The sequence below is a fragment of the Apus apus genome, chromosome 2 (genome assembly GCF_020740795.1).
Source record: "Apus apus isolate bApuApu2 chromosome 2, bApuApu2.pri.cur, whole genome shotgun sequence".
Taxonomy (NCBI): Eukaryota; Metazoa; Chordata; class Aves; order Apodiformes; family Apodidae; genus Apus; species Apus apus.
The window spans coordinates 71,655,648-71,798,184 of NC_067283.1; the positions used below are offsets into that span (position 1 = coordinate 71,655,648).

At 41.5% G+C, this 142,537-nt stretch overlaps 7 protein-coding genes across 7 annotated transcripts; 1 reads left to right on the forward strand and 6 right to left on the reverse strand.

Annotated features, from left to right (window-relative positions):
* Positions 1-11,856: 11,856 nt before the first annotated feature.
* On the forward strand, positions 11,857-36,901 carry WRNIP1 (WRN helicase interacting protein 1). Its single transcript, XM_051609880.1, has 7 exons — positions 11,857-12,432; positions 23,382-23,573; positions 24,565-24,809; positions 30,599-30,828; positions 34,588-34,743; positions 35,568-35,647; positions 36,122-36,901. Exons 1-7 carry the CDS (start codon positions 11,902-11,904, stop codon positions 36,395-36,397), a joined length of 1,710 nt encoding a protein of 569 aa, XP_051465840.1. The 5' UTR covers positions 11,857-11,901; the 3' UTR covers positions 36,398-36,901.
* A 9,477-nt stretch (positions 36,902-46,378) lies between these two features.
* On the reverse strand, positions 46,379-64,970 carry LOC127380775 (uncharacterized). Its single transcript, XM_051610253.1, has 15 exons — positions 64,542-64,970; positions 62,975-63,078; positions 62,370-62,547; positions 61,220-61,357; positions 60,029-60,146; positions 59,704-59,846; positions 58,240-58,407; positions 56,962-57,355; positions 54,375-54,521; positions 52,740-52,915; positions 51,058-51,195; positions 50,326-50,443; positions 49,590-49,732; positions 48,662-48,829; positions 46,379-47,917 (listed from the first exon to the last, which is right to left on the reverse strand). Exons 3-15 carry the CDS (start codon positions 62,535-62,537, stop codon positions 47,516-47,518), a joined length of 2,421 nt encoding a protein of 806 aa, XP_051466213.1. The 5' UTR covers positions 62,538-62,547; positions 62,975-63,078; positions 64,542-64,970; the 3' UTR covers positions 46,379-47,515.
* Positions 64,971-66,387: 1,417 nt separating this feature from the next.
* LOC127380408 (heterochromatin-associated protein MENT-like) lies at positions 66,388-76,148 on the reverse strand. The gene is given in 8 exon segments (XM_051609232.1): positions 66,388-66,587; positions 66,590-66,788; positions 67,525-67,692; positions 71,024-71,240; positions 71,639-71,679; positions 73,260-73,391; positions 74,962-75,045; positions 75,972-76,148. Coding segments are annotated over 8 exon segments (1,209 nt in total). The 5' UTR covers positions 76,140-76,148.
* Positions 76,149-83,423: 7,275 nt separating this feature from the next.
* LOC127380405 (heterochromatin-associated protein MENT-like) lies at positions 83,424-91,509 on the reverse strand. Its single transcript, XM_051609230.1, has 8 exons — positions 91,476-91,509; positions 89,970-90,146; positions 88,806-88,892; positions 88,271-88,408; positions 87,671-87,788; positions 86,966-87,108; positions 85,821-85,988; positions 83,424-84,720 (listed from the first exon to the last, which is right to left on the reverse strand). The coding sequence occupies exons 2-8, from the start codon at positions 90,135-90,137 to the stop codon at positions 84,307-84,309; spliced, it is 1,236 nt and encodes a 411-aa protein (XP_051465190.1). The 5' UTR covers positions 90,138-90,146; positions 91,476-91,509; the 3' UTR covers positions 83,424-84,306.
* Positions 91,510-94,712: 3,203 nt separating this feature from the next.
* On the reverse strand, positions 94,713-102,419 carry LOC127380407 (leukocyte elastase inhibitor-like). The gene is made up of 8 exons (XM_051609231.1): positions 102,392-102,419; positions 101,130-101,307; positions 99,732-99,845; positions 97,963-98,097; positions 97,438-97,555; positions 96,910-97,052; positions 96,179-96,334; positions 94,713-95,293 (listed from the first exon to the last, which is right to left on the reverse strand). Exons 2-8 carry the CDS (start codon positions 101,295-101,297, stop codon positions 94,889-94,891), a joined length of 1,239 nt encoding a protein of 412 aa, XP_051465191.1. The 5' UTR covers positions 101,298-101,307; positions 102,392-102,419; the 3' UTR covers positions 94,713-94,888.
* Positions 102,420-112,209: 9,790 nt separating this feature from the next.
* Positions 112,210-117,413, reverse strand: LOC127381254 (ovalbumin-like). Its single transcript, XM_051611349.1, has 7 exons — positions 117,235-117,413; positions 116,558-116,608; positions 115,832-115,960; positions 115,055-115,172; positions 113,688-113,830; positions 113,390-113,545; positions 112,210-112,605 (listed from the first exon to the last, which is right to left on the reverse strand). Exons 1-7 carry the CDS (start codon positions 117,400-117,402, stop codon positions 112,210-112,212), a joined length of 1,161 nt encoding a protein of 386 aa, XP_051467309.1. The 5' UTR covers positions 117,403-117,413.
* Positions 117,414-130,428: 13,015 nt separating this feature from the next.
* LOC127380401 (ovalbumin-related protein Y-like) lies at positions 130,429-135,044 on the reverse strand. Its single transcript, XM_051609226.1, has 7 exons — positions 134,877-135,044; positions 134,166-134,216; positions 133,398-133,526; positions 132,521-132,638; positions 132,148-132,290; positions 131,648-131,803; positions 130,429-130,830 (listed from the first exon to the last, which is right to left on the reverse strand). Exons 1-7 carry the CDS (start codon positions 135,042-135,044, stop codon positions 130,429-130,431), a joined length of 1,167 nt encoding a protein of 388 aa, XP_051465186.1.
* Positions 135,045-142,537: the final 7,493 nt, after the last annotated feature.

Here is a 142,537-nt window from a genome sequence, read left to right on the forward strand (position 1 = left end):
AGAGCAAAATTCAAGAAAATCACTTTAAATGTGTCATGGTGCTCATGCACAGGAAGGTCACTTTGAAATGCCATGGCTTTCATGTCTGCAGCCCCTTCAGTATCTGTGCTTGCAGATTGTCTACATTGCTCACGTTACCAAACCACTGCCATGGAGAAAGTAGATCCTAGCTTTCTCCCTATCTCATAGCCATCATCTGCTCATCTGCCAACCATCAAGGGCTTGATCCTAAGGACAGAGATGCCTGATCATTACAACCACATGCATGTAAGACTTTCAGTACCATCAAGCTAACTCCTTTCCCTCAAAATTTCCAGGACCAGACAGACTGCTTCTGCTCAATTTTCCCAAGCAATTCAATGTGATGTAAATTCTGCATGGAAAATTTTGGCCTAAGCCACCAAAACCTAGGAATTTTCTAAAAAACTGAAAACAGAATCTTAAAATTTGAAATGGTAAGCAACTTTAATTAAAAAAATAGTCCGCTACCAGCTTCCTTATAAGCTCATTGAAGCTGTTTTACTTCTAGAAATAGAAAACTAAAAAACTGAGAAACAAAGCATGCCATGGTTTATTTTCATATATAAGGATATGAGGATATATGTAAGGATTGTGAAGGACCCTTATACAAGGTCTTAGGTCTATATGAAGGAATCCTTATATATAAGGATTATGCATCTTCTGTGCAACAGGTATCCATCACTACAGAGCACTAACAGTCCTTGTGGAAAAAGTCTGTGATGAAACAGTAAGAAGTGTGTCATTTCTTCTTTGCTTGTGTATTTATCTGATCAGAGGTGAATAAGCAAAGAGTTTAAAACACTCCTCCTGGCTGTGGAGAAATTGGAGTATTTCAAGTACTAAAAATCCACAAATCAAACTATGAAAATCATTACAATATCTATATAAAAGAGATTAAAAAAATTCTAATGACTGTTGTCCTTTCCTTAGCCAACTTCTGGCTTTGAGACTTCAGAGCACTTGCAAGTCACATTTTGAGTTATTTTGTAGCTGTTATATTAGGGAGGGTGGCCTTAGTTATGGGGTTTTTTCAGTTGGCAAAACTTGATACTCCTCTCTTTCTTTCTGAGAAAGATACATATACACTCACAACTGTGTGAACTAGGAGCATTAGGTAAAACAAAGCTGCCTGAAATCCTGGAATCACACACACTGCCACACAACAACTGAGTGCCATGAACTTGGCACCTGCAGATTGCACTTTACAAGTGCAATATATTCTGTAAAGCTGTGCCAGACTGAGGTTAGCAATACAATGCCTGATGACAGCATTTCAAGCAAGCTGAAAACACGGGGCCCAAACTTGGCTGAAGTCAACTTACACTTTTCTGACCATATGGAACCAAGCTATAGACTTGGTGCTTTGATTTCAAGGCTGAAGAAAGCCTTGAGGGTTTTGAGCTCTTTTTCATTAGTTAAGAAGTCTCACTGCAAATGTACAGAACCCCTTGCAGGATTTTGTTACAGTCATTCTGGCTTCCCCTGGAAAAAGGAACTTGCAAAGACATTGTTACCACCATGGTCATTTCCAAGACAGAAGAGGCTGCAGGGAAAGTAACTGCTGAAGAAATACTCACGGTGGTCAAGAGGGAGAAAGAAGGCTTAAAGGAGACCAGGCTGACCACATTCTGACTGCAGACAAGGAATTAAAGGGCAATTAGCCTAGCTTAACTGAACATCAAATACTGAATATATCCAACAGTTCCAGCCAGGCTAAATATTTAAAAGTTAGACCTTAAGCTGCTTTTCAGGGTATCATCAAAGGGATACTTTTGCATGGAAGAATGCATTGCCAACTCAAGAAACAAAATACCAATGAGAAGTATTCTTTCCATTTTTGTAAAAAAATTAAAATGTTAAAAAAAAAAATCAAGAAAACAAATACCTGTCCTGAATTGAAAGTACTTCAAATGTCTCCTTCAGAATGAACTAGCACAATAATTATCTGTTCAAATAAAACTAGCTAGTGAGAGATTTAATCCTCATTAAATTATTAATTAAAATTAAAAGCAGGACAAAGAAGCCCTGAAATATGGCAGTAAGGAAAGAGCAGCACTGCTTCTTGCAGCTTATGTTCATTCAAGGAGGGCAGCAAGGGCAGTAGAGTTACTAGAGGTTATTGCTTATACAACAGTAAGTTGCAAAGGACAGAGTCACATATTTTTTAAGCAAATGTGAGGATTCACATTTATGGTTGCTAGTAATGGGAGAAATCCTAGTACATGAGACTGTGGTTCAATTCATTTAATACATCTCAGCTTATTAACTAAGCTGCAGTAAATGTCTAGAGTACAACTCTTGAAATGTAAGATAAAATTATAGCAAAATAAACATTTAAATCAATGAGTTTTACCAATGCCTTTTCTTTACATTTTGCAGCTGACTGTAAGTGTGCAAACAATCAGTCACCACCACTCAGTGGACAGAAAGTAATGCATTACCCACATAGATCAGCTGCATCTGAGCTGTAGCTAAAGGTCTTCACAATGCTTACAACTCCAAGGGAAAGGTTGCTGACCTGCACTCACAGGGAGCATCCCTACTGTCACAGCGTATTGCCCAAATGTACTGGCACAACAGAGCAAACAAGAGATGGATGGTAAGCCGAGGTAACAGCCAAGTCTTGTAGATGCACTATGGTAAGATTCAGAGACCCTACAGTTACACTATCAACTAGGAATAGTTTCAACCAAAGGCACTGCAGTTGTGATTGCAGCTGTACCTTTCTAGGCAGCAAGAACTGGAAGAGCAGGGGCATGCTTGCAGAGACACCCTGAATTTCAAGCCTCTTTACCTGGGTGGTCTTCCGGAATTCAGAAAGCTTTGAAGCTTCATTTAGGACTACATTTAGCTTTTCTTTGAATGTTTATTCAATACTGCTTGCCTGAAAAAGTGGTCATGTAATTATTATCCAAGATGAGAGGATTACTTTTGCTATTAAGTTGGTAAATAGAAGTGTAGGAGCTTCTACAGTTCTGAAGGTTACTACTAGAAAAGAAGCAAGTGTCACACATCTGAACCATGGAGACAGGGTTTAAAAACAAGTCATTGACTCTAAGAAGACAATTTTACAGCATTTAAAACTAAACAATCATTAAGAAGAGGGAGTTTGTATCCTAATTTCAGATATCGATTCAAAATGGAACAATTTGAATTGCATTCTCACACTCATCATTAATCAGGTAAGAGCCAGAAGGAAGAGACTGCAGGTTTGCTGACCAACACCATGCAGCTTTGGCTGAGCCATCAGAAGCAGTGTGGGTTAGGAACTTGGAGTCCTCTGGGAGCTAATGCAACAGGGTGAATTGTGTGCAGTTTCACAGTCAGTTTACCTTTGCATAATCTGGTGCTGTTGCCTAAAGAGTTGGTTTTACCTTTTCAAAACTGTTTGTTCCTACCCTGTGCCACCCCCTCACTTGGACCAGCACCACCCCTTGGTGTGTGTGGCTGTTGAGTGCAATGGGTAAAGAATACATCTAGATTACTTTTTTTTTTTTAATCTGCTTCTCACAGACGAAAACCATTCCTGTAAAGCAAAACTTTTTCACCTGTTAATGTATAACTTTAAGCAAAACTTTGTGTTGATACTTGAAGACAGAATTTAGCCAACATACAAAGACACGTGCTGTCAACTGTACAAGTCTTCCGTTCACCTGACTTCCTCTGTGGTCTCAAACATCTGGGACTCCTGAAGGCTGGCTTTAGTAGTAAAAACCAAGGCAAAGAAGGCATTCAGTAACTCCGCTTTCTCTATATTCTCCATCACCAGGGCACCGACTTCACTCAGCAGTGGGCCTGTATTTCCACTAGTCTTCCTTTTGCCTTCAATGTACTTAAAGAAGCCTTTCTTGTTGTTCTTGACCTCCCCTGAGAGTTTTACTTCTAAGGAGGCCTTAGCTTTCCTCATTGCATCCCTACATCCTCTCACAACTTTCTTGTATTCCTCCCAAGCAGTGAGCCCCCTCCTCCATGATCTATAAACTTCTTTCTTCCACTTGAGTTTGTTCAGTATCTCCCTGCTCAACCATGCAGTTCTCCTGACACTCTTACTTGATTTCTTGCTCTTTGGGATGCTAAGATCTTGAGATTGGAGGAAATGGTGCTTAAATATTAACCAACTCTCTTGGGCCCCCGTACCTTCCAGTACCCTATCCCATTGGAGTTCACCAAGCAGTTCCTTGAAGAGGTCAAAGTTAGCTCTTCTGGAGGCCAAGGTTGTGAACATGCTAGATGCTCTGTACCCTCTATATTTGATCCTGAACTCCACCATCACATCGTCATTACAGCTAAGGCTGCCCCAAACCTTAACATCTTCCACCAGTCTCTCTTTATTTGTCCAGTAGTACACCTCTACTTGTTGGCTCATCCACCACCTGAATAAAAAAGTTACCATCAATACACTGGAAGAACCTCCTGGACTGTACATGCCTGGCTGTATGCTCTTCCCAGGCAATATCAGGGTAATTGAAGTCCCCCATGAGAACCAAGGCCTGTGACCCTCACAATAAGTAAGTAAGAGACCCTCAGCTGTAGAAGGCCTCATCAACTTTGCCATCCTGATCAGGTGGCCTGTAGGAAATATCCACAACAGTGTCTCTCATATTAGCCTGCCCCTTAATCCTTACCCACAAGCTCTCAACCCACTCTTCATCCTCCCCCAGGGAGAGACTGATACATTTCAGTTGCTCTTTCACATAGAGAACAACTCCACTACTGCCTTGTCTTGCTGGCCTATCTTTCCTAAAAAGGACATAGCCATCCATGACAGTGTTACAGTCATGTGAGCTGTCCCACCATGTCTCAGCAACTGCAATGAGATCATGGCCCTGTGACTGCACACAGATCTCCAGTTCTTCCTGTTTATTCCCCATGCTGTGTGCATCAGTATAAAAGCATTTCAGAGAGGGAAAAATTCTAGCAGCGCTGAACCAAGACATGTAACACAGATAAAGAGTAGTTTTCTCTTGAGTTATTTTGAGTCACCCTTCCCAAGGGCAAACTGGTCGTGGTGAAGAGCTGGTGTGGCAAAGAGTGCCATCTAGAGGACTGCAACACCAAGACAGATGTTACACTGGAAAGTCATTATTCATAATTGACGGTCAACAATTGCTGGGTTTGCTTCCCATAGCTGTACTTTAGTGGCTCTGAAAGACTTCTTGGTTTTATTAGGTTTCTGTTTTTACAATAATATACTGTACTTTTTATATTATAAAAAAAAATTATGTAGAAAAATAGTTGCTTTGAGGAAGGGGATAATTTTCTTCTTTAATTCTAATAAATTAATTTCAGACAGCATTATTTCTTACAGCAAAGTACACACTTTGACCACTCTCTTCTAGAAGGGCTCTTCCATTATAACCCACTCCCATTGAAGCAAATAGATGTTTTGTCACTGCTTTCAAAGTGAGCAGGACTTCATCCACAATAATTATGTTTGTATACCCACATGCATACATATCTAAATACATACATCTGAGCAAAGTTCACTGCATTTTCTGCCAGCACAATCTTCTCTCCTTTCTTTCCTGATCACTACAATAAATTTGCTCATCAGGCAAGCAGACGAAACTAAGAGCTTTCAAAGGAAGGTCTTGGTTTTTCTTTCATCAACATTAACAGCACGCCTAGGGCCCAATTCTGTATCCCACTGAGAAATTCCTAAAAAAAAAAGGTGTAAAAGTTAAGCTTTGCAATTAACATCTAAGCCTGTAAAAGCCTTGGAGAAATATAGTCAATGTTTATGTACCTGGAAACCTCACTACAGTGAGGTATATTACCAGAGTTCAGCTGGACTGCCTTTCACCTTTGAAGTCTTGGCCCCAGGAGACTGATGAGCTAAAATGGGAATATGGAGCTATTTTTCCAGCTTGCAACTAGCCACCAGCTGTTCATCTTCTAAATGTATTCGTTTCTCCCCTATTGCATCTCCAAACTCTCCCTGCCTTTTCTTACAGCGCTCTTAACAAAGAGCCAGTTCTAACCATTAGACTGAAGAAGCAAACATCAAGGCAATGGGTAGGAGGTTTTGGAGCAAAAAGTGGGGAAAAATCCCACCACCTCAGCTATTATAAGCAATGCATCATCAAACTGAGATACACTAACACAGGCAAAGCAGTTCTCAGCCTTTTTGCTGACCCTAGAGAAAAAAAACTCAGCAGAAGAGCTACGTGGCAACAACAGCAGTTTTTACATTCTCACCTGTGCAAGTTGTAATTTTCATACTGAAAGAAAACTATTTTTTAAAAAGCCAATACTTTCCTTCAAACCCTGACCACCCAGATTTATTTTGTTTTAATTCTCATTTTCACTGCAACATTAAATGAAACTTTCTAAAATACATACATCCTACTTATAGGAGACATGCTTTGCTTGTTAAAATATACAGATAATTTCCTTTCTCTACAAAGTAAAAATTGTAGTACCTTACTGAAGACTGGAATGCTTTTGTACAAAAATGACCCAGCAGATTAACAAGTATCAAAAATTCACCTCCTTGAGTTGTGACTAAAAATGAAAACATGATGGATTTTACTGTAGACCAATGCTCCAGGGTGTCAACTGAACACAAAAATATTCAGAATATGTGAAAAACTGCTCTAACATATTAGCACAGTCAGCACCCAAACATTCAACACACAAATTTTTCAAGTCTTTTCACAAACCGGTGAGAAAAATTATTTTCTCATTGCCCTACTGCAAGCAGATTTTCTCAGTTCTTGTCTAAATGATGTGTCAATAAAATACTGGTTCCTCCTGACTAGAAAACGCATAATACAAGGAAATGTGTTGCTATTTCTAACCAAGTCTCAGCTGAGCACAGGGTCATTTTCCTGCCAGAGACCCCATACTATGATGCCCAGCACCTTTCTTACTGGAGACAGGCGCAGCTCTGAGCTACACTGGACAAGACTTGGCTCTGCAACTATGGCACACAGCATGTAACCATGCCCTGCCCTCCAGTTAACAGAAAGCAAAGGACAAAGCTGCCTTAGCTCCTTTGGGAAATTCCATGGGATTCATTCAGCCCCCAGTTACTCTAAAGTAAACAGATAGGACATGTTAGATGTTAGATTCATGCTTTCAAAACATGAATCCAACAAAATCCACACTTACCTTCTGATTTTGAAGAGCTGCAGAACCACACAACTTCTTTATGACTTCTGAATGTAAGTCCAGCTGTAAATAAACCCCAGAATAAAAACACACACACTTGTTTCTGTAAACCCAAAAGATTAAAAGATGCTGACCGGTCTCTCACAGCTGTAACACATTTTTACATATGATAATGGAAAATATATACAGTAAACTCTCTAACTAGCTGAAAGAAGAAAGGGTCAGTGCTTTGGGAAGACAATTTTGATTATGCAGGTAGGCAGTTAGTTACCTTTCCATCTTCTTTTCCAGGATCTGATTCAGTGATTTTTTCTTCCTGAAAGCTTCTAGTCTTCTCCATTTTTTCCATGCTCTGGAAAAAGGCTGTTTTTTCCAGTCTTTGGCTGGTGTATCGTGTATTAATCTCTTCCAGTCTGTTAATCCTAAGTAGCTTCATACTATGCCCTGTTAATTTACTCTCTGTTTTCCTCTCCACCTTGGATTCGTAAACCAGTGAACACTCATAACTTCTGATTTCTCTTCCTTCTTGGCTGTACAAGAGAAAGATAAATAAGAGGCATCAGTGTTAGTCATGCATTTTAGCTTAGAAAACTGCCATTCTTGCAATACTTTGGTATTTCAACTCTCTCTGCACTTTCTAAATCAACACACAAATGCCAAGTAAACAGCACTAGCTGCTAGATGCCATTCTAGCTAATCGCCTACACTCAATGCCAGATAAATCAAGCAGACTATAAGACCAAAGTAATTTAATTTGTTCACAGAAACTATCTAGCTCTATCAAATCAATACATATTGCTGTTGCTTGCTTATCTTGCTTATGGGTCACTCCTCACTTTATAACCAGTTCAGTGGTTCCCTGGTGCTTAAGACAACATGCAAGGACCCTGTTATTAAATCCATTAAGATTTTAGATGTTAAACAATGTGGTTTAGGCCTGAATACAGTCCTTCTCTCTCTTCCCACTATACTGTACCACAGAAATAGGTAATTGCCCAAATGGTGGTGATTTTGGGCCCTCAAAAGCTGCAGGAGAGCACAGTCCTCAGCTGAGTTCCTAACCATTGTAGGCTCTCACTATGTGCCTAGTAATTACATGATACAGGACCATTGAGGTTTGTCTGATGAAAAAAAAAAAAAATGGCTGGAAAAATATTGCAAGTCAAGCTGCTAGTTCTCATTACTTTTCTGGAGAAAGGTTTCTATTCCACAGCAAGGTGGTGGGTTGTGTTGTGTGTGTTCCCCGCCCCAAGCAATCAATTGGTCACACTTGGAAAATACATCCTTTTGCACAACTGTTTTTAAAAGAGCAAGATAAACTACTCTAAATTTCACCTAGCAGTTCACTGTAGACCCAGGAAATCCAGGACAAAAATGTTTTAATTGCTGTTATTGCAACCCTTCCTTCACTCTACTGGAAACCCAGATACAAAAGAACTACACTAATGCTTTAGCTCTAGAAAGCCGAAACTGGTTAGTCTCATTACAGCTCATGGTTTTCATTTTAACTTGCATAAATACCATAACTAAATGGTATAATTAAGAATGTATATACAACTTTACAGTCAGCAGCAGCACAGAAGAAACAGCTTTTAGTATAAAACCAGAGACCAAATTAAATGAATTATTTTTACCTGAACACCTTTCAGCAGAATATGTTCCTGTGTTTTGACCCCACATCTGTGCACATGCCACAGATTGGATTAGTACCTACACCAGCTAACTGCACTACCCATAGCTAGATCTCCAAACTCTTCCCAGAGGTAAAAGATACCATATGTGATCACATGTGAACAGGAGATGGATTGCTAGGGACAATTTTTATAGATGACGGACAGCAAAGGACAGTGCAAGCTTGCAGCTTGCAACTCAGCCTTCCAGAGATATGTTAATGCAGCCCTAGAGCAGGCTGTTACTATGCGAGATGCAGGGGCACCAGCATGGGACTGTGAGACATTAGTCATCTGAACAAGTGGTGCACCCAGTGTGTAAAAATGCCAGATCTGCTGCTTCCAGCCTCCACCATCAGCTTCCACGGCTTTGACGTCCTCTCCCATCCCCTTCAGGAGGAAGGGCCCTTTAAGAGATTTTCTTCCTCAGTTTCTCAAGAGCAGGGTTTCTGTGTTTTCCTAAACACACTGACAGTTACAGGTGACATAACGTAAGAGCTCAGTCTAACATTTGAGCCACTATTCTGCAGTTCCCTTGATCTACTTCACACTAAGTTATGATGCAACATACTTCAAAGTTGTCAGAAAAAAACAGGTGGCCTTTCCAGATTCCCTTCTGCAAGTGTCAAGCTGTGCAAATCCCATAGAGAGTTCTAAAGTGACCTGGCTCTGAAGACAACTTCTGGCCTGACATGACTGCAACCAGGGAAAGTTGATTCAGGCTCTCCATATTTCTTCAAAGAACACATCATCCTCTAGGTTATGATAACCAAACGCAGCCATCCATCAAATGAGAATGACACGTCCTATTGAAAGGACATGTTGTTCCTTCAAGCTGACCGATGGGTGAGTTACCTAGGAAAGTATTAACAGGATGGCAAGCCCAAAAGTATCACTGGGCTCTGTTACCAAGCAGAGACTTGGATTGAGTCCAATGTGATTGCCCTCTCCCCCATTATTACCTTATATGCCATAAACAATAAGTTAAACAACAGAATGTTTCTGAGGTCCACACAGTCAAATTTGTTTGCAAGTGCCTCCTCAGAGAAGGACCCAAGTGCCTCAAGACCCAGAGAAGCAGCCCCATCCTGGTCTTATGCTACCGGGCAATGGGAGGCTATGGCCCTCCAGCATATTAAACAGAAAAGAGGAAAAAAAGGGATCCATTGGGTGTTGAGCTCCATTTCCCCCAAAGGAGTGTTAAAACCTTCCCCTCATCATTTACATCCCCTACCTTTGGCCTGGGAGATGCTTTCTTCTGGGTCTTCCTCAGTAAGCCAGTCTGTCACTTCAAGCAAAATAGCTGGCTTCATGAACCACACCTTAACTTACACACTGAGAAACCATACAGACACCATAGAAACACAGACAACAACTTGCCTAACTGTATGCACAGGGGATAACAGACCTACTGCTTTTTCTGTACGATAACAGCAGGTACACAATAAAAATATAAAGTCAATGTTTTTTAAAACAGTTAGAAATTGAATGAGCAGGCAAAGAGGTACCAGCCAAGAAGAAACCAAAATCAGCCCCTTTTCTTTTCATCGTCTGCTTTTCGATCATAACCACTTCAGCCAGAACTAGGATTACATGATAGGTTAGGTCCTGAAGTACTTTGCTAGAAACTCAGTCCTTCAGCCTCCATATTCAGTTCAAATAAAAACTTTGTTTCTGGCCTCTTGGTCATTTTCAAACCAGACACTTTCAAAATTTAAGCCTGGGCACAGGTACCGTTAGCCAGTAGCTAGACTTGTTTACCTCCTGACACATCTTGACATTCGACTGACCTGAATTTTACAAGCTGGGAACGATTAGGTAACAGTATATAATTAAACCTAAATACATAATTCAAGAAAGAAAACAAGATGTAACGTGGAAAGAATTACTAGTGTGTCAAGTTCAGATGGTAAATTAGGATGCAAATGGTACTGCTTACTATGCTTTTCCTTCAAATATAACCTGCCCTGCATTCTGTGCAATCCAAGAGATGTATTTTCTTTAGAAAGAAAAATAAATAAATAAAAAATTATTGGTAGCTCTCCAACTGAGAATTAAGTCTTCACATATTCCAGTGAACGACCAGCTGGGTTCCCAAATACACAGACCTTAACGATACCGATCAGCACGAACCCCGACGTAGCTCCACGGAGCTTCAGACCACTTGAACGAGGATGGTGCGGTCCTGCTCTTCTCCCACCCCTTCCCCAGGCCTGGCGGCGCGGCCCCGCGGAGGCAGGTGCTGGCTGAACACCTGCGCGCCACCAAGCCAGCAGCCACAACCCTTACCCCTCCCTGGAATCGCAACCACAGAGACACTGCCCATCCTGAACAGATTGTCCAGCACCTTAAGACAAGGTAGAAAAAGAGCAGCACTGGTTCCGGAGGCAGCTAAGCGTGGGCAGGCAGGCCTCTGCCTCTGGGGAATTTACCTGCAATGAGGTGACTGATGGAAAGGGGGGTGTTTCTGAGCTTATCTCGGTGTGAAATACAGCTGAACGGAAGATGCCAACCTCTTCCGCCTTAAGCGCTAAGTAAAGCCGACAACAAAACCAATAGCTCATGAAACCTCCTGTGAACTTACCTCATTAACACATTTAATACCCCCCCCCTTAGGCTGGAAAGACGCCCTCCACAAAAACCCCCTACCCTCTGAATACGCATAGGGAAAATGAGAAGCACTAGCACTTCAAGTGGAAGCCGAGAACTAGTTCGCCAATCAGGAAGGCGGATGATAGCAGGATTCTTAGAAACGCGCTGGTTTTGCTCTCTTTTTTTGGTGTAGAAAAGAAGCCCTCCCTTACGGGGAAGGAACTAGAGAAAAATACCTGGGCCCCGTGTGCGGACGGGATTATCCCAGGCTCCTGGGTAGCCGGACCCAGGAGTGCAGGGGCAGAGCGCGGGCCCCTCTCAGGTGGCTCTGCGGGCACCCGGGCCTTCCCAGCCCGCTCCCGCGCTTCCAGGGCGCGGCAGGCGCGGAGGGTGGGGAGCGGGGCCGGGCGGACTACGGCTCCCGAAGGGCTGCGGGCCCCAGAGCCGGCGGCCCCGCTTCCTGCCGCGGCCTCGCCTCGCCTCGGCTGCCCAGCGGCCGGGCCCGATGGAGGGCGCCGGGGGGGAGCCGCTGGTGCGGTGCCCCGTGTGCCTGCGGGAGCTGCCGGGCGCGCACATTAACTCGCACCTGGACCGGTGCCTGCAGGCCGGGGAAGGCGAGGGGCAGCCGGGCTCGTCCCCCCCCTGCAAGCGGCCGCGCCTCGCCGCGGCCCCGTCGGGGAGCAGGGCCGAGGGGGAGCCGGAGGAGGCCCGCCCGGCCGCCGCGTCCCCCGTCTTCTCTCTCTTCCACAAGGGCCGCGGCGGCGGCCAGAGCCCGGCAGCCGCCGGCGGGAGGAGCGGGGCGGGGCGGGAGGAGGCCGCCGTGAAGCCGCAGGAGGGAGGCTCGGCGGCGGCCGGCGGGGCGAGCCTGGCGCGGAAGCTGGAGGGGAAGCCCTTAGCCGAGCTGCTGCGGCCAGACACGCTGGGGGATTACGTGGGGCAGGAGCGGGTGCTGGGAGCCCAGACGCTGCTGCGGTCCCTGCTGGAGTCGCACGAAGTTCCCTCCCTCATCCTCTGGGGGCCACCGGGCTGCGGCAAGGTGAGTGGCAGCGCCGGGCCCCGCCGCCCCTTCGGCCTGGGCCCGGGCGGGGACGGTGATGAGCGACCCGGGCCCTGGTTCCCGCCGTGCAGCCCCGGTGGGATGTGCCGTGTTCCGTGTGGCTGCCGGGAGCCGTGAACTTCCCGAGGGGGGCACGCGTTTGTTTTTCTGAACGCGCTCGCGTTTCCTGTCGTCTTGGCTTCGTGCCTTTCACATCGGTCCGTGCCCGCGGGTTTGCACCGGGGTTACAGAACCGCAGCCTGCCGCCGGGGTAAAAGGGAAGGGGCTCACCCCCACCAGCCCCGTTCCCTGCAGCCCGCGCTGTGGTGACACGGTGCTCGTGTTGGTTTCACATAATTTAGACTGGGTAAACTCCAAAGTGGTTAACTAGAACGTAAGAAGATAAGCGTAAAACCAGCAGCCAGTCACAACTTGTAAAAATGTCTAAGAAATCCAGTGAAATTCCCGCGGATTGCTACTGTAGGGTTTGCTTTAGCTTACAAATTCTGTCCCCTGAAGGAAGGCAGCTCAGGTATGGAAGGGAGCTGACATTGTGGCCAGGCACTCATCCACCTATAAACAAACGCTCTGAAAGTGATTGGTCTTTGCAGGACCTGACTGCTGAACGCTCTGGTTCTGCCTCTGTTAGGGTACGTGGGACTGATGGTGGTGAATTCCAAAAGGCACTGTAATTACAGCACAGCAGTGAAGGGATCCACAGCTGTAGTGGAGGAAGGACCAAATGAACGCCTCAGGTGTGGTCAGGACGGAACACTGAAAAATCTTGCCTTCATTTTTTTACTTTTTCTCTATTCCAAATTTGCAGAGGGTGAGGCTAAGCAAGGAAAATATGCGATTATTACTGTCAGTCTAAGGTGTGCACAGCACTAAGTTTTGTGTATTATATATACAGATGTCTTCATTGTGTGTGAGAGTACACGTGGGATATCTGGGAAAATAATGGCTGATGAATTAATGCTAGCGGGAAAGTTAAGAACAGAGCAGCAGCTTGCTTTTCTCGGCATACTTGAAGATAAAAAGAGACTTGATATGTATGGTATTTTAATAATGATGCCAGTTAGTCACAGTTAATAAAGAGTATGAGAATAATAGATTAATAATGTTAGCAATGATGCAACAGTTTGTTTAGGCTAGATAACATATACCTGAAAAGATCCAGCTGGTGAACTGAAATAATTGCCACTTTCTTTAGAATAACAAGGTAATACTAGAAAGCGAGAGGTATGAGGATGATGAGGCAAAGAAGGGCTGTTTCTAGAAACTCATTAAAGGGAAGGTGGATTGGCTGAAGCAGAGAGAGAAGTGAATTTAAGTTATTTAATAAATAGGAATCCACCTTATTGAATGAGTAACATGTTCAAGGGCCTACTTCCATATTTATCCATACTCTTCTGCCTTGGGTTTGCTGTCTGCATCAACATTGCCTGCTTCCTCTTTCATGAAGCCCCTTAGAGAAAAATGCTATTACAAATGCAGTAATTACAAACCAAAAGCTGCATACAGTCTCTAAATTACAACTGAATTCAGTAGCATTTGGGTTGTGATATAATGAACCCACCATTTTTGGCTATGGAAATGTTTTTTCATGCATTTGTGACAGCTTATGCTTGTGTTTTAGGTCCTCTTTAGGAACCTTCTGTGGTACTGTCTTTGAATAACGGAGTGATCTGTTACATGCCTGTAATAACATAGCTATCACTCTCCTTTCTCATGAGCTGTCTTCCTCACCCATATGCCTCATGTGGAGTTACATTTAATAGGCTTGCTTCTTGCAGAGTTCAAATTCTACTGCTCATCAGTCATCACAGAATGTCTTTGGCTGGAAGAGACCTCCAAGATCATCGAGTCCAGCCTTAGACCAACACTAAATCATGGCCCTAAGCACCAGGTCCACATGCCATTTAAATGCATCCAGAGATGGTGATTCCACTGCTTCCATGGGCAATCTATTCCAAATCCTGACAACCCTTTGAGTGAAGAAATGCTTCCTAACATCTAACCTAAACCTCCCCTGGTGCAGCTTGCATCCATTCCCTCTGGTCCTATCACACATCACCAGGGAGAAGAGGTTGTCCCCCTCATCGTTCCAGCCTCCTTTCAGGTAGTTGTGAAGAGCAGTGAGGTCTTCCCTCAGCCTCCTCCTCTCCAGACTAAACAGCCACAGCTCCCTCAGCCGCTCCTCACAGGACTTGTGCTCTAGGCCCTTCACAAGCCTCATTGCCCTTCTGGACATGCTCCAGCACTTCAGTGTCCTTCTAGTGAGGAGCCCAGAACTAAATACAGTATTCAAGGTGTGGCATCACCAGTGCTGGGTACATGGGGACAATCACTTCCCTATTCCTGCCGGTCACAGTGTTCCTAATACAAGCCAGGATGCCATTGGCCTTCTTACCCAGCTGTGCACACTGCTGGCTCATATCCAGTCAACTATCAATTACTACCCCAGGTCCTTTTCCAATCTACTGCTTTCCAACCACACATCACCAAGTCTGTAGCTTACCATGGGGTTGCTATGACCCAAGTGCAGGACCCAGCACTTGGCCTCGTTGAACCCCATACAGTTAACCTTGGCCTGCTGATCTAACCTGTCTAGGTCCTGCTATAGAGCTTCCCTACCCTCTAGCAGATTGACACATCCACCTAGCTTGGTGTCATCTGAAAACTTTCTGAGGGTGCACTCGATCCCCTCATCCAGATCGTTGATAAAGATATTAAAGAGAAGAGGCCCCAGTACTGAACTCTGGAGAACACCACTTGTGGCCAAATGCCAGCCAGATTTAACTCCATTAACTACCACTCTTTGGGCCCAGCCATCCAGCCAATCTTTTATCCAGCGCACTTGTATTTATCCAAGCCTAGAGCCACAAGTTTCTGAAGGAGAATGCTGTGGGAGACAGTGTCAAAGGCTCTACTAAAGTCCAGAAAGACAACCTGACCTGGCTTAAGACTGTATCTTTTGCCCCATCAAGGAACAGTTCCACAATTTACCTTTTAACACTTTCTCTCTCCAATTAGCTGTTGAGTAACTCATCACCTTTCTTGGTTACTCAGTTTTGAGGTAACATGCTAATTTCAGCTAGCTCTTGATGGACCATCCATTCCTGGCTGAACCAAAAATTCCTACTGCAAAAAGTTGGCCTTTTCCTTTCACCCACATGTGTCTGTATTTCTGGGATGGTGCTAGAGTATAGTTTTATCTCAGGCCTTCTTCCGCATAAAATGGTGTTGTCTCAGATGAATGGCTGGAAGTTCTATCCTGTACTTGGATATTTTAAAATAAGTTCCTCTCCTTATAGATTTAACAAGCAAGTCATAATAGTCCCACTACAGATGTAAAAAGAACTCTGTGGTTGCCTGCCTGCTTCGTTCACTTATGATTTGGGTTGCATTTGTATAGCAATGTCTAAGAAGACATTTAGTGACAAAGTAACCTGAAAAAAGTAGAGGATGGACAGATGAAAAGGAAGCCTATTTAACTTTTTATGTGAAGAACTGCATAACTTAGTGCTTGAAACTTGAAAGATACTGTGAAGGAGAAGTAAGTATTCTCACTACCTCAGGATCTGGTTGGACTGATTATAAAAAACTTGCTCTGTTAAGTACAGTCTCTTTCAGTGGGAAAAATATGAAGAAATTGCATGCTACGTAGCTTCAAATGTTACAAGCCCACATGCTAAGCTCTGCCCATCAAATAAAATACCTTTACATTAGAGGGTAGGTGCTTAAATAGGAGTATAATTAGATAGGTTGATCTAAAATCAGAAGTGCTGTGTAAGATGGTCACAGACTCCTTAAGCCTCTTGATGCTCCTGCTACCCGTGGAATCTGATTATTGCTGCCCATCTGTGATTTCTTGCATTTCTGCAGCCAAATGCCAAGCTAAGTGATACTTCTTTTGGAAAGGGTAGAGCAGGACTAAGGATAAAATAAATAACTGAAGATGGAATTAATCCTTGGGGCCAATTTCAAATTAATTTCTGAATCATTTATCAGGGTGGACCTTTATGAGAAGTATTTCACCAGAACTTTTCTAAGCAAGAAGAGAATAATCTTGGCTATTAAACCGCTGTAAATGTGGTATTTTGTACTGTCAGTCAAGAGTACTTTTGGAGAATTTTTATCAAGAAAGTTATAAAGCCAGATGCCTGAGTGAAAATACATGTGGCTTATACTCCTCTGCCCTGCCCAAGTTGATTTTAGCTTCAGGTGCACTTCAAGGAACCACAATCAAAATTGAGAAAACAAGACCAGGGTACTTATTTTGTGGGTTTATTTTTTATTAATTTCCATCTATATTGTGTAATTTTAAGGGAGCATGATTTTTGTGCTTTTAATTTTTCATTCTGATTTCTTAGGAAGCCAATGTACCCTAGGTGACAAGGCTTAGACTCTTTGGTTTTTTTTTTGCTTTTGTCACTATTAAGTGTTGAACACAAGCAGGTATTTTCTGCTTTTAAGAAGCTGACCAGACACAGGCCAGAAGAAGAAACACTACCTCAAAGAGATGCCATGGTTATTAACTTAAGAACAGTTAGCTTGTCCATCCTGACTATGCAAATTTTAAAAAGCCTGTATGAATCCTACTGTAATCCGAGTAAGCCATGCTGTGATTTATGACACCTTAATGCAGGGATTTAGATTTTTGCTTGTCTGTCACAGGGCACCAATTTTAGTAAAGAGTTGGAGGGGAGATGTAGCGTAACTTGAGAGCTGAATAATTTTGCTGCCACAGATACAGTTTAAGCCTTATAAACCTGAACATTCTGTATTTAAATGCGGTAAACATTCTCTCTTGTGTTTGCTGTTTAACAAGAAAATAATGTAGGCTGCAAGTGTCTAGAACACATTCCCTACAAAAGATAACATTAATGTGTACTTTTCTGGGGTCCATAACTGCAATCTAGTACTTAGGCAAAATATGTTGTGTTGGTATGAGCGCAAAACATTAGAAACCCCAGTAAGTGGTCTCTGAAGTTTCTGTCGAATCTTCACTGAGTTTATATGTTAAATCTAGGACTCCCATGTATTTCTTGGTTTTTATTCAAGATATTGCTGTATGACACATTGAAAGACAGCAAGTCCATTTTATGTATTTTGCTCCCTGCATGTTTATCATCTCTTCCTTCCAGTGTTTTCTGTTTTACTAATTCAAGTGGTTACCTACATGGCTATTTGATTACTTCAGTGTAAGTAATTACCTTCTCTTATTCATACTGCTTGGGGTGTGATTTGAACCATTTAAAGTAATAAGTTCTTTTGATTCATTACCATGAGATTTTTAACAGAAAATGGATTATGTCTTTCACAGCGGCATAGAGTGAAAGTCCAGGACAACTCTGAAAAGCGGTTTGTCTTTGCAGTTGCCTGACAGAAGTCTTCAAATATATTGCATTTGATTTTGCCTATGCCAGTCTAAATCAGGAATAACTTAGGGTAGTTCTCTAGAAAGAGAGAATACAGTTGTGTTTGTGAAGCAGTTGGAATATAAGGAGACAAATCTGGATGCAGCAAATGGAGGCGCAGCTCCATCTCAGTAAACATTACACAATGACCTTGCCTCGGTGCTTGGTCTGACTTGGATTCTGGAAGTTCTGTAAAAGACATGCTGTGGCTGTTGTTCAGTGACACCTTACTGCTCGGATAGTTTCCCAGTGGGCTATTTGGGGTGCAAGGAGCTAAACAAGATGGGTAAGAATAGCATCTACCCTTATATAAATGCCAGCTGCTGCCACTTTTGGTTGTATTTATCTCTATAGCCAGTGTCCCCGAGCCACGTTCATCTGCCATCCTGCCGGTTTCCTGAAGACACAAACCTGCTCTTTGCCTGTGACATAGCTTGAGGTCAGCTCAGCAGTGACACCTAGACTGACCCAAGCTTTTTAAGCTGCATCTCAAGGAACCGCTCCCCTGGCTGGCATCCAGGGATGCTGGCGCTGTTGGTGTCTTACTCAGGGCTGTGAAACAGAGCATGGCCTTTCTTAACTGCTTGTCAACCACAACAGGGCCCAGCTGCCTACTGCCCGCCTGGGGGTGGGGAGGGGCTGTTGATGCCAACCTCATGTAAGCAAAGATATGGAAATCCTGGCTAGAATAAAGGAAGAGGGAAACATACAGGGTCAGAGGGCAACAGAAAAAAGCAGGATGCCAGTTCTGAACTCTGACAATGGAATTTAAACCCTACATGTCTATAGTTGTAGCTAGCCTGTTGGGCTTTTGTCTAGCACCAGGCTGTCAGTCTTTTGTCATTCCTGCTGCATAGATAATTCATACTGTGGTTTGTTCTGAAACAAATTAGCAAAATCACTTGGTGGGGAAGCCTAGATGCCAACTAGATTATTCCTGCTCAGGAATAATTCATGCTGTGCTACAGTCTATACAGCAGTGCAGATCTGTGCCAGATCTGCTTTGATCAGCTAGACATGGCCTAGCAGACCATACATAACCTTCCAGACTTGTTAGGAGAAGCACATATTTTGGAAGGACCCATCCAGATGCAAGGAGACCTCTTGTACCGTTATGCCCCAGTGTGCTCCCATGAAGTGTAGTATGAACCTCAAGTCCTAATGAAAAGGTTGCAAGAAATGAAAAGGCCTGTCAGGTTGGAACAGAACAACTGTGAGATGTTACGCACATCTTGCATCTATGACTGCAGAGCACTGTGTAGATGTAACCTGAGAGACCATGTGTTTTCTCTGTCTGACATCTACAATAACCATTTTGCTAAATTTATACAATTTAAGAATAAGTAAGGAAAGTTGCCATGAGCAGGCAACCACAGGCTGATCCCTATACTTGATCTTCCATAAAAGTGAGGTAAGAATGACCTTAGGTTTCACAGTCAACTTCTTGACTGGAGTCTTCTTGAGAATGATCTGACCATATACACTAATCTCTTCCAATTTTTTTCAGTTCCACTTTCTGAAGGGAGGTAGGCAGTGCCACTTTAATCGTGGAAGGGGTTTTGGTGAGTCAACACAGTGGGCCAACACAGTGGGCATAGTTTAATGGCCTGGTAAAGAGGTGCAAAAATTAAAAGATCCCTTTACTCTTAAGCAAATAATATTACTCATTGAATGTCAGCATCAATAGGATAGGCTTAATTTGGACTTGCTTTTTACTGTTTTCTTCCAGCTATGAGTGAAATTGCATTGACTAGTGGTAGCGTAGAGAGTAGGGAAATAGATTACATTCAGAGATCTGGCCAGTTAAGGAAGCTTGTAGATGTACAGAATATTCTGGTGTCCTATTACATTCATCCGATTAACCAAAACAACAGATCTGATTGACTTATCTGCTCTGACAGTGAGAAGTGTGCTTGACTCTAGTGTTGCTTTTATTTCATCCATAACTTGTAGCAAAACCTGAAAGACACAGTAGCGTATTTCCTGGGAGTGGGCTTGTTTGGTTGTTTGGTTTTTTATTTCATTTGATTGGTGTTTGTTGGGTTATTCGTTAGTTTGATTGTTGTTGTTGGTGGTTTTTTTTCAATTTTGGATGTTTACTGCCTTTGGAAAAGGATATTTTCATCTGGGCTGACATGAACACATTTCCAGGATGGTGAAGGAGAGTTTCAGTGGTTAAGTGTTTGTTTGTTGTGTAATAGATCTGGAAATAAGTGATCACAGGCTCAAGTTGGAAGTATCACTCATTAGTTGCTTGGTGGATATGTTTCCACACATTTCAGAGTAGGTGCTTATGATAGCACTTGTTCAGCCTGTCTAAACAGAGAAGGTCTTGCAATTTTCAGCATAGAAGTTGAGGTCATAGGTACAAGTTTGGATAGTTTGGTGGGAAAATGGAAAACAACTGGGAATGATTTCTGAAAGAGGCAAAGATGTTACGTTGTGAGCTCTGTAAGGGGTAGTTTTGAGTGCAGTTAGCAAAAAGTTAGTTTTCAGCATTACTCATGTTTTCATTGATAACAATACCACTTAATTGACAAGAAACAATAATTCTGTTCTTCCCCATAAGGAAGAAATAAGATCTAAAGAAGAAATGCCTCTATAATAATAAGAGTGGAATATCAACTTGTTTAGTTTTCCTCTTCCTGCTTGTTATGCTGGTTCTGATACATGTGTATCATAATACATGTAGATATGATTCATAATAAATTGCAACATCAGTATTACTATTTTAAAAGATTTTTTCTTAATATAACAGTCAAACTTACTTCAGAATTTATTTCAGATAATGAAGGATATTAAGTGTGGTTTATTCTGCCTTATTTCATATCAGATTTTTAATTTTCTTCTTATCCTTCAAATACATTGCCCCTGAATTTAGTGAGAGGAACTAGGGGCTTAGCATGCTGGTTGCAGTCCATTTAGTACCTTCATTCTTAGTCTACCCTGCTTAAGCTAAGTCTCTCCTGAGTTGTGTGTTCCCTAGGTTGTAACCTGATAGGAGCAAAGAGGAAGAAAACAATACTAGCATGTCACTGACTTTTGCTTGAGGTGGTATGAGAAAAAGCAGCATTAAAAGATGGAGCTTATGGGAAATGAAAGGCTTTCAGAGGAACGGGGAAAGTTCAACCTGTGTGTGATGGGCAGTTTGACTTGCTAAATGATTGATTGTGCAACACTGAAGGAAGAGGCTGTGAACGTGCCTGTCCACGTCCAGCACTGCTTTTGAAAAGCAATGTATGTTATTCTTATTACAACCTTTGTTGACCCAGAAGTTGGCAGAGCAAGAGAGATAAATGCTGGCTGAGAGCTGTGCAGCAGTTTTCAAATAGATTCTTGGTCTAACAGTAACTTTCAGTCAACCTCTTTATATTTTTTTTCTTCTGAAATGAGCGGTATAAGTATGGACTTGTGTGCAAGTGTTTAAAAAGAATTCCTCTCTGCGTTTGTAGACAACAAAATTCTATCTGAAGCTTGTATGTCAGATTTGACAGCAAAAAATACAGGGATTCTACCTCTTTTTGGCTAACAAGTGTAATTTAGTAGTATTTAAATGTTTTGCAAAAATGTGGCAGGTTTGACGTGCAGTTTTCACTACAAGGTGTGCTGATTGATCTAAAGAAAAAAATATTCACTGTGGGTGTAGAAAAGCAATGATCTCTGCAGTCTTCTAATGCATCAGTTTAGCCATGTTCTTGGACTTACACTGACCATAACAAGTCTCTTCATGTCAGTGAGGGCCAGGATGCAGTATGAGCCATGAGCTTAAGTGGAACTACAAGAAGAATACCTGGTTGGTATTTTTTTCCCACTGTTGTTCCCCCCTCTCATCACTGCTACTTCTAGAGTAGGAAGAGGTACATTTTTGCTTTGTCATCCTCAGGTTTGATGTACTCATGCTTTCAGGGATTAATTCATGGGTACATCTGCTGAAGGTACCTTCTGGGTTGAGGCACGTTTGTAAGGAAACACCAACTTTGGGTTTATTTGTTATTTGAGTTTTCAAAGACAGTTTTGCTTTTGTTTTTTGATTTCCCAGATCATCCAGATTTGTGTAGGTTTTGCTGTGAGCATTTTGCAGCACCTTTCCAGTCCTGTCTGCTGCAACAATCCAAGGAGGAAAAATATCTAGCTGGTGCTTTGAACTCCAGGGAATGAGAGGGGATCTGGCACAGGATGTATGTCTTGTATCAGGGCATGAAATCACACTTCTTCTGAAGACAATCAGCAAGCCATTACTAAACTAAAGCAAGAATAAATAATGATACATTCTTCCCCTTAGCCTCCCCTTTCCCATCTTGGGATGGTTGCCATTTCAGCGACAAAAAGTCCATTAAAAAGACAGCAGTTCTGTTAAGGCAGTGAAAGGTCCTGCCAGGTCCACTGGTAGCTGTTCGTAGGTAGTTGCTTCTGCAGCCTCCCTGCAAAAAGGATCAGGTTGGCAGCACCTGCTGCATTAACCTCAGTACTTGGAACATCATCTGAAGTGGTTTTGTCAGCACCTGTCCTGCTCATCAGCTGCTGAGGCTCTCATATCTTCAGTCTCCTCAGGCTCCTTCTTTAATAGAAGTGAGCTCGATGGAAGAATCATCTTTTTTCCTCTAGCAGTACTTCAAAAAGAGATGCATTCTGCTTGGGACATGGAGATACACCTGCCTTTGCTAAGGGTTATGAAGGAAAATCTGAAAGTTATGCCTGTGATGTGTTCAGGGGTGTGCTGAATCTGTCTGGGAGGTAGTACCAGAGGTTGCTTGTGTGCTTTGGTAAGCCCAGTGAGATTCCATGTACAGAAATTCCTATTTGAAGGAGTTGTCAATAAGGAAAGAACAGTAGCATGGCTGCTCACTAAAACCAGCCAACAGTTTGTTCAGTCAGCTGCCTTTTCCTTCCCTGTGCCAGCATTTAATTACTGTTGACTATTTAGATGTAAAGAGTCACATTTTCTTAAGTACGCATGTTATTTTTCAGTACTAACATTCTCATGCTTCAGTAGAGAAATGCTTTCTGATTCCTTTCATTTTTATGTGCAGTGAAAACAGAGAAGGCTTTAATTAACAACACTGTAGCTTTGTATTTCTTAAATGTAGTTGCACCATGAACTCTTCTGCAGGTGTCTTAGGGTAGTCCAGCTCTTTATTCATTAAAATACTCTGGAAAATAACTGCACAGTGAATTGCAGCCCCCCTGTCTTCTGGGACAGAAATTTATTTGGCCAAGAGTTTTTCTTCCATGGTGAAGGAGACAGCTGTCATTGCTGGCCTTTTCAGTATTGCAACTGAGTAAGTCTGGTAGGTTAAAGCGAAGGCATTAGAAATGCATGGGTGGAATTGGCAGCTACCTCTAGCAGGAAGTTTTTAAATCTTCTGTGTGCTAGAATAGCATGAACTAAAATACCTTACTCTCTAAACTGTCAACACTGTCCCTATGTCCAGAATATATAGCTTTGTTCTTTAGGTATTTCCTTCAAATGAGAACTTTCCATGTCCAAAATGATTTTTACAAAGCTTTCTTTTATTGCTGTTTCAGACTACGCTTGCACACATCATAGCCAACAGCAGCAAAAAGAACGGCACGAGGTTTGTGACACTGTCGGCCACGAGTGCCAAGACAAATGATGTTCGAGATGTCATCAGCCAAGCCCAGAATGAAAAAAGACTTTTTAAGAGAAAAACCATCCTCTTTATTGACGAGATCCATCGTTTCAATAAATCTCAGCAGGTATTACACTATGCTGCTTTTTGGAAAAAACCTTTATCAGCACTTCTGTAAGATTTCCCACTTTGCCTCAAGATGATAGCTTACTTAAGGCTTCTCATTTCAATGTTATTGCTTTTAGTAGATTAGTTAGGGAGAAATTAAAAATTTAATTTCATAACTGACTTCCAATCAATGTTCAATTATTTGGATTCAGAGATTTAAAAAAAAGGCTGAGCTGTACTTACAGTTGACTTATATGCTGGGCTTTATATGACATTTTTCTGATGTTTTATTTCTGCAAAGTCATCTGAGAAACATGTGCTGTACATATCTTCATTTCAGCCTCCTCCCTGGGGGTTGCATTGTGTGTTACCTCTAAAAAGGTCTGGAATGTGGATGTGCCTAGGGTTTTGTTTTAATCATAGAATCATAGAAACACAGGGGCTGGAGGGGACCTCCGAAGATCATCGAGTCCAACCCCCCTGTGCCATAAAAAAAAACTCCAAGACCAAAGAGTTCTGTACTTTGGATTACAGTTCCTATATCAAGCCCTACTCCAGTCTTCCTGTAGTTTTCGGAGCCACCCTATAGAAATAGGTAGGGAATTGTAGCCCTAAAGATTTGTTCAAAGTATTTAGAAGTAGCCTCACTATTTGTTATATTTCATAAGGCAATTTCATTATATCTTATGTTTGCCAAGTGAGAAACTGAAGTCACATAGATAAACTAAAAATCTGCAAATTTTTGTCACTGTTTCTTTTCAGCTAATAGGGTCATTCTCAGTGCAGGCACGAGGTATTAAGGTGAACAGCCCATAATGTGCAGTGTGCATCAAATTAAATCATTTAGGTAGCTGAGCAGATCTTGTCACTGCCTTGTCAGTCAGGTTATTTGTCATACCAGCTGGGAACCTAAAGGCTCACAAGACACAAAAAACGTAGCCTACTCACATGGAATGTTTCAGGTTGTCATTGATTGAGATCAGCTTTTTCTGTTTCCCTCCCATCCTCAGGACACTTTCCTTCCTCACGTCGAGTGTGGGACGGTGACCCTGATAGGAGCAACCACGGAAAACCCTTCCTTCCAAGTCAACGCTGCTCTTCTGAGCCGATGCCGGGTGATCGTCCTGGAGAAGCTCTCAGTTGAGGCAATGGAAGCAATTCTGATGCGGGCTGTGAGGTCCTTAGGGGTCCAGATTTTGAGCCAGGGCAACAAGGACGGCAGCTCTGCAACTGGCAGCGGCAGTGAGAGCTCAGAGTGAGTACTTTATGGGCTGCAGGGTGTTAACACACACAGCCTGAGGAATTGACTGCTTGCCAAGGAGAGGATGAAGCAGTTGGGGGTGGGAAGAGAAACCCTAGCCACTCCTGATAGTAAAGAAAAGAAGTGGCAGCATATGGCAGGGTCAGGGAGTGACAGGAGAGAGAGAATTCAAAGCACTGTCTCTCTCCATCCAAAACAAAATCTTACTGTCTGGATTAGGAGAGAGTTTTATACTTGGATCTGCAGCTCCTGACTCACCCTCCCAGGATATTTAAATCTGTTTTGCTGCTGAGGATTTGCTGTGGAAGCCTGTAACTGTGTCTTGATCATGTCCTAATGCGTGTTACTTCTTGCTACTGGTTGTAAAAGCATCATGTTACCATTAAGTGGTCGATGGGGCATCCCATATGAAATTTATGTGGAAGTGCCAGACAAAAGGTTTTTTGTTTTCTGAGAATTTTTTTTTATAAGATCAGAGAGAATAGTACTATCCTCTAGTTTCAGGATAAGTGCTGTGGTATGTTTTATGGTGTGCTGTGAGAAGGGGGGGCTCTTGCTTTAACATGTTTATAGGTTGTTTGAAGATAGACTTTAGTTTTCTTTCCTTCTTGTTGTCCAAGCCAAACGGAGGCCTGTTAAACATTTAGGAGAGTCTTGGAAAAAATGAGGTCCAGGTTTCTCCATACGGGATATTATCTGCCTTCTGAAATGACTAGTTGGCAAATAAGAATAACCCTTGGTACTGCTCTGCTTTCATGCAAGTTATTACACTTCCTTCCTGTTGTTGCTTGTCTGTAGTCCTAACAGTTCACAGTATATTGACATGGGGGTAATTGGGCAGACACTCTGTATGAAATAAACGAGAGGAAATCCACTTTGTCCTTTATTACAAAATGTAAGCGCCAAGAATCACTAACCTGAATGCTGGGGTTAGGGCAGGGAAGGAAAGCTATTCCCTTTTTATTTTTAGGATACCCTGCCTCATGCTTTGCTCATTTGTAGCTTTTACATATTGTAGCAATGTGAATTTTAGAAGAGAAGGCAGTACTGCATGTCAGCCTTAATGTAATGTCACAGCTGTGGTTGTGGCTACACCCTTACTGGGGTTCAGAGTGTTTCCTTTCTGTACAGGATTAAAGTACAAGGCATAGTTTCAGCTGCAGTTGTTTGGGTTTGGGTTTCGCTAGACCTTCTGTTAGCTATGGATGATTTAAACAGAATGGTGTGGTGCTTCATCAAACAGAAAGAAGTTTGGCAGGCAGACTGTCAGACTAGCACAGTTTCAGAAATCTATCCGTGGAGAGAGAGGGCCCCACTCCAATGGCTAACGTGGGAGCCAAGCATTTGGAAATAAAACTGGGGTTCAGAATTCAGGAGCGTTTGTTGCAGTTGTGTGTTAAGTCTTTCTTGTCTTTCCTGCAACTGTCTGGTTCTGGTCTGTGATAGATATATGCTGTAGCTGCTGAGTTTAGCTTCTTATAAGTCATCCTGTCCATTACTGTGGTTCTGATTTTGGTCTCTGCTAATTCCCTTCTTCTTGCTTCACTGTCCATACCATTTCTGCTCCTTCATTTCCTGCTGGAGCAGCTGTGTCATGTCTTTTACCTCTTCACCTACCTCCATCTATGAAGCAGGACTGTCATTAGATACAGGAAGGTAACAGTATTCATGCTGTCCTCAGGAATAATTAAAGTCATAAATTACAGTTGAATTTGTTGTTTGCTGTGCTCACCTTTGTTCCACAGTTGGAAAAGCAGCTGTAAAGCATCATGTCCCCAAATGTGGGGCATGGCCACTTTGCAAACGTTGCACAGCTCTAGCCAGAAGGCACAAGAGATGTGTATATTGAATTTTTGATTAAATTTTCTTTGTGAGTCTCCTTTCCCAAACCACAGAAGTGTAGCATGAAGTCCTGCATGTGATGCGTGGCCTCAGTTTGTCAGATGGTCTTGGTATTACATCACTTGACTGACGCGATAGGTGACATAGATGAGATTTTGTAGAAGAGGATGATTCTTTGTGGTCTCTGTCTCCTATTATCATATGGAATAAAGTGAGGGTGAATCTTCCTTACATTGCTGAGTGATTCAGTATGTGTCATCGTCTGTGTACATCATGCACATTCAGCTGTTATCAGTAGGCGAGTGTCCTTTACCTGAATCTGTTTCCTTAAATTTTCTTGGTGGATTTCTTAAATCTGGCTTCTATCGTTGCTGCAGGTCACCTGGTTTCTCTTTCATCCCTCTGAGACCTTTGCTTGCTGTAAAGGTGAAATAGAACTAGCAGGAGGTGTTAGCTACTTTGAAACCATTTTCTTTGTTACATTGTCACACTCAAAGCTTCTTTGAGAGACTTTATATGAGTTTCTGGATTTCTTTAGGATAAGATGTGCTTCGTGTTGTATTTTCATAAACTTTGCTGTCATCAAATTGGGCCTCTTAAAATTTGCAGTAAATTAAGGTGAAAGACTGGGGAATATGAAAGGAAGAAACATACTCACAAAGAAGAAAACTATGGAGAAGTCAGTGTTAAAGATGCTTTATATTCCTGACATTTTGTTTGTGCTTTCTGCAGTTTATGCTGTCTCACTAATAGCACAAACTGTTCCAGTTGCACACTGATACACTCTACTTGTACTGTGATAGTGATGGAAGAAATAAAATTCTTCTTTTCCTAGCTTTTTTATTTTATCATTCTGTTGTTGCTCTCAGAGTGGTACCTCTAATTGCAGTCAGACAGTAAACTGGATCATGGATTAATGTATTTGAAGTTAGATAGCCCAGAAGGCACACAGCTGAGGGAAATGAAAGGATCCCCAGTTTCCTCTTGGCAAGCCCAGACATCATGCAGTTCAGCTTGTTAGTGGCTGTATTACAAGTACTGACAGGTTTTGAATTCACTGGTTTGCAAATCACAGTGTTGAAGATGGCCTTCCACTGGGCATTCAGTGTTCCATACCTTTCTGCAAATTACTCCCTTTTTGGAACATCCATCCAATTTCCTTGCAGGAAGCAGTTGCTGGGATGAGAGGTGACATACAAAGCTGTAAGGCCATAAGCGTATGCATACTGTAGTATTTCAGATGAAGAATTGTATTTGCCTGTAGAAGTGTTGCAATCTGTCAAGGAGTCAGTCTAGTGAGAATAACTGGACTGAGAAAGTAAGAAAGTACTGATTTGTATGTGAAAAAAGCACTGGGTACTTTGTCTCATGTTCTGCTCAATTATTTTTAAATTTTCATCATACAAATTCTTGCTTGACCTTCCTTATATTTATTCTATGATATTGCTTACACCCTCTTGTTATTGGATCAAATGCTGTGGTGTTGTACAGGTTTTATGCATATTTCATCATGTGTTTCTTGTTGGTTCTTGGCACAAACTGTCTTGAGGATGTGGAGATAAGGAGGAATTGGAAGAAGGATTTATTATCCTGTAGTGGTAGTTTTCCATTCCTTAAGCTAGTATATCACCTTCAGCTGAGTGAGTGATGGATCCCACGGCGTCCCTTTTGGCTTGTTTATGTTTTTGTTTCCAAGTATCATCGGTTACAAGGTACCAACATTGAGCATTGGCATCCAGTGGGTGTTCAGTGTCAATTTTGGAGAGTGAAAAAAATACAAGATTGCCCATCTGCAAGAGGATCAGGAGCTTGGGAAGGGGTCAGAAAGCATGAGAGTTATTCTTCCTTGCAGTTCTAGGGTGTACAGAATTTGGGTGAAGTGGAAGGGTGCAGGACACTTGAGCTTCTTGAAGACAGGATAGGCTTAAAAACGTAAGTCCAGCGAGTGTCTTTAAGAAGCCAAGGTATTGAAATAATTGTCCTCCTGATTTTGAAATTAACTCCTGCCTGGTGAAATTAAATAATGCAAAATATCGAATTTAAGATTTTAATTCCTCAGAAAAAATAACTGAATGTAGTTATTCTGAGTATGAAATAATATTATTTTGAAATACTGAGTGTTGAGTGGAGCTGAGATTATGGAACAGGGAAGCATTATGTTATTTCCAATCAGTGATTCTTATCAGTATGCCGTGCAGACAGCTTCTAGGTAGAAATTTTCTGTTTATTCTCATGCTTTATCATGTCCTGTGTATCATGCTATTTTTGCAGACATGGACTGGATCAATCTAATACATAACACATTTTTGCAGTGGAATTTCCATTACCAAAGTGTTATAACTTGGATTTCACCATGGAAATGGACAAAACCTTTGCTTGTAACCAGATTTTCCTTACTTCCTTGTGCATATTTGTTTCAATTCCTTTAATAGTAATTTCTTGTGCTGTGTTGAGTTAACGGGGCACTTGGAGTCCCATAGTGAAACTGAAGAGACAGGAATACAACTCAGCTTTCTTGCCCAGCTTCTAACTAGCAAATAAATGGCAAAAGTGGTCTGAGGCTTTGGCTTTGTTTGGGTCAGACCTTTCTTAGCTTCTTGCTGCACAGGACCTGCCTTTTAGTGCTCTCAGTAGTTCCACTTCACTTGCAGTCACTGAATGCAGTTCTGGGTATTGGTGTGAGAAAACCTCAAGTGCATGTTCTTCTTTACAAACAGCAAGCAAAAAGCTTAAGCCTAGCAGGTGAAACCTTCTCTTCAGTCTGCATTGCTGGCGTGTCCAAAGTCTTTGCTCATTGTGCAGCATACTTGGTTTTGTTCCCAGTTGATGAAGGCATTAGCAGCAGGACACGTGTGTAGTGCCTGCTCAGTTATTTTTAAAAATACCTTTTACTTTCTTTGCTGGCTTCTTTCATTGCATATAGAAAAATCTGGTGCCCACCTGTAAAGCCGAGGGGCTGAACATTGCTCCCTGATTTTCAAGGGATTTGATGCATGAGATGCTTGACTGAATAAGTCCCTGTACTGTTACATTCTTCTGCTTCCCTACTCAAACACAAAAAAGGTCTTTGAAACACCTGGAGACAGGTTATTTTGGAGTTCCACTGTGCATGCTTGTTGTTTTTTTTTTTTCCTAGGTATATCAAATAGATAGAAGGAATAGATAATAGATATAAAAATATTACAAGATGTGTATGTGTATCTAGAAAGATTTATTTTTCCCACAGGATGTGATTCCTGATGCCTACTCTGTGCAGCCTGGTTTATGGCCCTAGAAGACATTTGTCAGCCTTCACTTGCAGTCCTATGGATTAAAATTTCAGCTTTACAAGCTTTACCTCTCACCTGTGAGCATGTGAGGGCTCAGATACTGACTTGAATTTTTTTGCAGCACCTACTGTCTTTTTCTTTTGTGTGATAAGTGACAAATGGGTTTGCAAGGAGGAGGAAGAGGTAGTTAATGAAGATTAATGGATTCTTGTGTCTGGAAACCCTGACATTACCTTTTTGTGGATTTGGATAGCTTCCTGCCTTTTCATTGTCCTTCCAACAAGGTATTTGAAGTGCTAATTATGAAATGCTGATGAAGTAAAACCTTGTGAAGTTCAACTGACTGTGCCAGAATTGTATTTTAGCATACCCTAAGTCTAGTTTTCCATTGAACTTAATGTGATGAATAAAAGTAAAGGGGCCAAAATGACAGCTCTTGTCCTACGTTTATCATGTGCAGTTGTATTTAACACACACAGGGGCAAGAGGAGGAGAGGTTGAGTCCCACTGTGTTCTCCCAGGCGCTGCAATGCTCAATCATGACAGAACAAATTAAGACAAAACCTTAAAGCCAGCAGCCTCTCAAGCTTTGTAAGCAAATACCTTCTCTAGCATAATGCACAAGGAGGGGAGTGTGTTGGGAGCTAACAGTGCATTGTTATTTTGTTGCAGATTGCCGGTGTACATAGAGGAGAAGGCTCTAAATACGCTAGCATACCTGTGTGATGGTGATGCAAGGACTGGACTGAATGGGCTCCAGTTAGCAGTTCAGGCCAGGTTAGCGGTGGGGAAGACCACTCCTTTGAATATTCCGAAAGGTGGTTCTACAGATGGCATTCTGATAACAGACGAGCATGTAAAGGAAGGGCTGCAGCGATCTCACATCCTTTATGACCGAGCAGGTGAGTACCTGATACAGTCTTGGAGATATGCAGCATTCTCAAAAGCTGGTAGCCTATATCATTTCTGTTTCTTCTTTCCCTCTCATACCAGTTGCTCTGGTGAGATAGTGATTGTACTGAAATTTGACTTAAAAATAACTTCTTCCTACAGTGTAGCAGGCTCACGCAGAAATTTCTCTTAAACAGGATTTCCTTTCACCACTGAGGAAGTGCAGGTTAGGTGAGAGGCAGGGTTGCTCCTCTACAAACAGTGGCATGGTGAAATTATTTGTTCCTTAAGATTTTTATAATATTTTCTAAGACAGTTGCAATGTAAAAAGGGGCAAGTATTTTGATGAGAAGATTTGTTCTTGGAGTGTTGGAAATCTTCCACTGTACTTGAACTTCTCCAAAAGTCTTGGAAGTGCTTACTTTCACAACAATAGGTTATGTGAGAACATGAGCAGTTTCTTTATTTTTAGAGTTGCTTTAATTAACTTTGTGACTTGCTTAGGGATGGTCACTTAAATCAAATTGCATGTAAGGCTTCCTAATGTGATAACCACTCTTGCTAAATTTGTGACTTGACTTGGCAATGTTAGGCATTGCAGTAATTGGCCACCATAACTTTTTATGTAAGAGAGTTACAAACGAGAGAGTGAGTATTAGAGATTAGATTAATATCCTTTAATTCATATGCTAGTTCTTCAGCAATACTTGAATCACTGTGCAGGATAGTGTCAAACAATTATGCCAAGTAGTGTTTGGAGAAGTGATTGATTTTTGCTTTGCCCCTGTATCTGATATGCTCAATATACTGTCACCTCTCAAAACCTGTGATAAGAGATTCCTCAAGTTTGTTTGTAATTTATATTCCTGCTTGCAGCCTTCTTGCTGCAAAGAGGAAATGATGGTGCCTTGTCAGGAAAAAGTCAGCTGGGCAGATATGGATATGATGGCAGCTGAGAAGTTTTGGGTAGGCAGGGGGAGGGAAAAGAAAAATACAAATGATAAATATCAGAATAATTGCAGGATTTTCTCTCGCTGTCTTATGTGGTAACATAACTTCAGTTATGGTAAAGACTGGGAATGTGTTAAACTGAAGTTAATTTATTTTGTTGTCTAGAAGACAGTTGTTCCATCCTCTTCTTTGGAGGAGGAAAGAGAAGATATCTCATGCCAAAATGTTTTAATGTTTCTTCTGGACCAGAATGAGTTTTTTATCCATGCTGTTGCTCTTGTCAATCTTCCAGGGCTTTCTTCTGCCTTTTATGGATGAGCAGTTGATGTTTACCCTTGGCTAAGACAGGAAATAATGTGACATAGGGACTGTGATTTTACTTTTGCCTACTACCTTATAAACAGGGATATTAATGTTGGTCAGTTAAGTTCAGATGTTAATTTTGGTCAGGCCTTATCCCTGTCTTCTGCCAATAAGACTTTAGATAAATCAGCATCTTAAATTAGCTGGAAAACTCTTCATGAGCACATAAAGCAATTCAGGGGCATAAATCAACAAGATTTATGCATCTGTATACATCTGTCACTAGAAAATCCTGTCCTTCAGAAAGCCTCCTATGTAGTATCTTCTTTCTTTTTGGAACTGCATAGAAAAAATGTATTTTGATTCCAAAAACTGTTCACCGTTTTGACTTCAAGAGGTATCTGGGATGCAGAGCAGCAGTGATAAGTTAGCATGTGTCTGTCTTTTAATGGAATTAATTGATAAGTCCAAAATCTGTATGTTGGCTCACCAGCCTGAGAGACAGAGCTAGTAAAAAAAGGTCTGTAAAACATTCTATGTTTTTTGAACTGCTTCTATTATCTCACATAGGATATACATATGAATTGTATTTGTTTAAGAAGAAGCAGAAAATCTTTTTGTCTGGTGCATGTAACTGTACTTAGTCTTTAATTTAAACTGCATTTAAAGTACAACTGCACAGCTTTTCTGAAGAAGTCTAAGTCTGGTCTAAGTCTAAGTCTTACCTCTTTCTCAGCCTGCATACTCCGAAGTCCCCTGCAGGTATGTATCTCTAGTCCCAGCCTATCTGCTGGTTTCCTTCTGCCTCTCCAACTGGTATCCCCAAGTGTGACACTTTACAGTAGCCCAAGCAATGTATAAAAGCACTCCAGCAAAAAAATTGGGGCGAGTGTATCCTCTAGAGAGATATTTAAAGGCCATCTTCCTTACTTTTAAGAGACGAAGAGACGCCTCTTCCAAGAGGACGATGCGAGTTCAGCTGCTTGGGTTTATTGCTACTAACTCAAGTGTTGTGACAGAGCACGGACATGCTGTTTGTGTTGGCACGAGCAAGGACTGCATACCAGAGGGCTCTTTGTGTAGAGCCCCAGCAAAAATAGCTGTCTGCCAGCCTGCGTACGCCGGCAGCGCATGTGTTGAATTCCCCACAGAGCCACACTGCAGCATGAAGAGCGACACGGGGAGAGGGACCCAGTTTCTGACCTGGGTGGTGGAGGTCTTGTTGGCTATGAAAGGAGCAGTTGCAGTGGTATGAGGGCTTTGGTTTTAAAACTTAAGCATGTGGCCTTTTATTTTGTAGGGCCTACAAGCAACACTGATGTGTTCTGATACAGCCCTGAGACTGTAAATCCTTTCAGCCGTAGGAAGAAGAGAAATATTAACAGATGGCTGAGCATGCAGCCAGTTGCCTTTATAATACACACTTAGCTGGGAGCCAAGGAATGCCAGGCACTTTAAAAACCAAAAAAGGCAGATTATGTGAAAAGTTTAACAACAATATTGCAACAAAATGCTCTTACAAGTTTAGTTAAAAGAAATGCATAAGAATCAAAACCAGCTGCACAGAGAAAAATTTTGAGCAGAAAGGGTCTTGTTCAGTGTTTGTGAGGTTGACCCTCTATTTTTAACTGTAACCCTAAAAGAACTGTGGAATGGCTTTGTTTCTCCTTGGAGTCTGTATCTAATATTATATTAAACTTTAATGTTAAGAAAATGTCCTTTTAAATCATTCAGTCTTCCCACTTATTATATAGAAGTCTGGCATTGTAGGTTTTGGTTGTGTTTTTTTTTTATTTCAGCTGCTTACAGTTTTCAGGACTGTATCAGTAGTGCAGGTGTCCACAACTGAACTCAGCATTTCCTAGGGGCTGGCCAGGGTTGTGTGCTGTGATCCCATTTCCTCCAGATTGTGTAGTGTGCCATCATTATATATCCACAGCAATGTTTCCTTTTCTTGCCCTATATAATACAGCAAATTCGTGTTTGATTTACTGCACCTTTTATTTTCACATTTTAGTTGATGTGAAATTTGTTTTCATAAAATATCACTAGTATATAGGACTGGATTTATCTGATTCTTCAGTTGTCTTCTTAAAGACAATGGTTGGTGGTTTGGGTGTGCTCACACTTTATTCCTTGTCAATTATGAGATATTTGATACAGAGTTTTCTTCCTAAATGCGTAAAATATCTATGTTTTTTTTTCTTTTGAAGGAAAGGTTGTTAGGTACCAAAATCAACTTTGAACACTGCCTTACACTGTTTAAAACAACACCCTGCTCTTCATCTGCAGTTGCTCTGTTATGCTTATGTAGTTAGTGGAATGATCCATGTGGCAAAGCATGAAGGTGTTGAGAACATTATTGGACACCATAATCATATATATACTTAAAAAGAACTTGAAAAAGCAGATTGTTTACCTGTTGTGATCTACTGAAATATATTCTGTTCCCTTAAATGCATTTAACTTAATTTCCTCCTAAGAGCTCTGGTTATCTCTTCTCCCCTTCTAAATAGGAGAAGAACATTACAATTGCATTTCTGCCCTGCATAAGTCTATGAGAGGCTCAGATGAAAACGCTTCCCTTTATTGGCTTGCTCGGATGCTTGAAGGTGGGGAGGATCCACTCTATGTGGCAAGGAGGCTGGTGAGGTTTGCAAGCGAAGATATAGGTCAGTATTTGCATTATTTCGTGTTACAAAATCATGTTGAGTTAAGATCTGCCAGGCTTCTGGTTTCCAAAAATTGGTGTTTTAGTAAAGAAACAACCCCGGAACTGCTATATGCAAAATAGGTACAAAATACTGAAACGCTCCACATCCAACAAAGACTTTGTATATGCCAACAGAGACCTACATGTGGTGTCATTGCAACGATTACCAGTTGCAGGAGAAACAAAATATTTTTTAGATCAGGCTTTGGCAGTGTATCAGTATGGATTCTTTTAAACTCAGGTGCTGTAAGCCACTTGTGTCACAGAGAATATGTAATTTGGGGATGTCTGGTTTTTTACATGACTCTAAAAAGTGAATGCCTACCCTGACTTGCAAAGCTCAGATTTGATAGCTGGCTCCCTAGATATAAGGCATCTTGATTGACTTACCCAAAGTAAAAGATGGACATATATGAGGGGTGAAGAGTTACAAGATCTGGGAAGCTATGTCTCTATAGCAATGTTTCCCCATTTCTTTGTCAATTCCAAAAAGTGAATTATACACGGGCAGCTCAGGCTGCCACCGTGTGGCAACAGTACGAGTCTGAAAATCATACCAATTATTTAAACCTTTCTTTTGGGGGCGAGACAGGAATGTGGATGGAGGTAGTATATCTTACATACTACAAAGTATTGTACCAGAAGTTCCAATATCTGCAAAAGCAACTTTGAAATGTGGATGGATAACCTTCCATTTTACAGGAGGGAAAAAAAAAAGAAAAAAGAAAAGACTAAGTAAAGTAAGTTTACTTTAACCTGCTTTTCTCTGAATCTGTTTTGTAGGGCTGGCAGATCCTCTGGCTTTAACACAAGCAGTTGCTGCTTATCAAGGCTGTCACTTTATTGGAATGCCAGAATGTGAGGTAAAGGCTTCATTAATTCACTGATGTAAAAGTACTGCAAACTGTAAAACAAATCTGTAGTTATAAAAAGAAACCGAGATTGCAAGGACAAGTCAAATTTAGTTACTTGTTCATTGAGCGTACCCCCTTACTTTGACAAGTAAGAGAGCTCTTAAAATTATGTAGTTTGAAATAAATTTCACAGCTTATTTATTGTTAAAACATGGTATGTGAACTAACAGCATTTTGCTCTATTTTGTTTCTTCTTTGTTATAAATAAAAGAATATATTCTGATGTTCTAAAGTAGCTGTTCCTTTCTAGTAATGAAAATTGTGAAGAGCTGTGTTGTTGTTATATAGCAATATTCATACTAGCAGGCAGAGGTCAGTTTAAAGTGTAATCCCTGTCATGCTACACAAACAACCTGAACAACAGACCTTTTCCCAAAGAGCTTAAAATAAGTCGGTTAACATGTTTCCTTTTATTGTTTCCAGGTCATTCTAGCACAATGTGTAGTGTATTTTGCCAGAGCACCGAAGTCTATAGAGGTCTACAGGGCATACAGCAATGTCAAGGAGTGTCTGAGAATGCACACAGGACCTCTGCCGCCTGTTCCACTGCATCTGAGAAATGCCCCAACGCGGCTCATGAAGAACTTAGGCTATGGTAAAGGCTACAAATATAACCCCATGTACAAGGAACCTGTGGAGCAGGACTATCTACCAGAAGACTTGAAAGGAACAGACTTCTTCAAGGAACAAAAAACATGACTGCGTTGCTCAGAGTTGGTTTTGATTTCATGACTCAGGCTGGAATGTACTGGGATGGAAATTCCCCTTGCAGTTTTAGCCTCTATTACTGTGGTTGAAAGTATTAAGCCACTGAGCCTTTCAGATACTTTCTTATCCTTCTGGTTTTACTGCTGTTATTCTGAATGTGTTTCATAAAGTATTGCAGTTACGCAGTGTAGAAATACAGTAATAGGCTTTATCAGCATAATGCTGTCACCCAGTGGTTCAAATGAGATGAAGAAGAAATCAGATTTGTATTTCTGGCTCTTGCTGTGATACAAGGAATATGATTGTGCTGCTTTTTAAAAATCAGTATCTGTTTCAGATTTTGAGAATGCTTATTTTCTGAAAAAGAGTAAATTGTACCCCCTCTGCTAAAATACAGTTAAAAAAATAATTACAGTGTAATTACTGCTCTTATGATGTTCCAGAAACTAATTTTGTACAAGAACATTTATTAAACCAATAAAGCTGTTAAAAATAGTGTTTTTACATTTCTTTGAATATACTTATTACAGCAGCATGGTTTTGAAAGTTTGAGATTCCTTTAACTTTATCATCCCTACTTTCCAGAGCAAGATTAAATCCTTATGGAAGTAGAATAGTAATGAAAATAGCTGAATTATATTAGTTTTTGAAAGCATGTGACTTAAATTTTTTATTGTGTGGTGACATTTTGGGAAGTGCTTTTAGAAAGGAGTCTCCTGTTAGTGAAACATGCTCACATATGTCCAGTTATGCTTCAGGAATCTCAGCAGCTTTGAATTGGAAAGTGGAGAGACACAAGTTGACTTCCTGCTGTTACAGAGTTTGGCTTCCTTTTCCTACTGAAAACATATCTCCATCCAAGATTGCTGTTGCCTGAACATTTCAGGAAGTGGAATGTACAGTCACAGAACCGTCCCTGATGTTGACAACATTCCTTCACTTAAGTGCTGATTATTTTTCTTCTCAATCCTTCTTAAGTGTGCAGTGGCCCAGTGTGCTGAAAAGCCAGCAACTAAAGGAGTGTATGACTGTGCTAATCAGCAGTTGGATAGCAGAAGACGACCATGTTTGGCTAGAATTACAGCAGATAATTAGCAAAGAAGGTTTTCATTACTGACAGGCTGAGAAGCTGCTGAGGCAACTGTCCACAGTTCTCAAAGTGCAGTACAATAAGCTGGCCACCAGTGATAAGGACATGTGCCTTTGCTGAAAATTGCCACCAACACAGCAGCACAGCACACTTACAGCTGGATTTGCTTGATAACTACTCAGGATTTGCTTGCTACGTACCCCATGTACCTTTGTTACTGGGCCCATGCTGTTTACCTGATGGACTTCAGGGGATTCCTGTCCTGATCCTGCTTAGTTTATAAAATGTGATGAGGTCAAAACTTAGTGCTCTATGTAGATGCTTCTGATCTTTTTGCTGTTCAACTAAGAATGCTGTGGTCCTGCTAAAAGAAGGAAGACGTTCTGCTGACTTCTCTGAGAGGTGTCAGAAGATTACTAGCTCTCCTCACAAAGGATTGCTTAACACAGGTTTTGCATTTTTTTAATAATACCAAATTATTTGGGTTTTTGTAGCTTTTTTGTTTTGTTTTGTTTTTTTTCTGATGTGTTGACTTAATAGTGACTGGTGCTTCCTTTATAATATTTAACAGATTTAACAGATTTTCAAAATTTGTATTTGGCTGATGTGGGAAACTGTTCTTCCCCCATAATATCAGCTTGCGACATTTACCTAATGAAATTTGTACATAAATACTTCATTTTCAGGCAGAGGAAGAAAACTGGTTTGCACTGAAGCCACACAGAGCTCCTTGCACTTCTCTCAAGCTGTACATATGATACAGCCCAGCCACCTGCTGGTCAGCTACCTGTTATATAAAATTGCAGGCAGGTGTTTCTTGACAGCAGAGGTGTTTGGTGCTGAAGGGGGCTTAGATCAGACAGGATGCTACACTGCACACATGGAGTTCCTCCAGAGCAACTTTCACAGACCAGGAGGTCTGTGGTCCAAGGATGCAGCAGGAAATTCAGCTAATTACTCTTTTTATTCCAAGATAGATTGCTGGACAAAACAGGTTGGCCTTGATCAAAGGTTTTTAATATACAACCAGCAAAACCTTATGAGACAGTCCATGAAGAAATTTTCTGATCACTGTGTACTCTTGACCAAAGGGTATTTGTATTGAAGATAAATTTTGCTGTGAGGCATCCAGCTCAGTAGTCTTTATGCTAAGTTCTTCTACATGATGAAAATAAAGAACTTAAGCCAAGGATTGTGGTCTAACTAAAATGTTTCAGAAATTAAATTGATTGCAATGCTATGTACTGCCAGAGGGTTTGAGTCAGATTGTCCAAGTGTTTCTGTGTGTTCTCAAGTAAGTACCTGTATTCTTCACAGCAGGATGGCTTAGGAGAGTAGAAGCAACTTCTCTTGAGTTTGTGTCTGCCCTTTCAAGATATGTAGAAAGCTGGGAACAGGGGTGCAAACATGGATTGTATTAATTGAAAATATTCCTGGCAAAATTACTTGTGCAATGTTTATTTTAACCAATGTTCATTTTAACTCTTAAGATGCAGATAATTCATGTGAGTATTTTTTTAAATGGCCCATGATTTGCAAGGTGACTTCAGCTTGCAAAACAAATCAATGAATTGGTAAACCTAAAGATGTTTGATTTTTTTTTGTTTTACAGGTGTACAAGAGGTTGCTGTGTTTCCCTTTGATGCAACCAGCAGTTAGAATTGTTGGACTAATGCAGTCTAAGGTATTTTTCTGTTCTTATTTTCTTCCTTTAGCAAAAAGAAGGATAATGTCACCAGATTTTCTTAACTTTGCTAGTACCTAGTAATGCTCAAATCTCATTCACTATAAACTTTTACCCATGGGAAACCCCAGACTGTCATTTCTTCCCTGCAGTTGACAGAAATCTTTAGTCAAAGCCTTAACATTCTATTTATAGCTCTTCTTTTTAGTTATTGAAGACTTGATCAAACTTCCCTTGTTACAAAAAATGGTGTCTGAGATGTTGCAGCAAAAATTGCACAGAAGTTCTGCCAAACAATCATGCTCCATATGCCTCTCTAGGACCCCCTGTCCTGAAGCAGCTTGGTGTATTCAGGGTGGATCTGATGGAAATCTTCTGTGGTGGTCTACACTCAGCAAAGACTTGGTGGAGTTTAGCTGACAGTCTCTATCAGTCAAAAAATCTGTGGCTTTTAGATGCTACAGCTGGTCCAGCTGTGCAGAGGTTATTATTTTTTCTGCAGTATCTCTCCTGAGTTGCTTGCAGGCCACTGCAAAATTGCAAATAGAGGCTGTCTCTGCTGTGTTCTTAGTGCTCTTGTGATGGTCTTGCTTCTGTCCTGCAGGGAGAGTGCAAAGGAAGAAGATTAGCATTGCTGAGCTTGCAGCTGATAGGAGGAAAATTAGCACGTGCTGCTGCATGGAGAGTGGAAGTGAGACACTAAGAAAGCCTTGCAGGTAAGACAAAGTAATTTAAAAGCAGTTATTGACTGTAGCTGCTTGTCCTCTTAAATGTGGGCTAAAAATTTCTGCATCAGTGGAAGCAAGAGCTGTAGGTGACAGGAAACTGAAACAGTGCTGTATATTCTTGTGCAACAAACACCTCATGTTTCCAGTGGAAGATGGTCTACGGGAGACTTGCGTATCCTCTGGAATTGACAGAAATTGCTGTTCAAGCAAATACAGGGGGCTTTTTCTGCCCTGGTCTGAGTGGAGTATGGTTCTCCCGTTGTAAATACCTAGTCCATGTTCCTTTCTGCCACCATTGGCCTCTAAGCACTCATGAATTATCCAGACAGTGCTATACTGTACTCCTTCTGTTCCTTGGAAGGAGACAAACACCCATAATCCTATGCAGAGCCTTGGTCTTTTCCTCATCTACCACCTCACACTTCCATCTCCAACATGTGACATGATACATAAATATTATTTTATAATGCATTGTGATGTTAAGGAAAAAGGATAAGGGATCTATTGTCCACAGTCGCCTACTGATGATGAGGCTGTGCCTGTTCATGGGCCAAATTGCAAGTTCTATAAAAACTGCAGGAGAAAAATGCTCTGGTCAGATATATCATTAAGGTAATAAATGAAGTATTGTGTCCTAATAGATAAAGTATGACTTAAATGGGTGTGTGGGGATGGAGATGTTGACATTGTCTTTCCTGTAATTTTACAGACAAGCTATGCTGCAATAGAAATTGCAGAAGATTGTTACATTAACTACCCACAAAGAATCATTCCTTATTCCTCACGTTGCAGAGAAAATACTTTCACTCTAAATCATAAACTGTTAAGTCTGTCAGCTGTTTAGTGGGGGCATTATGTTTTATCTGGTAAAAAACTGCTGAGATGGGTGAAATCATAATATGACTAAGATTATTTTTTTTATTTAATACTTACAGTGTCCCATAACAAAGATTAACTGACTTTTGAAAAAAAAAACAAAAAACCAAACCAAAACAAACAAACAACAAGAAAAACAGATTAGGACCTTTAGGGTAGTACTAGAATCATCAAGTATAAATGTTGTGAACCGATGACATCACTAGCGCGCCGCTGGAAGTCGTCGGTTTGCAACAATATCACACCAAACATTGTACTTGAAGAAATTCTCACACTTTGTAAAACTTTTTCATGACCTTTTATGAAACAGTGCATAATAGCCAGAAGATGATGGAGGTCTGAGATTAAATGCAAAGTGACTGACCAGGGTCACACATGTACTAATGCAAGAAGCAAGGCTTTCCATATCTATGAGGGCTTCGATATAACAATTTACATTCTGCAGCATACATATGAGAAGTCATTACCTAGAAGAGAGGATGTATTGCTTAGTTGTAACCCATTAGTGGGCTATAATTATTTTTAAGGCCAGTTTAGCAAAAGATTTGGTTACTAACAAGCACTGCAGACAGTAAAAAAACATGGGTTTATCTTGCTTTGCTGGGCTAGTATTTGGAGAACAGAAAGTGTTGATATTCGGGTCAGATATTAGAGGACATTCCTGATGCATGCTTTATTTAGTATGCTAGGCAGGGGATTTAGTGATGAAGAATACCAGCAAAGTGTGAAGACAGGTTTAGAATTACTAGCAAGACATTTCAGACTCTTATTTGTGATAATGTTAGCTTTTATCTATTGCAAGAAATTAAAACTATGAGCATAACTGGGGCTGGACACACAGTGCCAAAGGTTTTGGTCAACAGCTGCCCTGTCTTGTCTGAACAGTGGGTTATAAAACTGGCAGTAGGCTTGGTATCTCTCTATAGCATCTGATGAGGCCCAGAAGCTGATAATACTGATCATTTTTTGAAAGCTTTAAGCAAAGTGTATTTCTAAAGATGCTCGAGTCTTTCAACAAGCTTAATTTATTTAAATATGCCCATTTTTCTTTTTAACCCATAATTCGCTTGTCTTGTCTTTGTTGTTCAGTCGGAGCTTTCTTGTAGCTTGAATTAACACAGTGATTAATGAGATTATTATTTTTATCCTGCTAGTCCTCTGAAAAGCATATAGAAAAATAAGGCAAGATGTGGTCTTTATAGAGTCACCCTATAAGTTAATGGGCTTGGTTCTATACTAGTCCAAGTTTGGGAAAAGTTCATAACCTGTAGATTTGAGCCAGGGATCTTGTCTGATGCTCACTTGGGAGCTTTTGAGCACTGTGTGGAGCGACATGTGGGTTGAGGTGGAAGTAGAGGTAGAGGACTCCTGGTAGCACAAATGTGGCTGAATCCCCATGATGGAATAATGAAATGAGGAGTCAGCCGTGCAACCCTGGTTCAGAATAATACAAGCAGGATTGCTGTGATCAGCACCAGACATGAGGCTGAAATCACAGAACTGGGATGGGAGCTTTGGGCCAGGTCCCCACAAGGCAGTTCTTTCAGGACTGGAGCAGCACAGCAGTGGTACGTTCCTCCCTCCCTGATCCCTGTGCCTACTGCCGAGATGAGCTCAGCCTGCAAGAAGGGAGCTGAGCAGGTGTAGCCTGGGGTGAGACAGAGTCCTGGATTTCCAGAAATGGTATGTTGTTTATTTGATGTGGAAGAGGGGAAGGAGGTTTGGTCAAGCTGCTTGTGCATTGGTCACAATTGTTTTTCCATGTATAGGGTGCTTCCCAGGGCTCTTTTTTTTCCAACCAAAAGAAAATTAAAAGTAGTAAGTAGAACCTGCTGACCTTGCTATGGAGACTTCATTAATAATTTCTCAGTGGCAAAAACAGTCTTGCTAAGAACCCAGGTCAGTTTTATTCATAGTGCAGATGAACTCCCCAGTGGACCTCAGTCCCTGGACTCTTCCATCACCAGACGTTCACAGAGGATGGCTGGGGCTATACATGTTTTCTGCCATGTTACAGGATGAGAGCCAAAGTGCTCAAGGGATTTAACTGAGTGCTAATGGGCTGACTAATACACAGGACAAACTACCTTGCAAGTGTCCTAGGCCAGGGGATATCACCAACATGAAGCCAGTAGCTCACCTGGTGTATGAGGTGGATGCATGCTAAGATTTTTCCTTGTGACTGAGTTTACTGCACAGGCTGGGTAGGATGCCTTGTACTCATCTCCTTTCCCTGCTCCTCCCTTTTTCTTGGAAACTATCAGTTGCCTCCTCCCATGCCTCCCAGGGTTAGTCAGGTTATCTTTTCCAGTGCAGAAGTAAATCTGAGCAGCATGTGCTCGCCTTCAGAGGGCAGCACAGCCTGGCAAAATGTTCGCAGGTGCTTTTTCATTCCTCAGCCCTCGTGGGTTTTTCTGTCAGTCCTGCATGAAGAGGTTGTGCCCCTCAGGACAGCTCCATCAGACATCACCGTCTAACATGCTACTAAAATGTTGGCAACAACAAGTGTAAGTTTCAAAGGCATTGTGCCTTATGGTCTCCTTTCCAGGAAAGTATTATTTGCCTTTTGATTTCCCATCCCTATGGTAATTAGCAAGATACTACGCTGGAAATGGAGTGGCTGCTTCCTGCTCCTAATAGTAACACACGAATGTCAAAGACACAGATAGCAAGACCAGAAACATCAATTATATAATGCCCTCAAGGAATTCCGTTACTGTTTTTTTAGAAAATAACCCAATTAATATTGTTTCCATTACTTAGCTAGTTTGGCTTTTGCAGATAAAAAACTGGATGATATAGCTGGTAAGGAGTAGTACATACTTTTATACTAAATATTTATATGAAATAATTACTTCTATTTTAGTTTTCTGGTAGTGTTTTCCATGCATACAGAGTTTAAATCCTCAGTAAACCCCTGCTGCGTTTTTTCCCTTTCCCGTGAGTGTTTTCTCTCATGTTGTGAGAAAAGTTCTTGGCCCAAATGACGGCCTGTAGTTTTCCATGATATAACTTAAAAATAAAAGTGGCTATAAAAGCTGGTTGTTTGAAGTTCTGTTTAACCTGGAGGTGCAACATTTTCTGGCTGACATGATGAATTCATCATCTGAATGGCCAGCAGCCACCCTGCGCGTGTTCAGCGTGTTTCCAGCCAGGCTGCTCTCTCCAGGATTTTGGCTGTGGTTTTTGCCTTTCATTGTTATTAAGTAGGTAGGGATTACATAGGGCCCTTAACAAATACGAATAATGTATTTGGTACTAATAATGTATTTAGTTGGCACCATTAAGATGACATGACAGAGCTAAGCAGTTTTGTTACAGTAGAGAAAAAAAGAAGAAAAATACAAACAAATTCAGTTGCACCTTTTAATCTCAATGGGTTCAAGTGAATTGCACTGGTCTCATTCCTGTCTAGTGAAACTATATTTTAAAAAATCTAGATAAATATCAGTCTCTGGAACATCCGGGGACTTTATCAGGTTTATGTGCTTTATCAGGGGTTTGTACATAAATACATAAAAATATTTAAAAGTGAAAGTAGTACTAAATGTGCTCTGAATTAACTCATCTAGATAAACCTACCTCTAGGATAAGATTACTTAAAACCGAGAGATAATTCTCTTCCTTATCCACATTATGTTATTTACTTTCTAGGAAGAGCAACTTAAACTGTATGAATCACATGGAAAGCAGACAGATGATGGCGGTGGGTGGTGGTTTTTCTTTTTAAATTACTGAAATCAAAGGGCTATCATAAATAGTCTATGTAAGCAGTAGTACAAAGTTTGGCTGACTCATCACGTAGTAATGTGCAAATATTCCTCTGAGTTTTGGATTGTTATAAAGCCTGGTCATCTTAGGAGATGCCCAAATACAGAGTGAACTCCATTTACTGTATTCCTCTTTTCCACTGGAAGAAACTCACATGTTGTTTTCTCAAATCAGCAGCAAGTTGCAAATTGGTTTTGAACAGGGAAGTTCACGCTCAAATACTTAGCAGCCCCCTCTGAGGACATTTAACTGCATTCAGTCTGAATTTTAACCTTTTTGGTCTCCTAGTTTGATGTAAACAAAAGATTTTGTACTTAAAGGGTGGCTACCAAGAAGATGGAGGCTCCCTATTTCCAAGGAATCACATGGAGAAGACAAGGGGTAATGGGCACAAGTTTCTTCTGGGGACATTCTGATTGGACACAAGAGGTAAAATTTTCACCACGAGGACAATCAAACACTGGAATAGTCTCCCAAGGGAAGTGGTAGATTTCCCCACATTGGCCAGTTTTAAGTCTCATCTTGACAGGGTGCTGAGCCATCTCATAGAAACTATGGTAGTACCTAGAAAAGTTGGACCTAGAAGATCCTTGAGGTCCCTTCCAACCTGGCATTCTATGATTCTATGATTTGAAAGTGGTGACACCTGTGTTCATTCAGTAGTTCTAAAAATTAAATCCTTTGCATGAGCTAGTTGGAGCCAACTATATTCACTTTCTTCTTTTTTTAAAAATGTGAATATAATTGTCATTCCACTTTTCCACATTGGAGTCAGCCCTTGTCACTCACTCACTCACTCACTCTGACAGGAGCAGAGAAAAAAGTATTAAGGAAAAATACCCACCACGGCCTTAGTGTGGGACTTGCATTATGGAGTGTAGAGGGGGGGATATTTGCCAGTAAGTTTGCTGGTTTTGCTTTTTAATGGTTGAATGTGAAGCAAACAATGCTGACTTTATTGAGATTCTTATTGCTGAGGTTTTATTTTGTGCATCCTGTCTGTAGAAAACCAAATGTGTCTCAATACAGTAGTTCCCTTTCTGAATACTGAGACCAAAGTAATAATGAAATGCATGAGTCTCCTCTTAAGGCTATGCTGATTTGCACTGTTATGCAAGGTTTTATCTGTCTTTTGATTTCCTGATAATTACAGCCCTAAAAGCCTTCAGACATCATATATCTTGCATGCACTGATTTGGTTTAAGTGTATAAAGATAAGGATGTAATTACAATTAAGTTCTTGAGCCTTCCTTAGTCAAAACCCATCTATGGCAGCAGCAGCAGCTCTTTGCTAGAAGGCTGAAGATGAAGGTGCAGAACTAGTGCAATGTCAAATCCTTCCAAATTTTTACATTTTATTGTGCTAATATTTTTCTCACTTATTAGCAAAGAATTTGTTTTTCAAAGCATTCAGCATGAGAAGTGTTAGGTTTGCATCTGCACTCTGCAATACACACTGTCTTTTACAAATTTACCAGAGCTTTTGCAACTAAGGCATTGCTAGCACAGGGAAACATGTTTACTAAGGTGCAAACAAAGTCCTGGTGTCATTTCATATACACCATTCCTCTTTCCCTGTTCTCTGTACATGCTAGCAGCTGGGGTCCTTACACTTCCAGGGGAAGCTGATGGTTAACATGATCATCTCTTCTACTGAGCAACTTATTTTTCACTATTTTCACTTAGAACAGGCCCAGAACTTCAATACAGCTGATCACACCTGCTGCACCAGTGGTTTTCTTTGGAGGCAGCCTTCAAGTAAACAGTATAGTATTTCAGAGCACAAAAACAATTGTTTGCAGAAATTTCCATTTTGAACACCATTTTAAGAAAATACTTTTATTTGTTGCTTGAAGTTAACATACAGCTGGCAATTACAGAAACTATTGTGCCCCACTTAGAACTCAGGTTGTAAAATGTTACAGTACCCAAGATCTACATGATACAAGGAAATAAGCTCCAGAAATAAACACAGAAGACTAATAGTATGTAATTACAGTGGCTCGCAGGCATAAGGCTGTTGTACAGGACAAAAAGTTTGTGTATAAAGAGGTAGTGGAAGTCAGCTCAGAAAATGTTGAATCCTTGCAAGTGAAGAGACATCAGATTTATTGCAGGATATACAGTCATTCTCTGGGAAGCTGTCATATTTTTGGAGGATCCCATAGGCTCTGGCCACAATCTAGGATCATACTGAAAGCACCTAAAACCCCTAAGTCCTGACACATTTTCAATATCTAAAATGGACCAGACTCTACATTTTAAAAATACTCTCTAAGCATATCACCTACAATCATTATTAATTTCTTCTCCTCCTCATTCAAAAGCTGTATTGCAAATTTTCTGCCTGATTACTGGAAGGGGTTACTTTTTTGAAGTAGCTTAATCCTTTCTCTATTAATAGATGTTTCTAAACAAATGTTATCTGACCTTCTATTTCACATCAGAACTGTGTAAACTCAGCTGTTCAGGAGCATGCCTTTTGTTGCCTTGAAGCATTTTATTAAGATATCTTTGAGAAGCAAGATTTAAGGGGCGGAATAGCTTTGCAGAAACATCCTAATATACATGCATAAGGAATGACTGGCTTATTATAAATTACCACAACAGAGCGCTGTCAATACAGAGAAAGCCATGCAAGGATGCATATGTGGTGATCCTGTGCTTTAAAAGGATAAGCTTCTTCAAAGAGTATTTCTATTTCTAGTCCAATTTCAAAACATTTTTTCTGCCTACAGTTCAGATTTTTCTAGTTATTAAAGATTATGTCAATCTCAAGAAAGAAAAATATATTACTCCTCAGTTTCTTTGTGGCCATTTTACTGGGAAAGGTGGAATCTCAGTCAAAGTTGCTAGGAATTCAAGACAGAAGCATTAACTTTCTACATCAAAATCCAACTAATCTGGGAGCAAAGTTTTTAACTACATCAAGATCTGGGCCGTAATTCCCAAGTTCTCTTTTATGGAGAAGCATATCTGCCAAGGAATAGTATGCTCCCAGTTGGGTTGTGGCGAATAAAGAAAAGGAAAGGATGGTCAGCTTTGAAATGCTCTTCAATAACCATGCAGAGCATAGCAATGCCAGCAGTGGCAGCTGCAGCTTCTGTGCCTTCCTCATTCACTTCTACAAAAGCTTTGTGGACAACTTTAGAGAGGAAGAGGTCTCGTGCCCCTGACATTCCAGACAAGTCAGCCTTGCCACTGTCAAATACATCCAACAAGCCCATAGCAGCTAAGTCTGATTTAAGGTCATAGCTTTCTTCAAGCTTAAACTTTGGCAAATGCACATGAACATCAGTAGAATATAGGTTCTCTGGACGTGTCCATTCCTGGAGCTTCTCTAAGGTAAGCTGCTTCTCCAGCTAGAAGTAAAAAGACAGACATCATTACATATCAACAGTGTAGAAATATTTCGTTTTCAGTAACATTTACAAGGCTTTATAGAGAACTGTACAACTACAAAGCAACTGTGCAAAAACGACCATACCCATGTATTTGATAGCTCCATGTAGATCAAACAGATGCTACTGAAATGAAGTTAAGTCAGTGCAGTTTTACTTTACAAAGTAATGCAGACATTTGCTTCTTGCCGCAACATACAGGAGGGAAAAATATGCAATGATAGCAACTAAACCCAGCCATTCTTACTGTTTAATCTAACTAAATGAAAGTACATAATTAGAAGCAAGTAACAAAAACAATAATCAGAGAGCTCAAGGAAGCCAATGCATTCCTGGTCGTTTAACACTCTCACTACTTTAAGGCGAAGAAATAAAAGGCTTTCAAAGGTAATGAAACGGAAGTTCTGTCATTAAAAAACATAAGCAAGGCAAGTTAATTCTCATAGTTAACTTTGTTTTCACAGTCTCCCTCATGGTTGGGTTCAGCTAGCAAAAGGACACATGCACTCAAGCTGTAAAACCAGAACACCCCTTCCTATTGCAGCACAGGCACGTACTCTTTATTGCAGTGCTAGAAGAGCACTGTCTAAGAATATGCTTGAGAGATAAGGGGCTCTGAGAACAGGGATATATAAAGGCTTTAATTCTGAACAGCCATTAAAGAAATGAATCCAGTAAATGACTGCATTAGCTTAGACAGGTCACCTTCTGCAGTCCAGTGGAGTCATCTTCAATGTCATCAGGTAACAGGATGATCATACTAAGTTCTTTTCCATCATAAGGCAGCTCTAGAACACGGAGCTTCTCGTCAGGGAAATACCCAAAAGGAAATTTCTTTTTCTGGTACATCATTTTTACTGTCTTCCTTTCATTCTGGGTGGATAAAAGGTACCAAAAGCAACAGTTGAGAAAATACTAATTTAAAGAACTGATAAGAAACAAGTACGTTCAAAATTGCATTATTGCAAAAACTCTTCCTCCAGTATATCAGGTGATTATAAAACTGTCTTGGTCAGACTCCTGACTGCCTGTTTGATAACATTTTCTTCTGAAGACAGAATGAGTTTGTATAATATTTCGTTCTCATTTGGCTTCTATAGCACAACAACAGAAAATAAATGTCTTCAAGTTGCTATACCTTTGCATTGTTTTAGCCCCCCAAAATGATTCTAAAAGTCAACAAAGATCAACTCCGTTCAACATAAAGCAGATGACAGAATACAGTATCTTGTAAAGCTGTTAAGAGAATATAGAACAAAATACGGGGCTTAACCAAAAAATGCAATCATTTTAATCCTGTTTGCCTAGCATCACAAACAGGCACAGTTCATAGCAGCTGAAACTGCTAGCAGGCAGAAAATCTGCTAGGCACAGGCAGGGTCCTAATCTATAAGTGACAAGTGACTCTGACACTATACCAGTAAGAGAGAGAACAAAAAGCTTGCTGAATACAGAAGAATGCTAAAATAAATTTTAAAAACCTTTGGGAAAAGCTGAAAACATTAATGCAAGACTTTCTAGATGTTGTTGTTATTATCATTAATTATTTTTTCTGTAAGCAAAGCTTCACTTTAGAACTTACATTATTTGACCTCTTCACTAGATATATACCACCGAGACATACGTGTATTACCTTATTTAACCGAAATGGCATGTCAGTAGTGTTGGCTTCTTGGAATTTCTCTGCCCAGTTCCCTTTGAAATAAATAGCGTTCACCAGCACGAGCCTGGTCATGCTGTCAACTGAGCCTTCAGACAGCAGATTAGGGATTTTGCCTGCAAAGGGAGCAGAAAAGGAAAGTCACAACCACGTCTTGTAGGAAGTCGATGGCATATAAAACATACATGAAGAAACTGATGCCATAGAAATACTGCAAATATAAAACACTGCTCTGTCCCTGCAATGAAGTGTGTTACTGTACCTCTTCACCAGACTTTTCAAGAGTACACACTACTATACATTTTATACCCTGTAATTTGATAAAAATACAGTCTTTTTAGCTTAAACTGTCATACCATACTCCATCATACAAGAACTAGAAAACACATTTAGAATTACTGGATCTAGAAATGTATATGTACACAGTATGGACCAGGACTGTCTAAAACAAATTCTCCAACTCATGAGTATAAATCTATGTTTAGGCATCTCTCTTATGCTCATCAGCTGGAACACAACAAATGGAAAAGTCTCAGGACTTATGGAACTGTTGACGTGTCTTGCTTGGGTATTTTCTGCTTCTGACAATGCACCAAGTGAATATCCCAGGGCAAAAGTCAACCGTTCTAAAGATGGCAAAGAATAAAGCCTATTCCTGCTCCCAAAGTACGAAACACTAACAGCTACTTCATTAACCAACATACTTTACCTTCTGTTTTCTCCTCTACCCACTGGTTAATTTCTTTCCTGGCTTCATCACAAGCCTGAAGAAAATCAACTGTAGCCAAATCCGCTCCATATAATTTCTGAGTATTAGTCAGGAAATCCTAGATTTTGGAACAATCAGAATGACTTGCAGTGCATGCAGATAAGGAAACATCTCTTGAAGTTGTAGACAAGGTGCATGTCAAACAGATTATCACCCACTCTGAGATGAGGCTCTAACAGGGCACTGCCTGGGGGGTTTCTGGGGATGAAGGTTGGTGGTTTTTTCCCTCAGAGTAAGCCTCACAGTACATCTGCCAAGTGTACAGCTGATGGGTGCTCACTGCACGTGTTGCAATATTTACATGTCATTCTCCCGAAACAGGCTCAAGCACAGCTAGGATAAAATAAAACTCTCTGAAAGAGGTGAGGAGAGGAAGAAAACACACAGCAGCCTAGGTACACACAAAAATATAATTCATTGGTGGGGAGGCATGTTGTTTAGGCATGTTGGACATCCCCTCCCAAATATATACAATGTTTTAAAAAATATTTAAGTAATGTGGTACTAAACCAGTGAAATCTTAAAATGCTGGTTGCAACAGACAGAGCCAGTTGCATCCTAAAAAGTGGAATATGATAGACGTGCCTAGAAATATTGCTACTTCATAAATACTCAAATAGCTCCATTTTCCCACCAGGTTCCACCACACCACCATGATCTGCCCCAGCATACCGGCAAAAAGCTGTAGGACTTCTCTGCAAAAAGCCGATTTGCCAGCCGTAAGAGATAGGGAGCATTGCTTCTGTTTATGTCCGTGGTCAGAGCCTGAAACCTTGAGTGAGTATCTTCAACTTCATCAAAGTGAAGTGTCTGAAATAACAGAAGAGAACTGGCTGCTGCTGTCTTACAAGAACATACATCTATAGGGTCGGCCTGATCCAGCAGCTAAGTAGGCTGAAGAAAGAGAAAAGAGGCTGTAAACTGCTGAGATTTCTGCAAACCTCCAAGAAGGAATTAAACTGTTTCTTGGTGCCACCCTACCTGTGACAGCTCCTTCTGTTAAGCTCCTGGTTTATACATTGTTGCAGCTGAAGCTGTTGATCATAAAACAGCAAGAGCTGCCAGACCACACTGATAGGGAAGACACTAGAGCAAAGCAGGGTCAAACCTAAAACAATGGACTTCTCAGTGGGGAAGACAGCTGTGAAACAGTCACTAGATTCAAAGGAAAGCCCACATTTTATCTCACTGAGTTTCTCGTCAGGCCTTGCCGCCCACAGCAACGCAAGCTGTGTTGTACGTGTGACTAGCTGAGCAAAAGAACCACAGAGGCAACTTAGAACAGGACCATGATCACAGACATCATTTCCTATATACTTGCAAACAGCCCTTGACAGTTATCAGTCACTGCCTCCCTGCTTAGCTAGGTTTTAATCAGTAAAGCACTATAGTATGGGAACATGAATGACTGAAGGTGACTGGGCTGAACACATTACTTCCCCAAAGTTCCTTTGTCAGTAGGTTGATCCTAGGTGGGGCTGTCAGTTTGGTTACATGACATATCCGATCAAAGTCTGTTTGTAGAAGTAGTGAGAAATCATTTTATTGTCTTACTCAGTAAGCACAGCAGCACTCAGCAGTATAAAACAGTTCCTGGTAAAGTGCAGAATACAAAGGTGAAATTATTCATTGGCAGATGATGACTGCAGTGAGAAGTGTCACACACCCTTTTCCACTTGCCTAACAAAGGGGGAAAATAATAGCGACCGAGTCCCTCCCATGCAGGAGGCCTCAGGGGAAACTGACAACCTCTATCTACAAACATCATTTTTGCAATTTATAACAAGTTTTTTAAAACTATCCTACTTAACTTAAGGCTATGATAAGAGTTAAGTATGTGGGCTCAACCTCTCTCTAAGGTATCCAAGTGCCTAAGATACTGATATTTAGGTAGCATCCTCATGTATTATTCATAGGTGTTATGCTTTAAACATAAAACTACATATTATTTGCGTTTCTTAAAAAAGACACAGTATTATTAATACTAAGCGTACCATTCTTAACCTTGTACTACAAAGAAACAGCTCTTTGTCTAAAGGTCTCAGTGAAAATTGCTGCTGGAAACTCCAGACTGATCAATTACTTAAATTAGTTTCCTTCTTCAAGAATTAACAAGTGAAAATAAGTTACAAACTAAGGGCCATAACAAATACAGAAAAAAAAGGGCTCTGGAAAAGGGCAAGCAGAAGGTGACTGCAGAAAGGTACCCAAGGAAAACCTCAGTGACCATAACCAAAGTCTTGTCCCAAACACATGAAATAATGCCCTTCTTTCATTTTCCTTCGTTTAAAATACAAGAATTTTAAATGTACATAAAATATAAAGCCAAAGAGACTTTTTTTTTTTTTACTAACCTTCAGCACCTGGGCCTCTGTATCACCCTTGGCCCCTAAAAGGACCATGGCCAGAGCAGCAGAAACACTGACAGGAGAGAAGAAAACATTTCCTGCTGGGTTGGCCTCACTAAATCTCCCAAGCAGATCAAGTGCAAATCGGCTGTTGGCATTACACAGGTTCTCCATGGTTATGGCTGAAAAATAAAAGTCAGTAAGGACACCAGGAAACACTCTTCAAAAACCTAACCTGACCTGACTTAAGAGTACTGGATTAATCTGGTTGTGACTGGGTACAGAAACAGTAAGAATGTCATTGTCAGTGCATCTTCATAAAAAAAGGTCACACTTGGAAAACCGTCTTTTTTTCCACAGAAATTGTATATCCCAGCCTTCTGTTCCACAGTAACTTTAAATACATCAAAGAAATCCTCGCCTTCTACCTTGAAGTGGGAAGTACAGGTGCTAGGAGGGCTGCAAGTTGGAAGTCTTTCTGTCTCACAGCCCCAGCATGCCCAGAGAGCTCGCTCACGCAGCTTCCTGCTCCCCCAGGTCCTCTACCCAAATCCTCCATGGAAAGCACTCGCTGCCCAAGGGAGATTTGGGCACCTCTCAGTAAGATGCCGTCTTCATGGCACGAACCGCGCCACAAAAAGCTGTCAGTCCTGCCAAAGGCTTAAAGACACACCTTCTGCGCTGCAAAGCACCGCGATTTTCACCAGCCTGCTCTGCCGAGAACAAGCGACCTACCTGAAAGATGCACCCAGCTGCAAACACACCTGAGTCCCAAGAGGGCTGAGCAGCCCTACACCCCTGTTAGCTGAAGGTGACCTACCAGGTAGGGAAGGCAGAAGGGAGAGCAAAACAAAGCTTCAGGGCTGACGCTGCGCAGCTGGAGCAGTGATTAAGTTTGGTGGGATGCTCCCTAAAAAGCCCTTGGAGTGGGGTGAAAGGTGAGAGGGCTGGGTCGGCTGCAAATGCCTACGCAAAAGACTAGTGGGTTGATGTTGTAAAACTTTCCTGCCCGCCCAGCTCAGATTCCTGCTCTTTTGTGATTGTTTGCAGCAGGACTTTTGGATTGGGCTGTTTCTAGCTTGTTTCCTCAAGGAGTTCCCTTTTAGACACAGGCAGTTGCACATCTGCAACCGGGGCTGGAGTGGGCAAGTTCCTGTTAAGAGTGCTGCCCAGACCCAATTAGACGGAGAAGTTTGCACCAGAATCTGGGTATTTCCAGCGCAGCCCTTCTACAGGAATTGCAGAACAACGCTATCTGCTCCCACTGGCTGGAGAGAAGAAACGCCTAGCATCCTTGCAACCTCGCTCTGCAGTAAAGAGATACATACACAAACCCCAGCCCTAAGGCAAATCCAAACCCGCACTTTCACTTTCGTTCACTCACACCAGCGCCCTTTGCAGGCGTTTCACTGAAACCACCCGATTTACAGCCCCCACCCCCACGGCTGCCCAAGAGGCAGCGGCCGCCCCACGCAGACCCCGCGGCCGCGGAGGGCTGGGGCACGGCCCAAGGGAAGGGAAAACCGGCAGCTCTTCGTCCCGTTACGGCCCCGCTCCTGCATGAAGCACCCGCGGCGGGGATCCCCGGCCCCTGCCGCCCCGCGGAGCCCCAGCACCGCCAAGGGCCGCTCGCCTGCCTACCTGCCCGGGCCGGCGCGGAGCGGTACCGAGGAGCCGCCGGGCTGGGGCGGGACCAGGGCTGGGAGCCTGCACCGGCACCCCGGGCGTGGCCTGGATCTCCCGGCGAAGGGCTGGGTTTACCCGGCGGAGAAGAGCCTCGAGGCTGCGCTCAAAAAGCCAAACCCGCCCACACGATCGAGGCACGAATGCGGGGAAGAGACATCAGATTTATTGCAGGATATACAGTCAGTCATTCTCTGGGAAGCTGGAATGGTTTTGGAGGATCCCATAGGCTCTGGCCACAATCTAGGATCATACTGAAAGCACCTAAAACCCCTAAGTCCTGACACATTTTCAATATCTAAAATGGACCAGACTCTACATTTTAAAAATACTCTCTAAGCATATCACCTACAATCATTATTAATTTCTTCTCCTCCTCATTCAAAAGCTGTATTGCAAATTTTCTGCCTGATTACTGGAAGGGGTTACTTTTGTTGAAGTAGCTTAATCCTTTCTCTATTAATAGATGTTTCTAAACAAATGTTACCTGACCTTCTATTTCACATCAGAACTGTGTAAACTCAGCTGTTCAGGAGCATGCCTTTTGTTGCCTTGAAGCATTTTATTAAGATATCTTTGAGAAGCAAGATTTAAGGGGCGGAATAGCTTTGCAGAAACATCCTAATATACATGCATAAGGAAGGACTGGCTTATTATACATTACCACAACAGAGCACTGTCAATACAGAGAAAGCCATGCAAGGATGCATATGTGGTGATCCTGTGCTTTAAAAGGATAAGCTTCTTCAAAGAGTATTTCTATTTCTAGTCCAATTTAAAAACATTTTTTCTGCCTACAGTTCAGATTTTTCTAGTTATTGAAGGTTATGTCAATCTCAAGAAAGAAAATAGCTTTTCAGGGACAACCAGTGATAGGACAAGGGGCAATGGATGCAAACTGGAGCATGAGGTTCCATGTGAGTATCAGGAAGAACTTCTTTACCCACCCACACCCTCAAGACAGGAATGGGGGGAGGGGTTGGAGTTTGCCCGGTGGGACAAGCTCATCGGGGGCACCCAGCTTAGCATGTCTCTGTCCTCACTCAACACGAAGGTCACAGTCATCTTCCTCCTTCCATGTAGAGATGACCTCGATCTGGCCACCAGCAACACAGCCCACCCCTCCTGCCCACCTGGCTTCAGGGTCCAGGACCAGCCCTTGAAGGGGAGTTACAGGTGAATCAACCGCTGGGCGGGTTCCCCAACCCTGCCCATGCTTTTATTTTCTTCACCTGTGACAACCATGTCACTGTGCACTGAATTAAGCACAGGGCAATCAAGCACCACCTGGATGATGACCTTCCAGCTGTGATTTGGAGCTGTACACAAAACCAGAAGGAACCTTTGAGCCCTGCCCAGAAAAAACACAAGCACTTGGCTTTGGACCCCTTTGCTGTGAAGGCTCTTCACTGCAAGTCCCTGTAAGGCCAACCCCCAAACTTGACAGCAACCCAAGTGAGCACCTCAAGTCTGCAGTGTTGAGAAAATCCAATTTTTAAGCAGCAAATTCCAAACAAGCTAGACAAACGATAAAACAACAGTTTTCTTCATACTATACATAAAAACATAATTCATGGTTGAAAAAAGAAACAAACCCACATCATGTGAAGTCCTTTTATTATTTCAGGAACAGAAATAGTACAACAAATCACTGCATCAGGAAAGCTATTTCAGCTATGCCTTTGGCATTAACTAGGTTTCAGAAATTATGAATAGGAAAATTACAGAAGAGCAAAAAAGTAAAGCTTTGTCATTTAAATACTGCATAGGCACCATAAGCTTTTTCACTACATTCTTTGTTAAAAGGCTAATCAACTAGGTGATAAGTAATAAACCCAGGTGTCCTGTGGCGGAAAAAAACAACCAAACAAACAACAAAAAAGCAATGATCCTCATCCCTTGAATACCTTGTAAGGACATTTGGTACAAAGACATACTTTTATTCCCATTCTTGCCTAAGTGCTTGCACAATTGATAGCCAAAAAGCCCCATTTACTCAGAAAGCTTAGCAACACTTGAACAGGCTGCCAAAAGACTCCTATCATCTCTCAGGAATGTAGTAAGATATTTAATGGATGATTCTGGGAGGAAAGAAAAAGAAAAAAAGAAAAAAAAAAGGAGAAGGTGTAGGAAGAAAGAAGTGGAAGGGAACTAAAGATGAGCTCCAGCCTCACCATAAACAAAGTTAACTTCTTCCTTTCTTATGACATGTCAGTACCCAACTTGCTGCCTAGTGAACACAAAAGTGAAGTGCAACTGGGACTGCACTCCAGTTCAACATCCCGCAGGAAGTGGGAGGTTTCTTTTGTCAGCATCAAGTTGGAGACCTCTGAATCCAGGGCACACAGGATGAGAAAGTTGTTACAGATGGCAGTTGCTGTGTATGTCTAAGTGGCTCTGTTATTCAAGCCTGAGATGAAGACCACAGAAGCTGGTTCAGGCACAGTTGAAAGAGACAGTGCAAAAAGAGCAGCCCTATTCTAAAGAAACCGAATGTTACTGTGCTGGCAGATCTTCTGCCAAATATCCCCTTTTCAGGGAGAGCAAAATCTGCCACAAAACAAAATGCTGGAAGTTTTGTTGTGCCGGATGAAGAAGAGGAAGGGATGATCAGCAGTGAATTCTGGAGTGATCATTGCACAGCGCAACATCATCACTGCGGCTGTGGCAGCAGCTGCTTCCGTGCCTTCTTCATTGACTTCCACAAAGGACTTGTGAACTACCTGAGAGAGCAGCAGCTCACTGCCAGCTGACATTCCTGAGAAGTCTGCCTTCCCTAAGTCAAATGCATCAGGCATTCCCATGCTGCTCAGAAGGGGTTTCAGATCATAATCTTCTTCCAGTTTAAATCTGGGTAAAGACACCCTCACCTCTGTACAGTCCATCATTTCAGGATTGATCCAGTCTATCAGCTTCTCATACGTAAGTTCTCTTTCCAGCTAAAGAAAAACCCAAACGTTACATAATTAAAATGCAAAGAGAGTAAGTTTTACAAAGCCAAAAGTGGCTATTACTGCATTTGTTTACATAGTGCATAATAAGCATTTCTTTTTCAGGATTGAGAGGGTCTCAAGCCCAAATCCCAAGTTATACTTCTCACAAGAGACTACGGCCACAGCTGAGATCAATCCCATATGCTTTCTGGTAGATAGGATAAGTATCAGTCCTTTCCATATAAAGTCTGCTTTTATAGATCATGCTAGGCAGGGCTTTTTGCATTTTTATACCTGAGAAGTAAAAGCACAGAGGAACTGCCTACAAGGTCCCAAGGGACCTGAACCCAGTTTTTCCGTGTCTTAACCACAGGATCCTCCTTCAGCTTGACACTGATGAAAAAGTCTGCTCACAAAGCCCTTTGCAGTCAGTGTTTGAAAGCCTTACTCAGATCATGAAATAGCCAAAACTCCTATCAGAGGAGATGCCACATTTTCCGGTGAGCCTGTTTCCAGGTGATGGGCCACAGACAATTTGCCAGCTGTTCAAAATGGAAGATCTATGGGACAAGCTATAGGACTTTGTAAGAGCTCCCCCATATCCCCCCTCACCATATATGGTGCTCACCATAATCACAGCTAAACTCTGCTGCTGAGGAGGGTCAGGTCTTCTTCCAGAGCTTCTGGCTAAGGAGCAGCACTCAGCTTGACCATCAGAGATACAAGGAATGCAACCATTTTTGGGGAAAGGAGGTGTGGGACATTTCAGCTGGTGTTGAGCACCAATGACATAGTGGCTTTGGAACTGAACGACAGGTCTAGATGCATTACCAAACTCTCTTCCCTGGAAGGGTACAGACTGTCTTTGCACGTTTAGCTCAACAACTTACACTTTCCAAGCCAGTGGATTCATCCTCAATTGCATCAGGAAGCAAGATGATCATGCTGAGTTCATTTCCAACATAAGGGATCTCAAGGATTTTGGTCTTGAAGTCCCCAATATAGGTCATGTTAAATTTATCCTTCTTGAACATCATCTGCACAGGTTTCGTCTCTTTCTGAAAATAAAGGTAACTCAACAGTTCGTGCTGAGCTATCACACTGGTCTCAAAATACAAAGCAGCCATACAGTTACTGAGGGCTTTTTTTTTTTGAACTTGACTAAAAATCACTGAACACACAGTGTATATATACCCCACCACCATCTTTTGTAAAGCATAAGAAGTGAGGATCCCTGAGATTTAACTTTTAATTACTCATGTAGAAATGTCTGTGAGGTTTCCTTGAAGGCAAAGAGGCAGGGGCAATTAAGAACTAGTGAGATGCACTAAATAGAGCTGGTGAGAAGCAGTGCCTGTGTTCCTGGCTTTAAAATAACACAAAATAATTTCAAAATAGGTGTTTTCATTTTCACACCACATGGCTCCAAGTACAATAAAAAAAGAATACTTTAAACTTCTACTAAAAATGCCAAGAAAATGAGAGTATTATTTTCTATTCTTGAAAGTCACAGACAGTAAGAAGGGGAAGGATTTTTCATAACAATTTAATTCTGTTATCTCCTTCCATCTTCACATGGAGCATCAGCTACTATTGTGTATATCATTATTTCCTCCTTTTCATTAGATAGTTTCATTGTTCTCTCCCTTCCACTCATGAGATAATCATGCAAGCAGTTTTTGGTTTTTAAAATAGAGCCCATTGAGACAATGTCCACAGAGAACATGGCAGAAATTATTTTGCAGCAGCAAAGACACATGAAAAGGATGGAGAAGAAAAGGAAAGGCCACACAGCATGTGAAAGTCATCCCCATAGTCCTAAATAGTGCAAGAGTCGCAGAAACAATGTCACAGGATGTGAGAAAGGCTAGGAGCTTTAGGATTTGAAAGTAAATTCTTGCTCCTGGATAGATTGTAAAATAACTAGCTTAAAACTTTAGTTTACACCTGGGATTTCTAATTGCTCATTTGACCCTAGCCACAGACTTCTGCAACTCATCAGTGTCTAGGCATTGGTAGGATTTAGTGTCACCAGGAAAGAGGTGTGCAATTGTTTGTGTACCCCCAGTTTTAGGTTCTGTACCTATGTAGAGGACGACCTCTCTCAAACAAGAGGGGTAAAGGAATAAAGAGACAGAATGAAATAAATACTTTAACAATTAAGTTTCTAGTAACGATGTGCAATTTAACAGAAACTAAAAGAGCATTCATAGTAAAGGGAGGGGATATAAGGTATTTCATACAGCCTACTCAAGGTCACTCTGCGTGAATTATTTTTTTCCTTAGAGTTAAATGTATTCATTTCAGAGCACTTCAGAGTAAAAATGTATTGTTAGCATTCTATCACATCATACCTTGTTAATATGAAATGCCATTTCTTCTGTTCTCTCTTTGTCAAACTGATTTTCCCAGTTGCCTTTGAAATAGATGGCATTCACCAACACAAGTCTGGTCAGAGGATCAATAATCCCCTCCACCAACAGATTCTGGATTTTACCTTTAAGATACATAGAAAAAAAAACCAAACAAATTTTATCAGTTTGACATGTATCTAATAATCATCTAACATAGGAGCTACTCTGTAATTAATGCACAAGAGATAGGAGAATTAGGTACCAAACAGAGCAAAAGCTCAATGTTTGGGTTTGGTTTTGTTTGTTTGTTTTTAATTACACTCACCTTCAGTTCTTTCCTCTACCCAGCCATTTATTTGTTTTCTGGAATCCTCTGAAGCATGGATGAAGTCAGTCTGTTCTAGTCCAGCATGATAGGCTTTCTGACTTGACTCTATAAATGACTAACATGGACATTCAGAATAAGCTTTTCAGTAAAGTATTTTACTGTCATTCAGCCACAGATAACTTAAAATACACCCAGAAAATCTGCCTGCTTTCCTCCCCCAGCTTCATATAGAGCCACTGAAGTTTTGTCTGATCCAATCCTACTAGGTTTCATACCACTTATTCGAACTAGGAATTCTCCACTTTATGTTTTCAAATGGCTTGTTTCTTATGCTAGAAAGTTCTACATAACTGGAGAAATTGAGTGGCTAGGTTTTGAGGGTTTTTACTTCAGTGAGAGAATATAAAATTTACTGAGCTTCAGACTACATACATTTCATTGTTAAATCTCCCAGACCAATAGAAAGCTTTTAGTTCAAAAGGGAAACTTATTTTTCTTAGAGAGGGAAAAAACATACATTTTCTCTGATTTAATATTACACACAAATGATAAGTTTTAGAGTACAATCCAGGTAGTTTTTTATCTATTAGACAAATGAAACACTGGCATTCTTCACAAAAAGAATTACTGTAAATCACTCCAGGGGAATTAAAAAAAAAAAAGTGTCTTACATCATCTTGCCTCTAGGGAAGCATCTAAGCAAACATGTATAGCACAACCCTATTACCCTCATTTAGATCTCCTGATATGGAAAACCTTAAAAGTCAGGTACTTCTTTCAGTGTGTTCTCTGGATGACTTGTATAACAGATTAAAAATGACACAATACTGCACCCCTGCTGAAAAGCAATAACAATTATTTTTTTAAAAACATATTTATGATTGAGGGAAAAAAGTTACATGAAATATTTGTTCCACAGCCAAAAATATTAATGGACTATGGAACCCTGAAGATTTAGTCTGACGGATTTTACAGTGCTTTGCACTAGTTATGCATTCAGATCACAGGCTATCTAAAAGGAGCTTCTCCGCAAGTTCAGATACTAGGCTTTGGCACAATTTATCACATTGGTAGGTCTCAGCCCATAGAATTTGGAAAGTAAAGCCCAAAGCTTGCCTTTGGCCTTCAAAGGAAATAGGTAGCAAGTACATTAAGCTAAGAAACACCACAGATGGAATAGTTACTCACTGAGAGAAACTCAAGTGTCTTTTCTCCATAAAGTCGGTTAGCAGTTCTCAGTATGTACTTGCTGTTTGGATCATTGATTTTAGAGAGAAGAGATGCATACTCATTGTGAACATCCTCAGCTTTGTTCAGAGAAAGTACCTGTAGGAAGAAAAATATCCTCAGCAGAGTCCATGTCTTCTCTAAATACACTTGCTTCAGTACAATTTAATTTTTTAAGTGACTTTTGGGTTTAAAAACTATGACTTGAAGCCAAAAGATTTTTCATCTGGAGCTTTCCATGCAACTCACATATGATACACTCAGCTAGATGCTGTACAAGTAATAAATTAGGGTACAGAACAGTCAGCAGTATTTCGTTTCCTTCACTCAAGCCAAGTATTATAGTATCACAGTATGGTTGAGGTTGGAAGGGACCACTGGAAGTCCCCTGCTCCAAGCCCCCTGCTCAAGCAAAGCCACCTACAGCTTGTAACCCAGGACTATGTCCAGATGGATTTCGTATTTCCAAATATGGCAATAGCAGAATATAATTTTAGAAGAACTTTTCCAGATTTACATGTAAACAAAGTATTTATACTCCTCTTCCACCTTGCAAAAGAGGCAAACATCATAACTAAAATGACTGGTTCTACATTTAGTACTGTTATTTGCATATGTAAAAAATACACAAAGTGGTATTTGCCACCTAAGCAAGTTGAAAAAAATTAACCAAGGTGCAACTACCACTTTGACATGCATGTAGGGTAGATTTAGTTTTCTTTCTATTTGCCTGGTCATGTTTTCAAAACATCTGTAGTCTGATACAGAGTCCAAAGACGATAGAAGAAAGTATTTTATGTTGCTAGAGACTCATGAAACCTACAAAAAACCCTGGGTACCTCTTAATGAAATACTGAAGGAGCACCTGTCTCAAAAAAATCAAACCACAAAAAAACCCCACAAAATAAAAAACAGAACCTCCTCATTTCATACCAGACAGAAGCTCCCCCTATAGAAACAGGTACTGCTTATGTACATACCAAAGATCGATCTCCGCTCTCCAAGACCAGAATGACAACAACAGTTTGGTGTAAACACAGATCACAGAAATAATACAGATTTGCTGTTGATATGGTTGCAAAGTAAGTGCCCTACATTTATTTATACATACCTTTGCTATCTGGGCTTCAGTGGTACCTTTTGAACCCAACAAAATCATAGACAGAGCAGAAGAAATACTAAAAGGAGAAAAGAATACATTTTTCCTGCTTTTGTTCTCACACAGCTTTCTTAAGAGGTCAAGTGCAAAAGTGGTATTTGCTGCACAGAGGCTCTCCATGGTACAGAGACTGCAAGATAAAACACAGAACAAGAATGGCTCAAACTTATTTGAATAAAAATGGAGAAGTTATTCCCGTCCTTTACATTTCTCTCTATGAACCACACAGCAAATTAGGCTGGAAAACGATCAACTCACTGAAAAAACAATTTAGTGAAACAAGCAACTTAAATCCCATACCAGGCACCTGAGTTATTTTAGGTATTTATCATTTGCTTTTCTATTTCAATCCCGTATCTGCAACAGACAACAATTCCCACTGGTGTCATTAGACTCTTCACTGGGTAAACAATACTACATCTTTTCAGATTATCATATAAAACAGTACTTCAGGATTTGCTGAAAACAAGTCACTTATTACTTTACAGTTATTTGCCCATTCAGGAAAACCAGAGAAAAAAGTTAGGTATTGGAACAGCAGATTTATAAACTCTTACCTTCTCTATCTATCTTAAGGATCACCTTCAGCTTAGTTGTATGCGTGTACGCTGTGTTTTCAACCAACCAGCCAGTCTGGTAGAAGTCAGCAGAATGACTTGAACTACAAGATTGGAAAAGAAAAAAAGTTATTTAGTCAGCATGACAGATTACTGTTATTTCCTGTTGTAGTACAAAGAAAAATCAAAGTCCATTTCAGTTCCATTTTATTGCCTAACGCACGGAAATGGACACAATAAAAAAAGGCGCCTGTAGGTAACTTTATGATACATGCTCACTTCAACATGCATAACTTGATGCCCGTCATACTCTACATATATCAGCTACATAGGCAGTTAACCTACCTGGAATTAAACCACACTGCTATAAAAGAAGCAATAAATACTAGAACGCTGAGTTAACCACAGGTAAGTGTCACCAGACATAAGATACCAGCTGGCAGTAAAGGTTTCTGTGTTTCACTTCTTCCTTAAGGCAGTGCCTAGTGTTGATATGTTGCTACAAAATACAAAACCAACACCTATTTCATATTACTGATTCACTATCAAACAAATAGGTTGGATAAAACAAGTTTTTGCCTGCATGACTCTCCACCTAAGAAAGTTTCTTGCTAGCAGCTCGGCAATGAACAGTAGTTAACCTTCCTCCCCTTTCTCTTCTTCCATTAAAAATAAAAAAGTAAGCTTAGCTGGAAACAGTCCTCCAGTTCTGTCTGAAATGAGTAATCTAAGCACATGTATTTTATGACATTAAGTAGAAAGTACTTAGTATTTTCAGGTCATGTTGGTTATAGCGAAGACGTACCAGAATTTTGCTACTATTTTAATACCTGCCCAATTGCTAGCAATAAGGTTTTTTCGACCCAGGAATACTGACAGTAGCAAGCAGTATTACATAGAGTTACACAGACAAGAATTTAGAGATAGAAGGATGCAACTCACACTACTTGCCTACCTGAAAAATAGTGCATTTAACAAAACTGTAAGTAGTATTTCAATGGCTGGGACACAAGCCTACGAATTGCACCTCTACGCTGTACCTCTGTACAACTGCTCTCTCTGCAGTTCATCACCAGCAACTACTGATACCTTTCTCATCAGAGCAGTTCTGGAGACAACACAGAATGACTGCACTTAAAGGAACAAAACCCACGCAAGGGCACGTTTCTCTGTCGATCGTCAACTGTTTCCTGCAAAACCCTCAATGATGAGGGGGTTTGTCCACAGCAACTCATTCCTCACACTCTGTTCTCCCTATGGGCTCTGCAGGTTAGTGCTGAGGCTCTTGTATGGAGGTTTCTGGATGCCTGTGTATTCCTGCCCCTGTGAATGTGAAGCATATATTCTCAGCAGCAGACATCTATGCTTAACAACAGTCTTTACAGACAGACTGTACCTAAAGAGCAGATCCACACTGCAGTGTCTCTCCCAACTATCACTTTTGCCATGGGGGAACCTGGCCAGAGCAGGGTGTAGCTGCCCTCTTGCCTGTGGCCCCAGGCAAACAGCCCATCAGGACTACAACTTGGATTAGCACCTGGTGGATGTAGATGCCTCCCCAACTCACCTCAGAAGCATCAGTCACAAGCTGACTGTTTCGAATACAGCCGGGGCTGGGGGTGGGGAACTGGGGGTGATGAACATCAGGCAGCGTCCCCCTCCACGGAGGAAGCTGCACCTGGGGCACAGACGCCCCTTTTCCCATCCCCTGCACCAGAGCGTGCTTTCTTGCGGCCAAAGTGCGTCATTTAGGATTCGGAGAGCCGGGAACGACATTGAAACACCTGCCCAAACGCCTCCGGGCCAACAGCTTCCCAGCTTCGCACCCCTCCAGGGGCAGGAGGCAGATGCCAAACCCCCCGAGGCCGCTCACCCTCACCCTACCTCGGCCCCCTCTCCCTCAGCAGGAGAGGGAGCAGCGGGGCAGCGAGCAGCCCCACAGCTCTGACCACGGCCCCGCACCCAGCGCTCTGCCGCCGGCCAGGGCGCAGGCTGGGGAGCCGGAAAGGTGCAAAAAGACCCTCCTCCGCCCCCCCCCTCCCCGGCCTTGGCGTCGTGACACACGTTAAGCCTGAACCCTCCTTCCCCGCGGCCCCCCCCCGCGCTGCCACGCATTAAAGGCGTCCCCGCGACAGCGCTGCGGCTAGAGCTGGCACGGAGCAGAAACCCCGCCGCGAAAGTAATCGTAAAACACACAGCCACGCAGCTTCTGCCTTTTTTTTTTTTTTTTTTTTTTTTAAGCAACGAAACAAAAACGCACGAACAAATCCGAAAAAAAAAAAAAGGCGCAGGACTGGGGAGCCGGAGCCGCCGCACTCACCCCGCCGGGCGCCGCGCTCCCTTCCTGCCCGCGCCCTGCCCTGCCCTGCCCTTTTCCCTTTCCCCGGAAGATTGCAGGGCCGAGGGACAGGGCGGGAGCCCAGCCCGGCCCCGCCCCAGCCGCGCCCCGCACTGCGGCCGGCCCCGCAGGGCAGCCCGGCCCCGCACGGCAGCCGGCGGCCATTTGGCCCTGGCGGCGGGGATGCGCCCTGCGCCCCCCGCACAAAATGGCCGCCGGCGCCGCCCCGCGGAGCGGCCGCACAGCGGCCTTTCTTGCGCCTCGGTAGCTCCGCCGGCACCGGGTCGCCGCGGCCGGTCTCTTTCCACCTCTGCCTCCCTCTTGCGGCAGAGCTGACGGGCAGCACCAGCGTTGCCCTGGACGGAAGTGCTGTGTTCCTGGCGGTGGGGAGCTTCAGGGCTTTGCCTTTCCTCACGGAGCTGAGGGTTTGGTTGAGGCAAGACGGGTCTCAGAGAGGCGGTTTTTTTTTAAATTTATTGGGTTTTTGTGAGGAATTGGTGGAGTGACGTGAAGCCGGTTGAGGTGAAATTGGGAGCTGGTGAAGACTTTCAGCAGGGATGTGGAAAGAAGGCAAGGGAGTGTCCACCAGCCTTGTCTCCATTTGTGAGGCGAGGACCTAATAAAGGGCTGGAAAACAACAGGCTAGAAAACTGCCTGCTCTAGGCTGGGGTTAAGAGCTAAGACCACATCTGAATCATGGGCGCTAGGCATGAGGATGAGTGCAGGGCCTGTGTTAAGGTAGATTTGTACATACTGCTTTGAGGGGAAGGGATAGCAATGCCACAGCTAAGAGTGGCTGTGGGACAGAGCCACCCTTGATGGCCTGGCCTGGATGGCAGCCGGGATTGCTGTGTGGATGCAAGGCAATCACGCACTCCGTGCAGCCGTGGTTGTCTCTGCTGTGGGAGAGAAGCACAGGAGGAGCTGTGCCTCAGGCCCTGGGGTATGTTGTCTGCTGGAGAACAGATTCAGGTCCCACTCCCCCCCCCCATCACAGCAGGAGCTTCAGGGTTTCGTATTTGCCTCTGAGCTGGCAAGCCGGTGCCTTCTGCTCTGTGGGACAAAGAGTAACTGACTAGGGTGAGCAGAATCTGCCAACGAAGAGGATAGGTTGTGATTTGTTGTGTTTGATGAAGAAGAGGAAAGGGTGGTCAGCTTTAAAAGTCCTTGTTGGTGCTTTGGATCTCAGCACCAGGACACCTGCGGCAGCTGCTGCCCCAGTACCACCTTCATTGATTTCCACGAAAGCTTTGTGAATAACTTCGGAGATGAAACATCCTTCTTAGCTGACATCCCTGTGAAATCAGCTGTAACAGGGTCAAAAGCGTTTTGTATCTCTGTGCGGCTCAAAGTGGATTTAAGGTCATCATTCTCTTCCAGCTTCAACTTGGGCAGGTACAGATCCACTTCAGCTCTCATCATGCTGGTTGATTTGGTTGATTCAGCCAGTGTCTCACAGGTCAGCTCTCTTTCAGCCTGCAGGGAGGGAGATCAGACTGTCAGTGATTTAAACTCTTTTCTTAAAAGTAGTGAGGTATAGTCTGGAACTGTTTGAGTAGTTATTTTATTTTTTTTTCTGTTGTAAAGAATATTGCTAGTTTTTCATGTGTGATTCATAGTGATATTAACAGTCACCTGCTCTGTGTGTATATATATATGACTTTTTTCTTAGTAGTGGTAAATCAATGGAAGACATAGCACCCCAGCGACAAGTAAAAAGATATTTGCCCATATCTGTTTAGAATCTGAAATTGATCCTGGCATGGTCATGTGTGGCTGTTGATACATTCCGGGTCAGGATCAGCACTTACTTTCAGAAACCTCATCACAGAATATCAGGTGCAAATCCAGACTACAAATGACATAAAAATAAATTAATACAGCCCTCAGAAGGAGATAGCTCTAGGGCACAGTGGTTCAGATTTGGTCGTTGCTTCCCTTGTACTATTCTAGCAATAGAAAAAGGGACACCAAACAGGCTAAGACAGTTGTATCTTTTTAGCTGTATACCTAAGTAAAATACTATGTTTGTAATGTTATCAGATGCTCTGAATCCTAAACTGAAAAATCACGGTGTTACAGTTTATAAAAAAATGTATGCACACAGCAGAACCTATTCTACTGTGATTTTGAACTTCGTTCTTCCTCACTCTTCATCTGCTCCTCTTACTGTCTCATAACTGTGTGTGATGCAGCAGTACGTCAGTTTTACCAGCTCCAGATCAGTGGTGTTATCATTGATGTCATCTGGCAGGAGAACAAACATGCCGAGTTCATTTTCCACGTATGGCAGCTCAATTATTTTGAATTTCATGGTTGTTTCATGGAGTATCAAAAATGTATCTCTCAGAAACATCATCTGTACTAGTTTAGTCTTGGTCTGTGAAAAAATTTAGACATGGTGGTACTTCAGTCCTGAAAATGGATGATGAAGATACTTGCCTCATTGAACTGAAAGCAAAAATTTGTCAACATGTACAAAGCCTACTCAGCAGTGTTTGCATGCTCAGTACCCTTTCCTTTGAACAGTATCACATGCAACTCCTTTTCAAAGTCTTTGGGAACTCTGCAAAAAATTGGCATAGACACATACAGTATCTACCTGCTAACTGAACCACATGTAATGTTTTTCTCATTGTAAAATTAAGGAGTTCGTTTTAATAAGCAAGCAACTACTGTAAGTGTCTCATGACATCTCCCAAATGCTACGTTTTTGGAGTGAGAACCTTAATTGTGAAGGAAAAAGTGTTGACTTTCTTGCCTTGGATGCCTATTTTATACTTTCAGGCAATACTGATTGTCTCACTTAGCCTCTAGACCGTATTTTCTGTGACCTGTGCTGGCTTTTCCTCTTCCCCAAACCATAGAAGACCAGAGTACAAAATGAAATAGTCTTCTGAACTCCTATGCTGCATTATCTTCATAGAGTTTTTACTAATATATCTGCTAAGCTTTACAGCTAGAGTTACATCTGAATGTAAAAGTTTATCTGTTTTCAGCCTGTGTATCAGGTACCCCATGAATTAAACCTTCTCTGTGCACCAATGTGTTGGTAACATATTTAAGACAGGGTAAAAACTGCTGCGCAACTGCAGCTGGGAGAGAGGAGTGAGAAAATGTGACAGAAATAACTATGCAGACACCAAGGTCAATGAGGAAGGAGGGGAAGGAAGTGCTCCGGGCGCTGGAGCAGAGGTTCCCCAGGTGAAGACTATGATGATGCAGGCATCCACCCTGCAACCTGTGGAGGACCGCATGCTGGAACATATCACAGCATCACCTTGGTTGGAAAAGACCTTGAAGATCATTGAGTCTGACTGATAACCTAACACTGACAAGTCCTTCACTAAACCATAACCCTAAGTACAATATCTATATGACTCTTAAATACCTCCAGGGATGGTGACTCCACCACTGCCCTGGAAAGCCTGTTCCAATGCTTGATAAACCTTTTGGTGAATAAATTCTTCCTAACATCCAATCTAAACCTCCCCTGGTGCAATTTGAGGCCATTAGCTCTTGTCCTATCACTTGTAACTTAGTTGAACAGACTGATCCACACCTCTTTACAACCTCCTTTCAGGTAGTTGTCGAGAACAATGACATCTCCCCTCAGCCTCCTTTTCTCTAGGCTGAACAAGCCTATCCCCATCAGCTGCTCCTCATAAGACATATGCTCCAAACCCTTCCTCAGCTTCATCGCTCTTCTTTAAACATGCTATAGTAGCTCAGTGTCCTTTCTGTTAGGGAGGGGTCCAGAACTGAGCACGGTACTTGAAGTGTAGCCTCACCAGTGCTGAGTACAGGGGTAAGGTCTCCCTGGCCCCTCTGGCCACACAATTAATTATACAGGCCAGGATGCTGTTGTCCCTCTTGACCACCTGGGCACACTGCTGGCTCATGTTCAGCTGGCTGTCAATCAACACCTCCAGGTACCTCTCTGCTGAGCACTCCCTCTCCAGCCACACCTCCCCAAGCCTGTAGCACTGCTGGGGGTTGTTGTGGCCAAAGTGCAGGACCCAACATTTGGCCTTACTGAAACTCATGCAGTTGGCCTTGGCTTATCCATCAAGCCTGTTTAGATCCCTCTGTAGACCCTCCCTACCCTCAGGCAGATCAACACTTTCACCCAGCTTAGTGTATTCTGCAAATTTACTAAGGATGCACTCTATCCCCTTGTCAACATCATTGGTAAAGATGTTAAAGAGGAGTGGCCCCAGTACTGAGCCCTGGGCAGCACCACTCATGACCAGCCACCGACTAGATTTAACTCCATTGACTACAGCTCTTTGGGCCTGACCATCCCAACATGTGGATGTGCTCTGAAGGATGCTGCAACCCATGGAGATCCCATGCAGGAGCAGGTTTACTGGCAGAACCTGTGACCTGGTGGGGAGCCCACACTGAAGCAGTCAATTCCTGCAGAATTGTACCCCATGGTAAGGTCCATGCTGGAGCCATTCTTGAAGAACTGCAGCCTGTGGGAAGGACCCACATTGGACATGAGAAGGACTGTGTCCCACAGACGGGACCTGACATTGGACCAGGGAATGAGTGTAAGGAGGAAGGAGCTGCAGAGACAAAGTGTTATGAGCTGACCTCAACCCCCATTCTTGTCCCCCTGCTCTGCTTTGGGGGCTAAGTAGAAGAGCTGGGAGTTAAGTTGAGCCTGGGAAGAGGGGTGGAAGTGGGAGGAAGGTGTTTTATATTTGGTCTTATTGCTAATTATCCTATTCTGAGTAATTGGCAATAAGTTAATTTCCCTAAGCTGAGTTTGTTTTCCCTGTGATGGTAATTTGTAGATGATCTACCTGTCCTTATCTCAGTCCATGAGCTTTTTGTTCTGTTTTTGTCCCCCTGTCCTGTTGAGAATGGGGAGTGATGGGGTGGCTTGGTGGGCACCTGCTGGGCAGCCAAGGTCAGCCCACCATAACCATGTACCAGGACAGACCCTAAAGCCACACAAGTAGTGAGGTAGGCTTTGGATACACAGTCATGACATTGACACAACCATTTCATGTTGCCTGGCCTACAGAAGGTGTTTGCACTCATAATCTATCTCAAACGAGATACATGCTTCCATTGACAACTAATTTTGCTTGCCTTTGACACAGTCCAAAAATATGCATGCAGTCAGTTACTGTGAATCGTCAGCACCTGATCATTTAAATACTATTATCTCAATAATCTTCCCGCAGTTTATCCTGAATACATCATCCTCACACACTAAAATGACAAACCCCCATGAGAATTCCCTCTGAGGTGTTATGCAACACCCAGGGTGTGTGAGGGAGGAGCAGTTGGTTCAGTTTCCTTGATCTTGGGGTAGAGTCTGTGTGTCAAAAGCAGCAAAGAGAGGTAGGTGTGTAGGCATTGCTCTCAAAAGCAACTCAGCCCCTCTGGAAATGGGGTCTTGGTACTTTCACACATTTCCTCTTGTCCTTAAGCTACCTAACAACAGTGTTCTGAAGTGTTTTGATACTAAAGAGCTATTAATTAAAGTGAAAATCATATTCTCATGCATATCCAGAAATAAGATAATGCTGACTTATTTTCACAATTGCTGTTCTCATGGAGTTTATACCGTGAGCCCAGCTAGGAGCAGTGTTGCAGTGGCATACAAAATGCAGGTGGAATATTTAAGAGGTTGCTTTCTCTTCAGTAATACACATATTGACATATGACAACAGGCATATAGACAAGGAATTTACCTTGCTCAGTCTGAACAGCATCTCAGAAGTATTTTTCTCCAGAATTTTCTTTTCCCAGTTTCCTTTGAAATAAATGGCATTTACTAAGACCAATACAGTGTGAGAATTGAGAGATCCTGCAGGCAGCAGATACTGGATTTTCCCTTCAAAATCAGACAAATAGGACTGTTACTCTATCATGACTATGTAACTTGCCAATTTTAATTGTGCCTTCTTCGTGCCTAGCAAAAGTCTTTCCATTTGAGAAATTTTTTACTCTATATTTTTCACGGTATGCAGGTTGTAAAATTGGCTTTTAAAGTATCTGTATCTTTGAAAAAAAAATAAATATTGCAATTTTGATAGTAAATGGCTTTGGAAAGTAGGTAAAGTGGAATAGCTAGGATGTTCTGTGAAGTCAATTGCAAGCAGCTGAAGAATGCCAAAGTAAAGCCTTCACCAGTCAGGGTGGAGCCACTTATTATCTGCCTGTGCTTCCCTTTGAATAGAAATAATTCAGAAGATGCTACAGCACAAAGAAGGAAGGATGTAGGAAGGACCAGCAGTTAGGTTTGGAGAGAGTATTCTTCAAGTTGTTTAACTGCACTTTGATCATCATCTCCCCCAAGTTTTCATCTTTTATGGATGTAATAGCTTGTAATGACCTGTAAGAATTTCTGAAATATATAATTGGAAAATGTATTATTATTTAGTTAAATATGAGTCATAAATATGTTAGAAGTAATCAGTCCAACAGCTTATACAATCTGTTAATACAGAATTGGAGAAAATATAATTTGTTTGAAATGGGATGAACCATTAAAATAAGATCTGATACATTCTATGATAAGTATTAAGTAAGGACTGATCAAGCTTTAGTCTTAAGGAAACTGATATTTGAATTTTATATCTTTGAATTCCACAGTGCAAACTTGTAGTTTTGAAATATCCCATGAGAAAAAAAAAATTCTTCTGTGATTTTTTTTTAATTTCTCATAGTAAAAATTTATATAATTTGAATATTTTTTCCTGCTTTATAATGTAAAATTGAGTACAAGAGGGAAGAGTAGTCTCATAAAGTTGAAACAAGGGTTTTATTTTGCTTCAGAGGCCAGGAACATGCCAAGAGTTTGCAAGGACAATAAAGGACCAGAGATAAAAGAAGTGTTCAGGTAGAACAATGTCAGGGCATAAAAGCATAGGTATAATATTTGCATTGGTGTCTGCTGTGAAACAGCTCATGGAGATTCCCAGCAGGAAATTCCCTGGAGACTCTGAAAAGCATAGGTATAATAGATTGTACAGAAAATTAGCAATAAGCATTCAGAAGGATAAATTATTAATCAGGAGATAAAACAAACTCCAAGATAAAAAAGAACAGTAATCACATTTAAAACCACCAGCCAAGAAATTGTAAGATGACTAATACAACATCAAATTTGAAAAAGATTTCAAAGACATGGGGAATTACAAACTCATGAGTCTGTATGGGGCAAATTAATAGAATCAGCCTGGTGGTTGTATGGATAAACATAACATGTTGGCAGAGTGTCAACAGAATTTTGTAATAGGAAGTCCTAAATCACAAATCTGTTGGAGTTTTTGGAAGATGTCAGGAAGCATGTGAGTAAGAAGGTTGAGCCATTACAGCCTATTTACCGAAAGGCATTTCTTAAAGCTTCTCAGGAAAAGCTGAGCGTCTGTGGGACTACAGAGATAGGTCTTGTTTGTGTAAATGATTGGAAACAATGAGTATGCTGCAGAAAGTGATTATTACTGTTCAGGAATGAGGTGTTGTAGCTGTAATGGACAACTGCATGAAAAAAAATAACAAACAACCCCAATAGTGGCCAAAATGGCAAATACAATTTTAAGAGTTACGAAGACACGAGTAGGGAACAAAAGAGAGAATACTGGCATGCCAATGTACAAAGCTATGGGGTGCCTATTGTCAGAGTTCTCTGTGCAGTTCTGGTCTCCCCAGTCTTAGAAATGCTGGAGTATAAAAGACACAGAAACAGATTACAAGAATGACCAGAGATATGGAGAAGCATCCTTTGGAGGAAAAGTGAATCAGTAATGATGCCAACAGGTAGCAGGCTCAAAAACCACAGTGGCTTCCTGCAGTACATAGTTCAGTTGTGGAACTCCTGGTGCTAGGGGTTGTGGTAGATACAAAAGGAAACTCTGAAAATTCCTATCTGTTGACAATCCCAGTTAATGTCGGAATCTTCTTAAGTAAAAATGTTCAACTCACAGGCAGTAACAGGAAGGTCTTTTCCTCATACAGTCGGTTGGCACTCTTCAGCACGTACATGCTTCTGGTTTGATGGCACACGGGCTTTTTGAAACCAGAGGGGATGTTTTTAGCTCGCTTGTGTTCAGGATCCTTGGGAAGAGATCAATTAATGTGGAATATGTATTTTTTTCTGTCTGAAGTGTTGCACGCACTGTGGCTATTTAAAATGCCCAGGTTGTTTTAATTAAAAAGGAATTTTAGGGAATCACAGACTCACTTAGTTTTGAAAAGACATTTAAGATCATTGAGTCCAACCTTGAACCCTACTCCACCAAGTCCAGCACTAAGCCATATCCCCAAGTGCCACATCTAGACAACTTTTAAACATACCCGGGGATGGTGACTCAACACCTCCTTGGGCAGCCTGTTCCAATGTCTGACAACCCTTTCAGTGAAAGAGTTCTTCCTAATGTCTAGTCTAAACCTCCCCTGGTGCAGCTTGAAGCCATTTTCTCTTGTTCTGTCACCAGCTGGAGCTCTGTTTTGAGTATGTTTCATGTTTGTGTCACTGTGTGTAACTGGACAAACTGTTCTCTGTCTATAGGGTGATGATCTGTTTCTGCAGTACTGTGTAGGCCTTTGGGGACATGAGCTGATGGTGCACTTAGGAAGTTGAATGTCTTCATTTCAGTCATGGTTAGGCCTAATTTTGAGTGTCACGAGTACCAATGAAGGCAGCCTTGTGGCTTTTGAGGAGGTGTTTTGTTCTGACAGAATCTAATGTCAGGAGACAGATTTACTCTATTTCACATGAATTTTGCTGTTGCTGTTTGGATTTTGGAGGGAGCATGTCCTGGATGTCAGTTTTGATGGTTTTAGGGAGCATGAGCTCAATGCCAGCTGTATCCAGCTGTTGCTTCATGAATAGAGGAATAAGCTGCTACCTGTCAGCTGTTCCCCTCCAGCTGCTTGGGTGCAGTCTCCTCCTCCATGGCATGTACCATGTCCTGCATGTGACACCCTGGGAGTCTGTGCCACTGGCTCATGGTGACTTGTCATGAGGTTGGTCAGGTGGCATTCCTTGCTCTAGTCTTTTCTCATTCATGCTGAGACATGGACTGTTAAGAAAGACACCTAAGAAAGAATTTGGTAACCAGAGGACACAGGCTAGGAGAGGTTGGGTTTTGAAAGGGGATAGGAGCAGACTGTAGAGGTAATGGAGAGAAATGTCCAAAGGAGCAGATTAGGCAGACTTTCCTACAACTCAGGAAATTAGTGAGTTGTTAAAATGACTGTAGATGTAATGACTCATCTTGAAGATTCATCCCCTGCCACCTAGGGAGGGAATAATACAACCTGCTCCCCTTTTAATTCCAGTTTGTCTAATCTAGTTTCTTTGAGCTTTCTGTGAGCTTCATTTAGTTTCTAAAGAAACATGGCTTGTTTGAGTTTACAAGACTCTTGGTGCTTAGGGAGTTGATTTGATGAAAAAGATCTGTGCAGCAGTTCTTCCTGGTGGCAAGTCTCTAGGGAGCTGATGAACAAGGGTGAATCAGCACGCATTAGCTTAAAGGGGATTTTTTTATCTGCTTGTTCTCTTTTTCTCTTTATCTATATAGTTCTTACTGAAGTGAAACAGTACATACAGACTGAAAATGAGCAAATAACTATCCCCTTCTCAGAGACTTTTTTTCTCTGAGTCTTTTGCTGTAATAAATACCATCTTTCTTTTCCTTGGTCTCCCCAGAGAAGGCCTTGTCTCAAACAAACCTTCATCTCCTGCAGTCTGGTGAAAATGAAGAACCTGTGGTGATGATAAATGTTCATAAAGACAGCTTACTTTTTGAAGATAAATGTGCCCAAGGATTATGTAGTTATGTTAGTTTTCTATGGTAGTTCACCAGTCATACCCAGTGTCAGTTATTCCATTAAAATTTACTGAGGACAAGACCTTACTTTTTATTTAGTCTCTATAACGGTATCATAATTATTTAGAATTTAGTCACATTTACTATTTAAGAATAGATTAATAATATGGCTCAAATATTATTCTATTTAGATAAATGGTCAGTTCATGCTGGAAACATGGTATTTATTTTCGGACCATGACTAAGCACAACAAAGAGCACAGTGCACTTCAGGGTCTTACTACTGGGACAGAAATGTAAAATCGTACATTTAATGTGTTTAAGTAAATGCACGTAAGCTAAAAGAGTATATGACTGAGAAGTTCTGCTAAAGCAGGACTAAGAGAAATCATGCTTTCAGTACTAGTATGTTTCCACTGTTCATGGGAGGATTACCTTATTTATGGACTAATGACATGACAAACAAAGGTATTCATACTGCTCCAGTGCAGGCCCACACATGTTCAGGAGAGCAGACTAGCTCTGGTATGCAGTCCAAGCAAGCAGATTTGCTACTTCAGAACCAACTGGGTTAAAAATAGAAGGTAGGGTTCCAAGCAAGACCAGCAGTAGTCTTAATGTCGGTCACTTCCCTCTAGCAGACCACTTGCACTGCTCTGGGAGATATAAGGGTAGTGCAGAACAGGGCAATCTCATAAATTAGGTGGAAGAACAGTGACCTGCAGGTTATTTCCAGTCCCCAACATTATGGCACATCACTGTTCTCTCATACTGTTCCTTTCTGTTCCCAATGGGCAGAAAAATAATGCAGTTTTTGTGGGAACCACCTGTAAGGTTTGGCACTGCTGATTTCAGAGTTTACCTCAGCCATCTGGGTTGCAGCATCACCTTTTGCAGCCCGGTAGACCATGGCAAGAGCAGTTGCAATACTCCTTGGAGAAAAGAAAAAGTTTGGGCCTTTGGAGGTTTCATTCAGCTTTTTGTAAAGGTCCAGAGTGAAGCTGTTGGTTGACACTGAGAGAGACTCCATTGGTACAGCCTGAGACAAATGAGTGTCAGAGAGATGTGATGACTGCTTCTTCACTTTTAAAAAAACACAAAGCTGCTACTGGGAGACTGCCTGCACCCTCTTAAATACAGCGTGAGGGTGTCCCTGTAATGTGGCAAATATTGCACAGAAACCAAGTACACTCAGCTAATAGGCTTCTTTTTAAGATCTGCATTTTCTCTCCCTTCCCCATCACTCCTCAATGTCCTCAGCTATTTTATTTATTCTTCATCAAATGAGCACTATTTTAGCTAGAATTGTTTTCAAAGACCAAACCTGATTTAAAAATTTGCTTAAGTTTCATAGAATTACTCTTCTATTCTGAGGGAGTGAAGCAGAATAATTTCTCACTGTGTTGCTTTGAGCTTTCTATTTCTTTAAACTGCCTACATTTTTTTATTATTTTTTTTTTCTGAAAAAAAGTGTAGTGAATTCCTGCAATTCACTACATGTGTCTTGAAGGCTACTAGAGTTCTGTAGATTGGTATATGTTCTTGGTGTAGGTACACCCACATTTGGATCCAAGTGGATCCAGAGCAAACCTGTGCTTCTCATTAGCACATTTTAGATAAATCTGATACTGTTGACAAATATTAGGATAAATTCAGAAGTTTCCATTGTGTTCACCAGTTTGAGGACTACTGAAACTGTCTAAAGTCAGTGGAAGGTGGTATCATATGAAAGGTGAAGCATTAGATCAACTGAAGCAACTAGACGTTTAGGTCTACCTTCACCCACAATTTACATGCCTAAATAAAAACCTGCAGTCCTCAAAGCCAGCTGCCACGCAATTTTATAGATGCTCAGAGCCTCTGGGATCCCTGAGTTTTGATTTCAGAGCTTTCCAGGGCTCCACAACTGCTTTGAAGCATTCTCAGGAGTGCTTCAGACATGAATGCCCTGCAGCCTAGCTCATACTTAAGCATTTTTAGGACCTTCCAATCAGGTATCTCTTACTGCTGTGCCTGGAGATGGCAGTAGTCCCAGAATGTATCTAGGGGACAGTGCTGAGCTGAATGTTTTTCCTTGAGGAATCTCAAACTGACATATCCATCTCCTCTTCCCTGAGAGTCTCCAAACTGCATCTGCATGGGGCAATCGAGCATTTCCCAGGCTTGAGAGAGTGAACATGTATGTGATTTCTGTAAGGTACGCTGGTCTACTAGCCACTTTGGTCACCTGGAAAAGTCTGGATGCCTGATCCAGTAGTTATTTAATATTAATAAAGCAGAGCCTTGAACCAATACACTCCACGCTGAGGATGCAAAACACTGTGCTACAGAGCCATGCTGTCTTATGTGCTCCGTTCCAGGATCAATAGGAGTGTATTCTCTCCTTCAGTCCTCTCATCCTAAGTTGAATGGTAGCCTGGTGACTAAGGCACCCTTCCTTCAGGTAAGGAAACTTTCTGCCCTCCCAGGCTTTGTAGGTTTTGCCCAACCTGGGCTTGCATCCTGACCACTGCGCCTTGGCACAGAGTTTTCCTAAGGGCTACGCTTTGGACTAAAAAATGAGCACTCCCTTCCCCTGCATGACTTTCTCGCCATCATTTAACTGCTCAGTTCCAAAGAATTTAACAATAAATTTTTAAGACTTCCAAAGTAAAGCTAGTTTTTTTTCATATGAATATTTACACTACCTGAAATCATGTGTGGGGAGAATAGTTAAGATCTGTCTTCAGTCAGGATCTGTGGCAGTCTGTGAGGCAATTAATACTTTTTGAAATGCAGAATATTTCCACATCCCTTTTCTTTTTTACGTCCTCTTTTTGTATTAATGTGCATGCTCCCTCATTTATTTCTGCTTCTCCTCTCTAACACTTGCTTTCAAAACTCAGAGAGACCTTGTCAATTCAAGGCCAATGTTAGTGGGTCTGTGTCCTGAAACCTGAAGACCAGTATGGCCTTTCTCTCACAGATGGTGTCCACAACCTTAGCATTTGACCTTCAAAAATGTAGGAATTGCAGAAAATAATTCAGCCACCCTGCACTTGGAAGGGACGTGTTGAAATAATTGTGTAGCTCCCTTTTCTTTTTACTCTGCAAATTGTGGAAATTAATAGAAATTAATCTAAAAAAATATGGCTAAAAGGGAATATTGAAATAAGATGTTAGTTGTGTCTCAGATGGACGCATCCTGTGGTTAAATTTGAGACAGGAAGTATTTCAATACTTGTGGCCTCTTGGTCACAAATTTTGTGATATTTTACATTTTTGCTCTTCTATTTCAGAAAGCAGATCGCAAAGGAAGCTCAGAAGCTATTTACACCTTATAAATACCTTAGATATTTATACCTAAAATAAGTGATGAAATGAGAGTGAACAGTGGACTCAGTTGAACTGGAGGATGTTGTTTTAAGAGGCTGCTCTCCTACAAGAGGAGGTGAAGGTGCTCTAGGTACCTACAGGCCCTGCACTTTGCCAAGCTTATTACTCCTTTATGATCAATTGAGGGAGTTTAGATCATCCACCACAAGGTGCACAACTGCTTGGAAGCTCTGCTTGTAATGATTTCTTTTACTGATACTCTTTTGTATTGGAATAGAGAGCTGAAACAGCAGAAAGTGTGAAAAGGACATCAGCAAAGATGTAACACAGAACAGTGTAATTAGCAATTCTGTTGGTTTACTCTGCTCTTACCTGTGTGACTTAGGTTAAACTGCATTGATAAATTTGCTTTGTGATCAATGTATGTCTTTTCTGTGTACATTTATGGCTAGTTAGGAATGGCCTCTGCCGACGAGTGTGACACATTCGAAGTAAACCAATTACCAGTCTACAGTCAACCTATGCAGAAAAAACATCAGGATAAAGAGTACAAGTCCGTATTTTGTACTAGAATTACATTTTTATGCTTATATTCACATTGAATCTGATTGGTACATACAAGGTTTCAAGAGTGATATATTTGCCTCTCTTTTTTTCACATTTTGTTTTGAAATGTGGGCAGGTTTTGTGCCTGGAATAACCCCCTTATTTCCTTGCTTAGAAATGTATTAGACACTACTGTGTTTAGTTACATGCTTTAAGAAATGTTTCTGCCTGTCACCGTTTGACTCAGGTCTGACAACAATGCTCTCGATCCCCACCCCCTCCCACCCAGGTAGGGAAGGAGAGAGAGAAAAAGAGAGAGACTTGGCTGGATTGAAAACTAAACTACACAGCTTTAATTAAACACTAATGATAAAAGAAAATACATACAACTATATACAAATATGTTCAGGTATGTGCAAAAGCCTCTCACCTCCCCCCACCTCCAGCAACTCCCACAGCATCTCCTGAGCTGGAACAGTCCCGAAAAATTCCAGAGCTGCTGGAGAAAGCACAGAGTGATGAGGATCAGGAGAGCTCGAGCCTGGGGGTCGATGGTGCTGGATGGACGGAGTCCTCCCCGGACGCTAGCCATGGATGGAAGAGAACGGGAGAAGCAGCAGGAAGGAAGTTGTCTTCTGTGATCTCTGACCTTCCTCTGAGCTTACGTAGACACATGGAATGGAACATCTCTGGCCAGTTTTGCTGTCTGTCTAACTCAGCCTCCTATGGGGGGGTCATAGATCTCCCCATAGTGTCTGAGCCAGCAGAGTGAAGGTGTGACCTTGGAGACCCAGCAGTTAGAAAAACATTCCATTCTTATCAGCCTTAGTTAGAACACATTGTGACTAGTTAAAAGAAAGCTTACTGAAGGAAAAAAAAAATCAGCAAAAGGAAAATTGGCTTCATCGTGGCTCAAACCAGGACACAGTCATGTATCTGAAACAGCTGTTGTCTATTTTTAGCTAAATGAATATGCGAATTAAAAAAACCCAAACAACAGTTAGTAGTGCTACGAGCTGCAAAGATTAGCCAAACATACAGGAAAATGAAGAAAGGGTACCCAAATTGTGTAGACACTCTTTGTGGTATATTCCAGCTGCTGCAAGATCCTGTTTAGTAAGAGAGAGTGGAGTTTCAAAGCAAATTGGCCGAAGAAGAGATGCCCTTGGTTTTGCTGTGCCAGATGGAAACAGTGAGAGGAAATAGCAAATTGCTGCAACCAGAATGGTAGAAACAAGGTTTCACAGCATTACAGTGCCTGACCTGTTGACCTCAAGTGGATTGACCTCTGACAAATGGTCATAACAAGTCTTTTGATAAAACCAGTCATTTTCCTCTGCCATACTGATGAAGTGATTTTGACCTTTTTGAAACTATCTTTCGTTCCCATCTTACTCAGCATAGATGTGAAGTTGTATCTTTCTGCCTGATTGTCATACTCCTACTCCTGTGCATTGTGAATGGTGGGATAGGTCACACAACTGCAGTGTGGCAGTGAAGTGATACAGGCTTTTCAGGAAGGACAGGCAGGACAAGGAAAGGGAGTTGTCCTTTGTGTGAGAGAGCAGCTGGAATTCATGAGACTTGGCCTTGGTGTAGGTTCAGAGCCAGCTGAGATCTTATGGGTCAAGATTAGTGGGCAGGCCAACACAGGTGCTGTTGTGGGCATCTGCTGTAGACTTTCTGGTTATGAAGGAGACCTGGACTTCCTCAAACAACTGAAAGAAGCCTGGTCACTTTGGGGGACCACTCTGATAGCTGCTGGAAGAACAATACATTAGGGCTCAAGCAATTTAAGGTGTTACTAGAGTACATTGAGGACAACTTAATGGCACAAGTGATTGAAGTACCGACAAGAAATGATGTTCTGCTGGACTTGATACTGAGAAACAAGGAAGAACTGATCATGGATGTGAAAATGAGAAGCAGCCATGACTGCAGTGACTACAAGATGATGGAGTTCAGGATCCTAAGAGGAAGGAGCAGGGCAGAAAACAGGACTACAGCCCTGGATTTCAGGAAATCTTGAGAGATCTTCTTGGAAGAATCCCATGGGATATGGCCCTGGAGAGCAAAGTAGTCCAGGAGAGCTGTTTGATATTGAAGAATCACCCTGTCCAAGCTCAAGAATGGTCCATTCTGACAAGTAGGAAATCGAGCAATGTGGTACGAGACCTGCACAGATGAGCAAGGAGTTCCTTACTGAACTCAGACATTAAAAGGAAGTGTATAAGATGTAGAAGCAGGGAAGGTGAGCCAAAGGGAGTATAGAGTTGCTCTCTGATCTTTCAGAGATAGGGTTAGGAAAGTCGAGGTCGACCTGGCATTGAATCTGGCAAGGGATGTGAAGAGCAGCAGGAAGAGAGTCTACAAGTACAAGACAAAAAGACTTGGGAAAATACAGTTCCACTGCTGTGAGGATGGTCAAATGCTGGAACACGTTGCCTGGACAGGTCAATGGAGACAGATATTCAAAATCCATCTGGACATGGTCCTGTGCAGCCTGCACTAGCTGCCCTTGATTGCACAGAGGGTTGAACTAAATAATCTCAAGTGATCACTTCTAGCCTGAATGATTTCGTGAGTCTGTAAGGGTTAGCCTGACTTGGGAGCCAGACAGAAGATAAAGCAGATTCCATTGTTGCTTGCAGTAGATGATCTCTGAAGAGAGTTTCCCTGTAGATGGGTTCCTTTCTTCTCTTTCACCCTTTTCACTGGCATCTCAAGTATGTCTTATACTAGAATGTTTTATACAGGTATGTCTTATACTTGGCATCCTCTCCCAAGCAAAGCAGAGACTGTGAGTAGCTTGGTACCAAAACCAGCCTGTTTGACCCTTTGCACCTCTCACCAGTTGATGGTCACTGTACTGTAGTTCCTCAGAGAGCTTCAGAGCCCTCCAGTGTGGTATGAGTGAGGGGATGCACAAAAGTTACCATAGAAAGACCTTTTGTTTGGCTTGGCATGGCACTCTTCCCACTTCTTTGGGCAACTTTTGCTCTTACATGCAGAGATGCTTCAAACTGGGTATATGCAATTTAGGAGTTCCCAGTAATTGGGAATACATTCAGCAGAGGGATAGGATTAATATGCCACTAGGCTAAGAATTAACATACTTGCCATCCTGGTGAGTCTTTGCTGGACAGGCATCCCTCAAATGGATGAGAGCTTGTCTTTGTCACTCCCTAGGTGAGGCTCAGCCTCAGTGTTGTTAGTTGATGCCTTCAAATTCTTCTTTTCTTTTTTAAAATTGAGATTTTTGTACCTCCTCATGCAAGTGTTTCTCCTTCTGAAGCCTTTCTATGATTACTCTCCATTCTGACAATAATTTCTCTGTGTTTTTACTTTTCTTATTTTGCATGGCCTTCACTTATGTGCTTTTCCACACCTAAACAATAAACGTCTTAGTAAAGCTGAGTCAATAGTACACAACTTAGCTGCACGAAGGTAGGTCCTGGCTGACAAACAACTGAACTCTGGGCTCAGGGTTACGGGGAAGGAAGGTCACTGGTTTTACAAGCAGCACTTTGTGCAGGGAAGAAGATGTAGGTACACTTTGTTGGGTGGAGATGTACTTTCAAAGAGAATGCCTTGTGTGGAGGTGGAGTGAGTTGTAATTATAAGTGGAATTTTGCTGAGAGTAAATGTTTTTACATTACCTCCCTCTTGCATTCAAATCTTGTTGCATTAGATAATGTTCTCTGACATGTGGTTGTTGAGTATCAGAATAGCTACAAAACTTAATGCCATTCCTCACCGCCACAGGAAGCACAACTGCTGCCCTTCCATGCCAAGGGAGGGAACTGGTGTTGCCAGAGTGGCATTGCTTGTTCACTGTTGTACATGGGCAAAAGAGATGTTTGGGAGCTGCTCTTCTGGGTTACAGGCTTTAGTGAAATTTTTTCTTTCTAGTGTGTTGTGACAGGAAAAGAAGACTCCTGAATAGGTCCCAGGGGGCTGATAGTGCAGTAAGCAGTGGTTAAAAATGGGAAACTGAAAGCTTAAAAAAGCAGTTCGGATGCCTTGACTGAGCAAAAACTTGCTCAGCACAGAGTTTAATTTGATTTGGTATGATCTAGTAAATGCTCAGAATACCGTGCTGAATAACAGTGTTTTCAGGGCTGTTTGAAGCCTAGTGGAAATAAAAAAACAAGTGTGTCAATGGAGAACATGTGGTGGTTGATTTGAAAATGAAAAAACTGAAACATGCTCCAGCCATGCACCTTCTGAGACCCTCTAAGACGACCAGGTAAGTTGGTGTCCTGAAGAGCACAAACACAGCTCTAAGTTCATTTATTGGATTAAATGCAGATCATGGTAAAATGATGAAGTAAAGTATCAGTCAATATCTCACTGGTGTTTCTATCAATAGCTTGACTGTATTTGCTGTGATGCACTTATAAGTTCCATCATTCATCATAAAGCATTACATAAATCATACATTGATCAGTGATGCCAGCAGCAAGGAAGCTGTGCAGATATTAGCCAGGAAGCAGGTAGAATTAGGTTAAATTAAAAAGAGGAAGCAGGTCTAAATTCTGGAGGGTTTGGGTTACGTATCAATTAGAGGTAGCAAGAAGCATGTTGCTAGTAATTTTCTTAGCATTTTGCTGGTTGGAACACTCAGCAATCTTAATCTACAAAGTTTGGAAAAATTAGGAAAAAATACAGTGTGATTAGAAATCAGCAATTAAATTATAAGGACTGGACCATTTTTCCTCTCTGCCTCATTTTTTTCATGAAGCTGCAAGGGCAGGAGAGAATTAATAATGTGTCTGTATATGGACAGGGGAAGGTGAAGGGTCTTTTAAGATTATTCTGGGTTTGTTAATTTCCAACAGTCTTTAAATTTTAAGTGAACACAAGGAAACTACATTGTAATGCAAATGAAGATTTCCCAATGAGTGAAAGAGAGCATATAGCTTTCTACACATTTTTTGTTTCTTTCTTTCTTTGAGGGGTTTTTTTCCTCTGGGAGATTCCGGATGAACTGTATTTCCCTTGAAGTCAGCACTTGGCATGGGGCTAGATGATGGCCTGTGTGCAGCAAGCTTTTGTGGCTCCACCTTACTCTCAAACAATAAAGCGAGGAGAGTGGGTTTTATGCAAGGGACCAAAACTGCACTCTGTTTTCTGTGGAGGGTTGTCTTATTAGGACAATGGAAAGGAGCAGTAGAGGGATAATCTTTGAGGCACAGGGTGAATTGTTGGTACTGCCTAACTTGGAGGAGGAAGAAAAATGGCATATACTTTCAGTAGATATGTCTACATGGCTTAAGGATGAGCTTTCAACACTGCAGTTCACATTTTTTCCTTGAATAGCTAACCTTGGGAACTCATTCTAGGGGAGAGCAGAATCTGCCAAAAAAGAGGATGGTCTTGGATTTGTTGTGTCTGATGAAGAAGTGGAAAGGGTGGTCAACCCTAAATTTCAGAACATGGCTGACAGGTGCACTTCCTAGTTCTACAATTACAGCAGTAGCAGCAGCTGCCTCAGTACCTTCCTCATCAACTGCAACAAAAGACTTGTGAAAAACTTTGGAGATCTGAACACCACTCTTCTCAGACATTGCAGTGAAATCAGCATTGCTGCTGAAGGCACTGTGCATCCCCATGCTGATCAGATTATCACTGATGTCGTATCTCTCCTCCATTTTGAACTTAGGTAGGTACAGATCCACAAGAGTTTCAGTCATCTTCTTGGAATCAGTCCATTTGGATAGCTTCTCATACGTCAGTTCTTTTTCCAGCTATCGTTTAAAAGAGGCAGAATTTTATGTTTGCAAGGAAAAAAATAATTACCTATGAACTAGTCAATGTTGTGGTAATTTAATTATTTAAACAGTTTTTAAATAGTAAATTTAACATTTAGCTGAAAGCATGAAATATGAATTGGTTTTACTGATGATCAGAGGCAGGGTGTGCAACAAACATTTGAGACTCAATGCTGCAAGGTTTTGAACACCACTTCTGCCAAATTAATTGCAAAAGAAAAACAAGGCACTCAACACCGGCAGCTGCCATTCATCCCCTGAGGTAGTTCTTTCCTCTCTTTTAATTCAGTCTTGGTGTAAAGAAAATAACTGGGAGATTGCCAGCTGTGCAGCAGGTGATTTGGTCCAGTTCCCTAGAAACAGGTGTTAATATTGCTCATATTGCCTTTGCAATTTTAAAACAAACTGCTTCCAGCAAAATCTTTCACTGCCAGTTGATATCCTGCTCATTATGTTTCCAGGATTCAGCTCAGATCAAGTGGAGGAGACCAATGAATGGTATTCTTGACATAATAGATACCAGGAATGTAACAATCTAGCAATTGTAGTTACCATAGTGGCACATCTCATCATTGTAACAAATGCAGTCTCACCAAAACCCTAGTTTTTCAGACAGCAAAAAAATGTGTGTGTGGGCAAACAGAATTAAAAAAAGGTGGTGAATAAAATTCCAGGCCAGGGAGCAGAGGTGTCTGCTCCATGCCCTTTATCTCAGGAAGAGGCTGTGACTACTTGTACAGTACTGTCCCTCCTGAATATGCAGTGAAAGGAGATTAATCCCTTACAAATGAGGTAGGAGTGAGTGCCAGGGATGGGGCTGTGGAAGAGCCAAACATCTGATTATGCACAGTGTTGGCTGTCTTTAGTTCTTACCGAACTAAGGGCAGTTGTTGTGGAGGAACTTTCTTGGGACATTAAGAACAGAATCAGGTAGGTAACAAAATAAATTAATTCAGCTAGAAGATCCAAAAGCATGTCCTCAGAGGGGGACATATGGTCCCCAGCCTGTCCTTTTTTAAATTTTGTTTTCATAACTGGGTGGTGATGCAAAATGAATGTAGCACATTTTTTTTTACCTGTTCAAGACCCGTTGTGCTGTCTTTGATGTCATCAGGAAGGAGGATGAACATACTGAGTTCATGTTTCACATACGGCAACTCAATAATTTTAAAATTCATTGTTTCCATTATGAGAACTGGAAATGTATCCCTCATGTACATCATCTTCACAAGCTTGGTCTTGTTCTGTAAAGTATTTATTTATAAGTTATAAATAATTCCTGGAAAGGAAGGATGACAATGGCTCAGTGCAGTGGAGGGAGAGGAAGCTTTTGTAAGTAAGTTTGTAACAGATGTGTTGTTCATTTTCCAAAGTTCTTCTTGACTGGAAAATATTGGTTATCTTGGTGTTTGTCCGAGAGAGTTTTGTTGCAGGGTTATTCGACTGATTTTCTCTTTTCCCAAAAAAAATCACAGCAGCCCACAGGAGGGAGAGACATACTTAGAAATGTCTGCAAGGGTTGGGGGGATGGGATGGCTATGGGTTGTGACCTTACAATGCTACAGTAGAGAAACAGCTATGATTTAATGTGGTCTTCTCTCTCTGGCAATTAAAACTGTCTAGCTATCTGATTGCTCTTTATGTCACAGCCCTTAAGAGAAGATGACATTTGTGTTATCTTCTGTCTCTTAACATCTATGTCCCTTCTTTCAGGGAAGCAGCCACTGTATAAATGCTCATCAGAAGGCAGAAGCTGGTGGAAATTGCACAGAGTTCATATTTTTTCATGTGAAATTATTGACATCTCTTCTGGAAACATGACATTTATGCTTCTTCTGGTCTTGCTCAGCCATGTTCCTATCTGTGAAGCCTGGACTCTCAAAGTCATATTTTTACAATCTAGCCCTTTTAGTGCTGTTTTGTTTGTTTGTTTGTGGTTTGGTTGGTTGGTTGGTTGGTTGTTTTTTTTTTTAAAAGAGGTGTCAAGTGACTCTAGTGCTCTTGGAAACAGTAACTGTTATCTGGAGCACAATAACATTTACCTGAGCAGCATCTTAATGTTGCAGTGAGCTGAGCACTGACACATTTTGTTGTAACCAGCTTTTCACAAGGAGTCTAGTTGTCAAAGGGATACCTAAAAGACTTGGGAGTTTGAAAGATTTCAGCAGTAGCAGTTGTCACCAGGCGTGTTTACTGTAAGAAAGATAGCAGAGGATCTTACCTTGCTCAGTCGAAAGGGTTGAAGATCTGTTTTTCCTGCTTGAAATTTCGTTGCCCATTCTGCCTTGAAGTAAATGGCATTTACCAGGATCAGCATGGTGGTTTTTGTCACATCTTGTGAACCCAGCAAGTTCTTTATTTTTCCTTTTGGAATTAAAAGAGTCAAGTTTTATTCCAGTTTAGCACAGTGAGAACATGTTTTGTTTGTTTTCCTCTCAGTTCAACTCCTTAGTGAAAAGTCCACGCATGGTGCCCTGCTCCCTAAAATACTCCCCTGACATAAATCAGTTAGTCTATTTACAATTCCCAAAGCTGGTTGCTGCCCTCTTGTCCTGGCTACCTGAAAGGGGTTGACTCCTTTCCCAGATAACACACAGCTTCATGGCAAAGAGCTGGAAATAGAAAGCTATATAATGCCTCACCAGGTGGTCATGCCAGGTGAAAGGAGGCCAGCACCTCTGGCCAGTGCAGGATGGTACAGCTATGCAGGCATCCCACCCACCTTGGAGCACACTGGTAGACAGAGGTGTTTTTCCCCTCTGTCTGCTCTGCCTGTGATGCATGGGTGCACTGCACTTGTGCTTGAGGACCAGCTGATGCAGAGCACACTACAGTTGATGGTAGTCTTGAAAAGGAGCTCACTGAGATCTGAATCAGGTATTTGAAGCTGCTTAAGTGCTGCTCTTTCTCTGTAAGCTCAACTTACCCTCAGTTTGTTTTTCAACCCAAGCATTAATTTGCTTTCTGGATGGTTCTGGTGATGTCTTAAAGTTAACCTTCTCTGGCTCTGCTTTGTAGTACTTCTTACTGAGCTGTATGTATCTCTGAAAAATAGGAAAAATAAATTTAAAAAATCAGTATTATACTGGGTTTTTCAGTCCTAAAGGGAAGTTGTTAGTTCTTGATCTTCTTGATAGCTTCTCAGGCATCAAGGACCACAGAATCTTGCTTGTTACTCTCTGTTGGACTGCAAGTTAACAGTTAAGAAATAACCAAAAGACAGAAAAATTCCATTCTTTTGTTTCCACTTCTATTTGGAGAAGCAACTAAGGTCTTATTTGGGGGGGGGGGCGGTGTCCAATAATAAAACCGTATTGAATGAAAAGAAATCTCTACACTACAAAGGGCAATGCCTCCGTAAACCGTGTGAGCAGATCAACTGTATTGTCTAGTAATGTTTTTCACTGGAATCCAGAGCCCTCCATTTGCAACATTCAGTATTCAAACCTGTTCTGTTAATGGCAAGTAATTAAAAAGACAAATACTTTTTGCACCTTCTCTTACTCCTCTCTGAGATGTAACTTACAGGCAGTAATAGGAAGGTTTTTTCCACGTAGATTCGATTGGCACTTTTCAGCGAGTAGGTGCTTCTGGGTTTGTTGATAGCAGTCAGGAGCTGCTTGAAGCCAGAATGGATGTCTTCAGCTTGCTTGTGCTCAGGGTCCTTGGAATGAGAAAACATACATTCAGCAATTGTATTTTTGGATTAAGGTTTCAAAACATGCTAAAAGTGATGTATGTGGGAGAGGGATTTGGGTTCTTTTGTCATACTTTTTTTTTTTTTTTTTCAAGTTTACCATCATTGCAATTTGCAGGACTCCATTTATGACTGGATTAATTGATTTGCCATATAGCAAATCTTACAGACTATCCCAATGACTTGTCCATCCATACTTCTGAGAGTCTGTGTGAAGGGAACTGAGCTTGAACCTGTTATGAAGTATAACAGGTTTCATGCTTTAAAGAGGGGTGCAGACAAGAAGTATTGTACTCCTAAATCTGTATCTGGACATTTTGATTCTGGAGATTCTTTATCTTTGGATTTCAGTTGTAATAGATACCATTTTTCTTCTCTTTGGTCGCCCCCGAGAAGGTCTGGCCACAGAAGAAGAGCCTTCATCTCTTGCTGCTTGAGTGAAATGAAGAACCTGCAAATAGAGTTTCCAAAGATAAGAAATAGATGTGAAGAAACTGGTGTGACTGAAAGGCAAATGCACATCAGACAGTTGTGTTTTGCTCCTCATGATAATTCACTGTGTTCTTGGCTGCTTAGGTGATTAATCAAAGGGATGCTGAAGCTGTGGTAATGTAAATCCCACAGAGTAACAATGAGTAGCACTGTCCCCCTCCCAAAGCCTCAACACAGTGCTGTCTGCATGCTTCAAGGCTGAACTCCCTCCCACAGCAGTTTCTTTCAGCAGTATCATAGAATCATAGAATCATAGAATCCTAGGGGTTGGAAGGGACCTCGAAAGATCATCTAGTCCAACCCCCCCGCCAGAGCAGGGTCACCTAGAGTACATCACACAGGAAGGCGTCCAGGCGGGTTTTGAATGTCTCCAGAGAAGGAGTAACAATCTGTTTGTGCAAACTCAAATGGTTCTCCCCATGATGATGGTACAAAGGCACCAGAACAAGAGTGCAGTGACACAGAGGAGGGTGCTGGGCAATGCTGAGCACTACAGCTCCCTTTGGGCCCTTGAGCCAGCAATGTGGCCAAGCAGCATTAGAGCGTGGATTGCGTTGGGGCATGTGGAGTTGTGGAAGCCCTCCTTGTTTTTGCTGGATTGCCAGGCGGTTGTTCAGGAAAGCATAAATCAAGATAGGAAGAGGCATCCTGCCCAGGGAAGGAAGGGAGGGTGTAGGGATCTGCAAGCCTTCTGCCAATTAGTTACGAGTTACTGGAATCAGCTGCTTGCATCTCGCAGGGTATATCCCATCTGTGGCAGGACCACAGGATAACTTAGAATCTGTAGAATAATTTAGAAGAAGTCAAGTTCAGAAAACCTCTGTTCTCAGCATGTGATACCTGCAGGACATTTTCTCTTGGAGAGTTGAGGGCCCTGCTATGAAATTAATAACATTTGTCATTCATTTATTACCTTCTCTAGTCTGCCTTCGTTCCTAGCCATTGTGGTGACAAGATTTTCTATTTAACACTAAATTTTGCAGCCAGAATAGTAGCTATCTATGGTATGGAGCGTATGCTTCCTAGAGCAACCTACCTCTGCCATCTCTGTTGCTGTATTGCCTTTTGCACCCAGGTACGTCAGAGCCAGAGCAGATGATATACTCCAAGGGGAAAAGAAAATATTTTTGCCTTTGTTGTTCTCATTCAGCTTGTTGAAAAGATCAACTGTAAATTTGCCAACTGATGTTGACATCAGTTCCATTGCTGCAACCTGGAAAGAGGCAATAGGCAGAATTGTACTATTTGAATGTTAAAAATTATGTTTGTGGTGCATGTCAGTGAGAAATGTTACCTGTGCAACACAATTGGTATCCATTAAAACTAATAGCTTAGTTGTATGTTTTATCTTCCATACAGATACCATTTGTCACCTGTTAGGAGCAGCAATTTATTTTAGCCTTTTTGTTATCCAGATAATATTTTCCTGTAATTGCAGATATGTCCTCTTTTATAAAACTGTAATTTTCTTTGTATTTCTTTCTGCCTTTGGTTTTCAAATATGTGCAGATTTGTAAGCTGCAGGGGTTTTTTTTCCTTTTTGTCCTTAAATAATGATTTATTAAAGTAATGTTCCTAGGGAAATTTAAAGGAAGTTTTAGTACATAGGTTCACAACATGCCTGAGTTTCCCACTTCATCATTTTGGATCTGTGTAGAAATGAGAGTTGATACTGAGAAAGTATTTAGGCGTAATTCTTAGGTCTGTGTGCTTTTCCAAGCCAGTCATTTATTCTGAGAAGTACAGTTTATGGCAAAGCTGTTATTCGCTTTTAGATTGTTGAAGTTTTATTCATGATTTTTAGCTACCACCCCTTCTGTATGTTCCAGGAATTTTATTTTTCCCAGAAACTGGTTGATTCCTTGAGGTTATGAGTATTCCAGACTTTAAAATATCTGCCCAGTAGTACCTGCCTCATGTTGTTTTCCATTCAAGAGACCAGAAGATGATGATGATTATTATTTTTATTATTATTAATCAACATCATCATCATCAATCTATGGAATGGAGCTGCAGAAATTATGAGGCATTCTCTGTAGTCTACAGGTATTTATTGAGTGTTTGGTTGCCAAAACCCTACAGTTCCTTTGGCAGTCAATGTACTGTCAGTACCAAATCTGTACTGTAGAGTTATTTCTTTTCCTTGAAGAACATGACCAAGAGAGCATCAGGATGGTGATCTTCCACAAATTAATACTCCTCTGAGTCCCTAGCCTGATAATGTGCAGTGCTGTGCCTTGGCAGAATGAAAATGGCCTGTCCCTAACATGAAGTATGGGTCTCCTTTGTCAAACTGAAGATTTTAATTAAGATTTGAATTAATAAGGCAGTTACTGCCCAAAGAAAATTTTGTTTCTTGTGATCAGTTCTACCCTGAGCTAGCAGTTTTCCTTAGCCTCACAGGCTTTCCTCTAAGAGTTGACATCTAGAAAAAATGAGGCAAGAATAACACTTGAATGTTATAATATACCTACACAGTCATGTAAGCCACAGATCACTTACTGAAAGCATCAGAAAAAGTCACTTAAATTGGTTTATTTACCTCTGATCCTGCGAGAGAGAAGATTCACCTCTTGTCCTGAGCCAGGCTCTGTGTCTGTTAAGCAATTAATAACTTTAGAAATAGAGTACTGCTTGCACCTCCCTTTCCTTCTCTCCTGCATCAAGGCTGTTTCCGCCTACCCAAAGCTTCTTCTAAAAAAATCCTTAAAAGGTCTTATGCAATATTGTCCTCCTTGTTGACCTTGTCATTTTTCAGTTTTAGACATTTCTAAGGGAAAACGGGAATTATAACCTCAACTATTGCTACACCACATCTACTGACAGAATAGAGTTTACCCATTCCAGTGGTGTTCTGATGTTGTGGAGACAATTGGTCTGTTTTTTAAAATCAGAGAATAATAGAATTGTCAAGGTTGGAAAAGGCCTTCAAGATCATCAAGTCCAACCATCCACCCTACAACCCCTAACCACTAAACTGTCTCCTGAAGCACCACATCTACCTGTTTTTTGAACATCTCCAGGGACAGTGCCTTCACCACCTCCCTGGGCATCCTGTTCCAATGCCTCACCACACTTTCTGCAAAGAAATTTTCCTAATATCCGGTCTGAACCTCTCCTGCAGCAGCTTGACCCCGTTTCTTCTTGTTGTATCTCTGGTCACCAGGGAGAAGAGGCCAACACCAACTACGATATAATTTCAGGTAGTTGTAGAGAGCAATGGGGTCTCCCCTCGGCCTCCTCTTCTCCAGGCTGAGCAGCCCCAGCTCCCTCAGCCTCTCCTCATAAGACCTGTTCTCCAGACCCTTAATCAGCCTAGTTGCCCTTCTCTGCACCCTCTCCAGCACATCAATGTCATTCTTATACTGCAGCACCCAAAACTGCACACAGTACTCAAAAAAAATGACTCTAGTAAAAAAGTTTTCCATTTGGTTTGTGGATATAAGTAGGCCTGATTTTCCTTTCTGAGTTTGTGCAGCTGTGACTCCTGGGTTTTGAATGAGGTATGTCAACATAAAACGCCAAGAGCTTAGGGATTGAATTAGACTCTTGAGAGTCCAGCTTCAGACTGAAGAACATTAGGAACACAGGCAGAGGCAAAACCATGAAGGATCATTCAGGGTAAGGAACAGACACCCCATGGGTTGTGTGGTTGAAGAAATCTCATTGCAACCATGGCTGGGAGACATGTGAGAGAAATACTGCAGAACATTGAGTGCACAGCACTTGCGTATAGTGAAGGGAGGCAAGGACTGAAACAACCCCATTGGGAGGACTCAAGCAAGAATGGAGTGAAAACATAACACAGGGGCAAGCATGGCACAGTAGCTGTCATTCTCAACAGAGAAAGCCAGGCTGCAGTTGGGTGGTAAAATAAGACAAAGTGGTGGCAACATCTGTAAGACCCTGAGGGGACAAGATAAGGGGAATGGAGGAAGGGAAGGAAACTGTACTGTGTGCTAAGCATTTTACTGCAAGCCTGATTACAGGAACAGTGTGGGTCTGATCTTCAGAAAAGTGGCAGAAATCAGTGTTATGCAAGGCAATGAAGAAATGCCTCAAATTGAACAAGTGTTGGTTTTAGTACAATGAGTAAGTCATCAAGAAATCAGGATAGCAAAAGGTCAGCTGAATGATTAGGTGGTGAGAAAGCCCAGGCCATGAGGTTCCAAGTGTAAAGAAGTATGCTGAGAGGGAGCAATTTAGCTCCCTTTGCTAGTCAAGATGCAAGAATGCCAGCAGGATGAGAAAGGGAGGTAGCAAGAGAGAATGGGTGTTGATAAGAGAGAGAATCACACATGTTAATTAAAAGGGACATCCAACGGTCAACCTTCTGCTTGAAGCAGGGCCATTGGTAGATAAAGTCAGCCACAACCCTTCCAGGAGTAGAGATTCCCCAACCTTTCTGGACAACCTTCTCCAAAGCTGTACTGCTCACTCTAGGGAAAGGTTGTTCCCTAATGTGCAACTCAGTCTCCAAGCTTTGTGGCTATTTGTACTGCCAAAAGGACATTAACTCTGTCATTTTTGCAATCTTGCAAATAGTTGAAGGAGAGAGAAAAGGTGACTGCTATTTCTATCGAGTTCTAAGACCTGTAAGTGAGTTTGGATGCATGTTGCCATGGTTTTGTTCCTCGTTGACCTCCTAGGCATAGCTTTATTGTCTTTATTCCTGAGGCACATCAAGTACTTACAGGGCTGTTGCATTAGGTGAAACAGGGCATGGCAGAATTGCACCTGATTACACAGGAATCCTGTGTCATGTTTCACAGCTAATTCAGGCAGAAGACAGTGCTCTTGAAGTTGTATGGGGATACAATACAACATCTGCCTCACAACACAATTCCTATGCTCCTGCCCACTAAGGAAGCAGAGCCAGAGGGACCCTGTAAACAGCTGGTGAAACAGAAGAAAACAGAAAGGACTCAGTGACAGTCAACAATCACTTCTCTGTCAGGAAAAAGAGTCCTGCCATCCCAAGAAGAGATACTCCTAGTAAGATGCTGGTGGCATGTGCAGGTCCTTTAAGAGACCTTGCCCTTTGCTCTGTTATGAATTCAGAGAGTTAGGAGTAACCCGTGCAAGTGTGGACGACTGATTAGAACACCCTCCTTCTTAGAGACAAAAGCTGTGACAGGAGTGAATGTTTGCTGGCAGATTTGCATGTAATCAAGAAGGCACTTTTCCAATTTGATCCTACCTCAAACCAATGAAATAAGTGACAATGAAAAATGAGAGTAAACAGGTTCAGTTCTGAACTGCCAACAGTGTTGAATGCATGAAAGATTACAAAGAAGAAGGTTTCAAGGCACATGTGGCTTATTTTCCTCCAATTCTATAGTGCTGTTCAATATTTTCCAATAGCTGTGGGACAGAAATTAGGAAGTACATGTATTAGCCCTTTTGCATGCAAGAAAGAAGCACCAGTATCTGGAACTCAGAGGATTTTGCAGGTTTATTTCATTACCAGCTGTGCCATGCTGCAAAGTTTGTATAAAACTGACAAGAATGTAGCTGAGGTAGCTGTCCTGGGATGACCAGCTTAGTGAGCTGAAGCCAATAAAGATGTGGCAGCATTCTGCAGGAAGGAGTTTTTTCCTGTTTCTTTTCTTCTTATGTACCAAAGCAAGTGTGTTGGGAGTTACTGTTTAGATCATCTTCATCTGTTCTGCATTGTGGTAGTTTTGGTTCAGAAAGCACTGAACAGAGATGTCAATGTTATTCTGTGCACAGTTTGGTATTTATAGTGCTACCATTTTTAAGTTCTTTGGCCAGAAAAATGACCCAGAGGCAAGAATTCCAAGTTATTTTTAATATGTGCTCTCTCCTAACATTGAGAGATTTGTCAACAGTACAGGAAAATTAAGAAGTGCACAGACCGTTGAGATGCTCTTAATTATGTGCATCTTGTTCATTATTGTTGTTGCAAGAGCCTATTTAGTAATAGTCAAGCTTCTAGGGGGAAGAGAACCTTCCCAAGAAGAGGATGCTCTTGGTCTTGTTGTGCCTGATAAAGAAGAGGAAAGGGTGATCTGCCACAAAAATAACTGCAGCACCAAGACTTCGGGATGCCAGTGTTGCTGAACTGGCAGCTGCAGCCTCTGTGCCTTCTTCATTGACTTCCAGATAACACTTGTGAAAGACTTGTGACAAAAACAAATCGCCATTCTGTGACATTCCTGTGAAATCAGCTTGACCTTCAATGAAGGCATCTTGTATACCCATCTTGCTCAAAGTAGTTTTGAGATCATATTTCTCTTCTAATGTGAACCTGGGCAGATAAACTTCTGTTTTCATTTTCTCCATTAATTCAGGGCTGGTCCATGCAGTCAGGTTTTCCAAAGTCAGTTCTCTTTCTAGCTGCAGTTAGTAAAGAAGGAATCAGAAAATTACAGTATGTTCAAAAAACTGTGCCCTAACAGCTATTTCTTCTCTTGTCTTAAATGGACAACTTTCCAAGCTGCTGTAAGAGTACAAAAAAACAGTAGCAAAAGAGCAATTTGGAGATCTTTTCCACTAAAAAGGAGTGTACTGCTCTGCAATAGGTCAATACAGTATTTAAAATGTTCTCAGTAGTTGCCAGGAAATCTAGCGGGGTTATGTAGTTGTAGAACAAAAACATCCCTGTCAAGTAACAATAGTTTGTGTGATTCGCCGTTCACGTTTCTGTCTTCCCAACATTTTAGAATTTACTAAAAAAGAGCTTTTTTCTATGGAACACCCACTAATATAAAGGAGGATTTATAAAGAGTTTAGTATCCAAAGGCAGGATCGGTCTCTTTACAGTAGGTGGCAGTGTCCATATGTATTAGCTACGTACGTCCTGGAAAGGAATGGAGGCTGTCCAATTTATGCTTTTTTTTGTTGATTTTTGGAATTAAATCATACTTGTCTGAATTGGTACAGACAATGAATATCAGCAGGGCTGACTTTCTGTCCTTATTTTTGTTTAGCTGGCTGAAGAGTTAGTCTTGTGAGGTTTGAGGTACCTGTTTCCAGGACTGATCAACATTAGGAACCACAGAAGTGCCAGCTGCCAAGAGTAAGAAAGCTAGTCTGAGCTCCAAGACATTCAAGTTCATAGTGCTAGGCCAAGTTTGAGGTTACCTTTCCTTGAGCCTGATCAGTACCCTCCTGCCTAGAAACATGACTGCAACCTGGTCTTTTACTATGGACGTGCATGAAGCAAGTAAATAATTGCGTTATTGTTCTTTACATGATTTCCCAAGTTCTCAGTTGCTTTACCTTTTGTAGGCCGGTGATGTCACTTGGTAGCAGGATAAACATGCTGAGGTCATTATTGACATATGGAAGCTCAAGAACGTCAGTCTGGACTGATTCTATGTAGGTCCAGTTAAATTTATCACTGAGATGCATCATTGGCACTGGTTTAGTTGTATGCTGCAACAAATAAAATTAGATGTTTGCCATTTGTACTCTGACTGAACAGCAAAGGACTGAATTAAAGTAACACAGTAGAAGTTAATTGTAATTACTCTACAAGCTGCCCAGTAAGTCTGAGACATCTTTGTGGCTCTGAGTGGTAGGACACAGGATGTACAGGGGATCACTGGTCTTCTGGAAAGGCACTTGGAGGCTAGGCAGGCTGTCTCAGATTGCACATATTATAGGAAGCTGTGTTCCACTCTGACTTCTCATGTGGTTAAAACTGAAAATGTAAAAACTAGCCCGTACAGTTTTTGTTCAGCTCTTTTTTTTTTTTTCCTGCCTTCAGAGAATGGAAGCTTGTTTCAAGTCAGCTTCTGACAATTTTACTTGAAGCTCAGGTTACTTATATGTGTGTGCAGTCTTTTTGCTGAAGATGTGGTGAAGAAAATATACTGTGTGCATGAAATGAAATAACTTCCATTCTGGATTTAATGTGGGTTTAAGGACTGACAGGAAATCCTCTTCCTCATCTTTTTCACTGTTTTTTCTACCTGCAATCTAAGATGTAGGTCAGTGCATTCCCATACCGTGTTTATTCTGAAAGGCCTTTGCCTGGTCGCTTCAGCTTCAAACTTTGTTGCCCAGTTTCCTTTGAAGTAGAGGGCATTTGTCAGAACTAATCTGGTGAGCGAATCTACAGATCCAGGAGGCAGCAGATTTTGGATTTTACCTAGAAGAAACAGAAGGACATTTACACATTTGTGCAGTTTTACTGTTTCAGGGTAAGTGTTGGCACAATTTATGCAGATATAAATCAGGGAACTTGTAAGTGCTGATAGAGCATGCACCTAGTTTGAGATCATTGGCAAAAAAAAATGTTGTTACTGGGGTAATCTTAATTTACAAAGAATAATAAGCCACATTCCTCCTATGTTCAGATGGAGGATACTAATTTTAGTAAGGGCTTATCTGTAGATGACTACTTTTGGAAAACTGATCTGATTTACCTTTCTGAGTTGAATTGTTTGCCTGCCTTGGGCCCCTTGGATCCAGAGACTTGTTTAATACTGAAATGGCTTATTTTTTAGTTTGGGAGAGGAGAGGCTGGAACTTACCTTCAGTCTGGTGTTCCACCCTGGAGTTGATCTCTTTTCTGACTTCCTCTGCTGCTCCCACAAAGTCAACTGATTCTGGCTCCGCATTGTAATATTTCTTGGCTAACTGTAAGTAATCCTGCAGTGCAAGAGAGACAGCCATCTTATGTTTGTTGCCTGCCAATGTGAATACCAATAAACAACTACAGCCAAGCAGAGAGAAAGCATGATTAAAATTATATAAACTAGAAGCACAGTATTTTGTCTAAGGAGCAAAGTATTTTTTAGTGGAAATACTCAATTTAAAAGTTTGCACTTAACCACATCCACAGATCACCCTAAAAGTAGATACGTATCCCATCAAACTAAGATTTTAGTATCCGAAGTGTTTAGATGAGTCTCATAGAAAATATGTATATTAAGGATAACAACAGGATTTGCAGATGTAATTAAAATATTTAAAAGCATATAGTTTATGCTATGTTGTCGTAGATAGATCACAAAGGTTAAATGGCACTGCATAATCAGAACAAATGGCCTGCTTACCTTACTGAAAGGCAACGTTTTTTCTCCAAATAACTGGTTAACACTTTTAAGTAGGTAATTTTGAGTGGGTTGGTTGATTTCAAAGTTGAGCGCTTTGAACCCAGTATGGATATTGTCCGATTTGCCAATTTCTGTCTTGGAGAAAGGAAAAAAAAAAGTTACCAATCTGTTGTGTAAAATAGTTCAAATTTTCTGATTTCTTTCTTCATGCAGCTCCATGTGAAGTATTTCTACTGAGGTGTTCTGTTACCTGTATTGCAACACAAAAGGTGTTCTAAACCAGGCAGCTATTAAAAGAATAATTTGAAAGTAATAAAAGTTTCAGATATGGTATAGACACCATGAGTCTCAGAATGCAAGGGATAAGAGCATGCACTAGTTAAAACATCTAGAGGTTTCTATAGTGAAATGAAGTATATCCAGAGAGTGAGAGACAGAATGTAGTTGCTGAACAATGCATGAAGATTTGGTTGTGTGACTACTTTCATTTATGAAATTTGAGTGTGTTACAGGGAAAGCTTGCCCCTACATTTCTTAATCTTGCTCTTGATGTTAATATTTTTAAATTATTTTATGCTGTAGTACTTTCAGTAAATGTGTTATATTGAAGTAACAAGATTAAAATAATGTTGACTCAGACTCTCTAATGAGCTTGGGGAAGTTCAGCTGTGAATTAGTAAGCTAAAAATCTGGACCTGTGCTATATTCATCTGGTCATTATATCAGAATCAGAGACATGAACAGACACTTACATTTCTAAGCTGTTGGAACAATCCCTTTCCCCTACCCACAGCACTCTGCAGTTTTAAAAGTTCAGAGAAGCATTACTCATGAGGAACAATCCCTCTCCTGTTCATGCAGTGTAAATGGGTTGTTGACGTAGTCCCTAAAATAAATCTTCCTGCTATGGGATTTGGCTGTGGAATGCAGTTCCAAGTTCCCATTCATCAGACCTCCTGGCCACTGGGGCTTTGTGGGCAGCCTGCAGGGAAATGGCTCACTCCCACAAAGAATAAAGATGACGGGAAAGAGCAGGGAGAAGAGCTTGAAGCTAAAATGTTCGAATTGTCAATGAGGAAAACCTGCGTTTTCTGACTCAGAGAGGTTACATTTCTGTTTCTGCTATCTTAAATTATGTATGCTTTTGTACAGGATTCCTGCCAGTATGTCAAAGAGATATTTCAGAACTACAATGATTTTCATTCCTCTAAGATTTATTGCAGGCAACTGGTCTGCCTTGGGAAATTCCAACATATCAATTAATTTTGTTAGCTAGTCAACTGAAATGGAGACTAATTTCTGAAGTAATTTGCCAATCATAGGTAGTCTGGAAAAGTTAATAGTCTGCTTTTTGTTGTCCTGATGCTGCAATAAATTGTGTAGGAGGGAAGCTCTGTTCTTGTGATTAGCACCCTGAGGTAGGGACTGTATCTGTCCAAAGAACATTATTTGCTAAATAGCTAGTTATTGAACAGTAATAACTTGAGAAATAAATGTTTCCTCAGTTCTAAAGAAACAGTGACAGAGAATGGTAACATTAAATCTCAAATTTTGCAAATTTGAGGTTAGTTTTTGCAATTCTGCCTAAAAAGGGGAAGCATGTGGTAGGTGTTGCATTAGATGAAGTTATCACAGGATGTTGTACCAATTAATTGTGTACGCTACATTTGAAGAAGGCAAACACAGAGAAATGCAAATGTGGAAGGAAAATACAAGCAAGAGAAGATGTGACCATGCCCATAGCTTTATCACTAGACTTGGTGAGATACCTTCTGGAAACAGGCACGTCCATTTGATACACGCTCTCGTGTTATGGAATAGACTTGCATTTTTATGGTTGTGGTGATGTTTCTGGCCTCTTCAACTTTGTTAAAGTGAAGTACCTATAGTGGGAAAAAAACAGTAATAAATGCAATAACAAAACATTTGCTTTTTCAGTAAAATCTTTCAGTGATGTCACAGTGCTGGAGATAAATAAAGTCAATCTCAGATTTTGTTCTTGTGTCCAGTCCTGACTGAATATGATATATTTTGTTAGACCTTGAGGCCCATGTCTACAGAATTACAGGAGCATACTAAGCTGAGGGTTGCAGGGCAAAACTCTCATGTAACTGACCTTTCTAGAGGAATCTGCCTGCTTTGAGTTACACCCTGAGATAACCAGTTAATACTTGGGAAGAGCCAGTTATCTCCAGACAGAGACTATCAAGCCAGAAGTCTTAATGCAGCACTGCTACGTGTCAGAAAGCACAAAATTGGTACGGGCAGTTTCATTCCTTAAATGCCTTGCTCTGGGCATGTGCACCTTACTCAAGCTACGAAGGGATGCATTGCACACTGGGACATTTTTCAGAAGAGCTGTGCCCTCCCTTTTTTTTCTCCCCCCTTCTTCCTAGCAGAAGATCACTCCTTTCTGTTACCCTACTGCCCCTCTTTTGTCCTGTAAATCAGGAGTTAGACAGGACAACTTCTGCCCTAGTAGATGCAAGCTGGCAAGCTTCACCTCCTATGATAGGAGCTAGGTAACTGTGCATTGGGCTGCCCTCACTGCCCTCTGCTGAAGCTATGGACATGGCACTAATACAACTTAGGAATTTCAATCAGTGATTTTGCCTGTAAATAGATATCCCAAAGAAGATGTTGTAATCTCACAGTATTTTCTATGATCTCATGGATGTGGTTTTATGTTTAGCAAAGTGCAAAATTATAATAGCTACAGGGGAGAGTCTTTTTGTGGGGGTTGATTCCAAAGAGATGAGATGTGAGATGTGAATTGTCTGTGGCAAAGCAGAAGGAGAATCCAGGTCTCCCACTGCCTGGTGAGTGCTCAAGTTACTGAGCTTTGGGATAAAGATCCTTTATTTCTGCTGGTGAGATTTAAAAGGAGACAATGTCACCAGTGCCACTTCTTTATTTGTTGGGGTCCTGTTTCCAGAGACTAAAGCAGACTATTTCTTTGACCTGCACAAGTGGAGATCTGGTCTGTTCATTGCAGTACACATCAGGGGTAAAACATGTGCTGGCATATATTTGTCTAGATTTTTGATTAGAGTAATTTTTTTTGCTTTTGACTTTCCTCTGTTCCCTCACAATAAATTTATTGCGTAGAGGCTGTTATTCCAAGAGATCAGCCCTTTCAGACAGCAGTTTTGGAGGCCCAGACTCACCTTTGCCATCTGATCTGCAGTGTTACCTTTGGCTCCCAAATAAACAGTAGCCAGGGCAGATGAAATACTCAAAGGGGAGAACAAAATATTCTTGTCACCATCTTTCTGACACTCATGTTTAAAAAAGTCGAGAGCAAAGCTTGTGTTTGCTTTATTCAAAGTTTCCATTGTGCTGAACCTGCAAAGAAAGGGAAAGAAGATGCTATTAGTGAACCATGAATTATGACTGCTATGTGTCTGCAAGTTTCACTGCAGTTTTTGAAGTTTCTTTTGTGATACAAAGGATTTCTAAAAGTAATTATCTATATGAAGAATGAGGGGGAGTAACTATTACAAAGTGACATAAAGTGTAGCATGTCGTGTTTCACTGATGACACTAGCTATCATTTGGGTTAGGGAAGAAGCAGCCTCCAGCCTTGTTTTTACTGGTTCACTGGTACCTTTATTGCACTGTCCTTGGAGTGACAGTTGATAATGTTGTTCACCAGCACCCAGGCTAGGGGATACTGAGAGACTGTCTCCTATGACATCTTTTATACTTCAATTTTTGCAAGAGCCTATTGATGCTTATAACAGTAGTGAACAAATACACTGATAACAGCAAAGGTCAAATTATAATTTTAGGACACGACAAAATGCTTCTTCCAATGCTTGGGCAACCACGCCAACTACTGCCTGCTCAGCATCCTGAATTCCCTTTCTGACTTTCAAAAACATCCTGAAACTCTGTCTTACAGTGCTAGCTATAAGATCCTAGCTTCTCAGTTCTCCTGCAAGACAAGGTTCCCATATTCAGTAGACCACAAATGCTGCTAATTGTCATTTGTATTGCAGATTTAGTTGAGAGCTCTAAGCAGGGACTAGGAGCTATTCCAGTTGTTAGAGAATGACCTTAGAATAAAGACAATCCAAGTCCTGAGCACCTTGCAAACCAGGAGCTGACCCAATGTTTGTAAGAACGGAAGAGCACAAGAACAAATTAGATGACTTAAGCAAACACAGTGGTTGTTACATTGCTATGATATATATGCTAGCCAGTGACCTTTAGAAATTAAAAAACTGTACAATACATTGCTCTTCCTGTATATTTTTAAGACTTCCACCTTCTACACCATGCCTGTGCCATCTTAGTAAATTATTTTCCCAAGCATTTGTTGTTTCCAATTCAGATCTGTTCTTCCTTTTTTCCTATCCAGTTGTCAACAAAGTGGTATCATCTGAGAGTATACAAAATAAATAATCTCTAAAAATCATTACAGTACCTGGTCTTGTGCAGGGAGGAACACTGCAGCTCTGGATGTCTCCGAAGTTTCTGCAGTTCACATGAACACTAGGGTGAATTTATAGTGTGCCTGGCCAGTTCTGCAAAGGTTCTTATGACTCATGACTATGCAATTTGTTATGCCCTGAAGGCCACATCCCTGTGGAAGAACTGAATCACCTCAGAGTAGGATGTGAAGTGATGGTGATACTATACAAGAACCTTACAAAACTAACTGCACAAGTATTTCTATAAACATTTTTGTGGCAACAGGTTAGTAACAACTTGAACCCACACAACTTTAAGCAGCCTTTATTTTGTGGTTTGGAGTGTTTAAAAAAAACACACAGTTGCTGACCTGCTTTTATGATTCGTGTAACAGAAATTATTTCTGAGGACTAGACAGACAGAGAAAAAATAGTGTCTTCTTATGTGTGAGTTTTTCTATTGTCTATTTCCTACTGAGAAAGTATTTGTCACCCGTGGTGGGTTTCTGTTTTAGAAAAATGGATTTTGTTTATCTTGGAGAATTCTAAGAGTCTGCACCAAGGGAAATGTCACTGTAGGACAGTGAAGGTTGAGAAGCAGGCACCAGACCCTTGGTTTTCTTATCAGTGACAACATCACTGTGGGTCATAGATTTAATTTTTCTTCTGTTTCTTCACCCTAATCTGAAAGCTGCCATTTGACCAATGTAGCACCTCAGAGGTCTGTTCCTTATTTACCATTCCAGAAATGGATATTCTGCCAAATCCTCTTTTTCTTCTGTCCTTGGCTACTAAGACACCTCCGCTGCTAATTTTCCTTACAGTCATGTTGTCGTTTTCTCTATTGTCCTTTTGTAGCTGTTCATCCCACTATGATCCCTAACTGTCATACCCTAGCCCTTTATTTCATCCTTCACCTCTCTGCACTGCTGATAATAACACCTTGAAAACCTGGATAGGACCTGCTTACCTCTCCAGGGCTGCCTCCTTGATGCTGAGCAAGACTCATGCACAAGGTCTATCTCCTCTTCATCAGCTCTTTCTGAGAGCTTTCTTCTGGACTGCTGTCTATGACCATACGTTTAAATGGACTTACATTGGTGGTCAGTGGCTGGCATAGAGGATCCTGTGATGAGAACTGAGCCATGGGAGTACCTGTAAAATTTGGTGTAAGGCATTGGAAGACATAGCTGGAAAGTATCCCTTGCCAATGGTGAACCTTCTGCATCAGGAACTGAAAGCTTGTTAAAGCTGCTTTTCTACTTATGAGGAACCTCATTACTTTAATCAGATGGTGTTTTCCTGCCCCTCAGACCTTTTTAAATTGTAGCTACACAAAACCAGCATGTTTCAATGTGAGCTCTAATTAAATGCATCTTTTCTGTTTTCCCAGAGAGCAGCATAGTGTAGGGAGGTGTTCACTGCAGAATTTATAGTTTCTATTATGGCTGGGAAAGTTTTAATCTGTTTATATTTGCCTTAAATGATTTCCAAAAGCCTAAATGATTTGAGTAATTGCAAATATAGTCATGTTGTTGAATGAGTGATAGATACACTGAGTAGGCTATGTCCCTTGAAGCAATTAGTGTGGATTTTCTGGTTTTAAAGTAGAGGTGAATTTAATTTGCTAACTTGTCATGCCACTTGCAGCTTGAAGAAGTGGCTGAGGTGTTCTGTTTATGTGGAAATGCTGGCTTGTGCCTTTGTGCAAGGTTTTAAAGTTACCTTTTTAAAGCACCTCTTGACATGGCTGGTCATTAGCAAAAAACCCAAGCAAAACAAACAAACAAACAAAAACAACAAAAAAACCCACCACCAAACCATAACAAAAAAACCCCCACACACCTAGTAACTAAAATTATACCCATCTCAAAGGACAACATATGCTAAATCAACGTGATGGATTGATAATGTTTTCCAATATCCTTTTAATTTAGCACTGCCAGAGAACATGGCACAATGGGTGGTGCTTCTGCTGACTCAGTAGCAGTGGTGCTCTCCCTCCCACTCTATACTAAGTCAACACAGCAGCACACTAGAAGGCTTATATTTGTATTAATATGTCTTCCTGTGAGAAGTAAATTTGTGGGCTCTTTCAGTGTAGTCATTCATGTTCCTGTTTGCTCAGCACAAATACTGGCAGGACATCAGTGGCCTGGCCAGACCTCAGCTATATAAATGCATTTTGTTTTCCTCCAGTTTCAGTGTAACTTAGCACAAGTCACTGTGACTTTCCTACAGTGTGTTGCTCTGTACATCAGCACCTGGATTCAGGAGTAGGTGAAATTCTTGATATCTAAACAGAACATTATAAAGTGCTCTGTGAAGGCTCTTGTGGGGAAGACACAGAAAGATGCCAACTTCTGCTTTCACACAGTATTTTAGGATACAGCTTTCCATGGCTGAGTATCATGTTCATCTCAATAGCTTGTTTTAGCTATCAACTCTGTATAGCTCTTGGAAATCTGATTTAATTCAAAACTAACATGTTCTATATTTCAGGTAGATCAAAAGAAAAAGATATGTTGAAAGGAAAGCTGTTCAGTTTCCCTGACATTGTAAATATTTTTTTACCAGTATAAGGTCATTATTTACTTGGGAGGGAAGAATCTGTGGTTCAGCCAGCAAAGCATTCTGTTCAAGTTTTTGTCTCAGCCAGAGCAGACCAGTAAATTTTAAATATGAAAGGATTTTAAATGTCCCCAGACATTTAAAAGGACATCAGGAGATAGAAGAAGCATGGAGAACCGAAGAGTTTTCAAATCAGAGAATATTTTAATCCCTTTAGAGCTTTGATGTAATTTTTTAAAATCTGTGTCATTTAAAGTTGAAAACTGGAAGGAGGTCAAGGGCACAGCAACTGGGAAAATAGTAAGGGTGCTGAGTGACTAAATACATAAACTTTTCTATGTTAAGGAGGAGTCTCTTCTGGGCAATGCTTCTGTCATAGTGTAATTGAGAGCTTTCTCTAACCTTGTCAACTAAAAAAAAAAACACCAAACATGAAACATGACAAATTAATATACATCACCTAGATACAACAGATTTTAGTTTGTATTATAGTGGATTTTTATGTAGAGTAAGTTTGCATCATCCTGAAATCTCAAATAGTTTTTAAGTTTAAGAGAGGTATCTGTGGGTATCTTCTTTTCCCTTTAAAGCTTTGGTTGAGAATACACGTGTCTCTATTTTGAAACAGTAGATAGCTATCTCTTGTGTACCTCCTACAAGTAAGTTTGCAAGCCTTCCTTTGCCAAGCAATCCTTGCTGACATAGTCTGACAGTAGGTAAAACCTTAGGAGTTGCCAGAGGGTGTGGTGAGGTACCTGCATAAGTATTACTGAGGCATTTTGCTCCACGCCTGCAGAAAGTAAAGGTGTGGTGGAATTTGACAGTACTGGCACAATTCATCATACTTTGCTATTACTTCTACATGCTTTGGCTTAGACACTGTAATTAATAAAGATAGTGTTTGTCCTGAGAAATTCAGCGCTGTTAAGAAGTGCAGCGCTTCTGAGAGCGGGCTGATCTCTCCATCTGAAAGAGATAGTTGATCTGTTAATAAATATGCACATGGTTTTCACATTTGCAAGGGTGCAGTTTTCCTTTGAGTGACTCAGGCAGTGAGCGTTTTGAAGTATCCCAAACAGCAGTTACCATCAAAAATATGAAGAATGGCCTGAATTTCTCAATCATGATGCACAGTGCGGCCTTATGAGTAAAGATGTGTACATAGCTTGTGTGTGCTTTAGCCGAAACTTGTTACTTTTCCGAGGGAATCTGTCAAAGGGTGTAACTCTACGTCAACTGGACAGCTACTGAATCAGAAAGGTGATCCCTGCGTTGTGCTAATGGGAGTTTCCCACACTGGAGTGCTACAGAGCAAGATGTGCCACGTTGTGGAACAAAGAATGTGGATATCAAATCAATACATCTTCAAAACACATTTCTAAATGAGTGTATCCTTAACAGGAACCTTGTGCTGATGTGCAAGAGCAGGGTATAGAGGAAAGACTTTCTTTTAAAAAAAAAAACTTTAAACTTTTAATGTTTTTTTCATAACGCTCAACTGCAAATACTCTTGCCTTGGGGAATGACAAGGGATTTCACAAGGCAGTTGGTATTTTCAGAAGTTTTTTGGGGATAATTTTCCCAATACCCTCTTGTGCAAGTGTACTGGAAATTTTAGCTATTCGCTGACCTACTTGGCACCTGCTGGCCCCTCATAGTTTCATGGTTTTTAGGCTGCCCTTCAGAACGATCTGAACTATCTTGTTAAGTGCACACCGAAAGACAGTAAGCTTTTGTCCTGGGAGAGAGCAAGCCCAAAAAGGGGGCTTGGAATGGAAATTCCTCATCAGACCAACAAGGACCTTGGATGAGCTGGAGTGTCATTAGCATCACTTGAACGTGTCTTACCAATGTCTTTACCATTACAAGATTTTTCATCTTTCCACGTCTCACATCCTCTGCCTGTTACACAAAGGAACTCAGTCTCTTGACCTGATATCTTTCTACTCAGTACAAGTTAGCAAGCTTTTAATAACAGTGACCATGTCAAAATTAATTATGTGATATGTGAGAAGTAAGACAAGATGATCTTATATTCCTTTCTGCTCTCAGACAAAATATTTTCTTCCTCAAGCTTTTGTGAGAGATACAAAAGTGTGAACTTGCATTTTATTGCACTGAGGACCTTCTTCTAAAATTTCCTGAGGATCATCTGCTTTTCTTTACCAAAGCATTTCCAAGGTCTTTGAAGCAACCCTTTCCAGTTGTGATTCAGCTGTATGCAGATCTTCATGGCTCCATTATCTTTCAGATTGGTATTTGTGGCTCTTTTAGCTCTTTCAAGTCCAAAAGCAGAACTCTCCCTTAAAACTGTTATTGACCCTTTCAGCTGCTTTAGACTTTCCTTCCTTCTTGGTTTATCTCCCTTCATTTTCTAGAGCCTTGGCTATATCTCCTGAGGCTTTCTTAATATCCCTTACTTCTGTGGTTGTTAATTTCTTGTTTGGGAACACAGACAGACCAAGCCATAGATGAAGACTAATTTGAATTCAGGGGTACAGTGGCAACATCAGGCCAAGAAAAGTCAGCAGAGTGCATGTAGGGAGAGGCAGAGCACTTGCACTCTGTTTGTGGCTAGAAGAATGGGCCCTCACCCCACCTCTTGCAGGTGCAGCTTAGACTCAGTAGCTGACACAGCCTTATTGCATGGTGGATGATCCCTCTAGGCAGTAGGAGTGGCAATCCTCTCCTCCTACTTTCTTCCTTAGTCCCAAATCTTCCTCTTCCTGATATTTCTTCTCTTAGAATCAAGGCTTGACGCCAGCTCTGCTCTTTCCCCTCACTGCCCTAAGAAGTAGGTAGAGATTGCTGAAGGGCGAGGAGAATAAAGGCAGTCAAGGTTAGGGTGGGGTGATCAGAGCCTTGAGGAAAGGGAGTTACTGGAGAGCAATGCATTGTGCCCAAGGGAAATGAGGCAGAATGAGAGAAAAGAGGGAGAAGGAAAGAACTGCTTTTACACACAGCCCTGTGAAGCTTAATGATTCCTCCTCTACCCCTTTTTTTCACTTTTAAATCCCATATCTCTACCTTCCTTACAGAAACTCATCTGACACTATTCTTCTGCTCCATATTGACCTCTTTATCAGAGAGCATTGAAATTTTACCTGTATAACTAGGAAGTCAGCCTTCTACCTCCAGGATCCTGTTTCTGTCATTTGTAAGGTGCCACTAATAGAAGTTCATTGTTTGCTTGCATTGATTTTGGACTGTGAGTTGCTATTGCTAACATTTAGAAAAAGTCAGAAGGTGCTGTATGACTTAAAAAAATAAAAGCTCAACATTAGTTTGAAAGGAGTAGCATGCAATTGTGAGTGTTTGGTCATGTCACAGGACAGTTAGGCTGCAGGGTATTATAGTCTTTATCTTGTGATATTTTAAGAGTATAACAGTGTGGAAAGGGAGGTCAGGTACAAATGATGGCACACTGATATGCACATACAGCAAAATGGAGACAAAGTATAAATTTTGCTACTGAGGCGAAAAAAATATGTAGCATGAAGCTACACCTTCTTAGATATAATCTCACCTTTGCACTTAAGCATTGTAGGAATTTGCTGTTCATACGGGGACTAAGCACTGCTTAGGATTTACAGAGCTATTCTGTAGACTTTGGTTCAAAGAGGGTTAAAAGTGAGAAGAAACAGTGAGGACTTTGTGGGATGACCATGGGAGAATCAAAGTGAAGGAAATGTTGGGGCTTATTCTCACCTGTAACCAACCCCCATTTGATGAGAGAAGGCTACACTGGCTGAATTACTCACACTACTTCTACATTAGTGAGATTTGGATTTATGTTTAAAGTTAAATTAATCAGAAGTTTGTAGAGTCTCCAGCCTTAAAGCTCTGTGGCATTTTGACTGGAAATAGCCCTGAGCAACCTGGTATATCTTTGAAGGCCAGATGACTGTCAGCTGCCCTTTCCGATGCAGATTGCTCTCTAATTCTGTGAACTTCAGGAGCTTTTTTTTTTATTTTTTTTTGCAAATAACTGATTTTTTTTCAAGTAAGCAGTCTTACTTACATTCTTATTTATCTGAAGAATTAGGACCAGAATAAACAATAGAGACCCAGGGTCAAATTCTGTCATCTCTATAGAAATTAATATCATTAATTGCCTTCCTGCTGCAAGACTTAACAGGCAGGTGAACAAGTGTGGTCTTGTATACATGTGCAACTCTCTAATCCTTTGAATTAATTGTTTCTCTTTACAGGTGTGAAATTACAAATATATATGGGGTGTGGTGGAAGAGCAGTAAAAGCCTCTTGTGGTAGGTCCTAAAGCCTTCTTCCATCCTTGTGATGAAGGAGATACTGGGGATAAAAGAGAGGGTGAGCTAGCTGTACTTCATGACACAGCAGAAATTCAAAGCCTCTGGGATGTGGAGCTGACTGTTTTGCTTCTTTGGAGAAGGAGAGAGAAAGCTGTAACCTCCTCTCTTGGCACAAAAGAGAGGACTTGTTCCATGCTGCAGGACAGAGGTCTGATATCCGTCACCCAGCCTGGGGCTACATCCAGGCCTGTATTTTATATGCCAGTTATTACAGAAGCTACAGTGCCGCAGGTGTGGAAGGCTGCCTGTGTTTTTAACTGTTAGACAAATACTTCGGTCTGAGATTTGGAGACTCTGGCGTTCTTTACTCAGTGGGTGTGTGATTTTCCAAGTCCCAAAATAGTTTCAGAATTTTCAGTCTCTGAAAACACAGAGCTGAGAATGTTAAGGAAGTGACTACTGGGGACAAGAATACGTCTGCCTGTTGCTGTGCTGGCAGAAGTTGGCAGAAATCAGGAGGCAGTGCTGAATCTATGTGTTTACATGCAGGAACAGATGTACTGCTTTGAATCTTCTGTTTGTGAAGAAGTATGTTTTGATTTATAAGAACTACAATGGCCTAGAAATCATGTAGTTTTAGAACAAATTTGCTGAAAATTAAGTGTTTCAAGGATTTTAGGTGCCCTATTTCCATGACAAGATCAACAGTGAAGGTGGTGGTGTCACGTTATCTTCCTTCTTCTACAAGATCGTGCTTGCTGCTAGGAAGTTAATCCCCCCTGGGTACTGCCAAAGTATGTTTTATCTTGAGGGTGGGTGAGGCGGGATGGGGGAAAGTAGCCAAAACTAGTAGAAGAAATAAAATACTGTGTGGTGGAACTGGAAAAACATAACATGACAAACCACCCAGCACTGGTGCTATGCTGTGCATACTGAAGTCAGAAAGAATATTGCTTTCTTGCAGTAACTTCACACAACCCCCTAAGCTGTTCTCTTTCACTGTTCTGGTACTTCTCTGTGGCAGTTCTTCATGGGTCTGCTTCATTTCTTGTTTCAGTGACAAAGGGAAGAAAATTCATTAAGGATGAAAACTGTAACTTGTCACAGACATTGCTTTTTTTAGCATGATTATCCTCTTTATTTACAAAGCAAGAGCCTATAAAGCTTTGTGAATACACCACAAAGATAACTAGAAAGCTCCTTCCCATTTCCCATTCCCATGTGTTGGCTGAGGTAGTGTTCTTGTCTCAGTAAGATGCAGATTCTGCACATATCTAGCTGCCTTCCAAACTGCTTCTCAACTCCTGTTTCAGAGAAACTGGATGAATCATGGTTTGTGCTGAAAGGGGTATATCTGACTCGTTTGAGTTGTGTACATAGGGGATTATGGGTCATCATGGTCCATGACAGGAAATTGGTCTCAATATTGTATCTTAGCCCAGAATTAGGACAGACTCTAATTCCTCATCTCTCTGTAAGCAATGAACTAACTCTGCAAAAACAGTTATAGATTCATAGAATATCTCAAGTTGGAAGGGATCCTCAAGGATCAAGTTCCCTTCCTGCTCCTCACAGGACTACCTGAAACTAAACTGTATGGCTAAGAGCATCATCCAGATGCTTCTTGAACTCTGGCAGGCTTAATGCCATGACCACCACTCTGGGCAGCCTGTTCCAGTGACCAACCACCCTCTCAGTGAGGAACCTTTTTATAATGCAAAATTTGAACTTCCTCTGACACAGCTTCATTCCATTTCCTTGTGTCCCACCTCTGGTCACCAGAGAGAGATCAGCACCTCTCCCTCCCCTGCCCCCCTTGAGGAAGTTATAGACTGCCATGGGGTCACCCCTCAGCCTTCTCTTCTCTGGGCTGAACAAACCAAGTGGCCTCAGCTGCTCCTTCTAAGTCTTGCCCTTGAGGCCTTTCACCACCTTACTCTCCTGCCATTGGGCCGTTGGACACACTCTAATCGTTTTTATGACCTTCTGACATTGAGAAGCCCAAAAGTGCACACAGTACTGGAGGTGGGATCACACCAGTGCAGTGTAGAGTGGGACAGTCACCTCCCTCTGCTGGTGAGCTATTCTGTGCTGGATGCACCTCACAACACAGTTGGCCCTTTTGGCTGCCAGGACACACTGCTGGCTCACATTCAACTTGTCATCAACCCAAAACCCCAGATCTCTTTCCACAGGGCTGGTCTCCAGCCTTTCATCCCCCGATTTGTATGTACAACCGGGATTACCCTGTCCCAGGTGCACTTGAAACGCTCCAAATGAGATGCATTTGCTTAAACATTTTTTTATTATGATTAAAGGAGTGAAACAGTACATCCACAAGACCCATTACATATGGATACATGGAAAATAATTTGAATACTAACATGCCATATTGGGGACCCAAAAAGATTTAAGGAGGAATATCAATTATAATATTTCTATCATGCATTTTTAGAAATTGAGGAAGAGCCTTGCAGTATCAAGAGCACAGAGAAAAAACAATTTCCTTGTCAGAGCAAGAATGGTTGGTGACAGTTTAGAGTTTCACCTGGGAGCTTTTGACTGACTAATTCCAGAGGAGTCACCATGGATAAACCTGTCTTAATTAGAAGGCTGGCTTTTTTTCCCATAAAACTTCTGCTGATAAATGGGGTTGTGTTTATTCAGTGGGATGATTTGGTGCTATTATTGTTAAATTGCACAAGAAACATCTCTGTTAATGTTTGTGCTTTCTTTGAGTCAAATTTTCCTTCCCTTAACTCTTCATACATGAGCAAACAATATTACACTGCAGAAAAGAAAGGCAAAGGGCCCCTGCTTTCACAGCATAATTTCTCTGACTTAAAATAGAACAAAACAAAAGTTAAGTAAAGCCTTCTGGTTTTATAAAATATAGACAAAATGGAGACTGTGTGTTTCTTTCTACCCTTGATATTGCAGTGCTTTGGGTCTTGTTGTGAGGGTCAGAAATTCTTTCAGCTTTCTGCTCTTTATGGGGACAAGCATCTGCCTAAGAAAAGGATGCTGTTGGTTGGGTTGTGCTTGGTCACAAAGAGGAAAGGGTGATCAACCCTAAACTCTTCTAAGACACTTGTAACCTCTATCCCAGCTTCTTTTGGGCCTTCCACCTCATGGCCTGCTTCATGGATTTCCACAAATGACTCATGGACGGCACGAGACAACTTCAGGCTCTCTGCTGTAGAGATGCCAGAGAGATTGGCTGAGGAGCTGAAGAGGTCAGTTACACCCAAGGCCGCTAAGACAGATGTGAGGTTATATTTTTCCTCAATCTTCAGGCGGGGGAGGTACACTTTCACGTTCCTCTCTTCCGTCAAATTAGAACTGGTCCACTCTATGAGTTTTTCAACGGTGATTGAGGACTCAAGCTGCAAGGAGATAAAGCAAATGAGAGCACAACTTCCTTTGGGGCAAGGCAGTACCAGTGGTTGGGTTTTATTCTCTTTTAAACTGACCACTATTCGCATGGCATTTTTTCTAGGTATATACAGATTGATGGGTCTAGGAGAGGAAAGCAAACTGTGACTCTGCTCTGCTCTGTCCTGCTTTCTATTTCTTTAATAGGCTCACTGCCAATTAATTTTTTTGATGAGTTATGACATAACTTTTCCTATTCAGGCTAACCACAGTTCTGCTAATGACAATATCTTATGCCTGTATTCTGTTTATATAAACAATAACATTTAAGGTACATTTTGTATTCTGAAGTTACTTTAGCCATTCCAATGCCCCTCATATTCAGTTTTCAGATTTTTGGAGGTGTGATGGAACCATGATGAGCACTGCCAAAACAGACAATAATTACAACTATTGAAGGTAACATGAACTTCCCAGAAAGTTTTCAGTACAGAGGAAAGGAGATATAAAACCTTTGCAGCTGAAGCTGCTGGAGTAACAGCTGCTTAGCTGAAAAAAAAATCTGTTCTGCAGTAACCAGTATTTAACCTACTAAAGCAGTTTCTTAAGCAATCCAGGCTTAGCACAAGTTATTGCAGGACCACTGAGAGAGCTGTGTGCTTCTATGCAACAGTCTTTTGTTGCCAGTGTTCACATCTGTGCTGGTGAAGTGTTTTAAGATAATATGAAGGGCTTTGTGGCACCTAAATTTCACTCTGCTTTTGGTTTTCTGAAGCCCAGCTGCCAGGGCCATACCTGCTCCAGGCCAGAGACATCATCAGGCAACAGCACCAACATGCTTAGCTGTCCGCTGGCATATGGAAGCTCCAGGATCTTTATTTTCTCAGAAGCGATATCTGCCACTTTAAATGAACCAATCTGATGCATCATCTGCACAGGTTTGCTTTCTTGCTGCAAAACCAAGTAAGATAATATAGTTTTCACAAATATTATTCTTAGAGTGTAGAAATGTCTGCTTATGATACAGCAAATTGTCTGCTGTCTTCCTAAATTCTAGAAGATTACACCTTTAAGGTGATGTATGCCCATGTACCTCAGTAATTCTGAAAGGCACTGCCTGTGTGTCTTCATCCTTAAATGCTTTCTGCCACAGTCCTCTGAAGTAAATGGCATTGACAAGGACCATTTCAGTCTGAGAATTCACAGAGCTTGGTTGAAGGATATTTTTGATCATTCCTTTAAGAATGCATGGGAAAAGAGGACACATGTACATTACACATCTGTGTATAACATCTTACTTGGCAATCACAACACTAAATTAAGGGGAGGGGGGTGTAGGGCAGGGACATTCTGGTTTTGCAGCTGTAATCTTGTACTTCCAAGGTTGATTTGCTCACTGCTATTGGCAACAGCTGTTGTGTCCCTCTCTATAAGGAATCATAATGAGAGATATAAGATCCAGATATTTCCTTGCTACAAAATAAGTCAACCTGTATATTTTGTGACATTGGGAAGAGCCATTGGAACCTTTCATCCCAGGATGGTCTCCTACCCAATCATAAGCATAAATACTTCTTGCTTCAAACCAAAGATGAGAGGAGATATCTACATAAAGAAGGTACCAGGAAAGGAAACCAGAAATTTGACTCTCCTTTCTCCTTATACTTTGTTCTTGTTTATTCTGCAGTCCCCATGCACATTGAAAGATCCTCCTTTAGTCCTTTTCCACCAGTAGTTCAGTTATGGCCTGGTTTTCTCCTTCAAAGTATCACACCACACCAGAGGTTGTGTGATCACGGATAATTTCATTTCAGTTAAAATTCAGCATCTTTTATCTGTGTTCACTGTTCAGGCCATGTGTTTCAAGCATGAGGAAGAGGAATGTTTTGAGCAGGCTGGGAAGAGACTGGAAGAATGGAGGAACCTCATGGACATGCAGTAGGGGGAAAATCCCAGTTGTGGTATATCTCTTTCTGCGCATTTCATACACCTTTGCACTATTCCTGAAGTCTGTGGTTTTCCGTTGCCCTTCACCTTTTCAGGTTTTTCAAGTTCCCTGTGAGTGCATGCTCTACTCAACAGGCACACAACTCTGGGAAGCTTGAAGGCAAAACACCCTGATCAAAGGATATCCAGATTCTTAATATTAGTGTCAACCCACATGTCAGTGTGTACAAAGCGTATTCTAGTGCCATCCCTCTCATCAGGACTGGAAGTACTAATACCCACAAAGTCCCTACAGAGAGTCCTCTAAAAGGGATGTATCTGAGGAAAAACAAACAAACAAACAAAAGTTAAATGGCAGTTTGGTATCTAGGAACTGATCTGTTACTCAGGAGAAGGAAAAAAGGAAGACATTTTGGGTTTTTTTTTGGTCTCCTGACTTAGGCATTCTCATATGCTGTTCAGACATGGTGGGAGAAGGGAAGATACTTGTGCTGATACTTGGCTTGCTCTTACCATTTGTCTGACTTTCAACCCAGGAATTGATGAGCTGTCTGGCTTGATCTGCAGCTGTTTGAAAGCTGATAGTTTCCAACCCTCCTTTATACAGTTCCTTCACACATTGTAAGTATTCCTGCAAAGGAAGAGGGTGCAGTTTTCCAATCAGAAAGTCAAAGCATTTTGGAAATGTGAAATGCAAGACTGCAATTAACAGATACTAATAATCTGCTTATTAAGGCTAATCAGTAAGCCATGACTCATAAGCATTTAAAGATTTTATGTTCATTGCTTCAAGCAAAAGTACATGCTCACATTTTTAAAAGTAATTTCCAGAGCTGAATGTGATCCAAGATAATCATTCATTTCAGTTGAAGTATGGGGCTTTTATTCATTTTGCCCCTTCTGAAATTTTTATTTTGCAATGGTATTTTCCTTTATTTTCAAATTAAATTTTTCTGTCAATGGGAAAACTTGGAATATTTTTGAGACCCTGAAGTTATTTTTCAGGTTTGTTTTACAAGTTAAAAAAACTGTTGGAGTTAACTTTACTCATTATATCTTGACGTGATTGGATCATGATTGTACTTTGCACAAACATCTTTTTGGCTAGCCATATCTTATCTCAGGACTGTAGAGTGTTAAAGCTGTGATAGAGAGAAGTCATGAGTTCTGTCTTCCATATGGCAGAAAAAAAATTTAGTAGAACATAGACTTTTGACAGTGCTTTTGCATTACACAAGGGCACAGCTTTGACATGGAAATACACTCAGATTAGATCTCAGAGCAACTCACCGGTAGGATTGGGTATGACTCTTCAGCATAAAGTCTGCTGGCTAAGCCAAGTGAGTAATTGTCACTTCGTTTGATGATTTGGTTGAATATGTCTTTAAGTGAAGAGTGGACACTTGCAGATGTGGGACACTGAATCATCAGCAAGAATACAAATAAAAAGACAGGTAATGTCATCCTAGTTTTAGTAGTTAGTAGGTTTTTCATACCGTATCAGAAGAGTACAGTAGTTCAGATACTCCTGCTTACAAAATTGCTCTTCATCCTGTATGTCTTGTTACTACAATGACACTGATGTAGTAATTTTCTAATACGTACAATTCTGTGCTGTTTTTTTTTTTTTAACTGAAATTTTCTCATACCTCTTTCAGGGGAACTCTTATTTACCCACTACAATAGTCTAGCTCCAGCAGACCAGTTAGGCTTTCCTCCATTCCCATCCGGTCCCATTTAGCCAGTAACATCCAGCTACCTTGCCTAAGCATACAAATGTCTGGAATTTTTCCTTTTTTTTTCCCAGGGTAATGGTCTGGGTTTCATCTTATGCTTGTTCTGAATCCTCTGATACCATTCTTCTCTCTCCGTTCTTATGAGTGAAGTGTTCCCTCAACTGCTGGATGCAGAGCACTAGCTGCTCATTGAAGAAGGGTTGAACTACAAAGATACCACTTCATCTGCTAGATTTTGCTCCTAGGAGAAATTGACACAGAGAAGAAAATATTTCTGTACCTGAGATTCAACAGTCTCTCCAAATCCTGTGATTTTATCAAAGGGAACAACCTGTAATTGAAAAGAACCATAACTGAAATAACAGACATGACCAAAAAAAAGGTGATACAACTGAGATTTACACATGATATTTGAAGTAAACTTATTGGCTAACTGAGAAGCTGCCTGGCTCAAAAGGTGCAATCCATCTGTGAATAGCTGGGCCTACTATTGCCTGCTTAGATCTCTCTTTCTGCTAAACATCTAGAAATCAACTCAAGTGTGTGCTATTAATAATACTAACTTTTTTCCATGTAGTAAGCCAGCCACTCTCTGTGAAGGAAGTGAGAGCTGCAGGAAACTCACAGGAACTATTTTGCAGTCTGGAAACACGTTTTGGCTCTTTCCCTGGAGATTTTATCTACCTTCCTTACTCTAAAAAAAGAACCACTGGAAAATATTGTTCTCTTTGAGAATCCTACTGCTAACAATGATAAAATTATAATTTTAATCCAGTTTCAAGATTTCTGGCTGATGCATTTGTTTAACACTATGGGAATTTGAGGTGGCCACAGCTTTGAATAACTCTGGACCCAGATTTTTTTGCCTCTGAGCTATGCAAGAGACATTATTATGTAATTAAGTTCTATGGCTCTACTGAGCAGCAGGAAGGTTTAAATCTTTAGTTGTAGCCTCACCTTATCTATTTGAGCTCTGGTGTCTTCTTTTGCACCCAGGTAGACCATGGACAGAGCTGAAATGATGGTCATGGGGGAGAAAATTATGTTCTCATTGACATGCTGGACTTTCAGCTCCTTGAATATGTCCAAACAAAATTCAGCACTTGCTGCTCCAATGGAGCCCATTGTGAAACCTGTATTGTCTAGAAGAAACAACAGAAATACAATGGCAATGTAGTGAAGGAATACCATTCAAACCCAGTGCAATGCATTTTAATAGGACTTTTTAGGCACTGACAGATAATGAAGTAGTTTTGAAGTCGTTCTGTGGTAATATGCCTCTCATGCATGTTAGAAACTCTGTATTTATAAATCTATTTCTTTCTGCATTTGTGTTCAGCTGCTTTTTTGGCAGTAAAGTTCCTCAAAGGTCTTAAATTTGTATGTGATTTCTTTTTGTCCTTTCAAAGCAGTCAAACAACAATTGCCTGTGTTTATTTTCATTCAGTGAAGGCTAAAATTCATTGGTACTTTGTAGTACCTTTGAGGAAAACAAAAAAATAAGATCTATCTTTGAGGTACTTGGAAAGCTGAAAATTTAAAGTGCAAATTTTAGTATATTTGCTCTAGGTTTGGACAAATACAAGTGAAAGCAGAAACTGGCTGACTATTTTTATTTTCTAAAAACAAGTAAGTAAAATATTTATTTGTTGTTCAGTATTTCCTGTCAGTCAATATTCAAAAGCTTGTATCTTTACCCTTGTTTTAGTAATGAAAACATGGATAAGCAATATAATTTGTTCTAAGGTCACCTAGTCTAGGAGAGAGTGATGCAAAAATTTCACACTTTACCCTATTGTGCTTTCAGATATACCTTTCTTTTGATTAAATATATCTGTATAAATACTACACTATAATCCTTCTGACAAATTGAATTTTGTTAGTGACATTCAGATAGAACAGAAATGCAGACATGATAAAATAGCAGTGTCTACCATCATGCAGCACTGTTAAATGATTGTTAGTGACTGTGCTTGTGATTATACACATACACTCACACGCATTTCTCTCACTTTCCTATCTGTATACAAGTTCACTTTTATAGATCATTGTAAAAATATATTTGTGCGCCCACACACATTTTTACCTGGTATAGTGTTTACCATCTGTATTTTCTTGGGGGGCAACTGTTAGAGAAGTTTCACACTAAAATACACCTAGCAAATTGACTGAATGCCACAACGTTGCTCTCAGTACACTATTGAACCAGAGGTCAATCAAACTTATTCATTGCTGCCAAAATGAAACTTAAAAGACAGTGAATGAGATGATAAACTGCTCTGAAATAAAATAATATTTTAAGCACAAACAATAAACTTTTTAAAAGTCTCCTGAAAACAAATGCTCAATTTTAACACATAATACAATAGCACAGAATGCATACACACAGGTGAGAAAAATTTGTAGAGAGTATCATGTAAATATTCTGTCCTTAAAGATACCAAGCGCAACACAGAAATTGCTCTGGTTTTAAGTTCAGGCATGAATAAGAAATGGCATGAATGATAAACAACTTAATTTTTTCCTGAAGAAATGCTTACCTTTCGAGCTACAGCACCAAAAGCAATACAGCTTTCCAGCTGTATGCAGGCAGACTGGCTCAGCCCTTGGGAATTTATACAGTCTGAATTGTGAGCCACCCGCTGCTGCCCTTCAGAAGTTTGACCTTTGACACCATAAAAATAATGTAATGGGATGAGATCAGATTTTAGTTTCAATGGATCCACTTCTGATTGAAGGGAGAGCAAATATTTGTTTATTATTCTGTATAACAAAGTGGTTTTTACCAGTACATCAAGACTGCTGGACTGGGGAGAAGACTGGGAAATAATGCTTATGTTCTTTTAAGACTCATTTACAACTAGATACCGGGATGTTAATAAATGTATAGAATGTGAAAACTTTAGTGGTGGAAAACATAAGTTATTAGTCTATCTGTCATTAATTAGCCAATTTATTATTATGGTTGTAGTAACAAACCAGAAATCTCTTTCAATTAATCCTTTTTCAATGTTCAACTGGACTTGGCCTATTACTCTACTAACAAAACTTTGGAAATGAAGAAGGGTGCCTGTAAGAACACAAATTAAGATGAAGGTCAAAATCAGGTGCATTATCTTTGAAAATATGGGATATTTTAAAAAAATCTCATTCAATGCACATGAAGGTTTTATAGCAAACTATTTTATTTTCAGGGATGAATAGCAAAATGCAGCCTCAAAGTAAGTAGTAGTCAATTCCAAATCGCACTTGCGATGCATCTCTCAGATCTTCTGTGGGTAACTTAATGGCCTGGCAGATGACATAGAAACTATGAAATCCAGCTAAAGGAGTTTTCATGGTCTGTGGGACAATCATAATATACAATAGCGAATATATTTCAGTTACAAAAGCATTTCAGTTATAAAAGCTATTGTTCTGTATTGAAATAATAGAGTGGACAAACAGTAAAGAAACCATTCTGACCTCTTTAAAGCACTATGTAATTTTTAAAAAGGGAGGGGGGAAATCCTGAAGTCAATATGACATAATTCTTCACAACATTTAGGGAGATGACGGTGATCTCTGTTAAGGGTTAGAAATAGGCTCCAGTACTGCTGTCAGAAACTTAAACAGAGCAGTTTTCTCTACTTCTTTTTGTGAAAATAAACATACCACAGAAAATGTATATTCTCCTTACTGAGCTGTTGTCAGCAAGACAGTCTGAGGACTTAAGCAAGACAAGATGGTAGCAGAAGTGTTATTTTTTGTTCAATCTCTACTGCACAGGTATCAGCCAAGGGTTTTGGTTTGGTTCGTTTTTCTGTTTTTCCCACAGATAGTCTGACAGATACATATCTGTACTTACACACAGAATTATTCTTCTCACTTGTTTTTAAGTCAGACTACTGGTTCTGTTTCAGCCTGTAAGAAAGTCTAAAAAGCTTGTCTGCCTTTTCTGGTGATAGAAGTGCTTCTCAGAAACCATTATCCCTATCTATAAAACCTGCTAGTGTGTTGACTGAGAAAGGGAATGGAGCACGAGTCTCCCAGCTGTGTTATTAATCAAAATCTCCACCATCTACTCAATCAAACACCAATGATGAGTTTTGTACCTGTATTCTACATAGGTCTTTGTATCTCTTTGCTAGTATACAAATCAATGTAGACCAGGTGGTCCAGCCACACTGGTGAAGTAACAATGAAAAGAAAGACAGCTTTGCCTCTCACCGAGGCAAGAACCAGTCAGCCAGGTGCTGGAGAAGACCTCCAGCCTAAAAAGACTCTTCCAGATACATTGAAGAGTTAAGAGAGGGCTACCATAGTTGAGAAGAATGGCTGAAGGTCTCCTTGAGAGGGAGGCAGTAAAGATGCAGTATTAGTAGGAAAATTTCAGTCTTTCTAGAGGCCTGGTCTGAGAACAAGTCACATGGATACAGCCATGGGACTAGGCAGATCAGCTAGTGCCTCAGCTCCTAGCTAACCCTCCCGTGCATTCAAAGGGAGAGCAGCTGTAAGGGTGATCAAGCCTTATGAAACCAGGAGAATACAGTGGTTTTTTAGTGGAAACTCTCAGGGAGAAAATCTATCTTTGGCTGAGTGGGCAGATGGAAGATCCTGAATAATTTCTGTCTTATGAAAGTCTCCGCTACAGAAAAGGGGCGAATTATCCACTAAGGCCAAAACTGTCAGGCATTTTGTCTGAGCAGACACCAGGTCAGGTCAGTAAAGGCAAGGTGTTTCCAAAGTAACCCTGGTATATATTAGTAAGCTTTTTAATTTATTTTTAAATTAGGTACATTTTTATGGATACAGGTCAGTGTTGCCTCCTTTAGCTGTTATGAATAAATCCTTGTATTAAGACTTTCAGGATTGGTACTGGGACTGGTGCTATTTAACATCTTTGTTGGCAATATGGACAGTGGCATTGAGAGCAGCCTCAGCAAGTTTTCTGATGACACCAAACTGTGTGGTGAGGTTGACATGCTGGAGGGGAGGCCATCCAGAGAGACCTTGACAGGTTTGAGGTGTGGGCCCATACAAACCGCATGAAGTTCAACCAGGCCAAGTGCAAGGTTTTGCATCTGGGGCAATCCCAAGCACAAATACACATTGGGTGGAGATTGGATCAAAAACAGCCCTGAGGAGAAGCACTTGCGGGTGTTGGTTGATGAGAAGTTCAACATGAGCTGACAATGTCTGTTTGCAGCCCAGAAAACCAACTGTGTCCTGGGCTGCATCAAAAGAAGCATGGCCAGCAGGTCAAGGGAGGTGATTCTGCCCTTCTGCTCTGCTCTCATGAGACCCCACCTAGAGCACTGTGTCCAAGGACATGGAGCTTCTGGGGCAAGTCCAGAGGAGGGCCATGAAGATGATCGAAGGGCTGGAGCACCTCTGCTGTGAAGACAGGCTAAGAGAGTTGTTTTTGTTGAGCCTGGAGAAGAGAAGGCTCTGGGGAGACCTCATAGCAGCCTGCCAGTACCTGAAGGGGCTACAGGAAAGCTGGGGAGGGACTTTTTACAAGGGCTTGTAGTGAGAGGACAAGGGGTAATGGCTTAAAACTGCAAGATTAAACATTAGGGGAAAATTCTTCACTATGAGGGTGGTGAGAGCGTGGGCAACCTGCCCAGTGAAGTTGTGGAGGCCTCATCCTCCTCCATTCCTTGAGCGTGGAAATGCTCAAGGCCAGGTTGGATGGGGCTTTGTGCTACCTGGTCTAGTGGGAAGTGTCCCTGCCCATGGCAGGATTCTATGATAACCTGTCTTAAGAGTGGTGAATAACAACAGGATGTTTCTTACCCATTAATTTGATGTAGCAGTGAGTCGAGGCATTGGACACTTAAATAAGTACCCACATTCTCTCTTTTGTATCCACTTGCAGAGTAGGTTCCCATTTCATTGTTGTAGCTCAGGAGGTGAGGTGGTACCACGGATATCAGAAGAGGCAGAAGTGCTTTCTTGTGCCAGAAGAATATCTGGCACATAATAAAATACTGCGAGGTGTGCTTGAACCCTGAGAATCACAGGAAGTGTATAATGTGTCTAATGTGAGTTTCAGGCTCAGTACACATCCACACCAAGAAAAAACATGGAGGATAAGAAGCTGTGCTTAGGCAGTGGATGAGAAAGACATGCAGTGCTCTTTCCTAGAGACCTGCTTTGATTTTCTGTGCTCAAACCCATAGTTAATGCCAGGCCAGTTGTGAACAATAGAGCCCACCCATGAGCAAAGGAAGATCTGGATTAGAACAGACCATAAGCATAGCATCAACACACAAAAGGTCTTGTGTAGTCTGCTTGACATGGGGTCTAGAGAGAGTAAGCAAGCCTTTCTGCAGTTGGAAGATTATATGGGCAATGGATTACCTGTCCAGCACAGCTGTGCAAAGCAGTACACACAGTTCTGTCACACATCCTTGTTTGACAATGCTTGTCCCAAGAAACAGGTCAGCAAAGGCTCTGCTGCCCTTTCCTCTGCCAGGCATTTCGTTCTGGAGCTGTCCCTAAACCAACAAGCATTTTAGTACCTGAGCCTTGGACAGCTGAGCATATAAAAGGCAGTTTTTATCCAAAAGGGTATGAAGTCCAGGTCAGCTCACAGACCAATGCCTCTCATTCAAACGCAACAACCTATGCAGAACTCAGGATCTTGTTCTCTTCCTTTTTCCTGCTCTTTTGCCAGTAGGAAGGAGCATGTTAATTGTTTTGTGTTTATTTCATTCGACATTTTGTATCTGGAAGCTGCCTTTCTGTGAAGGACTGAAGCAACCATTCACAGAGAAAGAAATTGTTTTACCCAGAATGACTGCAGCTGACTGTCTAACTGGTTGTCATTGCAGACTTTGGTGCTTTAGCTCTCAGTGATATTTTCTCAGTTGTTCTATGAGACTGTGTTTTTTTCCCCAGGACACACAAAATGAAGTGTCTGATCAAGCTCCTTCAGACAGTCAATCAAAGCCCACGTGGCACCTTTCTGCAGCAGTGCTGTGCCATTCTGAAGTGATGGACATAGTTGCCTGCACTGCTGCCTTGATCTCTCACAGGCTGTAACAGGGGCATTTGTCATTTCTCTTAATTGCCATTGTAATATCTCCTATCAGGTCTTACATTCATTTTAACCTGACATGGGCTCAGCCTACGTTGTACAGCTGATGATTTCTTCATACTTCCCCAGGGGTATTTGATCTGACATTGGCTAATGTGGCCTTCATGCCATAACTTACAATGATCACATCCCACAGGCCAGCAACTTGTTGGATGGGAGTATTTGACCCAGAACATGAAGATCACCCTCCCTGTGGATGAATGCGTTTTAACCTCTACTACATACAAAACCTTTCACTTGCTCTCATACATGCCACATATCTTGCTGCTGAAGAGATATACAGGCTATCTCTGATGATGAAGGTACCATTCATTTTGTTCAAATGCAAAAAGGAAGTGTAGGAGAGTTGGAAACAAGAAGAATTCACCAGGCAGAGTATAGAAGCTTTCTCTGTGCATACAGGAATGGAATTTGAAAAGCAAAAATTCTGCTGGAGGGAAAACCGACAAGGGCAGCAAGAAAAACTTCTTTGGGTCCAACAGCAAAAAGAAGACTAAGGAGAAGTTAGGATGATTGGGGGATGTTCCTGATGATTTGAGAAAGTGACTAATTTTCTTAAAGGGAAAGAAGGAGATTACAGGTCTCTGCAGTCACTGAAAAGGTGTATTGTACTGCTGCAAGGCACTAGTGCTTCTGTTTGTTATGGTCTGTGCTAAGAAAGGCACTCAGACTCTGTAATATATTGCTTAAAATATAATTTTAACGCAGCTAACATTAAAAGGAAGAAGACAATATTATAGATAATTTTACAGTCCCTCAAATGCAAGGAATCCCAAGTTGTGCAGCACTGAACAGACCAGCAGGAACGGCATGCAGTGCAGGTCCCATCCATGTGCAGTGACACTTCGGTCTTCAGAGCTCTTGCAGAATTTTCTAAAGAAGAAAACAACTTTATTCATTTCCACATGCTGCTTCACTTTATGATAAATACAAGGACACAGGTGGTGCAATGACTCATGGCAAGTGGGAGCTACCTACAGGTGCTTCTGATGGCATGCAAAGTTTACCCTGTGGACCAGGGATGTGTGCAGCACAGCACAGGATGGGAAACCAACCTATACACTTGGCACAGAACAGGCCTGTGCCTTCTTGTGTGAACTGTTGTGTGGATCACTAATTCCTTGATGTACAATGGTATTTGAGTTGCATCACTACAGAAGGCTTCCAAGGAATTCCTCCTTGAGATCATTTTGAGACACATGAAGGAATAAAACATGATGGGAAAAGCCAGCAGAGATTTTCCAAGGGCAAATCTTAATTGACCAACTTCATTGTCTTCTAGGATGGAATGGCTTGTTCTATAAACAAGGAGAGAGCAGAGGATATTGTATAGCCTAACTTTAGTAAGGCCTTCAGAATTATCTCCCAGAATATCCTTGTCAGATTGGAGAGCTGTAGTCTGATTAAGCAGACAATATTGTGGGTGGAAAATTAGCTGGACCGCCAGGAGCAGCAGGAGCAGGGCTGCTCCATGAGGACAGCAAGCCAGGCTAAGGGCCACCAACAGGTGCCACACCACAAAGTTTGACCCCAGGGTGACAAAGCTGAATGCTGATAACAGAGTCCATCAACAGCCATGGACACAGCAAGAGAAGAGGTAGGGCTGGCGTCCATATACAGATCTCAGGGTCTCAGGACCAGAGCTCAGCCCCGTGGTATCTGAGCAAGCAAAGCAGTGCAGACTCTGAAATGGTGGCAGGTCCAAGCAAGTCTTCAGATCATAAGGCAATACAGTGACAGGGCAGGTCTGAAACCAAGCCAGGAAGTCAATCCACAAGTGCAGGCTGGGGTCAGTGACCACCAGGCAGGACAACAGCAACAGAGCAGAGCCAAGGTCAAGTCAGGAAATCAGTCCACAAGCTGGGATGAAGAGTGTCCATGGCTGGGCAGGGCAGGACTATGGGGAGCTGGAGATCAGCTCTGAGGTGGTGCCTCTGGGGCAGGGGCTGGTGGTGCCAGGAGCGTAGCATGGAGAGCTGGGGTGGGAGGCCCGGTGGGTGGTCAGGGCCAGCGAGGGCTGTTGGTGCTCTCGGGGCTCAGCCACAGCAGGCTCCCCTCCGGGGAAGGTGTGTCCTCACTCCTTAGAGAGTCCTGGGCTCAGGAGGGACTTGCGTTAGTGGCTCGGTGTCTGTGAGGTGTTACTGAGCTCTGTCAGGGACCATAAAGCCAGGGCATGGACAGTGGGTTGGGAAGGGACATGACGTGAGAGGTTGGGGGCTGAGTGAGGGGGTCAGGCCACCCCGAGAGGCTCCGGAGGCCAGCTGGACACAAGCCAGGGGGAAGGGGGGTGCAGCTGTATGGAAGGGGCTCACTCAGGAGCCTGAGTAATGGCTGCGTGCTGTGGGGACACCAGGAAGTTCTGTAAGGAAAAGGCCCTGCATGACCAGAGACCGGGCTTGGCAAAGAGCTCGAGGGCGCCTGAGCTCACTGTCGGGCAGCAGCAAGGGCCAGCTTCTCCCAGGGAAAGACAAACCAGGAGGCAAGGGGGGGTCCCACAGCCAGCATGGCAGGAACCTCACCAGCCAGGGCTCAGTCCCACAGGACCTGCGCGGAGCGAGCCCAGAGATCAGCTCCAACCACGAGTGCAGGTCATAAGGCAATGTAAAAGGCAATGAGGCAGGTCCAAAGGGAAACCACAGAGTCAATTCACACATCAGAGCTAGGCTCAGGTCCAGCGATCACCAGGCAGGGCCAAGGTCATGCTAGGAGTCCTTGGCCAGATGCGGGCACAGCTGTGTTTGAACTGGGGAACGGCATGCCTCGCGTGCGGCACACGGAGGGACTGAAGGTCTGGGGCATCGCTGGGAGCTCCCGAGACCGCAACTGTGGGTGGAGGCTCCAGGTGTGTCTGGTTAGGACCATTAAAGGCTTATTACTGCACTCAGAGCCCCGTCACCCACTTGAGGAGCAAAAGAGAGACGGGCCTGGAGACAAGGCTACAAGGCTTGGGTCTGAGGTCTATCAGGAAGCAGGCCTGGAGACAGGCATCTACAGGCAGGGACTGAAATGCTGACCCTCAACTGAAATGGTCTTCTGTTCTGAACAACAGTCTTGACTTGCGGAGTTTCATATAATTTCTTGCTAATTAACATAATTTTTTTGTTCTTGATTCAGGCAATGACCAAAACCAATGTAACAAATTAGGAAGCAGGTGCTTAGACCTTTCATCGTGCTTCCCCACACTCAGCTTCAGTCCAAAACTCTCCTCTTCTGCTTCCTTGTTTCAGTTTTCTTTTTACACTCAGTGCTTCCTGGTTCCTTCAGTGGAGCAGCAGGCAGTGCAAGACGTTGGGGTTGGTGTATAAGTGTTCCTGTTTCCAGTTGTTGCTGCTCAGTTTTTTCCTGTGCTCTAGTCTCCTCCACGGGCTGCAGTTCCACAGGGATGTCCTTGCTCCATCATCGGTCACTTGCAGGCTGCAGGCCCTCTGGGCTTCATTGCCCTAGCATGAGCTGTCTGTGGCTGCAGTTCCTCAGAAGTGCCTCCTCTGGCATGGGGCACCTCTTCCCAAGAGTGTGCCTTCAGATGTGCTCTCAGGAACATCTTCCTCATGTCTTCTCTGTTCTGTTTCTCTGAACCCATTTCACATTTCTCCTGCCACTCTTCCTTAAATACACTTGAACAGTGGTGCCATATGCTCCTCTGACAGTCTGAAGAGTTGGTGTACAAATTATTTCATCCATTCCAGGGCCAGCTGCAACTGGCTGTGACTGGCCAAGGGCAGTTCATGTTCTCTCACAAAGATCACCCCTAGTACCTAAATGGTGCTGGTGCCTAATACAGCCCCCTGGGCCCCCCTGGAGTCTAGGAGCTCTCCTGAGGTCTCTTTCTCTGGTGACTAAGTTAGAGCATACTGATTGCAAATTCTTGCACCTTCAGCCATGGATTTGGTTCACTTAGGAGAAGACAGGCCTTCCTTGCAAGTCAAATGTGCCAAAAAGTGTGGAATGGTCTCGGACAATTATATTCCCCAAAAAACAGAGAAGATATATGAGCTCCAACCCTTCCCAAAATTACTTGAGAAGGAAAGACACCTGCATCCACACAGCACTTCTCATGCTCCTGTGTGCAGCATCAAAAACTATGTGATTGCATGTGGCTGTTTTTATCTCACAGCTCCCTAGCAGTATGGTATATCTAAAACAACAGAACACATAGTGAAAATGGAATTTAGTGGGTGGACACATGGCAATTTATTGATATACTAGCTTCATTCATGCAGCCAGGGAATGAAAAGGACTATTGGAGAATACCTCAACTTTGTGGAAACAGGGATTCGTGATTTTAAACCCTTGCTGGACTTCAGAGCTCAGAAGCAGCATGCAGTGTTTGCTCTTCCCTCATCCTTTTATAGCACCCTCCATGCTGCTGTTTCCAAAACTGCTTCCCATGGGGGCTGCAGCTGCCACATTCTCCATGGCAGCTCCTTCACAGCAGGTCCTGCTGCCCAGACCAGCCACGCACAAGCACAGTTCTTGGCCCAGCCATTTATACGGGGGTATAGATTTTATTCATCTTTACTGAACCTGTATTTTTACCTCTCATTTTAGCCTCACAGTAGCTGCTTTCTCCTTCATAAACAAAATAGTTCTATCCCTTCTACAGCATTTGACAGGGATATTATTTTTTCATTCAGGACACAGGCATCTTAAAATGCTTCCGGACATTCACTAAATATTTCTGTAATTTTCTTTTAAAATTAATGAGTTCCAAGCACAGTTTCACTGGTCTACATTGTCAGCATATCGACCAGAATCATTTGCTTGCACAAAAATTAAAATAAGAACAAAATAGGAACCTACATTAAGCTCTGAAAACTCATTTTCAACAGCTGTCTTTCAGAAGATGTCATATCCCTAGTGACACCTAATGGTGCCATTTGAAACAAGTCAAATAGTCCACAGTAAGGACATTAGGTGCACTCTGTGCCTTGAAAACCTCTCTTTTGTGTATTTTTTTTGGAAGCCATTTACCATTTCAGCCTTGATTTTATACATTTCTTTTTAGAATAATCATCAAGCAAAAGAATTATCAAAAAATGATAACAGCTTTTTCCCCCTTCATCTTATGTAATAAACACTTCCATAATACATGTTGATAGATTTATTGTCATTGTACCTAGAAAGTGCAGAGTGACAGATGTTTATTTCAGTTTAATTACAGTTTTGTAATTGTTTAATAAACTTACACACTGTGCTACTTAGGACAATATTTTACAAACCCTGCTTCTTTTTTCTTTTTAGTTGCAACAAAACTGTTGACGGCCTTAGGCTATAAGGAAAGCAGAGCATAAGGGAGACAATAAACCTTGAAATGTCGTATCTCTGGAAATACCTTTTTTTGCTTGAATACTTGTGTTAACCATAGCTAATCCTTTATGACTGTCTTGGCACGTTCTCCCATAGATTTTTGTATCAGCTATGAAAATGTGTTTCCTTACTGCCAGTGTCATCATTTCAAATTATAGTTAAAGCTGACATTGCAAAGAGTTTAGGTAGCTCCAAGTACCCCCATGTGTCTCCTTTTTTAAGCACTTTTTATGTACTGATCCTGTAATTTGCAGTTCTGCACATGTATCCCAGCAGAAGGAAGATTGCTTAACTCAGCAATTAACACTAATAGTATTTTTAATTGGATAAACTGTAGGCTAAAGAACCTTCCCTCTAAAGACTGTGAAATAGAAATAACATCTCTAGAGGGGAGATTTAGATTAGACATTAGGAAGAAACTCATTACTGTGAGGGTGGTGAGACACTGGAAGAGGTTGCCCATAGAAGCTGTGGATGCCTCATCCCTGGAAGTGTTCAAGGCCATGTTAGATGGGACTTAGAGAAACCTGGTCTAGTGGGAGGTGCCCCTGCCCATGGCAGGGGGTTTGGACCTAGATAATCTTTCAGGTCCCTTCCAACACAAACCAGTCTATGATATAATTCCACAATTACATCAAAATGCAATAAGCCTATGATTCTTGTGGGTTTTAGAGAGCTGAAGCAGTCCACCTTTTTAAGGCAAACACTATTCTCATATTTCTCAAGTTATATCTCTTATGGTTACCTTGATACATTTACTTAGAGGAAATATTTTACAATTATCTGGAAATACAATGGCAACTTCAAATAATTTAGCTATTTGGTATGCTAGATGGACAGACACTCAAAGCAAGAATAGGAACTGTAGGGTTTACCTTGCTTAAGTTCAACATTTTCCAAAAACATTCTTAAGCTGGTGAGTGACTTCAGGTATGGATACATTCTGGTTTTGCAAATAGGATCCAAATCCTGGTCTAAACCACTTCTGTCAATAATCACTACCCACTATATCATACGTTTCAGGTTGTGTGGTGCAGTAACCCAGAATAATGATGTAACAACATCTGTACTTTGCAATGCTTTTATTAGAATAAATAGAAGGACCACCAATTAACATTCACAAGATCAGTGTTATGTCACTGGAATGAGGATGGGAAGTAAGTCAGGAAGATGTTTTATTTGGAGATGATGATTTTTGAGGAAAAGGTAGAGTTTCTGGATTTTCTGTATGCTCCCTCAGAACATGAGACACAGCCTTAGAGTATGTGCAGCACAAAGAAGCCCAAATGCATTCCTGGAAGATGTTTTGCTGAAGTTTAGAATTTCATCTGTGAGTTGTCCAGGCATCAGTTCAAGGATGGTTGCCCAGCAAGTTCAACAGAAACGAACACGATTATTCTGAAAGCTGTGTTTATTTTACAGAACTGCTATAGAAAAGCCATATTCTCAGTAGCAGTGGCAGGATTACTCAGAAAGATCTGGCTCATAAATCTCAGAAAAACACTGGCCATGTCTCTCAAGTTACTCAATGACAATGGCAAATATTATTAAACTGTCTGCTGAAATTCACTCAACCCTCAAGATAAGTCCTGAATATAAGGATCTGGTAAGTGACACACTTCTTCAAGGATATTTGTCTAGATATTTAAGGCTTTCCTCTTGGAGAAAATATTGAAGAGATGAGATTATTCTACAACACTACAGTAAACGGGTTCTGTTTCTGAGGGGAAGGCAAGCATTATTTCCCACTCTTTTTCTCCTTAGGGAGAACAAAACCTACCCATGAAGAGGATATTGTCAGTTGGGTTGTGTTTGATCAAGAAGAGGAATGGGTGGTCAGCCCTAAACTCTTCAGGCTCAGACAAACGTTCGTCTTCTCCCGTCACAGCTGCTGAGCCTGCCATCTCAGTGCCCTCTTCATTGATTTCCATGTATGACCCGTGGATGACGTCAGATACCTTCAGGTCCTCTGCAGAAGAGATGCCAGACAGATTGGCTGAAGGGCTGAAGAGGTCTGTCATACCCAAGGCCTCTAAGACAGATGTAAGGTTATATTTTTCCTCAATCTTCATGCGTGGGAGGTACACTTTCACTCTCCTCTTTTGCATCACATTGGGACTGGTCCACTCCATGAGATTTTCATAGCTGATTTTGTTCTCAAGCTGCAAAGAGAGACAGGGAATGAAAAACCTGAGACAAGAGTGCAATGGCCTTAAAATCTGTGTTTATACCACTTGTAATTATATTTTTCCATTTACTTTTTGTACACAGTCAAACTGGTACTTAATCCTTAATCTTAAATGTATTTGTTTCCCCTGTGTGCTTCCTCCTGACTACAGCCCGTATCTGTCTTCACCAAGTTCTCCAAAACTCTGTCACCTGAAAATTTCTTCATCAAATCAAGGCGCCTTTTTTTTTTGTTTGGTTTTTGGTTTTTTTTTTGAAAATACAGTTCTTGAAAATATCAAATCAAATTGACCCAGAAACTATTCCTCCAGGAAAATATTTTATTATTCCCTTCCCTCCTCTTAGTTCCTTCCTAATGCTACTTTTCCCATTTTCATTTTAATCAGTTCTTGGAATCCTTTCCTTGTTACATCCATTTTTATTTGGATAAAAATTTGTTGTTGTAGGTGGTTTTTTGCATGCTCTCCTGGAAGACTGAAATTAACTTGAAATGAGCAAAAATCCTGCTAGTATACCTGTTTCTGGTACCAGATAGGGGTAGATGGTCTAGCAACATCCCATTCTGCAGGGCTCCAGCAGCACTACTCATCTTCACCATCATTTTATCAGCCTGAGCCCAGGGCTCTGCTACAAGCTCGGTCTCTGCCAGACCACCCGGGAGCACCTGGGCAGCTCTTGTGCTCCTGCCTGCCCAGCACAGCCGTGGTGGGAGCAGCTGGGATGTAAATGGGCAGCAAAAGGTCTGAGAGCACCAAAGGGGTAACTCTTCTGCTTCCCCTGCCAGGGCCATACCTGCTCCAGGCCAGAAATGTCATCAGGCAGCAGCACCAACATGCTCAGCTCCCCGCTGGTGTATGGAAGCTCCAGGATCTTCAGTTTCTCTGCAGCCACCACTGCCATTTTGAAGGTGCTGTTCTGGCACATCATTTGCACAGGTCTGCTTTCTTGCTGCAAAACAGAAACGTGAGATGATGTGACCAGGCAGCATTTTTTTCCTTAGGCAGCCAAATGTACAAGCCCTCTGAAAGGCTCAGGACTTGATCTTCAAGCATGTTGCCTTGGAGAAGAGCTGTGTCTGCATTTTACTCTCTTGCCTGCTGGTGTGCCCTGGAAGCCTGGTCAGACACAGCTCTTGGAAACACTACCTGGCCTTAGGCCCGGGCACTGATAGGGAGGGACCCCGCTAAATTACCCAACCTGTGGCAGCAACAAGTTGTGTGTGTAACACCCAGCCTGCTGGCTCTGCCAGCCAATAGCTGTCCTGGCCACAGGCTGTACGTATGCCCTCCTACCTCTGTCACGTTGAAGGGCACTTCCCGAGTGTGTTCTTCTTTAAATGCTGTCTTCCATATCCCTTTGAAGTAAATGGCATTCACAAGGACCAGCGCAGTCTCGAGATCAACAGAGCCTGGTTCAAGGAAATCCTGGATCCGTCCTTTAAAGAAAGATGCAGGGCAGAGAGTGGTAATATACACACCCTCTGGTGTGCACAAATGTTTGTCATGAAGGGCATGTTGGGAGGGGGTTTGTGTGCCACTTTGTGGAGTTTTGTTTTTACAGCAATAACTTGCTTGACCCACTTTAGACGTTGTAAGTGGAGAAAGACAAGGGTATAGATTATGTTAGGAAAGGGAAAATACCTGCTACCCATTTTTTAGTCCTTACCATTTGTCTCTTTCTCCACCCAGGAGTTAACGATCTGTCTTGCTTCCTCTGCAGCTGTTTTGAAGTTGACTTCTTCCACATCTGCTCTGTAGACTCTCTTTGCACACTTTAAGAATTCCTGTAAGCAGAAGGATTGCAGTTGTCAGACTGATAGAATTTGACAATGTATGAATGTGAGATGCAAGAGTGTGAAATAAAGCAGAATGGTTACAAGAACTGTGAACTTTTACCACCATGTTTGAACATGTCAGTCGCAGCTATCTTCTTGTAACTGAATCTTAAAGCTGGACAAAAAAGGCTACTTCCCGTATTTAGGTCTGGCTTTTTTTTTTCAGGCAAGACTCTAAGTTAAAATTTTGAAATATTTTATTCATTTTACAAAAAGCTTTCAGTTTAAAAAAACATGTTTAAGGACAGAAAATGTTAGTTTCCTGCTCTTTGTGCCCGCTTTTCATTTTGAATACTGTCTCTTGCATTCTTAGATTTCAAAAATAAAGCTTCCTTTCACCAGGGAATTTTGATATTTGGCTTAAAAAAAATCCAAATATGACATTGTCAGACTTCAGGCTTTCAACATGTATTTAATTTCCCTTAAAAGTTACATTTTCTATCAAATGAACAAAAATCTGAGTTACTCCCTGTGACTGCTGCAACATGGGCATATTTTCTATCATTCTACTTTTGCCTGGGCTCCACGTAACAGCCACAGGAAGGTTCAAACTCATTCTGAACCAGCTCCCCTGATGAACTCCTCTTCATCTACAGACAGTGGGCTATCGTTGGTGATGCTTTGCTAGGGTAGAGTCACAGGGGCCTGTATGAAGAATCTCACTGAAGACAGGTCACAGCAAATTGTACTGTGACTGTGACAACTCACCGGAAGAATGGAGAATGTTTTTTCAATATAGATTCTGTCAGCGATCTTGAGTGAGTATGTAGCATTTGGCTTGGTGATGTCTGCGAGAAGATCCTTGAAGGACTTGAGGATGTACTCAGCAGTGCCACACTGAGGTGATGACATGAAAATAAGAAGATACATTACATTAGATTCTTTTCCAGGAAATAAGGCCCTAAAGGATTGTCCCTATCAGCTAAGAGTCATCCAGCAGTAGAGTCCTCTCCCACAGACATAGGCCTGTCGCCTTTGGGACAGCAGGTGCTGCGGTGATGGTGCATTGAACTAACAAGTTCATCCTTCTCAAGATAAGTCCCCTGAAATTTGTTTTTTTTAAGAGTGCAGCTCTGTTCCTGTCACTGAGACTTCTGGTCTCTTCTCTGCCAAGCATCTTCCTGTCCTGCTGTTGAGTCTCTCAGCTGCAAGTCTGACTGCTCTATCCTGGCTCTAAGTGCTGATCCCCTTTCACATGCTGTCCCCCAGCAGCACTTGCCCAGGAAGTCACCCTGGTGCCCAAAGCATCCTGCCCCACACCATCACTTGTTCTGGTGCAACCTGTCTTCTTTCCCCATGTTTTAACAAACAGGTGAATTACAGCCTCCTTCCCTCCCTCCACAGGTCTCCTTGGTTTGAGAGCATTACTACAGCTTTTGACAGGGTCTGAGACTGTCAGAGAGGAGAGGCAGAACAGTTCTCATTTTGTTCTGAGAATAAAATAAGACTTAAAAGGAGATAAAGTTGTTTCTCTACCTGGGAATCAGTAACATCTCCACCTTCTGTAATGTTATCAAAGTGAAGAACCTGCAAGAGAAAATGCCAGTGGTAGGAATGGCAAGCATGATCAAAGATGGTGTGAATTAGTGATATACACACCATGCTTGCAGTAAAGCTGTTGGCTTAGAAAAAAAGTCCTGAGAGCATACACAAACTGAAAATTTACATGTGAGATTGCAGTTAGTTTATGCCTTCTGTGGGCAGTTTTATTGGAAACTGTAAACACCACTCTTTGCCTACATGATTTATTTTTTTTAATGAATGTGTAGGAATTAACCGAGCTACGTATTAGGCACCTATCATAAGTCTTCTCCTATTCCTGGGATTGATCTTTTAAATATATTATAAAAAAAAAAAAAATCTGATCATATTATCTGGAATATGTCAGACATTAGAAAAAAAAAAAAAGTAAAATTCACTGACTGGTAATCCATTTTGTTATTGTCCTTGAAATATTTTTTTCCCTAAGACAAAACTAATTGCCCCTTCAAGTGGAAATATACAACTTTTTATTTTATTTTCTCTGCATAGATCTCGATCCAGCTCTCCATTTTGTGAATCTGGCGTATTTCTTGTGCATTAAAACAGGTGAGAACCTTGTCAGTGGATAAGACATTTCAGTGATGTTTCATAGAAGGGACAATAAGCACAAGTAGAGGTCACTTTATACCCAAGGAAGTAGCTCACCTTCTCCATCTGAGATCGAGTGTTACCTCTTGCTCCCAGGTAGACCATGGCAAGGGTTGAAATGATGGTCAGGGGGGAACAAAAGATGTTGTCGTTGGCATGATGGACTTTCAGCTCTTTGAATAGATCAAAAGAAAATTCTGCATTTGCTGCAGGGATGGAGCCCATTGTGAAATCAGTGTTTTCTGAAGCAAACAGAAAAAGTCTGACTTATTATGATGAATTATATTAACTGTAATGCAAGAAAGTCAGTGCACTTCAACCCCTGAACTTGGTGCACTCACCAAGTTTTTACAGCAAAACCTTTTTTTTTACAGAGTTTTTACAGCAAACAGAATTTGGTGGTGTAGATTTAAAAGACAGACATGCTTTTGAATTCAGGAGCAATCAAAATGCAGGTTAGCCACTGGTTATGCATAGGCTGGTGATTCTTTTATTTGAAACTTGAGTTCTCCTACTCTGTACGTGTATACCATGTTGAAAATGTTGCAAAGAATATTAATTATCTTGAAAAAAGCTCACTAACAGTTTTTCCTCATCTCTTAAAGAAAAAACACACATAGGTTTGTTCTCAGCATCTTCATTTCTCTGAGACTCCAAACTAGGTTTTTCACTTCAAACAGCACTTTTAAGATCAGTTAATAGATCAGCCCCCTTTGATCCAATCTACAGTTAATTTCAGTATACAATGTGCAAGTCTGAAACAACGACATAAATTTTGCTAGATTTACTCTAGTTTCAGCCAAGTGGAAAAGGAAGCTACGTTCTTAGAACCACCCACTTTATCAGAGGTGTGAAATGTTAGCAACATTACCCTACTTTTTTTAATTAGGATAATGAAGGCACAGCAGCAGAGTCTGCAGATTATTTACCTAATTCATGCAGTTTATAACAAACATCTCTAAAAAGTATGTTCATTCATTGTTGACTCAATTATTTCTGACTGTTTTAAAAAAGTGTTCTTTAATTCTTATTATCACCTTTTCCATAAAATTCACCATTTAATAAGGCAGTGCTTGTTTAGTTGTGTTTAATTTGCAGAGGTTAATTTGAACAACTTACATAGTCGCTAGAAGGTAGATATTTTTATTATTTACCAATTCTACTAGCTATTTTATTTTTGGCTTTAAGCTCCATTTATGGTTTTGGTGAAGGCACATATTCATGAAGCAAATGTGTTTGTGGATTTCTTTAATCTTAGAAAATGCAACTATTAAAGAACACAGAACAGCCGTATGCTGGGGTCGCCTGACCATGATGCCTTCCTTTATTTCATTGAGAGAATGTCTTCCATAAACTCTGCAACTGAGATTTAGCTGCACTTTCTAGAATTTAAATAAATTCAATTTTGTCTTTCAATTCTAAATTAAAATGTAAAAGGACAGAGGAAGAAGGAAAAAAGACTGCCATAACTTATCACCAGCTTTTCAATGTGGAAGAGTTAGAACACAAAGCTTCAGTTCATACAAACAAACCCTTTGAATTTATACCTGACAGAAAGTAAAACAGTAAAATAGTGCATAACAAGCAAGTGAAAGTGAGATAAGGTTTCTGTAGAAGGCACCCTTTAATCCTTTTTTTCTTGAACTGATATTGACGGTCATAAACATGAGGTTACAATAATCTTTTTGTAAGTTTTGTAACATTTTTTTTTTAATCGCAGATTAGAACTTAAATTATACTAAAAATAAATGCTTACCTTATCAGGTCCACCTGTGAAAGTAACGGTACAGCTTCTCAGCTGTACTTGGGGCAGACTTGCTGAACTCCTTGAAATATATTCTGTGTAATTTTGTGACACGCCCCACGCTGCCTGTTCTGTGTTTACCAAGCAAAGTGATGGATGGACCTCAGTGTCAGACATACCCTTTTACTTGGAATAAGTCCATTCTTAAAAAAAAAATAATAAAAAGATGAACGGATTTTACCCTAAAACCTCCCAAATAGAAGGTGCATTCATCACAGCATGTGAAACCTTACAGAAAAGGAAGAAACATCTTGAAATGGCAGAAGAAAAAATAATGGTAAAAGCTATTAACTGGAGTTTAATAGTAAGTATTGTTGTTATGGTGGCAAATAGTGAGACATGACTAGTGAAAATAAAAGAAAAACAAGAGAAATTCAGTCTTAGAGAATGTCTTTAAAGAATTTTGAGTTAATTTTCATATTATTCCCCTGTGATGGCTACAGACAGGCCAGATCCCTTTCAGAGTCACCATTCTGTGAACTCAAAAAGTCTGGTATAATCAGTATATGCGGGGCTGTATGCTATGGTATGCCCACAGTATGCATTGCAGCATTTCTCTCTGCTGTTGTTGACTGGACTACCAGTTACCACTAGTCTTCCCACCAGAATCCATAGCTCTTATTGAGGAACGGATAAACTTCTGCTAGCAATGAACTTGAGAAAGAGCACATCCTGCATATTTAGTTCCAAATGTGATAACAGCGAAATAGGTTATTCTGCAAAAATGGGCATGTGGTTGCCTGGTGCCACTTAGAGCCTGCATTGTAAAAGACCACAGACATAGTGTTTCACAGAGCAGAGTTTTTCATCCTAGAGCAATCTAGCTCAGAGAACTGGGACATGGTCACAGTCTGTGCAGCACATCGGTGGTATAAAACCTTCAGGGAACATACTATGGGAATAGAAATTAATTTCAAAAGCAATAATCAGAGCATCTGTATAGAGAAGAATTACAGAGCTGAAGAAAGGTGCATTGAGGAAAGAGGGGTTGAGCAGAGGAGTCTAGACTTCTCTTGCCTTTAAAATTCAGGCATCAGGAAATTCAGATCTCAGTCAGATGCTAGCAGAAAAGGATTTGAACTTGCTGCTAAAATTTTGAAGGGTCATTTAGAATAAGTTGTTCTTTTCCTTCTCCACAGGTCACAGCACCAGATGCTAGGTCCAAAATGTGCCTTTTGTACATACAGAGACCATTCTTTCAAGTCTTCCACAAGTAGCTTCATGACACATCAGGTGAACAAACCAGCTGAAGAAACATTCATGGTCTGCAGGACAGTCATAATATACAATAGCAAGTATAAAGCAGTCTCATAATTTCTTTGAAATAAAGAATGAACAGACAAAAAAATAAACAGTTTTGACCTCTCTAAATGCCGTGTGATTTTAAAACAGAAATCCAAAGTCAATACACAAAATGCCTCTGAGATTGTCTAAAACAAATTATGCTTCTGGAGAGAAAAGGTGAGCTCATTAACCTTTTTAGTTGTCCATGCAAGTGGAAAGCCTCTGAAGCGTCCATACTTTTCTCCCTAATACAGGCCTGATTTCCCATTCAGCTGAAGATGCTACTGCAACAATAACTGAAGAGCTGAGCTGGGACTGGTGCACTTACGTACCACCAGCACTTTACATGGCACAGTGTGTAGCTCAGGCCAGTCTGCTACAGCCATTGCTAGGCAGCAATAGTGCTTTAGAGAAAAGATCTCTAGGCCTCGCTTCACTTTGGTGGCCCGTCACTGCAAGTCTATTGTAAAGGGAATGAGCTATTCTCTCACAGGAGCAGTATGTAAGTTGGTCACCACCCTTGTGAGTCCCGTTTAGCGGAAAATGGCTTCACCATGCTGGTGGAAAGACAGGTCAAATGGGTGAATGTGTCTGTGGCTGGTGAATACCTTTAATCACACAATTAGGAGTGCTCCCTAAACTGCAAGCTGTTCCTGTGCTGCTGCCCCTTCTGCCTTTCCTGCTGAAGACTGCTTTGTTTCTGTTCAAACAAGCTTTAGCACTCACAGCCATAGGCCATTGTTGTATCCTTTACAGCTCAGAAGTCAAAGGATTAGCCAATATGTTTTACACTGTCACTTCTACCTTTTGAATATGCCTTGAGTAATTTTCCTTGACAATCAAATTGTCTAGCGGTACGTTCCAGATCACCATAACTGAGCCACCTTGGCATTTCTGCGTCAGCTGCCTGAATCATCATAGACAGCTTGTCACTTAGTAGCTACAAAGATGTTCAGGGAGCCAATATCATTGTCTAATAGCAGCCAATTTGCAGCATTTATGTTCTTAGCAATGGCATGGCTTTCAAAATAATTGAGTTGAATGCATTAATGAAAATATTTTTTTGTTTGTTTTGCAGCAGTGAAAGGGCAGAATGCTCCTCCAGAGCCACTTTAATAGGCAACCCAGGTTACTGTTTTTGTTAGCATTTCTTTTTTTTTTTTCTTTTTTTTTTTTGGTCAAATGAATGATTAATGTAAAGCAAGTTGGAGAAGCAAAAAAAATAATTCCACAAGTAAGTAAAAACCTTGATCACGATCAGTCATGGGTGCAGAATTCTAACATTGTAAAAGGTATTGCATGGTCTACTTGGTGACTTTACATCTGCCATGGGGTCTAGTGAGATTAAGCAAACCTCCCTATACCAGAAACTCTTTCTAGGATAAAAGATCATGGATTGTCCTGTCCAGCACAGCTATATAATGCAGGACAAACACAAAAGGATGTGTTTTGCCAGATGTTCTCGTTTCGGCAATGCTTGTCCCAAGAAAGAGGTCAGTAAAGGCTTTGCTGTCCTTTGCTCTGCCAGGCATTTCATTGTGGAGCTGTCCCTAAACCAATAGACTCTTGGACATTTGAGCCTTTCCAAAAGGATATGAAGTCCAGGTCAGCTCACAGACCAAAGCTTCTCATCCAATCACAAGAACCCACACAGAACTTGAGATTTTGTTCTCATCCATGCTGCTGCTCTCTTTGCCAGTAGGAAGGAGCCTGTTGATTGTTTCTTATTTGTCCTGCTGCCAGTGATTGTTAGTTAGTTGCTGTGACAGACCTTGGTGCTGTAGCTATCAGTGATGGTTTCTCTCTCAGTGATTCTTTAGGACTGTGCTCTTTCTCCAGCCTGAAAAAAGTGAGGTGTCTGGTCAAGCTCCTTCAGACAGCAGCTCGTAGCCCACCTGGTACCTTTCTGCGGCTATGCTGTGCCATTTTGAAGAAATGGACATTTTTGCTTGCAGTGCTGCTGTGCTTGTTCACAGCCTGTGACAGGGATGTGCATACCTCTGTGTAGGCTGAGTGGATTTCTCCAGTGAAGACGTCTTTGGAAGGATCCTATGATAGCCTTGGACACAAGTGTCTCTGACACTCACTTCATTTCCTTAGCAGCGCACACAATGTCCAGGGTCTGCTTTACAGGTTCTGCACCAACTCATATAGCAGTGCCTTTGTCAGTCACCACAGCAAATGTGAAACCCCTTATTCATCCTTCAAGTCCCTGGGATCAGCCAACAGCCAAAGTGAGGCTGTGGATGATCTGACTTCACTGGGTCCTAAGGAGGCAGCATGGCAACCAGGCCCTTATACCCGGCATACATATGGTGCAGGACAGGTGGCCACTGGCACAGGCACAACTAGTTTACTGGCTGTGCCATATGGGAGCTTAGTCAGCAGGGTCCCTCCCCACAGAGAATACTGTTCATAGCAGCCTGTGACTAGCAGTGCTCACATCACCATGCCTATCACTTTGCCTCCCACCACTCACTGGGAGGCTGCCCAGCATGCCAGTTATCTTGGCACATGGTCCCAGGAAAAATATCATTTTTCTTTTGCTCAGAATAAGACAAACCAACATCTTGGTTTGTTTCAACACAGACATCCTTCCATGAAGCCTTCCTCTCTTCTGACTAGTAGCCTACTGAGACTCTAAATAATATTTCTGGTATGTTTCCTGTCTACCCTACTGGAAAAGACTGCTAAAGAAAAAGAGAGGAGAGAAATGTCACCACACAAAGCTCTATGCCATCACTTTATCTTCGCAGAAAAGGACTGGAACTCCTGGCAGACACCAAGTTGACCGTCAGTCAGCGGCGCGTCCTCCTTGTGGCAGAGAAATCCAACAGCACCATGGGCTGTGTTAGAAAAAGCAAAGCAAGCAGATAAAGGGAGGTCATCCTACTTTTCTGCTTAGTGCTGACGGGACCACAGCTGGAGTGCTGTGTCCAGGTCTAGGCTTTTGTGTACAAAAGAGATGTGGATGTATTGGAGCAGGACCAGAAGTGAACCACAAAGATTATATAGTGATTAAAGCATCTGTCTTGAGAGGCGAGGCTCAGAGAGATGAGACTTGTTGTCCTGGAGAGGAAAAAGTGCAGGGGGAAACTCATCCAAGTGCATAACTTAGTTGATGGGAGGGTGAGAAGAAGACAGAGCCAGACTTTCTCCAGTGAACAAGCAAGAGGGAATGGGCACAACTTGAAATAGCATAAATTCAATTTAAACAGAAGAAAACACATTTGTTTATGGGGGCGGGGGGGGAGGTAAAGCCAGGTTGCCCAAAGAGTCTGGGCAGTCTCCATCCTTGGAAGTATTCAAAGCCCAGCAGGTCATGGTCCCAAGCATCCTGCTGTAGCTGACCCTGCGTGAAGCAAGAAGGTTGGAATAGACAATTGGCAGAGGTCACTTCCATTCTCCACTGTTCTGTGATTTTGTGTTATGTGTAGAGGAAGATCTCAAGAGAGATAGCAACACCAGGGTTATTGCACATTAATGTGCAAAGAAAGTCCTGTGAATACAAGTGTATGGCAAGTCCCACAGGGGAGTACTGTTTCTAAGTTGTATGGGAAGCAACCTCTCCTCATGCTGGGAGGCCTGTGGTCTTCTCTTTGTGGTTTCTGGAGGTGTGTTAGTTGTACCAAGAGGTGCAGAAGTTTTCAGACTTTGCTTTGTCCCCCATGTGTTGACTGCCAAAACTTCCATCTGGTGCTACTCAGAAGTCTGCCAGAGAAACAGCCTCTAAGTTAAAAATAAATTAAAAAAAAATAAAATTGCCAGAAGCCTTTGGAAGGCTCTGACAGAAATGCAACAAGGAGGTTCTCAAGTTTTTGTTTTATTTTTTAATGAAAAATTTCGGAGCATTTTAATATTGTTGAAATTTTGATATTTTTCTTTTCTTTCTTTTTTTAAAGCAAATCTAGTCAGCTGCCTATTGACATGAGAACCAGAACCATGCCTGGGAAATGAGACCTGCCAGGTGACAGCATAGAAGTGCTCAGGCAGAGCACAGGGTCCAGCTGTGCTCCTAGATCACCTGCACCTTTCCACTGCAATTGTGCTGGGTGGGCGAGAGCCCAGAAAGGCTGAACCACAGACCCTGTCTCTCTGGGGCATGGGAAGGGCTGTTTCTTCCAAATCTCCCCAGGGTTTTGGAGAGCCCAGAGGCCACAGCAGTCATTCAGCATCCCACTGGCCAGGTCTGCCATTCTCTTCGTAGGGGATGCTTTTCCACTGCCCTTTACATATTGTGCCACTTGCCCTGTCTGTGGAGGCCAGGGCCAGGTCCTAGCCATTGGTACCTGGCTGCAGGTTTGGTCCAGTGTTGCTGAATTTGCACTTTCTGCTGCCTCCTGTTTTGCCTTTTGAGAAAGGGGAACTTTGTACTTGCTTGTAAGCCTCTTGACTCCTTTGCTTTTTTCCCATTCCTTCATTTTGACCTTTGTTGTCGTTCAGGAGACAACATTGGTCACTCAAACATATCTTGGTACTTGAAGCACTTTCCAGCTGAATAATTATTGGAAGGCTAGTTTGCAGATGTAACCCTTTTCAGGTCTTCTAATTGTTTAAGTGTTTAAGTGTATGGGATTTTAAATTTTAAAGATTGGATCAACTGCTTCTGGTTACAAGAGATGCAAAAGGT

Coding starts and splice junctions, on each gene's coding strand:
- LOC127380405 (XM_051609230.1), bottom strand. CDS start 90,137: ATGGAACTGATGTCAACATCAGTTGGCAAATTTACAGTTGATCTTTTC. Junction 87,789..88,270: donor AAACCTTCCTATTACTGCCT/GTAAGTTACATC, acceptor CCTATTTTTCAG/AGATACATACAGCTCAGTAA. Junction 87,109..87,670: donor GGTTGAAAAACAAACTGAGG/GTAAGTTGAGCT, acceptor TAATTCCAAAAG/GAAAAATAAAGAACTTGCTG.
- WRNIP1 (XM_051609880.1), top strand. CDS start 11,902: ATGGAGGGCGCCGGGGGGGAGCCGCTGGTGCGGTGCCCCGTGTGCCTG. Junction 30,829..34,587: donor CATCCTTTATGACCGAGCAG/GTGAGTACCTGA, acceptor CCTTCTAAATAG/GAGAAGAACATTACAATTGC. Junction 34,744..35,567: donor GTTTGCAAGCGAAGATATAG/GTCAGTATTTGC, acceptor TCTGTTTTGTAG/GGCTGGCAGATCCTCTGGCT.
- LOC127381254 (XM_051611349.1), bottom strand. CDS start 117,402: ATGGGCTCCATTGGAGCAGCAAGTGCTGAATTTTGTTTGGACATATTC. Junction 115,961..116,557: donor GAGAGACTGTTGAATCTCAG/GTACAGAAATAT, acceptor CTGATGATTCAG/TGTCCCACATCTGCAAGTGT. Junction 115,173..115,831: donor AGTCATACCCAATCCTACCG/GTGAGTTGCTCT, acceptor CTTCCTTTGCAG/GAATACTTACAATGTGTGAA.
- LOC127380407 (XM_051609231.1), bottom strand. CDS start 101,297: ATGGAAACTTTGAATAAAGCAAACACAAGCTTTGCTCTCGACTTTTTT. Junction 96,335..96,909: donor GGCCTTTCAGAATAAACACG/GTATGGGAATGC, acceptor TATTTGTTGCAG/CATACAACTAAACCAGTGCC. Junction 95,294..96,178: donor ACATCACCGGCCTACAAAAG/GTAAAGCAACTG, acceptor TACTAACTGCAG/CTAGAAAGAGAACTGACTTT.
- LOC127380401 (XM_051609226.1), bottom strand. CDS start 135,044: ATGGGCTCCATCCCTGCAGCAAATGCAGAATTTTCTTTTGATCTATTC. Junction 134,217..134,876: donor CTCGATCTCAGATGGAGAAG/GTGAGCTACTTC, acceptor TTTCTCTTGCAG/GTTCTTCACTTTGATAACAT. Junction 132,639..133,397: donor AAACATTCTCCATTCTTCCG/GTGAGTTGTCAC, acceptor TTCTGCTTACAG/GAATTCTTAAAGTGTGCAAA.
- LOC127380775 (XM_051610253.1), bottom strand. CDS start 62,537: ATGGAGAGCCTCTGTGCAGCAAATACCACTTTTGCACTTGACCTCTTA. Junction 57,356..58,239: donor AATCCACTGGCTTGGAAAGT/GTAAGTTGTTGA, acceptor GTTTTTCTTTAG/CTGGAAAGAGAACTTACGTA. Junction 47,918..48,661: donor ACTCCACTGGACTGCAGAAG/GTGACCTGTCTA, acceptor TTTTACTTCTAG/CTGGAGAAGCAGCTTACCTT.